General features: G+C 43.1%; 1 protein-coding gene across 1 annotated transcript; it reads left to right on the top strand.

Moving 5' to 3' along the window:
- Positions 1-76,835: 76,835 nt before the first annotated feature.
- ACER1 (alkaline ceramidase 1) lies at positions 76,836-135,256 on the top strand (the record flags this gene model as incomplete). The annotated part of the gene is made up of 6 exons (XM_082250746.1): positions 76,836-76,931; positions 105,588-105,702; positions 105,919-106,057; positions 122,665-122,802; positions 127,600-127,737; positions 135,079-135,256. The coding sequence occupies 6 exons, from the start codon at positions 76,836-76,838 to the stop codon at positions 135,254-135,256; spliced, it is 804 nt and encodes a 267-aa protein (XP_082106872.1).
- Positions 135,257-144,179: the final 8,923 nt, after the last annotated feature.

Here is a 144,179-nt window from a genome sequence, read left to right as displayed (position 1 = left end):
TCCTTCCCTGCCAGTGTCATTTTTACAATAACAGTGCATAGTTATAGCACTGATTACTGTAGTAATGTCACTGGTACCGCCAAAAGTGTCAAAAATGTCAGTCAAGGGTCCAATCTGTCCGCCGCAATGTCGCAGTCTCCCCGAAAAAAAATCGCAGATCGCCGCCATTACTAGTTAAATAAAAAAACAATAAAAATTACATAAATCTTTCCCGTAGTTCGTAAACGCAATAACTTTTGCGCAAACCAATCAAAATACACTTATTGCGATTTTCTTCACCAAAAATATTTAGCAGAAAACAAATTGGCCTAAAATGTTAAAAATTTAGATTTTTAGATACATTTTTTGGGGGGAATTTCATATAAAAAAAAATGTGAAAAATATTGTTATTTTTTCAAAATAGTCTTTTTTTGTTTATAACACAAAAAGTAAAAATCGCACAGGTGATCAAATACCACCAAAAGAAAGCTCTGTTTGTGGGAAAAAAAGGATGTAAATTTTATTTGGGTACAGCATCGCACGACTGCGCAATTGTCCATTAAATTCACACAGTGCCGAATCGCAAAATAGACCCTGGTCTTTGAGCAGCCAAATCCTCCAGGGCTTAAGTGGTTAAAAATGAATTAATTAGCGCTTTTGGTTTGTGGTGCTCAGATACAGTGTAGTTCTGCTTTAACTGCTTCCCGACCTTATACTGTATATATACCGCGGCAAGGCAGCTCTCCTGTGCAGAATCACATACCTGTATGTGAGTCTGCACTTATGAGTCTGGGGCGCATACAGGCACCGCCGGCAACCCGCTGCTGCTGTGATTAGACACAGCGGAAGCCAATCAGCAGGTCCGGTGGACTCGATGTCAGCTGGGACCTGACGAACGATTCTGAGAGAAGCAGAATGGGGGTCTGCCTTTGTAAACAAGGCAGATCCCTGTTCTGTGAGAAGGAAAGGGAGTGATCCTGTTTTTCTGCTAAGCAGAAACACGGATCTCTGCCTTCTCACAGTTCAAGCCCATCCCCCAAAGTTAGTAAGCACTCCCTAGGAACACATGTAACCCTTTGATCATCCCTGATGTTAACCGCTTCCCTGCCAGTGTCATTAGTACAGTGAGAGTGCATATTTCTAGCACTGATCACTGTATTCGTGTCACTGGTTACCCAAAAAATGTCAAAAGTGTAGCTTAGGGGTTTATTTACTAAAGCGGGAGATTGCAAAATTAGTCACACTTCTTCAGAGAAACCAATCAGCTTCTAAATTCGGGCTTGTTCAATTAAGGTTTGGCAATAAAACCTGGAAGCTGATTGGTTTCTATGCAGAAATGTGACTTATTTTGCACTCTCTAGCTTTAGTAAACAAACCCCTTAGTGTCCAATTTGTCCGCCGCAATGACGCTGTCCCACTAAAAGTCGCTGATCAACCCCATTATTCGTAAAAAAACATAAAAAATTTCATAAAAACATCCCATAGATTGTAAACGCTATAACTTTTTTACAAACCAATCAATATACGCTTATTGGGATTTTTTTTACCAAAAATATGTAGCAGAATACATATTGGCCTAAATTGATGAAGAAATTCGATTTTTTAAGTTGTTTTTTATTGGATATGTTTTATGGCAGAAAGACTTTTTTTTTTTATATATTATAGCGCAAAAAATAAAAACCATAAAGGTAATAAAATATCACCAAAAGAAAGCTGTATTTGTGGAAAAAAAAAAAAGGACATATATTTTATTTGGGTACAGTGTCACACGTTAGTGCAATTGTCAGTTAAAGTAATGCAGTGCCAAATCACAAAATAAAGGTCTGGTCATGAAGGGGGGGTAAGCCTTCCGGAGCTGAAGTGGTTAAGCTGGCCATAAATAGATAGATTTTTGTTGCTCAGCCAGCAGACTGAGGCTTGTGTGGATGAAGGAATCTGTCTTTTCCTGACAGACTCCATGGCAGCACACGTATGGGTAGGCTCCGCCTCCTCTCCTACCCTATAGGACCCCACTCCCATAAATTTTTGCTCCGAGCCAGGAGCCGTGTTCCTTTTTTGTCCTCCTCCTGCAAGAGAAGTCTTACCTTATAGGATGCGTTTTCTTACATACCTGGTGGCGTGTGGCTTTCCTGGATGATGCCTTTTTCTACCTTAGTCCAGCAATCTCAGTATTAATGGGTGGACCCAGGCAATTTGAAATGATGCCGGAAGATGCCGTAAATCCTGAATGAGAGGTGGGCTGCATCGCTTGGCCAAACGTCCTTTCTACTAGCGGGAGGCCCTTATGCCCTGATGCACACGCCAGTCTCCGGTTGAGGAGCGTTCCAGGTCCTTCTGACAGTGTCGGTGGTAATGTATTGCTTACTTTCTATGTCCTGTATCGTTTGCTTCCTGGTTAGTATGGCGGCTGGAGCGCTTCTGCGTTCCAGATCGTCGCTCTAGGCTCCTCCCCCATGCTTCCCTGATTCCCGATTGGGTGTTCAGTGTGAGGCTTGGTTTCCAAGTGGTCTGCGCATGAGAACACGCTACTTCCGGTCCTCGATGACGTGGCGGCGTCAGGGGGCGTGGCCTTACGGCTCCCGGGAAATTTAAACAGCTGATGGAGCTGTCATTCTTGGGATGTCTGTGGGCTTTTGCGGCGGCCTCCCCACGCTGTGTCTCTGCCTATGTTGGGTAAGTCCTGTACTGGGTCAGTCCTGCACGAATGGGGGAGGGAAAGGGCGGCTTTGGGAAGGTAAGATTGAGTTCTTACACCCTTCCTATTGCAGGTTATTTCGCTGTGATCTGCAATGGATGCCTCACCGCCCCCCGGTGGCCAGTCCCTGCGCAACAGGTGAGTTTTAGTTTTAAACTCCTGCTTGTCTGCCAGCTGGCTTACTGTAGCCTGAGCTTTCTTTCCTATGTTTTTCAGCCCATTTAGGTCTGACCAACGTTCTGCATCAGGATCAAAGGATAGATCACCTTCGGGCCATCACCATGCATCATCCAAATCCAGGCACCGTAGATCCAGGTCTAGGTCTAGGCGCCATGAAGATTATCCAAGCCGGTCTTCCCGCCATACTGACCGCCCCGCACGCAAATCTTGCTGGGGCTGTAGGGCTGTAGTCCCTGAAGATAGATCCTTGTGTGATGCCTGCTATTCTCGGGCGATCAAGGAAAAACAGGTCCCAGATCAACCAGTGGAAACCCTGGTCAGGCGGATCGTGCAAGAATCCCTAAGGGATTGGGATCCCAGCCGGCTGTCTGGTCATGCATCTGATACACCAGTTCCCCCTCAGAGGGAAGACTTAGAGCCAGGCACTTCCCAGCCGAGTCGCTTCTCGGAAGATTTCTCTGGAAGTGAGGATGATCTAGAGGACCAAAATACAGGCTTTGATTTTGCCATGGTTCCACCGCTAGTGAGAGCGGTAAAAGTGGCCTTAAAATGGCAAGAGCAAGCAGATTCTCCAGCAAAACAGAGGAAATATTTTAAACACCTCAAGAAACAACGGGATCATTTCCCTTTTCTCAGTGAGCTGGGGGAAATCATCACAGACGAATGGCAAGGAGTTGAAAGAAAGAATTCCTTATCGTCCAAGTTTTCCAGGTTGTATCCTTTCAAGTCCGAAAAAGTGAAGCATCTTGATTCGGCACCTACAATAGAGGCAGCCTTAATGAGGCTGGTTAAACATGTTACCCTGCCTTTGGAAGATTCCGTCTCATTTAAAGATGGTCTGGATAGACGAATTGATACAGATCTCAAAAAGATCTATCTGTCAGCTGGTATGACCTGCAAGCCAGCCCTGGCTCTAGCAGCCACATCCAAAGCTATGGAGGCTTGGGTAGATAATGTGGAGGCCACACTGCAAAGTGTCTCAGCGGAAGTAGCCAGAAATTCGGCTGTTCATGAACTAAAGTTGGCAATGGCCTTTTTGGGAGAGGCTTCCATTGAAATCATTCGCCTGGTGGCGCGGGTCATGCTCTCCTCTGTCACGGCCAAACGTGCTTTGTGGTTACGTCCCTGGCTGGCCGACCCTGCTTCCAAGCAAGCCTGGTGCAGGATTCCGTTTGAGGGTGCATCCCTTTTTGGCAATAAGCTGAACAGTGCCATTACCCGTGCCACTGGTGGTAAATCAGGTTTCCTCCCTCAAGATCGCCGTTTGCTAGACCGCAGAAGATTTCAGCACAAACAGAGTTCGGATCGATCCAGAGAAGCCCGCTCTTACAGGCCTGGGCGTGAGTTCAGGAAGAATTGGAAAAGATCTCAACCTACAGGTCAGAAGTTCAACAAGAGGACACCTTCAGGTGGTCGGGAGACCACAAAGTCCTTTTGATATCAGGCCTGCTCAGGCGTTGCGAGTAGGCGCTCGCCTACGTCAGTTTGCGCACGTTTGGGCAGCCTCGATTACAGACCAGTGGACCGTCAAGACCGTGTCTCATGGTCACGTTTGGTTTTTCGAAGAAACTCCAATTCTGCGGTTTATTCCTACGGCTCTACCTCGCGTGGAAGAAAAGAAGTCAATTCTTCTGTCATACGTAGATTCCCTGATCTCTCAAGGTGCTGTCATCCCAGTCCCGGCCGAAGAAAGGTTTCAAGGCCTTTATTCACCTCTATTCATGGTGCTAAAGAAAAGTGGCACCTGGAGGCCGGTCATAGATCTGACTCATCTAAAGTCCTTCATAAGGAAAGAGAGGTTCAGGATGGAAACACTCTTCACTATCCGCCAAGTGGTGCAACCAGAAGATTGGATGATCTCCATAGATCTAAAAGATGCCTACTTCCATGTCCCAGTGGCAGCAGAACTACAAAAATGTCTTCGCTTTGCCGTGGGTCAAGTGCATCTCCAGTTTACCTGTCTCCCTTTCGGGCTTACCACCTCACCTCGAGTCTTTTCAAAGATCTTACTGGCTATTGTAGCCCTGATCAGATCGAAAGGCGACTGTTTCACTACTTAGACGATCTGCTTCTTCTTTCTCAAGACCAAGCACAGATTCTACAACACAGGTCTCAGGTAATCTCCACCCTTCAAGAATTCGGGTGGCTCTTGAACCTGGAGAAAAGCCATCTGGATCTGACAAAATCCTTGATCTTCCTGGGGGCACTCTTCAACACCTCCAGAGGCACCATCTCTCTTCCAGTGGAGAAGATTCCGGTGATCCGCAGCAGAATACAACCGGTAATGTCAACCCCTTATCTTCGGGCCTCACAGTGTCTAAAAATAATAGGGACTATGGTCTCCACGGCCCCCATGGTCAAATGGGCACAGTGGAGGATGAGGCCCTTTCAAATCGGATTCCTCCGTCAATGGAGCTCCGGGAATCCAGACACTCCTGTGCGTATAACATCCTCCATGAGGGCGAGTCTGTTTTGGTGGCTGCAACGGGAAAACCTCCTGAATTGTCATTCGATCGTTCCCGTTCCTTGGATCGTTGTAACATCGGATGCCAGCTGGACGGGCTGGGGCGCACACTGCCTGTCAGAGGTGGCCCAGGGCAGGTGGGACTTTCCCACTCTCGGGTTGGTCTCAAATGTCCTGGAGCTTCGGGCAGCTCTTCGTGCCATCCAGGCTTTCCGTCACTTAGTGAAGGGGTCCTCGGTCCTCTTACGGCTAGACAATACGACGGCAGTCGCATATATCAAGAGACAAGGGGGCACCCGCAGTTCCTCCCTTCTGGAAGAAGTGAAACTGATCATGGCATGGGCCCAACGAAATCTTTCCAACCTGTCAGCTGCTTATCTTCCAGGAGTCCAGAACATTCAGGCAGATTTTCTGTCAAGAACCGATCTAGACAACAACGAATGGTCTCTTCATCCAGAAACCTTCAAGTGGGTCACCTCTCTGGGGATTCTTCCGGAGGTAGACCTGTTTGCCTCTCCAAACAATGCCAAACTAACGAAGTATTACTCGAGATGGCGTTATCCCCAAGCCTACGGGGTAGATGCTCTGACGGACCACTGGAATTTCCACAAAGCATATGCTTTTCCCCCGGTCCCAGTGATATTCAAATTCCTGCAGAGACTCAGGAGAGAGAGGGTAGAAGTCATAGCAATCCTTCCGTTTTGGCCAAGGAGGCCCTGGTTTCCCCTGTTGTTTCAACTAAGCTTCTGGGATCCTGTTCCCCTGCCATTCAGGCCGGACCTTCTATCTCAGGGTCCAGTGCTGCATCCCTGCCCAGCGCAGTTACATCTCATGGCATGGTCCTTGAGAGGGAAAGACTGAAAGCTCTTGGCTGTCCAAGTGCGGCAATGTCCACAATGATGAGTGCCAGGAGACCGGGCACCAACAAAGTCTACGAGAGGATCTGGTCTAAGTTTGAAGATTACATGACTAATGAGTCTGATTCCATCACTAATCCTAAAATTCATCACATTCTGGGGTTCCTCCAGACAGGCTTAGACCTATCCCTGGCTGTTGGCTCTCTCAGAGTCCAGATCTCAGCAATCTCTGCCTTCACGGGGACCACATGGGCAAAACACCCTTTGGTTCGGCAGTTTTTCAGAGGTGCGTCTAGAATGAGACCTCCCAGGAAACCCAGGTTCCCCAAATGGGACCTTCCACTAGTCCTTGAGTTCCTCTCAGCAACAGTTTTGGAACATGGAGATTAATTCTTCCTTAAGAATCTGTCTATGAAGACGGCCTTTTTGATAGCCATCACATCGGCTAAACGTGTCTCCGAAATTAGTGACTTGGGTTGTAAAGAACCATTTCTGACATATTTTCCTGATCGGGTCGTCCTGGTCCCTATGCTAGGGTCCAATCCGAAGGTAAACTCAGTTTTTCATGTCAACCAAGAAATTGTTTTACCTACATTCAAGTCTCAAGATGACCAGAGTACCCATCCGAAGTCCTACAGTCGTACTTGAAGTTCACAGCTTCTTTTCGCAAGTCAGACTATCTATTTGTTCTCTTTTATGGAAAGAACAGAGGCAAGAGGGCTTCATCCAGAACTATTTCTAGTTGGATAGTTCAGACCATCCAGTGGGCATATAGAGCCAGGGGACTGGCTCCTCCGGAAGTGGTGACGGCTCATTCCACCACAGGGATTTCTACGTCATGGGCGGCTTCCCTTCACGTTGCACATGGATGTCATTTGCAGAGCGGCCTCATGGCCCTTAATTAACACTTTCATGTCACACTATTGTGTTGAACCTGCTTCTTTATCCTCAGTTGATTTTGGTTTAAAAATATTGTCTGTTGACGGTGCAAATGAAACCTATTTCTGTTTGACCAGCAGTTGCCCACCCGGGTGTGTATGGCTAGTTATTTCCCATACGTGTGCTGCCATGGAGTCTGTCAGGAAAACTGAAAATTTATATCAATACTTACCGTAATTTTCCTTTCCTGATGGACTCCATGGCAGCAGGAGTTCCCTCCCATCTGCTGGAGTAGTCTATATATGGAACACGGCTCCTGGCTCGGAACAAAAATTTATGGGAGTGGGGTCCTATAGGGTAGGAGAGGAGGCGGAGCCTACCCATACGTGTGCTGCCATGGAGTCCATCAGGAAAGGAAAATTACGGTAAGTATTGATATAAATTTTCCGTTTTTTTTTTTCCATTCCATTTTTTCTTTCAATCCCCCCCAACAGCACATTGTATTCTGACCCAGCGCTGTCATAATACACTAATCAGTGGCTGTAGTTGCTCATTGACAAAAGTTTTCCAACTCATCTGTTGGTCAGAAGTGGATCTAACGAAGTTCCATCACTATGTAGCCATCCCTGTTTGACAGAAGTTAATCGATACATTGACTTCTGTTGAACAGGGGTGGCTACATATTGATCAAACTTTATGCGGTCCCTGCTGAACCCGGCCAAATTTCAATCCGTCTTTGGCCAGCTTAACTCATGTATGTGCTTTACATATGTACAGCTGGAGATTGCCCCTTTATTGTGCCTAACATTGTACCCTGTTATTTGTGTAATGTGACAACACAAAAAAAAAAAAAAAAATCTATTGAAAAGAAAATTTTTCAGACTTGTCATTCATTGTTCTCATGTTCAGACAAGCAATAAAATGTTCTTGTAGAGGAAATTCTTCGGACGGCTGCACTCTTATATCCACCTGTATTCATTCATGTAAAAACAAATCACAGACACAGTGTCGGATGGAAGGAACAGGTTGATGCATTTCACGCTTTCCTCAATACATATAACCCATCATTAAAATGTTCTTCTATAGGATATGAGCATACAGTGGTGATCGAAAGTTTGGGCAACCCAGGTAAAAATTTGTATTAATGTGCATAAAGAAGCCAAGGAAAAATGGAAAAATCTCCAAAAGGCATCAAATTACAGATTAGACATTCTTATAATATGTCAACAAAAGTTAGATTTTATTTCCATCATTTACATTTTCTTTTTGGTAAACTGCAATATAATAAATGTTTGCTTTTAGTTTTAATAGTGCTTTAACCACTTCAGCCCCAGAAGATTTTACCCCCTTCCTGACCAGGCCCTATTTTGCGATTCAGCACTGTGTGTTCCACAAATAGAGCTTTCTTTATTTTTTGCGCTATAAACAAAAAAAGAGCAAAATTTTGAAAAAAAAATATATATATATATTTTTCACATTCTGCTATATGACATTCCCCCCAAAAAAATGTAAAAATCTAATTTTTTTTAACATTTTAGGCCAATTTGTTTTCTGCTACATATTTTTGGTAAAAAAAATCCCAATAAACGTATTTTAATTGGTTTGAACAAAAGTTATTGTGTCTACTAACTACGGGAAAGATTTATGTCATTTTTATTGTTTTCTTTACTAGTAATGGCGGTGATCTGCGATTTTTTGCAAAACTGCGACATACAGATCGGACCCCTGACTGACATTTTTGACACTTTTGGGGGTACCAGTGATATTACTACAATAATCAGTGCAAAAATATGCACTGTTATCGTAAAATGCAATTGGCATGGAAGGGGTTAACCCTGTGGGTGATCAAGGGGTTAAATGTGAGCCTAGGGAAGTGATTCTAACTGTGGGGGGGGGCGTGGCTTCTGAGATGACCATAGAGACATGTGATCCTATATAGCAATGATCATCCCAGGGAGAAGAACGGTCAGCTGTGTTTACAACAGCTGACAGTTATTCTCTCTCAGCGGGGAATGATCGCGGGCCGCCTGACACACGCATCGGCTTCCCCGCTGATGAGCGGGGGTGGGCGCAGTACAGGTACGGCGATTTGCCTGGGAGCGGCTGCCTGCCGCAGTACATCTGCGGCAGGCGGTCGTAAACCGGTTAATGCAAGCTGCATGCTGATGGGACAATGACAATTTATTTGTATGAAAATTCTAAATTTACTGTGGTTTATTGAAGCCTAGTACACACAATGAGATTATCGGACAAATGGTCATCCATTTTTTTTGGATGCTAACCTCATATCGAAAATGAGTAGGTTACTAAAGTACCAAAATTCTCATACGACAGAATGAAAATTAGGAAGTGATGTAATGTATTTTCAGATGAAAACTGGACTGCCTAAACGAAAATCGTACGATTTGGTATTGTATGAGAAATCTTTTTGTGTTTGTCCCTTCGTAAAATTTCTGACGACAGCTGTGTACTAAGGATCAGATTATCGTACGATCGCTATGAAAGCGGTATTTTTTGTACGATATTCCGATCGTGTGTACTGGGCTTTAGCTAGCTGCAGCTATAAGTTCTCTTCTTACTGCATCCTACTCTACCAGAAAGAAAATCTCCATTATTATGTGTATGTAGACTAGATAAAAAAAAAATCCAGACATTGGCCACAACAAAACAAAACCATTAGCAAAGGCATGATGTGTTAATATGTAAATGTAAACTCCATTCAAATTTAAAAGCAACACCATTTGGCAGGAAGAGGCTCAGGCAAGACTCTCATCTGAGTTTACTGTCTCTTTCCTTATTCAGGAGGCGTACAGATGTAGGATCTCTTATCTGTAAAAGTCTAACATCCAAAAACTAAAAATTGTTGTCAAATACAGATTATTATTTTCTTTTCTTGACCATCTGCATGGCATCACACTAACCCACCACCAAGATACTGTATTAGAACTGAATATCTCTAATATTTTTAAGCAATTTCCTGTTTTATTGGGGTTTTATGGGTTAATTAAATAACCGTATAAAATAAAATGATCGTTTATTTTTCATTTTAAAATACATATATCAAGCTATGAAGCTATAAAACATTCCATGGAACTCATTGTTTATGAAGTGACAAATAATGACATGGTGAGATACATAGAATAGGCATGAAATAGTGGTACAGTAAACCCCCCTCCATTGCGGGGGTTACATTCTGGACCCAGCCGCGAAAAGTGAAAATCCGCGAAATAGAAAAACCCTATTAAAATGCATTGTAGGCATGTTTTTTTTACGGTCACTGTACGTGTAAAAGCATTTTAAGGTCTTTAAACACACTTTTAAAACAATAGAAACTCATTTAAACACACAAAAGATACTGAGAGACATAGCAAGAGCTATGGAAAACACAAAAATATTTCATTTTTAATGATTTATATAGTAAAATAACATTACAAAAAAAAACGCAATATACCGGGACCGCAAAAACTGAACCGCAATGGAGCGGGGGTTTACTGTATTTCCCATCTATTTAAAGCTTGGTTCCATCTTTATTAGATAGCAACCAATAATGGTTCCATAGTAGGTAGGGGTATCCAACATGTTTTGAGTACAAACAACATCTTCTTCAGGGATATCATAACCCCTATCTGCAACATAGAACAACCTGACTTTAAAAACAGAACAATTGAAAATTTACATCCACTTCAAATTATTTTTACAATGTATGCTGCCCTTGGCCAGAAAGCTCCCAGAGCCTCATAGAGTCACCATATTATCAGTGCACAATTCTCATTATCACAAGCTTTAAATAGCTGGGAAATACCACTATTTCGTGCTTATTCTATGTATCTCACCATGTCATTATTTGTCACTTCATATACAATGAAGGGATGATGGCAATTACACCCTCAGCAAATTGAGTTTAAATGTCTAGAACTGCATATCTCTGAATGTTTAACACCCTGCATGGACACAGCCTGTTTTTTAGGTGAACCCCCTGCATGGGTGGGATTTTGTGATGCCATGCAGATATCTAAATACATATACCAAATGAGCCATAAGTATCAAAATTTTATCAAATCAAAATAAACAATGAACTCTATTCTAGTATCTGGAACACTAAAACAATTCTATATCTAGCCCACATTCCTTGAAAGGTAAACTTTTCATTGAAGGCCAAAATCTTGAGATCCAGCGCCCGGCTTCTGTTGAACAGAAACAGTTTCCTGCTTAATCCAGCTGAATTTTGGTAAGTGTGTACTCGACCTAAGCAGTTCTTCTAATGTGGTCAGTATTATCAAGTATTATCATTATACAGGATTTATAAATAGCTCCCAACTGTCCCTGATTTTGAGGGACTGTATCTGATTTGGAACAAATGCCCTCTGTCCCTATTCCCTCATCATTTGCCCCTCATTCTGGTCTGATCTATATAGTTGTATATAAAATGCACTTTTTATCTTTTAAAAAAAGTTTTCCCAATGCCAAACCTTTCATCCGATTTCTAAATTGCTGCATTTGTAAATTTCAAGAGCCAATATAAATGAATAATAGTCTTAAAAACAGCACTCAAGTAATTTTTTAATTTTTTTAATTTCTTCTTCAACCAGGTTAAAACCGGAGGATTTTCCTGCTTAACGTCCAGACCACTTTTTTCAACTTGGCACTGCGGGACTTTAACTGACAATTGCGCGGTCATGCCTAGCTGTACCCAAACAAAATTTACGTCCTTTTTTCCCCACAAACAGAGCTTTCTTTTGGTGATATATGATGCACTTTTCATTTTTTGCAATATATATAAAAAAATAGCGAAAAATTTGCAAAAAATTGACATTTTCTACTTTGACAGTTAAAAAATATCCAATAAATTCAATTTTTGTCATATATTTAGGCCAAAATGTATTTAGCTACATGTCTTTGACCAAAAAAATTCTCAATGAGGGTATTTTTAACCACTTTAAGACCGGAAGATTTTACCCCATTCCTGACCAGGCCATATTTTGCGATTCGGCACTGCGTTAATTTAACGGACAGTTGCACGGTCGCGCGACACTGTACCCAAATTTAATTTATATCCTTTTTTCCCCCACAAATAAAACTTTCTTTTGGTGGTATTTGATCACCTGTGTGATTTTTAATTTTTGAAAAAAAGAGCGACAATTTTGAAAAAACAAAACAATATTTTTTTACATTCTGCTATATAACATTCCCCCAAAAAAATTTACAAATCAAAAATGTTTAACAATTTAGGCCAATTTGTTTTCTGCTACATATTTTTGGTAAAAAAAAATCACATTAAGCGTATTTTGATTGGTTTGCGCAAAAGTTATCGCATATACTAACTACGGGAAAGATTTGTAATTTTTATTGTTTATTTTTTTTTTTTTACTAGTAATGGCGGCAATCTGCAATATTTTTGCGGGACTGCGACAATGCGGCGGACAGATCGGACCCCTAACTGTAAAATAAATATGCACTGTTACTGTAATAATGACACTGGCAGGGAAGGGGTTAACACTGTTGGTGATCAAGGGGTTAAATGTATGCTTCATGCTTACTGACGTGTGTGGGGGGAGGGGGTTGGGTGACACAGACAGAGATCGCAGGTTCAGCTATGCTGAATCCTGTGATATGTCCCTGCCTGTCACAGAGGAGATCCGCCCGCTTTGCTTGCACAAGCGGGCGGATTTCCTCAGTCTTTCCCCGACGATCGGGGAAGAGCGACGGGGGTCATCGCATCTCCTCCCCTGGCCTGACTCGCCGCCAAGAGAGGGAGGAATCTGGCGACGTAGGTCTACGTTGCCAGACCCAGCCGAGCCGCTCTGCTGCAGTAGCAGTAACGTCACTGCTCTCCGCTCTGAGGAGACCAAGAACTGAGTAATCAGCGGTCATGTGATCACTCAGTTCCTGGTCTTACAGCCGACATGGGCAACTGCAGCATCACACGTATGCTGCAGCATGCAGGTGAGTAAGTATGTTTATTTTTTTTTTAGGTACTTCAAACTTCTCCTTTAACCACTTGCCTACCGTGCACTTTCACCCCCTTCCTCCCCAGGCCAATTTTCAGCTTTTAGCAGTCTCATACTTTGAATGACAATTGTGCAGTCATGCAACACTGTACCGAAATTACATTTTTATCTTTTTGTACATGAATAGAGCTTTCTTTTGGTGGTATTTAATCACTGCTGATTTTTTTATTTTTTACTAAAAAAAAGAAATAAGACCGAAACTTTTGAAAAAAAAAAGTTTTTCTTAGTTTCTGTCAGTAAATTATGTAAAAAGGTAATTTTTCTCCTTCACAGATGTTCCCTGATGAGGCTGCACTGATGGGCACTGATGAAGTGGCATTTATGGACACTGATGAGGCAGCACTGTTTAGATGGCACTGATGAGGAGGCACTTGATGGGCACTGATAAGCGGCACTGATGAGCACTGGTAGGTGGCACTGATAGGTGGCACTAATGGGCACTGATAGGTGGCACTAATGGGCACTGATAGGTGGCACTAATGGGTGGCACTGATGAGCAGGCACTGATGGACACTGATTGGTGCCACTGATGGGCACTAATTGGTGTCACTGATGGGCACTGCTGGGACTTTACTATAATCAGGGCACTGATGATCAGTGCCCTGATTACCTGTGCTAGTCTCCCCTGCGAGGAGATGCCACTGATCGGCTCTCCTCACCACACACTCTGTCAGTGTGAGGCAAGGAGAGCCGATAAACGGCAATTCTGCATTTACATGTGACCGGCTGTGATTGGACACAGCCAATCACATGGGTAAAGAGTCATGTCATCGGCTCTTTACCGAGATCGGGGTCGCGTCGTGTTCTAGGAACACAGCACGACCGCGATCGTCGTGCTGCTTGCCCCACAGGCATGCGAGAGCGGTTGTTCTGGGGCGCCGTCATATGACATCGTCCCAGAACGAGAGTCGCACTGCTCTGCCGTCATTTGACGGTGGGCAGGCAGGAAGAAGTTGATAAATTATTTCTCACACACAGTATAGACATACTTACATTTACACCCCAAAACACATTCTCTACTCATCCTGAGTATGGGAATACCATGCATGAGACTTTTTTACTGTCTAAATACATAGAGGGGCCAAAAATCCAATGAACACCTTCAGGCTTTTAAGGGTCATACATTTTGCACCTTTTTTCCTGACAATCACATTTCTTGAGGCTCTGAAGTGCCAGGACAGAAGAAACACCCACAAAATGACCATGTTTTGCCAAGTAGACACTCTAAAGTGTCTAAAAATCAAAAAACGTGCTGCGCCAGAAGTGCACAAAAATAATTAGTGATTACATGAATCAACAAGTGTTATCAACAAAATATGGTGTCCATCATATGTGCTCTGATGAAACATAAATGTTCATATAAAGTGCTCCAAAGTAATGATTAGTATATCCAGGTGATGACAGGACAGCCTCAATCCCTTGTGAATCAAGCAGGAACCACCAGTGTGTGAACTCCCTCCACCAGTAAGATTGGCCTCTCACCTTGATACCAGACCCAAACGGGCCAGCATGAGCATATCAGGGGATAAACAGACTATCACAGGTAACCTCTCCAGCCTTCACCTCCGGGGGTCGCCAGGACATAAAATAAAGATACAGCAAAGATCTAGTGCTCTCTGAATGTAAATAATGAGCTTTTATTGAGCATAAAGGGGTAACTCACATTTGTTGGGCACTCAGCCGTGCCTGCTATTATGGCATTCAGTGTTGGAGAGTAGCACCCGAGCGATCTCCAACACTGAATGCCATAATAGCAGGCACGGCTGAGTGCCCAACAAATGTGAGTTACCCCTTTATGCTCAATAAAAGCTCATTATTTACATTCAGAGAGCACTAGATCTTTGCTTTATCTTTATTTTTATATGATGGACACCATATTTTGTTGATAACACTTGTTGATTCATGTAATCACTAATTATTTTTGTGCACTTCTGGCGCAGCACGTTTTTTGATTTTTATGTTTTTGTTGTGAGGTGTGGACACAATTTGTGTATGCAGCCGGATTTATATATTGATTTATTCTAGCACATTTTATACACATTTGAATTTCACTTAGTCTTGCGCTGATAGTTTTTTCACTATACTCTAAAGTGTCTAACCACTTGCCGACCATATAACTTAGATTTACGGTGGCAAAGTGGCATTGCTGTTCTGGATAAATAAAAAATATATATATGATGAATAGTGAGTGCATCATTCACTAGAGGGGTCACTTAGCACCTCACCGCCCACCACGGGGTCACTCCTTGTTTTTCTGGTATAAGAAAACCGTCACCTGCTATCAACACCGAACTGTGTTCACTATATTTATATATAATATCACTGGTTATCAACACTGAACTGTATTCATCATATATATATTTTTTATTTATTCTTTTTATGGTCACAACACTTGCCTTATAGGCACTCATCACTGAATTTGGATTTTTTTAGTTTTTTTTTATATATTTCTATATATTGTTTATATATATATCTTTGATCACTGCACTTGTATACCCCAGTGTGTGATTTTATCTGGGACATTTCACTACGCACTGAGCACTTTTATTGTCAAATATTTTTTATATTATATTATGTACATTTTTATATCACCAATTCATTCATAATGTTCATTTAGATGATCCAGGTTTTACACTTTGTATATTTGATTTATATTTATTGTTCTCACTGTTTCAGATCCACTGTATTCTTTCACCTATATTTGCACTCACCACTTTATATACCCAAACAGTACATCTGCATTCCCTTCTTTAGTTTTCACCATACAGTTGGATTTTAGTGCTCTTTTTTCTATCACTTGATTTTTAGTGCATTTTACCCATATCACTGATATTGTCCACTATCATAGTCTATTCTAGGCAGCGCCATCACCCTACCTCATTTCATATTCAGTATCTTCACATTCTGCCCCCTCAGCAAGTACATAATTGCTTTCAGGGCTTACTGTTTGATGATCTGCATAGCTGCCACTGCTCAAAAGCAACCCACAAAGCTCCTCCATTCCTTCATCCTATAGCGCAGCCGGGTGCGTGATCCCAGGAGCTCGCCTCTGCTCCATGCTGCAAACAAATCAAACGGAATCAGGCCTCACTCTAATGAAGTTAAAGCATTCAGAGTATTTATTCATCAAGCAAACAGGACAAGCTGAACACACAGGAAACCTTCCTCTACAGGCCACTCTCCTAAGGCCCCTTTCACATAGGCCATCCGGTCTGGTCCACCTGTCAGTTTTTTAGGCGGACCTGATCAGACGCTCCAGTCTCCCCTATGGAGTGGCGGATGTCAGCGGTGACATGTCCGCTGACATCTGCCGCTATCCAATCCTGTCCAGAATCGGATCGGATATGATCAGATGAAAACAAACAGGCGGTCCATTTTTACCTGACTGTGTCTATGTCCACTCTGCACACAGTGATTGGAGGTGGACCTGTCATCCGCTTGTTCAGCAGAGATCAGCAGAGCAATCACCTGCTGAGCAAGTGGAGTCCCTCAGATGGAGGCACCCACATGTAGGGGCCTAATGTGTTTCACATGTAGCAAGTTTTCCAGGCCTGTGGACCCCCGACGCCATCTTCACTGCCCACCCTGGGACTTCTCACTGTTAAGCAGTTGCAGCACTCATACACTCGGACACATTTGCCTCCTGCTCTCCAATTTCTGATAGCAGAATACATTTTATAATCCATATGAAAAGTCTTTGTCACATCACAATTTTTCTTGGAACATTTTTGTTGCCACAAACATCCTTCCATGTGGGCTTCCAACTTCATCCCACTCTCCCTGCCTCCCATGGTTGCAGTGTCACACCCGGCCTGGCATTTGAATAACAGTTCCGGACACAAAAAGGGATTTTTGGACTTTTCTTTTTGCCGTTGCCAAGGGCAACTGGTCCAGTAACTAATGGCAAAATCCCAGACGAGCCCCCAAATGTAGCAAGATTTCCAGGCCTGTGGCCTGATGTGGATCTGTCATTGTTACCGGTTACCTTTCCAGCCCATGTGAGCTGCGACCCTGGGTGTGAGAACTGAGACATTGACAACTTCAGCATCTTTGTTTTGTTGTTTTATTGGATTTAAGGGGATGGACGAAGGGAATGAGTGGGATACTCCTTTAGGTTCAACTAATTACACTTGGGACTTAATCCTAGAAAAATGCCCGTTGGCGTTTCCTTGACGCCAGCCGATGCCAGCCAACGCTCCTTAACACTAAGAACACTCTGTAGCTTGATAGAAGTGCTGGATCCTCGACTATAAGTCCAGAAGACCCAAGACTGTCAATTGTAGAAATACTGACACTGCTGCACTGCAAAGTCACTGAATACCCCCCTGCTGCCTTGCACTGGCTTGAGGTAGTACACTGTAGGTTTCTGTGAAGCTGCAACTGTTAACTGACACACTCTGTCCAATTCAGTGCCCAACTGCAGGTGCCCCCTTTAACTTGAATTCTTTGGGGTTCACTGACTATGTACCCCCCTCTGTAACTTCAGGGTCCTCAACCTAGGTACCCCCTTTACAGCTAGCGGACACTGGATCCCAGAACCTCTTCCGGAGTGGTCCCCTCTGACTCTGGCAGACCCCCAGGGGCAATCCGCAGTACTCACGACCTGTGTAGGCTTTCCTGGAACTGGACCTCTCTCTCCGTAGGCTCTCTGCACACCGGATCCCCTCAGCTCAGCTCAACACTCTCTGGATCCTCAGACTACACCCCGAGACAGCCACCTCCTCAGACAGGAGGGGAGACAGCCGCACTCTCCCTCCTGGGATTCTGCTCCCGCCAAAGACACCCTGTCACGCACTTCCCCCCAAACTTATACCCATTCCCAGAATCCTTTGCAGCAAAATTTGCCTTCTGGGGTAATTACAACCTTGGATGTGTCCCCTGATTGGGCTTCCCACACTGCCCTATGAGAAGCCTCTCACAGGCGCCAGTGGGGATACTTCTCCCCTCAGCAGGCACATCTGGAAGCCCTGACACCCTACAAAATAAATCACAGCCCTGCTGTTAGGCAGACAAGGCCCACTATACATTTACCTAGCACCTACCTGTAGGGTGCTACACACAAATAAGTCCTTTAACAGCAGTAGATCAAATGATTGACTCAGGGACTGTCACACACTGATTATAGAAACAAATGACACATTTTTAGGCATTTAGTGTTTCTTAATGCCTGTAAACGTGGCTCTTTTTTAGCCTATGTGGCTGTGCACATCAGGCGATCCATTTTTCAAAAGAAATGTTTAGAGGCCAAAAAAAAAAAAAAGGCACCAAAGCTACGTTCTGAGAGGAGCTTAGCATAATTTACACATGTGCAAAATTGTCATTTAAAACCCCAAATAAATCATATTCTTAACAATAAAATGCATTCACGTTCTATGCTATACATGCATGAACAAGTATATATACTGTATGGGTATAAATGCGCATACTTAGAAGCATTTTTCCTGCCAAGTTCTGGCAGAAAAAATCCAGCATGTTTTGAGCATACATTCATATTTCTATGTGCTTGGGGCCTAAAATTCGACCTGTCCCTGCTGAACAAGCCGACTTTTGACCAGTGTATGGCCAGCACTGAGAAAGGTAGCCTTTTAGAAATCGTTCATGGCGCAACGTGTGAGGCTAGCGGTAAGGTCATCATGGTGAGCGGCGTCTTGATGCCATATATTGGAATTTGGATGTGACATGCTTTGCTTTATCTTCTGAAATGTGAGTGTTTTTTTTTACCATTTTCAATAAAAATCTTGAGCACGATCTGCACTATCAGTCTGTCTGCTTCCCACATATTATTTCGCCATTGGGAAACGGTCTGTGAGGAAAGAGGAAGACTGGAGAGGAGTTATGTTTGTACACATGTAAATAAAGTGCAGTTGGCCTCCTTTTATCAGTGGGGGTCCAACAATAAAGTGAGCAGATAAAGTGAGCAGATACCCATAAGGTGGGAAGAAACTGGAGCTTCCTTGCACTGTCCGAAGATCGACTTAATTGCAATACGATTTTAAATTTTAAATGGTGTATGGGACTCACTTTATTTATGGACTTCTTTTTTTATTTATATATATCTTTTTCTACCACTGTTGCACTTTATAATGAATATATTTAATATCACTGTGACATATAGATTCATTATGCTAACATTTATTTAATGATTTACATGATTGATTGCACATTTTTATGGTTCTTTGTAGATGTATTGAGGTTTAATCTACTCACTGATTTATCACATCTTAACAGATATACTGTATATATAGTATATATATAATTTGTATTATTATTATTATTATAATTCAGGATTTACATAGCGCCAACAGTTTGCGCAGCGCTTTACAATATAAGGGAAGACAGTACAGTTACAATACTTTTATAAGTACAGAAGGAGTTAGAGGGCCCTGCTCATTAGAGCTTACAATCTAGAAAATATACACACATATATATATCTATATAGAGTTTATAATTTATTGATTTGGGGTCTTTGCACTGATAGGGCTTCAGGGCCGGTTCACACTATAGCGAGTGCTGCGATCGCATGTAATTTCGGAGCGCACTGCTCCTTCATTACATGCGATCGGATGTGCAGTGCGAATTCAACCATACACTTTGTATGGTTGAATTCGCACTGCACCCGCACAAAAGACGCACAGGACCCTTTTTTTCCAGCCGCATCAGGATCGGATCGCACAGTGGTTCACACTTGTGCGATCCGATCCTGTGCGAACTGTCAGATCGCACTGCGATATGCGATCAAACTGGGTTTAATTTAACATTTAATTGACACCCCCTGCGTAGCCCATATGGCAATGTGAACTGCCAGATGTGCTTTTGCGATGCGGGAACAGACTGCGAATTCGCAGCCTTCCCGCATCGCACAAGTGTGAACCGGGACTTACTGTTTGTAATATTTCATTATTAATGTTAAAGCGGAATTCCAGTTGTTTTTGTGTTTATTAAAAGTCAGCAGCTACAAAAAGTGTAGCTGCTGACTTTTAATAAACAGACACTTACCTGTCCCATGGTCCAGCAATGCGGCCACTCAAACCCTCCCTTCTCTCTCTCACCTCTCCCTGACGCCAGGCATTACAAGTGTGGGCACCAGGCTGTGACAGCTTGCGCCTTCCCAGTCAGTTGCACACTGCGTATGCGAGAGTCGTGCTGTGCCTCCTTAATGGTCAGGCAATCTTCTGGGACCTGTGATGTGTCCAAGATAATTGCATGGAGGGAGGGAGAGAGGAGAACTTCCGCTTGAGTCGCCTAAGTGGCCCAAGTGGAAGTGGGAGCGGGTACCTGTCAAAACTCAGTACCTGCTCCCCCCCCCCCCCCCACCACCCCCTGAAAAAAAATGACATGCCAAATGTGGCATAGGAGGGGGGGGGGGGGAATGCTTAAAGCAGAACTTCCCCTTTTGGGTGGAGGTCCACTTAAGTATCTACTTGTTATATCCTGGTGGAGTTTCTTGCTTGTATTACATCGATGTCTGCAAATGTTCCCCCTAATGTTATTTTAAAGGGAAAGGAAAATAATGGTTTCATCTTTTTGAATTTTGCGTTTTATGTTCACATTTTAAAAAATAACTTTCTTTTTTACATATTTTCCACCTTTTTCATTTAGGTAAATATGAAAGAACCTGTTTGTAGAGAGAGAGGGGGATCCCACCATCTCATCTACCTGGAGCAAGCCATAAAAAGATTCCATTCTAGCCTGGACGGCTATTCAAGCTCGATCGGTCGTGGTGCTGTAAGGCACACATGACCCTCGCCATCTGGTAAGTGATTGAATCTTACCATTGTTACGGTGACATTATAGCTATATGGATTACCACTGAGTGGATTGAGCAATCATCACGCTGAACACTTGCACTTTTCGTTTGGAAATTGGCACTGTTTGCACAAAAGACTCACTGTATACAGCATTATATATTGGACTTTTAATCTTGGACTTTTCACATTCATAATTTTTTAATTGTTATATGGAATAAGGTTTACTATTTGCACTTATTATTATATTTGTCACTAATATCAATTTTATGAATTTTATTATATTCACTCATAATAATTTATATATTGCAACTATTTAAAGCAAGCGCTATAAGTAGTCACTTAGACTACTTATCTGCAAACATCCCTCTTATTTCTATAGCAGCTGCTACAAACATACCATTTTAAAAATTATTTTTTATTCACCATTTTTATCACTATTTATTCACATTTATAAATTAAACACGTGGCGCGGGGCATATATACCAGTATATTTCTTACAAATATGAAATACCGTATGAAATATAAAAGTGTTTGGAAACTCAATCACTAAAACCTCCTATGTGGGCTTTAACATATTAATGTAATGTTCAAAAGTAATGTTCAATATTTTTTTAATCTGCAGCTTCCATTAAAATAATAATGTCTCCCAACTGTGTTCCAGCACTGTTATCTTGTTTCTGAGAGAAATTCCATGCAGCTATCACCGGAGTGATGTCCATAGAGAGGATGTTACTACAAAGGGGCAGCAGGAAATCAGCAGCACTGAGATGCAACAAAGGATGAAAAAACATAGCAATTTTTTGAAAAACTCAATTTCATTTATTTACGGTACGTTAACACTACCCACTAAGATGTGTCTTAGCGCACGGCCAGTGTTTGCTGTTTAGCACAGGTGACAAGGGCAAGGGCTGCCTAATTTTACAATGCAAGGCATTATTTATCTTTTACTTTTTTTTATGAAAGTGGTATAAAATAATAATAAAAAAAAAAAACTTTTGAAGTACACATGTTCTTCACATTAAAATAATAAACATTAAAATTATTTCTGTGTTTTGATTTATGAAATCCTCTGTAAAAACTTAGATCAGTTGCTTATGCTTTGTAATCTCTTTTAACAATACTTGTCCACATAGAGATTCTACTGATTTTAACCTCCATTCTTACCCATCAGACCTATCACAGACATCATAGACATAGCCAGTAGCCCGTTTGAGCAGTTGATGGGAGGACTCTCTACACCAAGGATCCTCAAACTATAGCCCTTTAGTTGTTCAGGAACTACAATTCCCATCATGCCTAGTCTTGTCTGTGAATGTAAGAGTTTTCCAATGCCTCATGGGATGGGTAGTTCCGCAACAGCTGGAGGGCCGCAGTTTGAGGATCCTTGCTCTACACATTTCAAAGATCAATGGTGCACTTCATCATGAGAAACACAGGAGGTAAATATCTGTAACATAAACAATAGTTGAAAGACAACCACTGTCCCAAATGCTCCATGCATTTTAAGAGATCATATCAAAGAGCACTCTATAGACCCAAACCCTCCCCAACTAGCTGAAGAGGGTAATGGAGGTAACCATTTAACTCCACTTACCAAAGTTATGCCCAAACTTCATATAGCCTAATCCTTACACAATCTATTTTATAATATTAGGGTACCTACTCTCCCAAGATTTAATCTGTCATGGGTTGGCCAAACCCTGATGGAACCCCAAAGAGGAAGAATCTGTATATATCTAAAAATGAATCCACATTTTGGAAGGAAGTACAAAGGATCTCATAAAAATTCACTGATTTTGTCCTTCCAGAGGCCCCTTCCTTCTTTTTCTACCACATCTCGGAAATACTGGCAAAAATGTACAAGTTGCACCTATGCCACCTTCTTAATGCCGCCAAGGCTTTGCACTCTGATGAAAGGACCCTCGCGCCTCCCCCTTCCATTCCAATGGATCTCGAAAGTTGAAGAATTTAATTCAATGGAAGACATAGTCCTCTCATCTCAAAAAATACTCAGCATTTATTCCCAAACATGGTTGTTTTGGAATATGTTCATATTCTCAGATGAGGGTAAAGTCCTTTTGGAGCCCAACATGTGACTGAGCCTCTCTCTCCACCCCATGCACTCAGAGAACTTCCTATCCTCCACTATGTCTTCTCTTATCTCTATCTCTTGCCCTCTTTCACTTTACTACTCTTTCTCTACCCCATCTTGTCACTACTCCTTTATATTTCTTTTATTCCTAGTAAAGGAATTTCAATGTCCTGATTACAGTTTCTTTTTCTGCTTTTATGGATGAACATTGGTCACAGCATTACGAAATATAAATATATATGGTATATAAGTGAAAGAAACGATGTATTCACACTTGGTCCGAATTTATTGTTCGATACTACTTTTTTAATGTTACAGAAACTTAAAGTAAAACTAAACACACACTGTTTAATTTAAATTGTCTCTTCTATTTCTGTATGTGGATGACGGAACTGTAATTATTTTAATGAAAAAAACCTCATCCAAGTACCTTTTTCCTTATCAATATACAGCTGTCACATGACCCAGATCTTTCCCAGCCTGTCTGCAAGTAAATAAAAGCAAGAGGAACTTCTAGTCCCTTTCTGCTGGTCACATGTTCAAAATTAAAAAAAAACAGCAATCAAAAATTTTATAATATCAATAAACTATTTTAACTAAATTGTCATACAAATCAATATATATTTGAAATCAAATCTTTTTCATTTTTTTGGAAATAACATGGTGTGGGTGGATTTCTGCCATTTACGGGCTGTGTCTCACCCCTCTAGCCTGTTTCTTAGAATAAGAGGGAGGTGAAGCCACCATTAATCTACATGTAATATCCCACCCCCATTGTGTTTAGCTGGTTAGTGGGTATGGAGGAGGAGGGAGGGAGTGGGCTGTCATTTACCACTGTGTATATGTCCACATGTGTGACTCTATAGTCACATAGGCTGCTCAGACGTGAGGAAGGGAGGAAATGCACAGCATAGAAACTCGCTGAAAACTGAGCATGTGCAGAGTTACCACCACAACTATAAAATCCCTAGCTGAATTAGGGACATAAACAGAAGGTGGAGATAGAGAGCAGCAGAATCAACCAGGTTTTTTACAGAATACAGAACATGAATCTCATAGTGACTGAGTGAGTATGATCAGCATGTAATACACCATTTATTGATAGTTTTTTATGATGTGGATTTAGTGACACTTTAATACTGATTTTGGGAAAACATGTTTCTTGAGTATGTTCTTTGCCTTTAAAATGTATTGGATCTGCATTGTAAACAGTTTTGATTCCATATAATGGCTGTATATAGGCTGTGAACTTGTAAATAAAGAATACAGCCCCTAAAACAGTAAATTTATTTTTAATACAAATATACTAGCGCCACCTTATTTGGGCTATGTACTTGGACAATATTGGGAATTCAATTGGAGCTCCAACCAAAAGGGAAGGCTCTGCTTCTCTGCCTCCTCCCCCCCCCCCAATCTGCTGCCACATTTGGCACCTTTTGGGGGGCGGGTACCTGGTTTTAACAGGTACCCGCTTCCACTTCCAGCTAATTTTGCGCTGGCAAATTGAGCCGGAAGTTTGGCCCCCCTCCTTCCCCCACAGCCCTCTGGGACACTTCACAGGGTGCAAAGCGATTCGCGCAAGTCTTTACTGCTGGTTTCCCTTAGTCCAGATGGTGGTTCCAGAACCCGATACCTGATTGAAGAATCAGTTCAGGTGAGGACATCGCTGGATACCTGGACAGGTAAGTGCCCTAATATTAAAAGTCAGCAGCTACAGCATTTGTAGCTGCTGACTTTTCATTTTTTTGGGGGGAGCCTGAAGCTCCTCATTAAGTAGATTAGGCTGGGGTAGGTGTTATAGATAATAATTAAGTATCTATGATTGGGATGATATCAGAATGCTACATGTTATAAATTACAGATCCCCCACCTTTATGATATTACCCTGCGCCCCCAACACACGGGCCGCCACTGGTGGTAGGAGTGTCATGGTCTGGGGCTGCATGAGTGCTGCCGACACAGGGGAGCTACAGTTCATTGAGGGAACCATGAATGCCAACATGTACTGAGACATACTGAAGCAAAGCATGATCCCCTCCCTTCGGAGACTGGGCTGCAGGGCAGTATTCCAACATGATAATGACCACAAACACACCTCCAAGGTGACCACTGCCTTGCTAAAGAAGCTGAGGGTAAAGGTTATGGACTGGCGAAGCATGTCTCCAGACCTAAATCCTATTGAGCATCTGTGGGGCATCCTAAAAATGGAAGGCGGAGGACCGCAAGGTCTCTAACATCCACCAGCTCCGTGATGTCATCATGAAGGAGTGGAAGAGGACTCCAGTGGCAACCTGTGAAGTTCTGGTGAACTCTATGCCCAAGAGGGTTAACCACTTGCCGACCGCTGCAAGTACATATGCTGCGGTGGTCAGCCCGGCCAGGCAAAGTGACGTACCGGTACGTCACTAGCCTGTCACCGGCTTGTGAGCCAATAGCGGGCTCGTTCCCTAAGAAGTCCATGCGTGTGACCGGCGGACCCGATGTCCGCCGATCACTCGCGATCGTTCGCCGGGAAGGGAGAAAGGCAGGCGGCTAATGTAAACAAGCTGCCTGTCATTCTCCCCTGTGTAAAAATGGAGATCAGACGGTTCTACTATGTAGGACCGTTGATCTCTGTTTTTACACTAGTAGCCATGTCCCATCACAGTTAGAAACACGCCCTTAGGACACACTTAACCCCTCCCTCTCCAATACAGTTAACCCCTTCCCTGCCAGTGTCATTTTTACAGTAACAGTGCATATGTATAGCACTGATTACTGCAGTAATGTCACTGGTAACCCCAAAAGTGTCAAAAATGTCAGTTAAGGGTCCGATCTGTCCGCCGCAATGTCGCAGTCCCGCAAAAAAAATCGCAGATCGCCGCCATTACTCGTTAAAAAAAAAAAAACACCAAAAATGACAAAAATCTTTCCCTTTGTTAGTAAACGCGATAACTTTTGCGCAAACCAATCAAAATACGCTTTTTGCGATTTTTTTTACCAAACATATGTAGCATAAAACAAATTGGCCGAAAATGTTAAAAAATTTAGATTTTTACATTTTTTTTTGGGGGGGGGGGGGAATTTCATATAAAAAAATATGAAAAATATTGTTATTTTTGCAAAATTTACGCTCTTTTTTTGTTTATAGCGCATGATCAAAAAATCGCACAGGTGATCAAATACCACCAAAAGAAAGCTCTGTTTGTGGGAAAAAAAGGCCGTCAAATTAGTTAAGGTACGACCGCGCAATTGTCCGTTAAAGTCACTCAGTAAAAAAATCGCAAAAAAAACCCTGGTTAGGAAGGGGGTAAAATCTTCCGGGGCTTAAGTGGTTAAAGCAGTGCTGGAAAATAAGCAGTTTAGACATTAATGGCTGTGTGTTGAGTTATTTTGAGGGGACAGCAAATTTACACTGTTATACAAGCGGTACACTCACTACTTTACATTGTAGCAAAGTGTCATTTCTTCAGTGTTGTCACATGAAAAGATATAATAAAATATTTAAAAATTGTGAGGGGTGTACTAACTTTTGTGAGATACTGTATATGTTTTTGCAGAAGCAGTAAGTAGTTACCTCCATTGCCCTGTTTGGCTCACGGCAGAGACACAGTGCTTTGGTTGCCAGCCTGGGTACAATTTTGATTTTAACGTATACTGTATTGGATCTATAGAGTGCTATTCTGTGTGTCTGTTAGACTTGATACATACAATACAACTTTTGTTGCTTAATTTCCTTTAGATTTACCGTCAACTATGTAGTGGCAGGGGCTGCCTGATTGCATACAAATTAAAAGTGTTTAGGTTTGACCTCATATTATATGGTTTTGGTGAATTGTAAGGAAAAAATCTAAAGATAATTGTATAGACTGTATCCAGCTTTAGGCTCTACTTGGCTTTACGTTTGCTTTCAATATTCTTTCCAGTCAGCAGGTAGCGCTCTAGGCTTCTTTTCTATTGATGACAAATGTAGATTAAGGCTGCCAACTGTTCCAATTACTGTTTTTATGTATATATGTCACTAAGACTTTGATTTGCTCTTAGAAAATGGGAAATATATACCTAGATATATGAAAGGTGCAAATGCAGCATGAGCCACTGATCTATGGGATGTGTCCAAATGGTGAATGTGCCTTATAATTGCAGAGAAGTTTCTGACAGGACCCCAGTGGGAAATAAGCAGATTTTAAAATGGAAACAATACACCATGACATTTCTGTATTGTGACCACATTTCTATGATTAACTGAAGGAATGTGTACATTGTTTTTGCTGCTGAGATTTTAGGTGCAATTAAAATTAGGGATTTTACCACCAATCTGGGCATAATTTTACTTGACAATTTTGGGGTTTGATAAAGTAAGAATGGATGTGCAAGCATTTAGAAATTTAGTGTTCTCTTAGAAGCGGTCTGACACAACCCCTTTTGAGTCAGAGCTTAAGCTCTACAATTAGAAATGAGCATGGACTTTTGCACAGTTAGGAGCTCTGGCCCAGCAAGGGAACCTGTTGGACTGTTCGTTAAAACTGCATGTGCATTCATTTTGGACGAAATTGGGGCAACATTAAATGTTTTAGGCTATTTATTTTCCGGTGGAAATGTGTTTTATTTACAAGAATTGAGTGAAGCTGGAAAATACTGCATTATGACCACTAGATGGAGCTGATGATCAGAGTAAAAAAATATTTACCTACTTCAAGACCAGGCCTATTTCTGACACTTGTTTACAAGTTAAAATCAGTATTTTTTGCTAGAAAATTACTTAGAACCCCCAAATATTATGCATACTTTTTTTTAACAGAGACCCTAGAGAATAAAATGGCAGTCGTTGCAATATTTTATGTCACACTGTATTTGCGCAACGGGCTTTTAAACGCAATACTTTTGGAAAAAATATGTTTCAATGAATTTTAAAAAAACTAAACAGTAAAGTTAGCCCAACGTTTTAGTGTAATATGAAAGAATATATTATGCCCAGTAAATAAATACCTAACATGACATGCCCTAAAATTGCACACGCTCATGGAATGGCGACAAACTACAGTACTTAAAAAACTCCATAGGCGACGTTTAAAAACTTGTAACAGTTACCTGTTAAGAGTTACAGAGGTCGTCTTGCACTAGAATTTTTGCTCTCGCTCTACTGATCAGGACGATACCTCACATGTGTGATTTGAACACTGTTTACATTTGCAGGCGCGACTTACATGTGCGTTTTCTTTGGCACGTGATCACAGAGGGATGGGGCGCTGTAAACATTTTTTTTTTACTAATTTCATTTTTTTTGCTGTCACAAGGAATGTAAACATCCCTTGTTACATTAATAAGCAGTGACAGGTGCTCTTTATGGAGGAATCTGGGGTCTAAAAGACCCCAAGCCCTTCCTCTGCACTTAACCACTTAAGCCCCGGAAGATTTTACCCCCTTCCTGACCAGGCCCTATTTTGCGATTCGGCACTGCATGATTTTAACGGACAATTGCGCGGTCGTGCAACGCTGTAACCAAATGAAATTGACATCCTTTTTCCCCCCACAAACAGAGCTTTCTTTTAGTGGTATTTGATCACCTGTGCGATTTTTAGTTTTTTCACATTTTTCACATTTTTTTATGACATTCCAAAAAAAAAAAAATGTAAAAATCTAAATTTTTTAACATTTTAGGCCAATTTGTTTTCTGCTACATATGTTTGGTATAAAAAATCACAATAAGCGTATTTTGATTGGTTTGCGCAAAAGTTATTGCGTTTACTAAATAAGGGAAAGATTTCTGTCATTTTTGGTGGGTTTTTTTAACGAGTAATGGCGGTTTTGGGGGAACCAGTGACATTACTACAGTAATTATACATATACTATACATATGCACTGTTACTGTAAAAATGACACTGGCAGGGAAGGGGTTAACTTTATTGGTGATGCAGGGGTTAAGTGTGTCCCTAGGGGCGTGCTTCTAACTGTAAAGGGGTGTGGCTATTGATGTAACCACAGAGATATACGATCCTACATAGCCGGATCGTATGATCTCTGCAGTTACACCAGGGAGAATGACAGGCGGCTTTGTTTACATCAGCCGCCTGCCTTTCTCCCTCTCCCCTGGGAGATCGCGAGTGACCGGCGGACATCGGGTCCGCCGGTCACACACGCGGACATGTTAGGGAACATGTGATACATATGCACTGTCAGGGCCGGTTTTAGACAAAGTGTGGCCCTGGGCAAACCTAAAAGTGGGGCCCCAAATTTTTTTATATTCTACCAAAAATATAGGCGCATTTAATCAATTTAGCCAAATAAAACATACAACTACATGAAAATATGCTTTAATTAAATAACATTAAATAGAATAAATAAAATATAACAAAATCAATGCAACTATGAATTTTTCATCGAGAAAAAAATCCAGTGTAGACAAGGCTTTAAGGCCACAGGCAGCACAGCGCTGCGCAGCGCATTGTATCCGCCCGCCGGCACATAGCGCAGCGGAGGCAGCGTGACACTGACAGGGGGCGGCTGGGGGCCCTTTGGAAAATGGAGCCCGCTGCTGACAGTGACACGGGGCCAGGGCCGGACTGGGTATGAAAACCAGCCCTGGAAAAAATTACATACCAGCCCCATAGCATTGCGTCGTCATACCAGCACAACGTTGATTTCTTGTTCATAAAAGGTAAAATCATGCAGTGCATGCCCCTTTCAATGCAGACTGACCACAGCGTGCCCCCTTTCAATGCAGACTGACCACAGCGTACCCCATTTCAATGCAGAGTGACCACAGTGTGCCCCCTTTCAATGCAGAGAGACCACAGCGGGCCCCCTTTTAATGCAGAGAGACCACAGCGTGCCCCTTTTTAATGCAGACTGACCACAGCGTGCCCCCTTTTAATGCAGAAAGCCAGTGCACTTATCTGCAGCGGTTCTCCTCGAGTCCTTCCGCCTCCTCCTCGACCAATGGCATGAGTTTGCCTTTCGGCCAATCAGGGAGCGGGTCTCGGACCCGCTTCCTGATTGGCCAGGAGGAGGATCCGTGTGACAATAGCGCCCCGTGGGCCGCAGGGAGAGAGGTCAGGAGTAGAGGAAAGGAGATGAGAACAGGGGGGTCAGGAGGAGAGGAGAGAACAGAGGAGCAGAGAGGAGAACAGGGGGTCAGGAGGAGAGGAGAACAGGGGGTCAGGAGGAGAGGAGAACAGGGGGTCAGGAGGAGAGGAGAACGGAGAGGAGAGAACAGAGGAGAGGAGAACAGGGGGCCAGGAGGAGAGGAGAACAGGGGGTCAGGAGGAGAGGAGAACGGAGAGGAGAGAACAGAGGAGAGGAAAACAGGGGGTTAGGAGGAGAGGAGAGAGAACAGAGGAGAGGTGAGGTCAGACATGGGGTGGTACACCAATAAAGCACAGACCCTCCCAGTTTGACCCATAAAAGCAAAAAGGGGCTTGATAAAAAAAAGTAGTAAAAGAAATAAGTGTAAAAAAGGATAACCGCGCTATGTGAAAGAAAATGAAGCAGCAGCTTCAAGTGTGACAACACCAAACAATAAATAAAATAAACCAAGCTACGCTAAACGATATAACATTTTTTTTTCATCACATACACACGTGTGGTCATAGCACTGTTATATCGTTTAGCGCAGCTTGGTTTATTTAAAGTAAAAGAAATAAGTAGAAGGGTGGGACCTGTCTTGGGGGATCTGATTGTTCAGTAGAGAAGGAGGCTCCGTTCCTGAACTCCGTTATGTAAGCGCCTGACAGGAGAAGGGAGAGAGTGTGGTGAGGTCACAAGATGCAGGACGAAGAACCACCTCACAGGCTGAGGATATGAGATTGGTCCCGCCCCCTGCCAGCTTCCTTCCTGACCAGAGGCTGTGACCCCCCATATATACAGCTAGAGACCCCCACCCCTCCATATACAGCCAGAGACACCCCCCCATATACAGACATATCCCCCTATATACAGACAGAGACACCCCCCCCCATATACAGACATATCCCCCCATATACAGACAGAGACATCCCCCCCATATACAGACAGAGACACCCCCCTCCCATTTACAGACATATCCCCCCATATACAGACAGAGACACCCCCCCCCCATATACAGAGACACCCCCCCCATATACAGACAGAGACACCCCCCCCCCCCATATACAGACAGAGACACCCCCCTCCCATTTACAGACATATCCCCCATATACAGACAAAGCCACCCCCCATATACAAACAGAGACACCCCCATTTACAGACATATCCCCCCATATACAGACAGAGCCACCCCCATATACAGACAGAGCCACCCCCCATATACAGACATATCCCCCCATATACAGACAGAGCCACCCCCATATACAGACAGAGCCATCCCCCCCATATACAGACAGAGACACCCCCCCTCCCATTTACAGACATATCCCCCCATATACAGACAGAGCCACCCCCCCATATACAGACAGAGCCACCCCCATATACAGACAGAGCCATCCCCCCCATATACAGACAGAGACACCCCCCCTCCCATTTACAGACATATCCCCCATATACAGACAAAGCCACCCCCCATATACAAACAGAGACACCCCCATTTACAGACAGAGCCATCCCCCATATACAGACAGAGACACCCCCCCTCCCATTTACAGACATATCCCCCCATATACAGACAGAGCCACCCCCCCATATACAGACAGAGCCATCCCCCCCATATACAGACAGAGCCACCCCCCATATACAGACAGAGACACCCCCCCTCCCATTTACAGACATATCCCCCCATATACAGACAGAGCCACCCCCCCATATACAGACAGAGCCACCCCCATATACAGACAGAGCCATCCCCCCCATATACAGACAGAGCCACCCCCCCATATACAGACAGAGACACCCCCCCTCCCATTTACAGACATATCCCCCCATATACAGACAGAGCCACCCCCCCATATACAGACAGAGCCACCCCCCCATATACAGACAGAGCCACCCCCCCCATATACAGACATATCCCCCCCCCATATACAGACATATCCCCCCCCCATATACAGACATATCCCCCCATATACAGACAGAGCCACCCTTCCCCCATATACAGACAGAGACACCCCCCTATATACAGACAGAGACACCCCCCTATATACAGACAGAGACACCCCCCCCCATATACAGACATATCCCCCCATATACAGACAGAGACATCCCCCCCATATACAGACAGAGACACCCCCCTATATACAGACAGAGACACCCCCCTCCCATTTACAGACATATCCCCCCATATACAGACAGAGACACCCCCCCCATATACAGACAGAGACACCCCCCCCCCATATACAGACAGAGACACCCCCCCTCCCATTTACAGACATATCCCCCATATACAGACAAAGCCACCCCCCATATACAAACAGAGACACCCCCATTTACAGACATATCCCCCCATATACAGACAGAGCCACCCCCATATACAGACAGAGCCACCCCCCATATACAGACAGAGCCACCCCCCCTCCCATTTACAGACATATCCCCCCATATACAGACAGAGCCACCCCCCCATATACAGACAGAGACACCCCCCCTCCCATATACAGACATATCCCCCCATATACAGAGCCCCCCCCATATACAGACATATCCCCCCATATACAGACAGAGCCACCCTCCCCCCATATACAGACAGAGACATCCCCCCATATACAGACAGAGACACCCCCTCTATATACAGACAGAGACACCCCCTCTATATACAGACAGAGACATCCCCCCTATATACAGACAGAGACATCCCCCTATATACAGACAGAGACATCCCCCCCATATACAGAGACAACCCCCATATACAGACAGAGACACCCCCCTATATACAGACAGACACCCCCCCATATACAGAGACACCCCCCCATATACAGACAGAGACACCCCCCCATATACAACAGAGACACCCCCCTATATACAGACAGAGACACCCCCCATATACACAACAGAGACACCCCCCTATATACAGACAGAGACACCCCCCCCGATATACAGAGAGAGACACCCCCCCATATACAGACAGAGACACCCCCTATATACAGACAGAGACATCCCCCTATATACAGACAGAGACATCCCCCTATATACAGACAGAGACATCCCCCTATATACAGACAGACATCCCCCCATATACAGACAGAGCCACCCCCACCCCCCCCATATACAGACAGAGACACCCCCCTATATACAGACAGAGCCACCCCCCCCATATAAATACATATCCCCACCCCCCCATATACAGACAGAGACACCCCCCCTATATACAGACAGAGCCACCCCCCAATATACAGACAGAGACACCCCTTGAGACAGTCCTAATCAGAGATTCCAAACCTTTAAGCAGATAAAAGCCCAAGAACACACCTGTCTTGCAGAGCAGCTACATGGGATGTGACCACTTCCTGTGTACTTCCTGTACTTCTCTGTACGATGTGACCAAAGAGTCACATGGTCTGCTGACATCACAAAGGTCCTTCTACTGGGCAGTAACTAGCTGCTACCTCGGTCTATAAGGTAAATTGAAAAGGGGGTGGAGCCCCGCATATCGGCCCCGCCCACCCCGACATCAGTTCTCCATTTTGACAGCTCCACTCTCTTACTTTGCAGCCGCCCCAACCCTCCGCAGCTCTCCTACAGTGATCCCCTGTGATTCCTCCACTACCATGCACCGGCCCAGGATCGGGGTGGCAACAGGGCAACCCTCTGGCTCCGCTACTGCTCCATCTGAAAGCGGCCCCAGGCATCCCGATTGGCCAGTCCGGCCCTGCACGGGCCGGGGCCCCTGGACATTCGGGGCCCTGGGCAGTTGCCCAGGTTGCCCCCCCCTAACGCCGGCCCTGTGCACTGTTACTGTAAAAATGACACTGGGAGGGAAGGGGTTAATTTTTATTGGTGATCAAGGGGTTAATGTATGCCTGGTGCTTACTAACGTGTGTGGGGGAGGGGACTATGTGACACAGTGACAGATCGCAGGTTCAGCTATGCTGAACCCTGCAATCTGACCCTGCCTGTCACTTAGGAGATCCGCCGCTTGTGTTTACACAAGCAGGCGGATCTCCACACTCGATTCCCCGACGATCGGGGAAGAGTGGCGGTGATCACCGCCGCTCCTCCCCTGGCCCGACTCCCGCTGTGACTGAATACAGCGGGAGCGAGCCTCCGAGAGAGGGGAATGTCTGGCGACATAGGTCTACGTCCCCAGACGTTATCGAGCCACTTTGCCGCAGTAGCAGCTTTGTTTACATCAGCTGCCTGCCTTTCTCCCTCTCCACCGGGAGATCGCGAGTATCCGGCGGACATCGGAGCCGTCGGTCACACGCGCGGACATGTTAGGGAACGAGCGGGGGCGGGAGCGCGCCTCCGGCGGCGCGCGCGCGCCCCCTAGAGGCTCTCAGGCGAGCGACGTAGTACTACGTCACTTTGCCTGTACGGGGCTGACCGCCGCAGTAAATAGTCGTTCGGCGGTCGGCAAGTGGTTAAAAGTATTCAAAACAACAAGATCTGCGCTTTTGAATACTGTAATTTTTTTCAAATCAGCGCCATTGGCTGCTGAGTAAACTGGAAGTGACATTGTGGCACAGTCCTTAAGCTTTCAGGTTTCTACATCAGAGACCCAATCAATGCCGAATCCGGCTTTGTTTGGGATTCCAGCCAGCCGGGAGATGTGTCGGCTGGTGGCTCGGGAGAGTGGCGGAAGGCTGCTTAGCTGCATCAGTTGTTATTACTAGAAAGCCGACTGTCAGCTCTAAAAAACTGTACCGGGGTGATGCCTCTAGCTGCAGGCGTACAACCACTAGAGCAAAATGACGTACAGGTATGTGATTTTGTGGGAAGTGGTTAAAGTAGAACTCTAGGCAAAACTTTTTTTTTAATTCATTTTGAGTAGAGCAAGGGAGGGTTATAACCCCTGTCAGATTTTTTTTTCTCCATGTGTGTCCCATTGTGGAGATTTACCTTCACTTCCTGTCCCATAGCCAAACAGGAAGTGACTGGAAATCCCTGCAAATTAAGGGAATTTCATGGGAACCCCCAGCTCACCAGAACTAGTGTCCCCTTTGGTAGATTTCCCCTCTATTACCTTTCTAGGGACAACCCAAAATTTGGGATTTTTTTTTTTTACTTTCCACTATGTGATTATGTGCGTGCCGCCAGAGCCACGCTCCCGCTGTGATTAGACACAGCGGGAGCGTGGCTCTGGCGGCACGGCAGAAGGCAGACCATGGGAGGAGCCGGTTCAATCGCCGCTGGTCTCCCGCGATCTTCGGCAAAACTGACAGGAGAGCCATCTGGAATGTAAACAATGTAAGACGGCTTTCCTGTCAAAGAGGCAGGGAAAGATCGTGTGATTCAGCTAAGCTCAATCACCGATCTCTCTCTGCCTCTGTTCAATCCATCCCCCCCCACAGTTAGTAAGCACATCTAGGGAGCACATTTAACCCCTTGACCCCCCCCCCCCCCAGTATTATCCCCTTCTCTGCCAGTATCATTCATACAGTAACAGTGCATATTATTAAGCACTGATTACTGTATTAATGTCAAGGGTCCCCAAAAAGTGTCACTTAGTGTTAGATTTGTCCGCTGCAATGTCACAGTCCCGATAAAAATCACTGATCGCCGCCATTACTAGTAGAAAAAAAAAAAAAAAAACAATAAAAATGACATAAATAGTCAATAAATCGATCCCGTAGTTTGTCAACGATATAACTTTTGCACAAACCAATTATCATATGCTTTTTTGAATTTTTTTTACCAAAACTATGTAGCAGAATACAAATTGGCCTAAACTGATAAAAAACATTTTTATTGGGAATGTTTTATAGCAGAAAGTAAAAAATATTGGTGTTTTTTTCAAAATAGTTTTTTTGTTTATAGCGCAAAAACGAAAAACCGCAAAGGTGATCAAATACCACCAAAAAAAAGCTGTATTTGTGGGAAAAAAAAGGGACATCAATTTTATTTGGGTACAGCGTCGCAGGACCGTGCAATTGTCAGTTAAAGCAACGCAGTGACGAATCGCAAAAAATGGCCTGGCAATTAAGGGGGTGAAACCTTCCGGGGCTGAAGTGGTTAACCGGCAAATATCTCCCGACATTCGGCCCGTGTGTACCTGGCTTAAGTAAGAGTTTTTGATGTGGGGCCTCCCCCCCTTAAGTAAAGGAAGTGTAGAGAAAAACAAATGGTCTGGCTGAATCAGAAGTTGACACTTTCCTCTAAGCCAAGCCAGACTGTACACTGCTAAGGAAGCTTTTCCACCTTTGAAGTTTGTTCTTACAAAGAAGCTTCATTTGGGTCTAATTACCCCCAAGTGAGCGGAAGGGTAGTTGTTTCTAATTGATAAAATAAGAATATGCAGATAATATAAATGACATGGTTTTACTATGCACATTGAGTTTAATGGAAAACTATCTTAAAAGAGATATGTAGGCTGTCAATGCTGACATTTTTTAAATATTTCTTTATGGTCTAACAGCTGGTAAGAATTTTCACATGTACATATTACATAGGAACAATACTGCATGAAGTGCGCACTGATATCAGTTGACTTAAAAGCAGTATACAAAAGGAAGCCATAGCAGAGGCTGTGCAGGGAATATACCAACTATCGCAATCCTACATCCATTAACCACTTCTGGACCAGAAGGATTTTCCCCCTTAATGACCAGGCCATATTTTGCGATTCTGCTCTGCGTTATTTTAATGGACAATTGCACGGTCGTGCAACAATGTACCTACATAAAATTTATGTCCTTTTTTCCCTACAAATAGAGCTTTATTTTGGTGGTATTTGATCACCTCTGCGATTTTTATTTCTTTGCACTATAAACAAAAAAAGAGCGACAATTCTGAAAAAAAACAATATTTTTACTTTCTGCTATGTAACATTCCCAAAAAAAAAAAAAAACTAAAAATCAAAATTTTTAAAAATTTTAGGCCAATTTTGTTTTCTGCTACATAAAACATGGTAAAAAAAAAAAATCGCAATAAGCGTATTTTGATAGGTTTTTCGCAAAATTTATCGCATCTACTAACTACGGGAAAGATTTATGTCATTTTTATTTTTTATTTTTTTTACTAGTAATGGCAGCGATCTGCGATTTTTTTGCGAGACTGCGACATTGCGGCGGACAGATCGGACCCCTGACTGACATTTTTGATACTTTTGGGGGGGACCAGTGACATTACTACAGTAATCAGTGCTAAAAATATGCACTGATACTGTAATAATGACACTGGCAGGGAAGGGTTTAACAGTGTGGGAGATCAAGGGGTTAAATGTGTACCTAGGGGCGTGTTTCTAACTGTGGTGGGGCGTGGCTTGTGAAATGACCATAGAGACATGTGATCCTATATAGAAGGATCACAGGGGCTCTATGATCATTCCAGAGAGAAGAATGGTCAGCTGTGTTTAAAACAGCTGCCTGTCCTTCTCTCTCAGCGGGGAACGATCGCGGGTGTCAGGCGGTGGGCGGTCGTAAAGTGGTTAATTCATATACTGATGACTTCAAACAAGTTTGCAATAAATACCAATTTATATTCTACTTTTGGCTACTATAGCATGGCATATGGATTTCTTTTGACCAGGTGCTTTGCTTGATGTGTATCCATTTCATTGCTTAATGAGCTTTTTATTTTAACCACTATTTTAAAACCTAAAAAAGGTTTTAGCCCCCTTCATGACCAGGCCCTTTTTTGCAATATGGCACTGCGTTACTTTAACTGACAATTGCGCGGTCGTGCAATACTGTAAAATTGATGTCCTTTTTTCTGCGGTTTTTATTTTTTGTGCTATAAACAAAAAAACAAGACAATTTTGAAAAAAACAAAAAACATTTTATTTACTTTCTGCTATAAAACACACCCAATAACAAAATGTAAAAAAATCTAATTTCGTTATCAATTTAGGCCAATGTGTATTCTGCTACATATTTTTGGTAAGAAAAAAAATCCCAATAAGTGTATATTGGGTGGTTTGCGCAAAAGATATAGCATCTACAATCTATGGGATATTTTTATGGAATTTTTATTGTTTTTTTTTTTTTTTGACGGCGATCAGCGACTTTTAGCGGGACTGTGACATTGCGGTTGACAAATTGGGCACTAAGTGACACTTTTGACACTTTTTTGGCGACCAGTGACACTAATACAGTGATCAATGCTAAAAATGTGCACTGTCATTGTACTAATCACACTGGCAGGGAAGAGGATAACATCAGAGGCAATCGAAGCGTTAAATGTGACTCTAGGGGGTGCTTTCTAACTGTGTGGGGGATGTTTGCAGTGTAGGAAGATAGAGATCCGTGTTCCTGCTTAGCAGAAACACAAGAGCTCTGTCTTCTCCTGTCATAGAACGGCGATCTGCCTTGTTTACAAAGGCAGACCGCTGTTCTGTTTGTCTTGGGTTTTGTCAGGGTTTGTCTTTGATAAAGACACTTATGTCGAAACGCGTCAGTACCACGCCAGAGATTGCCTAATTTTTTGTGTCCACCTTCTGTGTATACATCTTGGATGTCTGTAAGTGCAATTCCTTTTTTGTACCAATAAATTTTAAAGCGGATTCACACTATGTTTGCTCCATTCATTCTTTCCATTCATGTCACTGAATGAATTGGAGTCTGTTTCTGCCTATATTGGTTACATGCTGGTATCAGAGTATCCAAGGTTACAAAATCAGCATGGGGACCCATTATCCAACTTGTGAGCTTGTTTGACCCATATGCTGTATGGTATTTTGGGTCCATCCCTTCTGGTGAGCGCATTATCATTCCTTGTTGGTGTCGGGATCTGATGTGCACTGTGATCATCCACATCACTTTGGAATATTATTTTCCTTCAACTTTCACATTTGGGGCTTTATATTGTGTTCACATTTTTTATTTTATTTTTATGTTTATGATATTGTCATTATATCCTATTAATTTTAGCGCTGCACTTTTTATATATTTGGGAATGATCGGCGGTTCCCGGCGGACATCGGGTCAGCTGGACCTGCTGATTGGCTCCCGCTGTGTACTATCACAGCGGGAGCGGGTCGCCAGCGTCACGTGTGCGCACCCCAGACCCGAAAGAAACAAATCACGTACAGGTACGTAATTTCGCACTGAAGGGCCGCCCTGCCTCAGTATATGTACGTGGGGCGGTCCTTAAGCAGTTAAGTAAAAAGTTGATATGCATATTCAATAGAACTGAAGGCACAAAATTAGGGACTGCACCCTACATATTTAGCATTAGTGTATGATTTGCTTGTGGATCGTGTTCTCTATATGCTCTCATGCAAGCTAGCAATGCAAGTCAATCACAGCAATTTATCTCTACTGTTGTTCATCCACCTAAATGAGTTCTATGATCACAGCATATACTTTCATGTTATATTAGCATTGTAATAACAGTACAAACAATAGTTATATTTGACAATCCAATTTAACCACTAACCCACTGGGCACTTAAACCCCCTTTCTAACCATACCAATTTTCAGCTTTTAGTGCTCTCACATTTTAAATGACAATTACTCAGTCATGCAACACTGTACCCTTATGAAATTTTTGTCCTTTTTTCACACAAACAGAGCTTTCTTTTGGTGGTATTTAATTATAATTGTGTTTTTTATTTTTTGCGCTATAAATGAAAAAAGACCCAAAATTTGGTAAAAAAAAAAAATGCATTTTTCTTCGTTTCAGCTTTAAAAGTTTGCAAATTTAGTCATTGTATTTCATAAATTTTGGCCAAAATGTATACTGCTACATATCTTTAGTAAAAATAACCAAAATAAGTATACATTTTTTGGTCTTTGTGAAGGTTACAGAGTCTACAAACTATGGTGCCAATCATTGAAAATTGATCACACCTTTGATCCATTGGGGCGTGGCCTGGAGCAGCATGGGATAGGACGTGAGTGAGAGCAGCTCCGCCGATACACACACTCCTTACCTTGTAAATCCTGCACTAGGAGATTCTTAATAGCCTCCCCGACATCCTCGCACCTGAAACCGGACTGTCTGCAGTATGTCTCCGCCGAAGAAGCAGACAGATACAGCCGCCAAACTTGAGAAATATCGCCGCACGGACAAGGATCTCCCCGCTCCAGATGGCGCTCAGGCAGGACCGGAGACGAGCGCCATGGGCGCTGAGACAGCTAAGGTGCTGGAGGCTATTTCTCAATGTCAGGCTTCACTAACTAGTAAGATCGAGGAGGTGAAAGCCGATATCTCCTTTATCAGACAGGATCTCCAGAAGGTGAGGGAGAGAGTGACCGAGGCTGAGCAGCGGATCAGTGCTGTGGAGGATTCCCTCCCACCTCTGCAAAACTCCTTAGACCGTCTCCAGCTCCAAGTTACTCAGTTAATGATTAAACAGGATGATATGGAGAACCGACTGCGAAGATGTAATATTCGGATGATCGGATTGCCTGAGGGAGCAGAGGGGGCCCATCCATCAGATTTTCTTGAGCAACTCCTGATTAACACCTATGGCCGTGCGGCTTTTTCCTCGACCTTTGCAGTGGAGAGAGCCCACCGCCTATTTGGCAGACCACCGCCGCAGGGGGCCCCCCCTCGCACTTTCATAGCCAAACTATTAAATTTTAGAGATAGGGACGCTGTGCTGCGTCTCACCAGGGAGAAGGGCAATATCCCCTTTGGGAATAGCAGGCTTGCAATTTTCCCGGATTTCTCGGCGGATGTCCAGAAAAAACGCAAAACCTTTATAGAGGCAAAACGCAGGCTCCGCATAAAGAACATTAAGTATGCCATGTTATTCCCTGCCCGCCTCCGTGTGGAGGGCGAAGACAGAGTACACTTCTTCGATGATCCGGAGGCAGTTATTTCCTGGTTGGAACATCTCGAGGCGCGGGGATAGGGCTGCCTCATGCCTCATCTCCCCTGTCGTGCTGGATCCTGGTTGGATCTTCTGAATCTCTGAGTTTCTAAACTATTGGATTGTTCTCTCCTCTCCTTGGCTGGAAGATACATTTGCTTATTTTTTTTTCTTTTTTTTTTCTCGAGACCACCCAGATTCTTATTTTTGTAGACATGATAGATAGAACCTGAGATGGTCAGGTATCACCCGGGTCCTTCGGTGGGGTGGCTGGTACCTCCCCCCCCCCCCCCCCCCATGGATGTTTCCCCTTTTTTTTTTTTTTCCTTCCTTTTTTTTTTTTTTTTTTTTTTTTTTTTTTTTGGGGTATTTCGTCCATGGAGGGGGGGGGGGGTTAAAATAAGGAAAAAAGGAGGGGAGGAGGGGAAAAAAAAGGAAAGGGAAAGGAGGGTAAAAAATGTTTTCCTTTTTTTTTTTTTTTTTGGCGGAGTCATTGAAGTCTCTCACTTTCTGTCCTAGATACATGTTCTGTTAACCAGCGAAGTTTCGCCATATGATTGCCTATGTTAGGCACATGCACCAACCATCCCTCTGCTACCGCCCTGCGGGACAGAAGGGATATCTCTCACACGTTTTTGTATTTGATCCCTTCCATTTGTTTTTTTTTTCCTGTGTGTGTGTTTTTTTTCTTTTTTCTCCTGGGTTTTTCACGGGTTGATAGGGTGGATGGAGTTTTCTTTCTTGGATCAAGAGCCCGCACTAGTTGGAGTAGGAGCGGGGCGGGGTGGGTGGTTGGGATGTCTTTATTGTCGCTATATGTTTTTTCTTTTTATGTATCAAGGAATGAGTACTGCAATATTTTTTTACTGTGTTATTTTTCCCCCTTCTTGCCGAGTGAAATTATATATTTTTTCATGTCTTTTACTGATATATATTCTGTTTTTTTCATTTTTAGTATGTATTTCCCTAGATATCAGAACCGAACGGAACCCACGGAGCTCCTGCATGATATTATGCTGATCCATCTCCATGGCGCACCTTAAACTCCTTACTTGGAATGTTCGGGGCATGAGGGACAGACTTAAGAGGTCAGCTGTTTTTGATGCCTTAAAACGCCATAGGGCAGACGTTATAGTTTTACTTGAGACCCATCTAGAAGGTACTCTTCAAAGGGCGCTGAAGCGCCCTTGGTTGGGATGGACGTTCCATTCCATGTACACTTCTCATTCCCGTGGTGTGGCAGTCTTGGTTGCCAAAGCAGTGCATTTTGAGCTCCGGGGGTCCTTAGTAGATTCGCAGGGCAGATATGTGTTTTTAGATGTACTGCTGTATGGTGAGCCTTATTTGTTATTAGCCTTTTATGTTCCTCCACCGTTTTCGGCTTCTATACTGCATGAGGGCCTGGACTTCATGGTGTTACATCCACGGATACCAGCGATCTGGTTAGGGGATTTCAACAACACCTTGAACCCCAGTTTGGATAGGTTACTTGCTCCCGGAGCCACACAGCCCCAGACATTGACAACTAGGTTTGCACGGTTGATGGAGGAATTTAATTTGCTGGACACTTGGAGGGTTTGTAACCCGTCATTAAGGGCGTACTCCTATTTTTCTGCCTCTCATAATTCTATGTCTCGTATCGACTTTATTTTTATATCCCCCTTTTTACTCCCCAGACTTTTGGATGCAGGCTTTTCAGCCCGCAGTCTTTCAGATCATTGTCTCTATTGGGTTACGCTCCGGATTCATAGTGAACGAATTCGGCCAGCCTGGCGATTAAACCCGTTTTGGCTCCCCCTCATCCCTGAGGAGATAGACTTGGCCGCTAGGTGGCAACAATTTTTTGCCGATAACGTCGGCTCGGCCTCCCCCTTGGTAGTGTGGGAGACCTTTAAGCTTCATGCTAGATCGACATTAATGACCACCATTAATTCTATTAAAGCAACTTCTGCTCAGGCGCATACCGAGGCGATTGGAACCTTGGCCTCTGCAGAAGCTGCGTATACAGCTGACCCGACACCCACTGGTGCGGATCAATTAAAATTAATGACAAGGGTAGTTGAGCAGCTGGAGTATGAAAAAGCCCGTAGGACACTTTTTTTTCAAAAACAAAAGTTGTATGAGCATGGAGAACGGGCGGGTAAACTTTTGGCCTATCTAGTACATTGCAACGATAGGCCTCCGGTAGTGATCACTCTTCATCCTCCAATGGGACCTCCTGTAACCGACCCTGGGTTAGTGGCTGACCGATTTCGGGATTTTTTCCGCGACCTTTACACTTCTACAGCCCCGGCCGATGACTCTCCGATTTCCCTGTATATGTCCCCGGATGTTCTTCCCCAATTGTCGGTCGAGCAGCTGGAGCTTCTCGAGGCCCCGCTGTCGCAGGAAGAGATTATTGAGGCTATGGCTAGAATTCCCAGGTCTAAGTCCCCGGGAACAGATGGAATGCCCATAGAATTTTATTCCACATACTCTGAGGTATTGGTGCCACACTTGTTGTCTATGTTTGAATGCGCATTTGAATCCTACACACTGCCCCCTACTATGCGGGAAGCTTTAATTGTTCTTATTCCTAAACCAGGTAAAGATCCCCATCAACCCACCTCTTATCGCCCAATTTCTTTGTTACAAGTTGACGTTAAGATTCTGGCTAAAATCCTGTCTATTCGCCTCAGTAAGGTCATTCTTTCTCTTGTTCATGCGGACCAGTCGGGTTTTATGCCAGGCAGGAACACCTCATTCAACTTGAGGCGTCTCTTTATGAATTTACAGGCTGCTCATGACAACATTGGCTCAAGAGTTGTGGTGTCCTTAGACACAGCAAGGGCATTTGACTCAGTAGAATGGGGTTTTCTCTGGAGATGCCTGGAGGGATATGGCTTTGGCCCCAATTTCATCCGGTGGGTACGGATTCTCTACCAGGCACCGGTGGCTAAAGTACTGGCTAATGGGAGGACATCGGAGGGGTTTTCTCTTACTAGGGGTACTAGGCAAGGTTGTCCCCTCTCGCCCCTTTTGTATGCGCTGGTAGCAGAGCCACTTGCGATAGCGATCCGGTCGCACTCTGATATACATGGTCTCCGGGTGGGAAGATTAGAAGAAAAAATTAGTATGTATGCAGATGATACCCTGTTGTACCTGGCTGACCCAGATTCATCTCTCTCGGTAGCCCTTTCCCTTATTAAACAGTTTGGCCGATTTTCTGGATTACAAATCAATTGGGACAAATCTCAAATTCTCCCCATAGATAATATTTCCCCCTTCCCTGTAAACCCACTTTTCCCTTTGCAGGTAGTGAATTGTATTAAATATTTAGGGATCCAGGTGACTAAATCTTCAGTGGATTATATACAGAACAACATACAACCCTTGTTTACATTGTTAAAAGCTAAGACACAGATATGGGCGCGTCTTCCGCTGGGGGTTTGCGGCCGGATTAACCTCGTAAAAATGGTGTTACTACCTAAGTTTTTGTATATTTTGTGGCATTCTCCAATTTACCTTCCCCTTAAGTTTTTTCTTCAGATAGAAGCTATACTTAAGCCCTTTATTTGGGGATCCAGTAGACATAAGTTGGCATGGCGGAAGCTTAAGAGTCCCGTTGACCTGGGTGGTATGGCTCTCCCAGATTTTAATTTATATTACCTGGCATCACAGTTATCCCACTTCTTTCATCTTCATAGTTTTGATAGGGAGAGATTCCTGGCCCTTCTAGCCCCTGCATGGGCCCATGCATTAGTTGAACCCCTATCCTTGATTCTGGTGGGCGTACGGGGGGCTGAAACCCGGGGGGATAAGACCTCTATGTTATATCAGTATAGGCGAATATGGGAGGTGGTGTCAACCAAATTGGATATACCCTCGCTACATGCATATACGCCGCTGTGGCATAATACCAGTCTCCGTGAGTGTGCCTCTATTCTGGATGCACATGTGTGGGCCCACTATGGAATTTCCTATTTGGTTGATATACTTACCAATGGTGAACTCCAATCTTTTGATGAGTTAAAAGGGCAACACGATCTCCCTAACCATATGTATTTTAGGTACCTGCAGCTTAGGCACGCTTTTGCAGTTCAATTTCCCCGTCCTATTCAAGAATTGACCGTAATCCCAGTCTTGGAGGTGGTAATGGGCTTTGAATCTAAACAACTTATTTCATATATGTATAATGCACTCCTTTTGCCAGAATCAACGGTCTTGGCGTATGCCATCAAGACTAAATGGGAGGGAGATATCGGGACGCTTGAGGATAAGGAATGGGGGGAAGCCTTAGATAACTGCAAATTGGTTTCTCCGAAACTCTCGGATCGCCTGACTCAATTATATATTCTACATAGAGCCTACCTGACACCGGCTGTGGTGGCTACCTATAGTAGCGAGGCTACTGGCCAGTGTCCCATGTGCAGGGTGGAGCGTGGCACCTTTTACCATTTGCTCTGGACATGTACCGAGGTCCAGGGCTTTTGGGAGCAGGTGGTTAGATTTCTACATGATACCATGGGGTCTCCTTTGACCCTGGTTCCGAAATTCTGTTTACTAGGAATACCCCCTGATATTAATATAGATAAATATACCACACTGTTTTTGCATGAGACACTGTTTCTCGCTAGGAAGTGTTTGGCCCGCCGCTGGATGAGAGATTCACCTCCATCTATACAGGACTGGCTCCGGGAGATCAATGTAACCTTGCCCTATAAAAAACTGATCTACTCCCATAGAGGAAGTGTATCCAAGTATAATAAGATATGGGATAGGTGGGTTCAGGCCCCAGAGACGTGCATGCCATCTGAATAAAGCCACATAAGAGATCGTTCTAATTTCAGGGAGTGGTACAGCTGTTTGTTTTCATTCTTTGTGTTTCCTCTGTTTCCTTTCCTTCCCTAGGGAGGGGACGTATTAGTAATGCATATTATTAGTAGTATGTACAAAATGACAGATATCAGTCTACTTGTATTGTGTTCCTCGGCTTCCTTTAATTGCAGTACAGGTTCCTCTATATGAACCCTTGTTTGATATATGTAAATTAGTTTGGTTTACTCATTCCTTAAAATTTCAAGATGTGTATTGTACAAAGTTGTATAGTTTTTGCTTTGATTTATTACAATAAAGAACTTGTAAAAAAAAAAAAAAAAAAAAAAAAAAAAAAAGAAAATTGATCACACCTGATGTACTGACGGCCTCAATTATTGAGACTCTAACAAGCCGGGTAACTTAGAGACATGGTGAGTTTTTCAAGTTGTAATTTTTTTCCACAATTCTTTGCAATCTGAAGATTTTATTTATTTTTTACAAAATGGTCATATTACCAAGTTATTTCTCACACACTTTATAGGCATACTTGCAACTACACCCCAAAATAAATTCTGCTATTCCTCCTGAGTATGGCGATACCACATATGTGGGACTTTTCCACAGCCTGACCACATACAGAGAGGCCCAACATCCAAGTGGCACCTCCAGGTGTTATAGGAACAAAAATTACACATATCATTTCCTGACAACCTATCACACTTTTGAAGGCCCTGGAGCACCAGGACAATGGAAATGCCCACAAAATGACCCCATTTTGGAAAGAAAACATCCCAACACATAATCTAGGAGGCATAATGAGTCTTTTGAACATGTAATTTTTTTCCACAAGTTTTTGGAAAATGTGGAAAGAAAATGAAAACGCATTTTTTTTTTTACACAAAGGTGTCCATTTATAAAATATTTCTAACACATAGCATGTACGTAGCAAAAATGACACCCCAAAATACCTTCTGCTACTCCTCCTGAGTATGGCGATACCACATGTGTGACACTTTTCCATAGCCTGACCACATACAGAGGCCCAAAATGCAGGGAGCACCGTCATGTCCTGACTTCCCATTACAATTTTGTGAGGCACTGTAGGGCACTGATAAGCACTGTAGTGGCACTGATGTGGCATGGATGTGGCACAGATGAGCACTGATGTGGCATGGATGAGCACTGATGTGGCACGGATGAGCACTGATGTGGCATGGATGTGGCACAGATGAGCACTGATGTGGCATGGATGAGCACTGATGTGGCACTGATATGGCACTGACAGGTTGTCTTTGGTGGGAGCAGAGTCCCAGGAAGGAGAGTGCGGCTGTCTCTCCTCCTTTCTGAGGAAGGTGGATGTCTCAGGGTGTCGCCTGAGTGTCCAGAGCCTGCTGAGTGAGCTGAGGGGATCCGGTGTGCCGAGAACCTGCGGAGAGAGAGGTCCAGTTCCAGGAAAGCCTACACAGGTCGTGAGTACTGAGGATTGCCCCTGGGGGTCTGCCTGAAGTTAGAGGGGACCACTCCGGAAGAGGTTCTGGGATCCAGTGCCAGCTAGATGTAAAGGGGGTACCTAGGTTGAGGACCCTGAAGCTACAGAGGGGGTACATAGTCAGTGGACCCTGAAGAGTTCAAGTAAAGGGGGCACCTGCGGTTGGGCCCTGAATGGTACAGAGTGTGTCAGTTGCAAGTACAGCTATACAAAGTTCTACTTCATACTACCTCAAGCTAGTCAAAGCGGGGGACAGTATTCAGTGACTTTTACAGCACAACAGTGTCAGGAGTTCTACAGTTCTCAGTCCTGGAACTTCTGGACTAATAGTCGAGGATTCAGCACTTCTGTGTTCTACAGGATATTCACAGCGTTAGTGAGCGTTGGCTGGCGTCGGCTGGCGTCAAGGAAGCGCCAACGGGCATTTCAGGAGTAAAGTCCCACATGTAATTAGTTCAAGCCTTAAGGAGTATCCCACTCATTCCCTTCTCCCATCCCCTTGAATCAAATAAAAACCACAAACAAAGATGCCGGAGTTGTCACAGCTCACATGGGCTGGAGAGAGAACCAGTACTAATGGCAGACCCACATCAGGCCACAGGCCTGGAAACCTTGCTACATTCACTTCAAGATCATTCAGAAACTTCAAGATCATTCAGAATAACATGAGTAGACTATAAATAATTGAAATACAGTGTGGAAATGAATATATCATTTCTTCTTATGACCAAAAATATGCTTTAACCACTTCCCGCCTGGCCATCATTGTGCTATATGTGGCTTTAAGATACTGACTGGAGTGCACAACAAAACAAACTGAACGAATCAGTTTTTTTCAGTTAAATGCTTGCTTATAGCAATGTAATTAATAAGCAAAAATAATGTGTAAAAACAAATCATGTTCACCTACCCAGAGTAGTTCAATGTTACTATGGGTAACATTATTTTGCTCTGGTCCCAGTGTGTTGAAAAAAAAAATCATTAAAAAAGAGTAACACATTTTTTTTTTTAAATTATAACTTTTTTTCGGTACTGTCACCAGTTAGTGCCTCCAATCACAGCCACACCAGTTATATGATGACGCTGTACTATACTGGTGACAATGTGTAAAAAAAATGATATCTTCACAAAACCCGCAAAGCCTCTTACGAAATACTTTGGACTGTTTTCTTTCCAAAAAGGGGTAATTTGGACGGTATTTGTACTGTCCTGGCATTTTTGTACATCAAGAAATGAGAGTGGTCGTCAGTACATCATGATTCATAAATTTTTAGACTTAATAATATACACTAATTTGGGTTATATTAAGAAATTTATCAGAATACATTTTGGGCTAAATTTATGAAGAACAATTATTTATTTACAAAATGTTATAACAGAAACAAAGAAAAATGTTTTTGTTTTTTTTGTAAAATGTTTTAGTCTTTTTTAATGTATTAAGAAAAAAATAAAAAATTCAGTGGTGATTAAATATCACCAAAAGAAAGGTCTAGTTGTGTGAACAAAATTATAAAAATGTCATATCGGTACAGCGTTGCATGACCATGCAATTATCATTCAAAGTGTGACAGCGCTGAAAGCTGAAAATTATACTGTGCTATATTGTACTGGTTAAAGCAGTGGTCCCCAACCTTTCTGGCACTGGGGACCAGCTGCATGGAAGAAAATTATGCCAAGGTGTTTTTACTTCGTGGGCAATTTGTCAGGACAATGGCTGGTGTTGGTGCTTCAATCATCATAGCGCCGTGGTTGATATGATGTCAGGATGATTGAAGCGCATTATTTCTATTATTACATTGTCACCATTAAATAGTTCACCTCACCATAATGCAGAATCAGTGGGAGCCCTGAGCGTGTCACTTGCCACCAGATGCAGCTTGTCACTTGCTACGTCGCCTGCCATCAAATGCACTTGCCACCGTTACCTGCCACCAGATGCAGCTTTTCACTTGCCACGTCACCTGCCACCAGATGCACTTGCCACCGTTACCAGCCACCAGATGCAGCTTTTCACTTGCCACATCACCTGCCACCAGATGCACTTGCCACCGTTACCAGCCACCGGATGCAGCTTTTCACTTGCCACGTCACCTGCCACCAGATGCACTTGCCACCGTTACCAGCCACCAGATGCAGATTGCCAGCTCAGTAGATTGCTTTAAAAAAAAAAAAAAAAAACTGTATTCTTTCCTAAATTTACATAATATAAATGGGTACTAACAATTATAGGTAAAGTTGATCCAGGGAAAATCCGATTGCCTCTCGGGGGATCATGAAGGATTTTTTTCCCCTGCTGTAGCAAATTGGCTCATGCTTTGCTGGGGTTTTTTGCCTTCCTCTGGATTAACTGCGGGTATAGGATTGTGCATATGGGATTGTATGATTTATTTATTTATTTTATTGTTTTTATTGATTGAACTAGATGGACTTGTGTCTTTTTTTTAACCTGACTTGTCACTATGTAACTTTGTAACTATACTGTATGTAACTTGCCACGTCACCTGCCACCAGATGCGGATTGTCACTTGCCACGTCGCCTGCCACCAGATGCGGATTGTTACTTGCTACGTCACCTGCCACCAGATGCAGGTTGTCACTTGCCACATCGCCTGCCACCAGATGCGGATTGTCACTTGCCATATGGCCTGCCACCAGATGCGGATTGTTACTTGCTACGTCACCTGCCACCAGATGCGGATTGTTACTTGCTACGTCACCTGCCACCAGATGCAGGTTGTCACTTGCCACATCGCCTGCCACCAGATGCGGATTGTCACTTGCCATGTGACCTGCCACCAGATGCGGATTGTCACTTGCCACATTGCCTGCCACCACATGCAGATTGTCACTTGCCACGTCACCTGCCACCAGATGAAGCTTGTCATCTGCCACGTCACCAGCCACCAGATGTAGATCGTCACTTGGCATGTGGCCTGCTACCAGATGCCGATCGTCACTTGCCACGTGGCCTGCCACCAGATGTGGATTTTCACTATCTTGCCCCCAGCTGAAGCTTCCCGCTGTTGCCGGCCACCACAAAATACCAGGCGCAGCTTGTCACTTTTTAAATGTAAAGGCCGTGACAGCAGAGAAAAAGGCTTCTGGCCGTCTTTCCCCAGCTTTTCAGCACATGTGCATTGGCTTGGTCCCAGAGTGAGGGCAGGCAGTGGGAGATTATATAATCTGTATATTTAGGGCGGAACTGTGGTTATGCAGGGCGGGTGGTGAGAGATGACCGCACTCACAGCTCGACTGCAGAGAGGCCGCGGCCTGGTGGTTGGGGACCCCCAAGTTTAGGCAGTATTAAACCCCAAACCAAAAATGTAATATATTGCGGCTTACCAATCATTCGATTTTACTTTTCTCCCTCTGTTTTTTAATTGTTGATCTGGCCTTTAACACACCACCTTTGTTAGGGTGCCTGCAGTCTGGATAAAAGAGCAACAACGACACCTTTGAACAGCATCATTGTAAACACCTTAGTGCTGATGCCTCCTTGCCCTTTAAGGTGTTTCTGATGTCGGAAGGCCCACCCACGAGAGGCCGCATATTTGTGTACTGTCGGCGTGAAGAGGTTTATCTGGGGGAGGCGAGTGTTAGATGCACTAGCAGATTGAGATACACTAACAAATTAAATGTCAAACCTCAACTTTTTGAATAAAAGCTGATCATTTTAAGCACCCCTGCAAGTAATGTTTTTCCACAACCCTGTAACTGTTACATCTGCAGGACAGCTTGTCCTGTTGAAAAATAACAGATTTACTGGCCTCTGCCAGCCTCTGGCTCTAATCACGTGCCTCAAAAAAAAAAAAAAAAAACCCCATTGGAATTCATGCGTCCGGCGCCCTGCATGTAGATTAGGGGGCTGGACGCATGGATGGGGGGCGGCGCCCCTGCGCCACCAATGCACCAGCGGCCACTGCTCCTTGTATTGCTTCTCCCTCTCACATTGAGTCCCCTTCTGGAGGGTCTGCAAGAGGCTAAAAACAGCTCAAATTCAGAGATTTACTCTACTTGCATTTAAAAAATTCAATTAAATTCAATGAATCATTACTGAGCTGCATTTTTGACTTTTATAAATTTCAGGTTTAACCACTTGCTGACCGCCCACCGCAGATATACTGCGGCAGGCTGGCTCGGCTGCACAAACCACCGTTCCTGTATGGCGGTTCGTGGGAGCGCTCCTGGGGGCGCGTCGCCCCCATTAGGAAGCAGGGAAGCCGATCCACGGGGCTGGCAGCCGCGATTGCCGCCGGGCACCCGTCATTGCTCCTCACTAAGAAAGAATGACAGTCTGCTGTTGTAAACACAGCAGACCGATGTTCTATCTGTAATGAACACAGAGAGCCTGTGATCCTCCTATTTAGGATCACAGGTCTCTGTGTTGATTCCACAAGTCCTTCCCCCATACAGTTAGAAAACGCCCCCTAGGCTCACACTTAACCCTTAGATCACCCCTGGGTTGACCCCTTCCCTGCCAGTGTCATTATTACATTAACAGTGCATATTTTTAGCACTGATTACTGTAGTAATGTCACTGGTCCCCCAAAAAGTGTCAAAAATGTCAGTTAGGTGTCCGATCTGTACGTTGCAATGTCGCAGTCCCGCTAAAAATTGCAGATCGCCGCCATTACTAGTAAAAAAATGTAAATAAATAAAAATGACATAAATATTTTCCCTAGTTTGTAGACTCGATAACTTTTGCGCAAACCAATCAAAATACGCTTATTGGGATTTTTTTTTTACCACAAATATGTAGCAGAATACAAATTGGCCTAAAATGATGAAAAAATTAGATTTTTACATTTTTTTGTTGGCAATGTTAAGCCTCGCACACACGCGTCGAAACACGGCAAGGAATTTTCGGCCAACGTCCGATCTGCTGATTGTCGGCTTGTTAGTATGATGCTTCCGACAACCGACTCTGACTTTTCGGCCGAAAAAAATCTGGTGTGCAGGCTATAAAATTTTTGTCCGCCGTCAAAACACGGTCGATTTTCGTGCAGTCAGTACAGATTTCGACAGGGAAAAATCTAATGAGAAAGTCTGGGCATGCTCAGTGAAGAAAAAACACAAAGAAAACAAACCAACACATGACATCACTTGTGAAGTAGAATTTTGTCGGGCGAGAAAATTTGTGTGCAGTCTAGAGCACATTCCAACCAACAAAACACCACTCTGGACAAAAGACGGACGATCGGTTGGCCGATAATCGTTGCGTGTGTACTAGGCTTTATATAGCAGAAAGTGAAAAACATTGTTTTTTTTTTTTTTCAGAATTGTCGCTCTTTTTTTTTGGTTTTATAGCGCAAAAAATAAAAATCGCACAGGTGATCAAATACCACCAAAAGAAAACTCTATTTGTAGGAAAAAAAAAACATCAATTTTATTTGGGCACAGTGTTGCACGACTACGTAATTGTCAGTTAAAGTAACGCAGTGCCGAAACAAAAACAATGGCCTGATCATTAAGGGGGGAAATCCTTCCGGTCCAGAAGTGGTTAAAGGAGATTGTACAGGGGTTGCACAATCTGAATACAATGTATGCCCATTTGTATATATATCTTGCTCCTTAAAGTCTAAGTTTAGCCTAAATCAAAAACTTAAAAATCAGCACAAGAGATATAACTTAAATTTAGTATGATGTGTCCCTTGTGCTTATTCTTCTTAGCGTAGGGGAAATTTTCATCTTTCCTGCCCCCGTACTCTTCTGGTGTGTGTGTGTGTTAATACAACAGAGGGGCTCTCAGGAGCTCTCATCAAGAAAGCTCGCCTATGCCCGCCCTTTCCGCCCCGCTGTGCCATTCATAGAAGTCATAGTACAAGAATGGCATGGGATCTCTGAAAGGAGGGGGGAGAGCTTTCAATCACCTGCTCATCCCCCATTCAGAGATCCTGTGCCGTTCATAGAAACTGTAGTATGGCTTGTATGAATAGCACAGTGGGGCGGAAAGGACGTCACTATGTACAGTGCATGGCTATAATACCAGAGGAGGCCAGTTTGGGACTGCCTTAGAGAGGAAGCTGCACTGGGGCAGTCACATAAATGGAGGAAGCCTGCTTGATCCAGGAATAAAGTAAGTATCATATCCTTATCCCTGCATCCCTGGATTAATGAGTATTTAACCCCTGCAATGCGGGGAAGAGGGGGTATAATGCAAGGACAGATTTTATCTAATTCCCAGAATCCAGCTTTAAGATTATCCTATTCATATTCCCAAGGTTTTTTTTCGGCAGGTCCAGCACCTCTGCATGTTTGTAATGGCAAGGATTGATGGGATATGCTGGAGGATTTATTGGTGCCTGCTGCTGGGGGATTTATTGTTGCTGGAAGGTGTCTATAGTTGACAGGGTTTGTTGTTGCTGGTGGGAGATCTATTGTTGCTGGGGGGTCTACTGTTGCTTGGGGGATCTACTACTATTGAGGGAGGTGTCTATAGTTGCTGGGGGAATCTACTGTTGAGGGATGAGTCTATAGTTGCTGGGGGGTCTACTGTTGAGGGAGGAGACTATTGTTGCTGGGGGGATCTACTGTTAAGGGAGGGGTCTATTGTTGCTGGCTGCTGAAGGATCTGTTGAAGTTAGCTGCTAGGAGATATATTTTTTGCTGGAGGGGGGTCTATTGTTGCTGAAGTGGATCTATTGTTTTGGTTGGGGGCATCTATTGTTGGTGGGTGATCTACTGTTGGTAGTGTGGTCTGTAATTGCTGGACGTATTTATTTTACTGCCTTTCTTGTTATAATTAACAAATTCCATACAAATTTCTTGCACCAAAATAAATGATACTTGTTTTTTTTTTTTTCTCCAAAGGGGGCGGTACTGGGAGATTGCTAGGGGGTGGTACCAAGGGATGCGCTCAAAGGTGGGTAGGGGGTGGGGACAAGGGGTGGCTCGGAAGGGGGGGGTACCTGCACCTATTTCCCGAGAAAAAAAGCCCTGCATATTCCTTATATAAAGCATATGTAAGAAACATTTAAAACAGATAAAAAAACAATATTTCTTCATTATTTATTTATAAATTCAGATGGTTAGCTGTAATTACAAAGTTGATTTTTACTTTCCAACAAAGGTAATTTTTTTGTAGCCAGATTTAAAAAAAAAACATTGTTTACTGTTTTGCTAAAAAATATTACCTCACTAGCAAAAGCTGTGTGTTATACCTGGTGAGGAAATTTTCCCAAGGTGACAGTAGTCCCTTTATGGATTTTTTGCCTGACTTTACATATAGTAAAGGATGATATAGTATATAGTATAGTGAGGATTTTTAAATCATATTTAAGGAGAGAGATTGGCCTGTACGCCGAGAAGAGTGTGGAATCCTTCCCAGGCTTCTGGATCAAAACTATGTGGGCTTGAGACATGGAGTCAGGCAGAGCTCCCAACTCCAGGCAAGAAGCGTACACCTTCAGAAGCCCGTGGGGCCAATTCAGAGATGTACATTTTATACCAGTCTCCCGGAATAGCTCAACCTCCTCAAGGGTGAAGTCAGCATCCAGGGAGACGGCGTCCTCCTCCGACAACGTGGGCAGGGACAACTCCCTGAGAGACCCCAGGCCCCTTCCGTCCCGCAGGGAGGGCTGCACTCCATACAAGTGCTTGTAGTAATTCCGAAACTCCATCAGTATCGGGGTCCGAAATGGTACCCCCCGATCAGATTTTAGGATAGGAACAATGGTTTGGAGTCTAGAATCCACCACCAGGTTAGCTAGGAGTCTCCCATTTTTGTCACCTGATTAAAATTTTTTAGCTCCGAGTGATCCCACTTCGGTTGCAGTGGCTGAGGATACATGTAAATGCAGATCTCTCCTAGCCTGGGCCAGGGAGGAGTACGCCCCAGGAGTAGGGTCCGAGGCAAATGCGGCCTCGGCCTCTGCCACACAATTCTCCAGGGTCACCCGCTCCGCAGCGCCCTCCACCCTGGCCGACTTTATGGCAGAGAGGTAGTCACCACGTATGGTGGCTTTGAAGGCATCCCAACACACTAAGGCGGGGGAAGAGAGGTAGTTGAGGTCCCAATATTGTGCAATTTTTCCCTTGACTCCCTCCACCACTTTCTGGTCCTGCAACCATCGACAGCCCAACCGCCAACTGCTCCCCCCCCCCCGTTCCCCCCCCCGGTTCCCTGACTGCAACATAAGTTCCAGCGGCGAGTGATCAGAGAGGCTCGCGGGCAGATACTTAGCAGAGACCGCATAGGGGAGGGCTGAGGAGGAGCAGAAGGTCAGGTCAATTCTAGAACCTGAGCGATGGGAAGAGGAGACATGAGAATAGAACCGAGTACGGGGGTTCTTCCACCGCCACAGCTCAGTGAGCTGTAGGGCCGAAGCCCAGGTAATCAACTCCAGGTGTCCAATTCCCCATCTATAATGTTGTCAAAGTCACCGGCCACAAAGGTCCTCGGAGAGGGAAATTCGGCTAAGCGGTCATATATATGGTATATCACAACACTGGAAAAGGGCGGGGGGACATAGACATTCACAAAAATATACATTTGCGCTTCAATTTCCAAGGCCAGAATGATGTATTGGTCCTTAGGGTCTGTTATAATCCGCTCCACCCAGCAAGGCAGAGCCCTATTAACCAGAACTAAGACCCCCCTGGCATAGGAGGAGTAGGTGGCATGGAAGGACTGGAAGGGCTAAAATGGCGTTCCCCCGTCAAATGAGTTTCTTGGAGGAAAAGGATGTGTGGTTTAGAGGACTGTAGATATTTTAACAGGAGTACACGTTTGAATTTGTTATTCAGTCCCCACACATTCTAGGAAAGCAATCTAATTTGGGGGAGAAAAAGGCTTTGTCAGGATGAGATGAGGGATCCATAAAAGTGGTGCAGACAGGATACACGGAGGAGAAAGTGAGCTTTGCAGCAAAAAAACAAAATACCTGCGCAACATTAGGGTAGGGTCAGCAGCCAAGCATCCGCATCCTCAGGGGTGTTGAAGAAACGCACCGTACTGCCACGGGTGACCAGCAGTCGACTGGGGTACAGCATGCCATATTGCGCTCCTTTTTCCCGCATCCTGCGGCGCACATCCATGAAGGACTTACATTTCTTGTGTAGGTCCACCGAGAAGTCAGCATGCAGGTGTACAGAGGTGTTCTTGAAGTGCAGCTCAGGATGTTTCTGGGCCTCGCTGAGAATCCTGTCCCTGTCCCTGTAGTTGAGAAAGCGGACTAGGAAGGGTATTGGGGGGCGCCTGGAATTCTCTTGCCGGTGGGGACCCGATGGGCCCGTTCCACCACTTAGGTGGGGGACACCTCCATCATGCCCAAGAGCTCCTTAAAGAACCGTTCAGCAAACTCCACCGGAGCATCACCCTTCGCTCTCTCCGGCAGTCCCAGTACTCTCATGTTGTTGCGCCTCATGCGATTTTTGGCATCATCAGCCTTGGCCATAAGCAGATCTACCCAGGAGGCCGGAATGCTGTGCGGTGGTGTCCTCAGTGGCAAAGATACGTTGTTCAGCCTCCGTGAGACGACCCCTGATTTTATCCAGGTCGTTGCGGATAAGATTGCATTCTTCCGCCAAAGGATCAATCCTGACCAGCAGGGATGTCTTGCTATGTTCAATGGCGTGCAGGATAACCTCAGTATCTGGGCCCACAACACAGGCCGAGGTGTCAGTAAGGAGCGCACAGAGTCTCTCAGTCAGTATGGCGTCAGGGCATGTGGCGGAGGGCGCCAAAGTCTTAGACTGAGGCTGCGGCACAATGGATTTGCGCTTGGAGGGCATGGATGTGAATCAGAGACGTACCCCTACACGAAGAAAGTTCCTTGAGGTCGAAACAGCGAGATAGGTGAAAAAGGCTCAGGATGTGGGGAGCTCCCGAAGCAGACGTCCACACCAATCTACATCCAAGCCATGCCCCTAGATGACGAATTTGTTAACAGAGACTCTCACTACATCACTCAACATCCCCTGTCATACAGTTTATTCTCTAGAGGTTATGATAGATACCCTAAGGAGACACACAGTCCAGGTTTTATGCCGCCAACCCTCAATTACCCTTCTGGAGGTCCACCTCCGGCTCCCCAACCTTCTATGGCCATTAGACACAGGAATAGCACCCTTTCCACCAATGAAATATTGGTTCTTAGTCATGGTCTTAAGTTTGCCCCAGATAAACCCTTTAATAATATTCACGTTTTTATCCATATACAGAAGTATATTCATAAGTTGAGTATTAAAAGACATTTTTTGTCCCAACCCTCTAATATCACTTTTTCCAATATTGGTGAAATCAAGGGATGTAGTACCCAAGAGGAATGCTAATAGTAAGCAATTTAAAGATGGTCTCCAATCACTTCAAGCTATATTTCAGCGATGAATAAGATCCTTTCAGATAGAGGCACTTATGTATTGTTGAATAGTAGGTTGACTTGATAAAGCGCATAGCGCGAAACATGTAGTCATGGCAACCATATAGCCTGTGTTCCACCCTGGTTCCTGGTATTTCCCCGCAAGTGGCGCCTGTCCGGCTGATGTCACCTCTACGGAACTACAGCGGAGTCCTTTCATCCTCGCGCCGGCTGGTTTCCGGTTTTGTGCACACACTGCTCAGCAGTCCTGGGAGACTGACCTCCTCGCACTCGTGTTGCTTGCTGCCAGGTGCCCTTGTCCACTCCAGCCCAGGGGGATGTAAGCATTTTATGTACTTTTTTTTCGGTTATCAATACCAATAAACTGTTAACCCTTTCTATACTGGATGTTCACCTGACTTCCTTATCCATTGCATCCCGGTGTGGTTCATGCGCTGCCTTCCTCATGTACCTTTGTTGAATAGTAATCTTACTTTTTAATACAAAAATGGGTTAACCAAGATTGTCCAATCTGGATATAGAGATGGCTTACTTACTAAAAAAGAAAGGAGCTATTAGATCCCTAATTTACCTAGAATTCCGATAATTTATAACCTGCCGAAATTACGTAAGAACCCAATTGATCCACCAGGGAGACCAATTATAAGTGGTATCAATTCTGTCACTTCCCGAGTTGGTAAATACGTAGATAATTTTTTGCAGCCTCTGGTCTCCTAAACCCCATCTTATCTTAAGGATACCACCAAGTCATTCAAACTCTTGCCACTTTCGAATGAAAAGATGGTTACATTATGGCCACGGCCGACGTTACATCTTTGTACACTATTATTTCGCATCATCATGGCTATGAGGCTGTTGACACTTACCTACAGAGAAATAATGACTTAGTCTCCCATCAAAGGAACTTTATTCTTACTCTAATCTACTCTACTCTACTCTTTGCCATATGCCACAACTATTTCTGGTTCGGGGGCTCATTCTATCTTCAGAATAGAAGCGTGGCAATTGGGGCTAAATTTGCCCCGAGTATGGCCAATTTATTTATGGCCAAGTGGGAGGAGGACGTTGTCTATGACTCCGGAAGGTCTGAATTGATCTTCTGGGGTAGGTACATAGATGACGTCCTCCTCCTATGGAATGGAGATTTGTCATCTTTAACCTCCTTCATTGAACAACTCAATAACAACTCCCTCTGAATTTTTCTTCAATTTGAGGCTAATCATACCCACCTGCACTTTTTAGATCTCAACATTGATATCAGAGATGGCTCTGTTGTTATCTCAACTTTTTTAAAGCCTACGGATTGTACCAGCTTTATAGGTCAAGGCAGCTGTTATCATCCGACCTGGCTCAAGTTAGTCCCTAAGAGTCAGTCTCTTCGTTTGAGATGAAACTGTACCTTTAGAGAGGACTTTTTGAGGCAAGCGACTGTTATGAAAAAAAGATTTCAGGATAAGGGCTATTCAGAAAGCGCTTTGGATTCAATAGTTTATGAGGTGGATCAGAAGGATAGAGGTGAGTTTTTAAGGGCAAGTGCTAAGGGAGAGGTAACATCAGACCACAACTTTTCTCCTATTAGCACTTACTCAAGCCAACATACTGCTATTAAAAAAATCATATCTATACATTGGAAGATTCTTAAAATTGATAAAATTCTGGGTCCTAATTTACCATCTAAACCTAAAGTGATCTTCAGGGGAGTGAAACCCTTGCCACTATTCGTTGCTCCTAATTTTCTGGGTGCCCGAAGGCCAAAACTTCTTATTTTTAACAAAAGAAAAGTTTTTTTCCCTGTAGGCGTTGTGGCATTTGTAAAATTAACACCATTAAAGATAAAATAATTTCCCATTTTAAATCAAAGACCAATTCTAGAGATTTTGAAATGAAATCTTTTATTACCTGCTCATCCCAGAATGTGGTGTACATGCTCGCCTGTTCTTGTGGGCTTCAGTATGTAGGGGAGACTGTGAGAGCCTTACACGTTAGGCTTGGTGAGCATGTCACTAACATCAAAAAGGGCTTTCCAAAACATAGTGTTTCCCGTCACTATGCAAAGTGTCATGACAAAGACCCTACTGGCACTTCTTTCATCTGTATTGATAAGTTCACCCCCCAATGGAGGGGTAGTCACATTAGAAGAGAAATCTCCAGACTAGAAACTCGTGGGATTTTTGATACTCAAAGTTATGCTCCCCATCGTCTCAATATAGATTGGGAAATAACTGCTATATGAACAACAGTTAGTTGCTATCTGTGCTAGATGGAACCGTTTCATTCAATCTACATAGATTTATTTATCTTTTGGGTCTTTCTCTGTTTTTTGTATTCAAAATTCCTCAGTTAATTTGTCCACCAGATGGCGATAGAGTTTACCAGCCTTTCCTTTATGTCTTGTAGTTTCAAATATTCATCTAATTTTTCATTTTTTATTCAAAATGTATTGGACTCCCAAACAGTGATGACGATCTCTGTACTCCATATATTATTGTTGGTTTAATCTTTTTATTCTTGAAATTAGATTTTTTACTGAATTTATATAGACAATTTTGTTCTTTAGATTTGTCTTTTAATATATGGTGACATGCAATCTGTTGTCTTGTGTGATCCTATTTTTTTTTTTTTTTAAGTATTGGACTCTTAAACAGTGATTTTGATTTCTGTACTCCATATATCATTGTTGGTTTAATTTTTTATTTTTGTAATTTGATCTTTTACTGAATTTATACAGACCATTTTATTGTTTTGGTTGATCTTTAATGTATGGTGACATACGATCTGTTGTCTTGTGTGATCCTATTAAATGAAGGTATCTATTTAACATTGATCGTATTAATTGCTCCTCCTTTTGATGCCTACTTTTGAGAATTTATCTGTTAGTGAAGACGGTTAGCTGCTTTCTCCACTCTATATTAAGTCATTATCCGGGATTGCCTATTGATTACTTTAAATGGAACGCATCTCCGCCTTCTTCTGCTATGTTGGAGCACATAAGAAGGGGCAACGTCATGGTTGCCAGGTGACGCTTCATGCGTCCTTGATTGCCATTTTTACTTCCTTTAACCAGTTCCTGACCGGCCGCTGCCTTTTTACTGTGGCAATGTGGCTCTGCTGCGCAAATCGACGTAGGTCTACGTTGGTTGCGAGCAGGCAGCTAGGGGACGAGCGTGCCACTCGGCAGCGGGGAAACCGATGCACAGGTCAGGCGGCTCTGATTGCCTCCTGACACCCGTGATCGTTCCCCGCTTAGAGAGAAGAACGGTCAGCTGTTTTAAACACAGCTGACCGTTCTTCTCTTTGGAATGATCACAGAGCTCCTGTGATCCTTCTATATAGGATCTAGGGCTGCCACGACGCGTCGACTACGTCGACTACGAAAAATCATCGACGTGCGTGAAAGGCGTCGACGCGTCAACACGTGACGTCACATGCATACCAAAGATACGGCCGGTTCTTTCAACTTCACTTCCGCCGCGAGTACGAGACTTCTAAAAAGACTTCCAATGCAATGCCCTCGATGCCTGTGCACAGTGTTCTCCACTGTGCACGGGCATCGAGGGCATTGCATTGGAAGTCTTTTTAGAAGTCTCGTACTCGCGGCGGAAGTTGGATTTTTCGGCAAGATGTTTCTGCAGCGCCGCTTTAAGCATTGCCGGCCGGGCCGCTGCATTGATTGGGGCTGCTGCAGGCTGATCCCTCCCACTGTCCCACACAGACAAGATGTCACGCGCCACTCCAGCAGCAGCAGGTGAGCCTGAGGGGTCTCCACTGGGAGGGGGGCTTACTAAGTGGTCTGTACTAGGTGGGAGGGCTTACTGTGGGGTCTGAACTGGGAGGGGGCTTACTGTGGGGTCTGTACTGGGAGGGGGCTTACTGAGGGGTCTGTACTGGGAGGGGGGCTTACTGAGGGGTCTGTACTGGGAGGGGGGCTTACTGAGGGGTCTGTACTGAGAGGAAGGCTTACTGAGGGGTCTGTACTGGGAGGGGGGCTTACTGAGGGGTCTGTACTGGGAGGGGGGCTTAATGAGGGGTCTGTACTGGGAGGGGGGCTTACTGTGGGGTCTGTACTGGGAGGGGCTTACTGTGGGGTCTGTACTGGGAGGGGGCTTACTGAGGGGTCTGTGCTGGAAGGGGGCTTACTGAGGGGTCTGTACTGGGAGGGGGGCTTACTGAGGGGTCTGTACTGGGAGGGGGGCTTACTGTGGGGTCTGTAATGGGAGGGGGTTTACTGAGGGGTCTGTGCTGGAAGGGGGCTTACTGAGGTGTCTGTACTGGGAGGGGGCTTACTGAGGGGTCTGTACTGAGAGGGGGGCTTACTGAGGGGTCTGTATTAATTACAGGATTAATTAGCTAATCAAAAAAACATTCAATTAAGCCAAAAAAATCAAATAAAAATAATCGTTAGATTAGTCAACTAATCGTAAAAATAATCGATAGATTAGTCGACAGACAAATTAATCGTTAGTTGCAGCCCTAATAGGATCACAGGTCTCTATGATCATTTCAGAAGCCACGGCCCCCCCACAGTTAGAATCACTCCCTTAGGCTCACATTTAATCCCCTGATCACCCACAATGTTAACCCCTTCCCTGTCAGTGTCATTATTACAGTAACAGTGCATATTTTTAGCACTGATTACTGTAGTAATATCACTGGTCCCCCCAAAAGTGTTAAAAATGTCAGTTAGGGGTCCGATCTGTCTGCCGCAATGTTGGAGTCCCACTAAAAATCGCAGATCCCTGCCATTACTAGTAAAAAAAAAAAAAGAGACAATAAAAATGACATAAATCTTTCCTGTAGTTAATAGACGCTATAACTTTTGCGCAAACCAATCAAAATACGCTTATTGCAATTTTTTTTACCAAAAATATGTAGCAGAAAACAAATTGGCCTAATATGTTAAAAAATATTTTTGATTTTTAATTTTTTTTTTTGAGAATGTTATATAGCAAAATGTGAAAAATATTGTTTTTTCAGAATTGTCTCTCTTTTTTTGTTTATAGCGCAAAAAATAAAAATCGCACAGGTGATCAAATACCACCAAGAGAAAGCTCTATTTGTGGGAAAAAAAATTAATCTTATTTAAGTACAGCGTCGCACGACCGCGCATTGTCCGTTAAAGTAATGCAGTGCCGAATCGCAAAATATGGCCTGGTCATTAAGGGGGAAAATCTTCCGGTCCAGAAGTGGTTAAGAGGTGTGCCTGCACTGTGGGAAGGCACCTCAGATGACGGCTGATTGGCCGAAACGCGTCAGTTGATCCTCCTGTAGTTCCTAGGACACGCCATTGATCAAGAACCGTGGATTTTGACTGTGCACATCAAAGTATTTACTATAAGCTGCTACAAATAAATTTCTCCTTTCCACTATATACTACACCATGAGCTGATTTATTTTTGGGTTCTTGCTGATTCTCCTGATATCATATATGAATGGATTCAATCTCCATGAGGATGTCTGATATAGGAGCCAATTAATCTAGTGTGAGGAGGACTGAGCCTGTCACGGCTGCTCGGATTTTCTGCTTTGAAGATCAGCGTGTCTGGTAAGCAGCCTGTTAGGACACACTGAGGTGCTGAGTGTTTTTCCTTGCAGCTTCTTGGTGGTGGTTTCTTTGGATACTATAATCTATCATTGATTCAACATACTACACTATGAGAATTTTCTTTGTCTATGTTTGATTCCAAATATCCTGTTCCCTTCTATCGGAGTGGACCTATTGATATCTGGAATATCCAGGAAACCGTAACATATTTGATGACATGTTCAATACTTTTTTCCATCACACTTTTTTGAATCACACTTTACGGTAGAAACTGATCAATTGCTTTATCATCTCAAGCGCCACATATGAACTTTTCTCATATTTTTTACCCATTGTCAGTTTTGGATTCTGGTGGCAGCTTCACTTGGGGTTCGTTTATTATTTTAGCGCGGATTTTTCCTATTTTATCCTTTTAACAATATCAATTTACCTGCAGTCCTTCTGGTAAGCAGACAGGATTCAAAACTATACTTTCTCTCTCTAGCACCTACCTAGGAAGGTGCTACATCGGCAATGGCATCGTCCGAATCAGTGCGACACCAACTTTGCGGCGCCGCACCAATTCCCAAAAGTAGTTTCTGTACTACTTTTGGCGATTTGGGGGGGGGGGGGGGCGATTTCCAAAGACATCTGTGACGGAACCCACACAGATGTCTGTGAAATCGCCCCCGAAATTGGACTGCAATGCTGGCTTGAAACCGTGCGAGTTCAGCTGAACTTGCACGATTTCAAAACGGCCTGTGTGAACCTGGGCTCAAACCGCCAGTTTTAGTAAATCCCTCCAAGTGTATATGGTTTTCATTCAGTTAAAGCGGAGTTACACCTGTAGCACTGCCAGATTCCACACTTACGGGTCCCCCCTGAGTTACCATTAGCAGCCTTGATATGCCCAGTCTCTCACTTTTCCTCCTCGGCTCGCTCCAATAACCAGTCCAGGGGTATGTGGTTGTTTTTGTATTTTATTATAAATTAGAGATGGGAGAAGGGAATAGTGGGATACTCCGAATTAACTATACACAATGCTTGAGAACCTCTATATTTAGGTACAGCCAGGCTATTGATTCACCCTGCCCTAAGGTGAATCTAGTTTTGAGTCTCTTTCTTAAGACGACTTGATGAACTATGTTATCTTCAGGACACTCTCCTCAGTATCCTCTCTCGACTGCCAACACCCGTCCACTGACTATCCTTCTCCTGGGGTGGCCCCCCTCAGGTCAGGCCCCTTGACACAAGCCCCTGTGTACTCACGATACTGTTTTTCTAGGGTCTTCAGTGTCTCCCCTCCAATCAGCTCGGCTGAACCGCTGGGTTCAGCTCTGTTCCTCTGGCCTTCAGGATGACCTCCTGCGACCACGGTCCACTGCTACAGAGGAGAAGGCAGCTGCCCCCTTCCCTCCGGGACTCTGCTTTCCAGCCAAAGACCCCCGCAGCCCATGTGCTCCTGGCTTTTATACAGTATCCCAGAATGCACTGAGGTGACCCGCCTCTACCAGTCACCAGGACTGTATCAAAGCCTGTGCATCCATTAGTCAGGTTTCCTCCCACTGTCCAACATGCCTCCCACTGTCCAACATGCCTCTCTAGACACAATGAATCGCATACTGAGCACAATGAGCAGACCTCACTAACAGATCCTGCACTCTGGTAAGCAAAGAGCAATATAGAATTGCCTGCAGCCCCTCTAGTAAGTAGACAGAGTCAAAAACTATACTTTCTCACTAGCACCTACCTAGGAGGGTGCTACACACCCAAAAGTGGAACTTCCGCTTTAAGTGCTCCTGGCCCCCTGATACCCTGACATGCCACATTTGGCATGTCATTTTTTTTTGGGGGGGGGGGCGGTTACCTAGTTTTGACATGTACCAGCTCCCACATACGCTCGGGCTGCCTAGGCGGCTCGAGCGGAAGTTCTCCTCTCCCCCTCCCTCACTGCAATCTTTTGGGACACATCTCAGGTCCCAGAATATTGCCCAGCCATTAGAGAAGTGAAGCGCGACTCGCGCATGCACAGTGCACACCTGGCTATGAAGCTGCAAGCTGACACAGCCAGGTGCCCACACTTGTGATGCCAGCGCCGCGGGGAGAAGAGGGAGAGAACCGAGGCCGCATTGCTGGACTGTGGGATTGGTGAGTGTGTGTTTATTAAAACTCAGCAGATACACTTTTTGTAGCTGCTGGCCTTTAATAAACACAAAACGGCTGGAACTCTGATTTAAGTGCAATCATTCTAAAATTGATTGTTAAAGCAAACACAAATTCGAAGTGCTTTTAAACAACATATGTCAAGCTGTTAAATGTACTGAGAATTTTCATACAAATGTTTGAATGAATATTTGTTGCCAGCTCTAAGCTGGCCATAGACAGATCGAAATTGGTCTGGTTCAGCAGGGACTGGCTACATTTCGATCCGTCTATGGGCAGGTTGGTTGTACTGAAGTTTATCTACCCAACTGACTTTAGTACAACTAGCTTGCTGGCTTTTTTTCACCCGATCACTGCCGACGGCTATATTGGCCAGCAGTGATCAGTGTATCCTGCTGGGGGGGAGAGGCTCCCCATGCTCCCTGCCAACAGAACACAATAGTGCTGCAGGAGGGATTCTCCTATCAACACTGACCGTGTTGATGGGGGAATTGAGCATATTTCTTTCAACCGATGGCTGAAGGAAAGAAAATTGCATACACTATGACTTGTCTTAAATATATACAGTATATATATATATATATATATATATATGTGTGTATATATGTATGTATATATATATATATATATATATATATATATATATATATACATCTATATATATATTTTAACTTATTTATAGTTATTTATTATAATATTATAATTTATGATTTTGTGTTTCAAACTTTATCATACCTGAGATGTTATAAAGAAGAACACACAGTAAAAAAAAATCATATGAAAATAGTTGGTTTGGGCTGCTCGTCCTTAAGAATTACATGCAAAATAATGGTACCGCTTTCAGCACCTAAAATCTGAAATAATCATACCGCCAGGGAGGTTAATCTAACATTTACACCCGCAGCAGATTGCATGTGATTGCTATGCAGTGCAATGCGATGCTGAGAAACGCAGTGAAACGTGTGCGTTTCCCACATCACATGAGTGTGAACTAGGGCTCATTGTGAATGGCTCTAAGATAGCCTTTGCCGATGACCACACATGATCTCCATAGGTGTCATTCTTTAGGGAGAAATTTTGCAAATCATCTATTCTCGGCAGATAGTTGTTGGCTTTGTTAAAGTAAAGATAAGACAAGATAAAGTTCCTGGCTTTGGGTTCATGCAGTCATCATATACCTTCCTAGATCATTCCCTTATTTACAGCGCTTTGTAATCTACACGCTCAGCTGTGTAAACTCTTATCACATTTTCTTTCATTAAGGAAAAAAGAAGTCTAGTATCCCAGTTTAGATCTAAGGATCACAACTACTAGTAAGTCTTAACACATAAAGCTTTGTGCAGTATTGGCATTTCTCCTTATCAGTGGGACGCAATGCCTTTTATGACAACTGCATGGTGTACACACAGCCTGTAGAACTAATACAACCAGTGTGACCTGTGACACAGACAAACTGGGAAGCATATAGGCACCAGCCCTTTATTATCTCTGTCACACCCTCTGTCATACCTCCTACACAACCTGTTCACCATGTGTCACACTACATACTTCTCCCTGTGTCTATGTATCGCACACATGATCAGTGCTCCTGCAGTGTCACATTGGGCTCCGAACTACCTTTGTCCCTCTAAGGTAAGTATCAATTTTCATGAGATTTTTTTTTTCTTCTTTCCAATAACTTTTTTCTTTTTCCAATTCATCCTGAGCTGCCATTTACCAAATTCTGCATAAAGCAATTTAAAAACACAATAGCAGTTATTGGATGACCAAAGAAGACATTGGGGATGGTTACATGACAACAGGATGCAACTGTGGATGCTACTTGAATTTTATTACATATAGTGGCAATCAATGCATTGGAAATCTCAACTGTAGAGGAAAGCCAATCAGGTGCTGGTCTAGCATTTTCCAACCCAATTTTATACATTAGCAATAAAGAGATGGAGATCACGCTCCTTTCTTCTGCTTTTCAGAAGTGATTGAATGTAGGCAATGGGCAGAACGAACCGCAAGAATATCTGACACTTTTTTTGTATATTTAGCACTTAGTCATAGGGTGCTCCTGCCAAGAAAATGTTGGCTAGAGACATAATAGGTAATATCAAGAGATTTAATCAGCTGTGTGCTAGCACAATATTTATTCCATTTTATTAGCATATGATCAGTTGGTAATGGACATTGCTGGCTGCTTGGTATACTAAGCTATACAAATGTTTTTTTGGTTTTTTTTATACACAAATGCAGTAAAAAGTTTTATGACGCACGCCATCTAGTATTTTTTTTCCTAGAACTACTTGCACAAACACCTGGATACAAAGAAAAAGAATCTGCTCTTTTTAATTTGGTATTTTAGAAGAACAACTAGGGCCCCTTTCACACTTGTGCGACTTGTCCTGCGATTTGGGACTGCATGGCAAGTCGTACTCCATGATTTCCAATGAGTACCGTTGATATCTGTACAACTTCAAGTCACAACGACTTCAAAGTAGTCGCTGCACTACTTTGGGGACGATTTTAACCACTTTACCACCGGAGGATTTTGCTGTCTTACGTCTGGGCCACTTTTTGCGATTCGGCACTGTGCGACTTTAACTGACAATTGCGCGGTCATGCAACGCCGTACCCAAACGAAATTTACGTCCTTTTTTTCCCACAAACAGAGCTTTCTTTTGGTGGTATTTGATCACCTGTGCGATTTTTACTTTTTGCGCTATAAACAAAAAAAGAGCAACAATTTTGAAAAAATAACAATATTTTTCACATTTTTTTATATGAAATTCCCCCCAAAAAATGTAAAAATCTAAATTTTTTAACATTTTAGGCCAATTTGTTTTCTGCTACATATTTTTGGAAAAAAAAATCGCAATAAGCGTATTTTGATTGGTTTGCGCAAAAGTTATTGCGTTTACTAACTAAGGGAAAGATTTCTGTTGTTTTTGGTGGTTTTTTTTTTAACGAGTAATGGCGGCGATCTGCAATTTTTTTTGCGGGACTGCGACATTGCGGCGGACAGATCGGACCCTTGACTGACATTTTTGACACTTTTGGGGTTACCAGTGACATTACTACAGTAATCAGTGCTATAAATATGCACTGTTACTGTAAAAATGACACTGGCAGGGAAGGGGTTAATTTTATTGGAGAGGGAGGGGTTAATGTATGCCTGGTGTTTACTGACATGTGTGGGGGGAGGTGACTATGTGACACAAGGACAGATCGCAGGTTCAGCTATGCTGAATCCTGCAATCTGACCCTGCCTGTCACTTAGGAGATCCGCCCGCTTTGTTTACACAAGCGGGCGGATCTTCAGACTCGATTCCCCGACGATCGGGGAAGAGCAGCGGCGATCGCCGCCGCTCCTCCCCTGGCCCGACTCCCGCTGTGACTGAATACAGCGGGAGCGAGCCTCCGGTGGCGCGCGCGCGCCACCGAGAAGGGGGAGTGTCTGGCGGCGTAGGTCTACGTCGCCAGACGATAACGAACCACTTTGCCGCAGTAGAAATCTAGTGAGCAGCGGTAAAGTGGTTAATGCGTTTTGAGGTCCTGAGACATAGGCATTGCATCAAGTCCAGTCAAAATCGCGGTAAACTCGCTGCAACAAAATGGCGGTAAAATTGCGCGACTTTTAGGTCGCGGAAGTGTGAAAGGGTACTAAATGAAATATTAAAATATCAGAAACTACCAGGTTATCATTTTGTTGACGTGATTGCATTTTTTGCTTAACTGCGTTACTGAAAATGTTCTTATTTTGGCATAGATGGTTTTTTATCTTACTTAAGAATGGTTGCTTACAAATTTTAAAGGTAGTCATATGATAGTCATATATTTGTCATATGATAGGTTTCTTTTAAAGCCAAAATATAGACTTTATTATAATTAAAGCTCACCTGTTGTGCACAGCCATTTGTGGACTGAATCAATATTTGAGTAGGCTATTCACTAAAAATAGAGATATCAATGAAGCACTTGGTGAACATCCATTTAAAAGTTTCTGGTTCCCGGTAAATTGATAGGCTGTATTTGCAACAGGAAACAGATTGGCTGTTACTCTTTGCACCAGATGGACAGGTGCACTTGTGACCAGGTCATTTTACAATGAATTGGCCTTTTCAGAATACTAAATAAAGAATTGTGTATTATCCAAAGCACTTTTTCTGACCATTACTTTTTTTTTTTATATATATATTAAAGTTGGTCATAGATGGATAGAATTTTGAAAGAAAATCATTAGGAAAAGTCTTAGGAAAATTTGTACAAAAATTCTTCAAAATATAAAAAGGTTGTTTGAAAGATTTCATTTACTTTTTTTTCTTTTTATATTTTTTAATGAATTTCAGATATTGAAATCCAAAAGAAAAATCCAATTAGAAAGAACAAAACATTTGATTTTGGAATGAATGGACTTTACTGAATGAATACCACATACACTGTAAAGCCAGGGCGGGATTAAGAGCATCATGGGCTTGGTGCTGAGGATTTTGAAGGGCCTTAAGGGCCGTGCCTTGGCATGCACCCAGAGGAGGAAGGGTGCAGCCATGCATGCCTAATTCAACATGGGATGTTGTCTCTGAAGCCCATAAACACATCCATGCATCGGCAACTGTCCCTCCTTGTCCGGCCTTCGTGCTGTGTGGGGAGGTTCTGAGGGAGCTGCCTGGGGAAGCGAGCATAGAAGCCAGACTTCTGTGTTTACAAGTGACAGAAGAGCGGTAACAGTGAATATGGCCAACCCGGGGCCTATATAAAAGGTAGGGGCCTGGAGCTGCAGCTCCAATAGCCCCTACGTTAATCTGGCCCTGTGTAAAGCCCGTACACACGATCAGATTATCGAGCAATCTGTCGTCCGTTTTTTGTGGCATGCTTGTCTGATGTGGAAAGTGAAGAGGTTATTATCATACGAATTTTCCCGTACGACAGAATTCTTCTTCAGAAGTGATGTCATGTGTTGGATTACTTTGTATGTGTTCTTTCGTCTCTGAGCATGCCTAGTCTTGCTCTTAAGATTTTTTTCCGTCGAAAATCGGACGTTGTATTACGGACGACAAAAATTATATAGCCTGCACATCAGGATTTTGTCAGCCGAAAAGTCGGAGTTGGCTGTCGAAAGCACCATACTAACAATCCGAAAATCAGCAGATCGGTCGTCGGAAGAATTTTCCCTACAGATTTTCTTATCGTGTGTACGGGCCTTAACGCTGGCCATAGACGGATTAAAGTTTGCCCGGTTCAGGAGATCCCGGCCAAATTTCCTTCCATACATGGGCATATACTGCATAAGTTGGTCCATCGATCGACTTCAGTACAACTAACCTGTCGGGTATTTTTTATATGATCTGTGCTAAAGCTTTTGGCAGTGATCATTGTATTTTGCCGATGTGCTCCCGGCCAACAGAACACACTTGCATTGCAGGAGGGATTCCTCCATCATCACTGACTGTGTTGATGGAGGAATCTAGCAATTTTCTTTCCTTTAACCCGGGTTTAAAGTAAAAGAAATTGCATAAAGTGTGGTCTGCATTAGAAATACGTTTGCTCGAGCGAGATTTTCCATCCTACTCCTTCAAACTTTCTCATAACTGTGGTCAAAAATGAATGCCAATTTGACCCACCAATGATTAGAAAAACAAACTTTCTTAAAACATTATTTTCCTAAGAATTTTCATTCTAATTTCTACCCATCTATTGCCAGCTTTACCACTTGGCGACTTCATAACTTAGTTATACGGCGGCAGAGCGGCTCTCCTGTGCTGGATCACATGCTAGGTACGTAACCCGGCACGTCCAGTTAAGGGTGCACGCGAGCGCCACCGGCTGTGCTGTGATTAGTCACAGCACAAGCCGATCAGTGGGTGCTGGCCAATGGATGTCTGCCGGCCCCCCGCTGATCAGCAAGGAGACACACAGAGCATGTACATAAGGCAGAGCTCTGTTCTGTCAGCAGGGATGTAATTGATTTTCCTTCCCTGCAATGCAGGGAATAAAATCCATCAGATCCTTAGCAAAACCAGGACACGAAAACACTGGTCAGGCAAACATTTAATGGTAATGATCGTCCTAGATGTTTAACCCATTCCCATCCATTAGTACAGTGACAGTGCATATATTTAGCACTGATCACTGTATTAGTGTCACTGGCTCCCACAAAATGTCAAAAGTGTCAGTTAATGTCAGACTGTCTGCCACAATATCACAGTCCTGCTATAAGTCGCTGAGCGTCGTCATTACTAGTATAATAAAAATAAAAAAAATTAAAATTCCACTATATACAGTATCACACACCCCTCACATTTTTGTAAATATTTGATTCTATTTTTTTACATGTGACAACACTGAAGAAATGACACTTTTCTACAATGTAAAGTAGTGAGTGTACAGCTTGTATAACAGTGTAAATTGGCTGTCCCCTTAAAGTAACCCAAGACACAGGCAATAATGTCTAAACGGCTGGCCACAAAAGTGAGTATGTCCAAATTTGGCCCAAATAGCCATTTTCCCTCCCCGCTGTCATGCGACTCGTTAGTGTTACAAGGGATTTTTTTTCCCCAAAAAATATGTAGCAGAATACATTTTGGCCTAAATTCATTAAGAAATTTTTTTTTTATTTTTTTTTTATTGGATATGTTTTATAGCAGAAAATAAAAAAAATATATATATTTTTTTAAATGAATGGTCCTTTTATTTTTTATTTTTAAAAGCGCAAAAAATAACGGTGAATAAATACCACCAAAATAAAGCTCTATTTGTGGGAAAAATAGGACATGCATTTAATTTGGGTACAGCGTTGCATGACCGCGCAATTGTCAGTTAAAGTAACGCAGTGCCGTATCGCAAAAAATGGGCAGGTCATGAAGGGGGTTAATCTTCTGAAGGTCAAGTGGTCAAGCCCCAAACATAAAGATGTTTTACCAATACCAGCAGTTTCAAAGCAACAATAAATATATTATAAGGCAATTGCCCCAATTATCAGCTCGTAAACAAAAGGTTCTTGAGCTTCATATTAGAATTCTCCAGACCTCCCAGTTTGTTGCCTGCTAACGTTTCTAAAGACTGGCATGTTTAGTAGTTGACCACAAGATTTGTGTGCCCTAGAAATAAACTTGAAATTCTGGGTGTCCAAAAGACTTTGATCCGACCGGATACACTGGGGATACCTGGGGCAGGTGTTGGAGAAGTTCGGCTTTCGGGGTGAGATTGTCCGAGCAGTTATGGCCCTGTACACAGTCCCATCTGCCCGTGTGTACACCGAGGGTCTGTTCTCTGATAGCTTTCAAATTACCAATGGCACGCGTCAGGGGTGTCCTTTATCACCCCTGATATTTGCCATGCTCATGGAACCCTTGGCTGAAAGGATGAGGTCACACCCGGGTATTAATGGAATTTGGGTGGGAGACTCCCCTCACGTGATTTCGCTGTTTGCAGACGACGTGATCTTGACTTGTACCGATCCCGAACAGTCACTTACACATGTCCAGGACGTACTCAGAGAGTTTCAATCGGTGTCCTACTATAAGGTTAATGAACAAAAATCCAATCTCTTGGGAATAGCGGTTGATCCTACTCTTAGAACCCGAATCCAGCAACTGGTCCATTATCAATGGCAATCTGACTGCTTGGACTACTTAGGTATTAAACTTACTAACTCCCCTGACACGCTATTTAAATCCAACTTTCTCCCTATAATCCAGTCCACAACGCAAGATCTTCTGAGGCTTAAGAAATTTTACCTCACCTGGTCAGGACGGAATGCAGCATTTAAGATGCTGATCCTACCGAAAATCCTTTATATTTTTCGAGCTCTCCCAATACCGGCACCTAATTTATTCTACAAATCCCTGCAGTCGGTGGTGGGTAGATTTTTGTGGTTGGATAAGCGTCCCAGAATTTCTCATGGGACTCTGACTAAACAGGTAGGGGTGGGGGGAATGGGGGTGCCTGACATGAGGGACTACCACATGGCAGCAATTCTTGCCCAATCTAAATCCTGGTTCTCCCCATCTCAGGTTCCCTTACGGCAATCCATAGAACAAGCGAGTACACCTCGTTTGACATTAGCTGACCGAGTACTAGCAAGCACACTTACAGACAAGCTACCGCTAGATGACCACCCAACAGTCAAGGCCACGCTGCAGGCCTGGAGTTATTTCTGGAAGCATGGGTCACACTCGGGAGAACTTTGCTCTCTGTCACTTCCACTGTCTGCTTTGCGAGCTTTCTCTCCTGACCTTCAGATGGCTCATTGGGGGAAGTATGGCCTGTCAAAAATCACGGACCTGTACTCTCACTCCGTTCTCACGCCATTCCCAGACATGTGCAATAAATTCCCTGACTTCAAAACGGAATACTTGACCTACATGCGTATAGTACATATTCTACGAACACTGTCCAAGACTTCCGTTTCCCTCCCTAAACATGTTTACTCCTTTTGTTTCGTTGACCCCTCAACCAAGCATGGCATTAGCATTTTTTACAATTCAATGCATGATAGATCAAACTTTGTGAAATCTTCCCACCAACTTAAATGGGAAAAAGACCTGCAAAAGTCCTTTACTGACGCTCAGTGGCAAAAGGCATTTAAATTGAATTACTCTCTGACCAGATGTTCAAACTTTAGGGAGGGGGCCTTAAAGATTCATCTGAGGTGGTACAGGACCCCGTATATCGTAGCAAAATTTCAACATTCTTGCTCCAATCTTTGTTGGAGGGGATGTGTACAAGTTGGAACACTGTTTCATATGCTGTGGTCCTGTTTATCGCTGAGGAGTTTTTGGTCTTCTGTACACAGATTAATAGCAGATGTTACAGGTATCTTTAATAAAATCAGACCAGAGCAGGCGCTTTTGGGTATTGGGTTGGACTGGTACCCACCCTTGAGCAGGGTCATTGTGCAACATATTTTATATGCAGCCAGGCTAGTCATAGCCCGCAATTGGAAGAACAATATCTCACCCTCAATGAGAGAGGTTATCCAGGTTGTAGATGAATCTCATGAATATGAAAGTATTCTTTCTTGCTCAGCTTTAACTTTTACACATTTTCAGGATAGATGGAGATTGTAGGAGGCCTACAGAGCTTCTTGAAGTCACCCTCATGATTGCCATTGTTTCTTCCTCTTTTTCTTTTATTTCATTGTCTTCTCTTTTTTCTCTGTCCTTGCATGGGAGCAGAGGTGTGGGCGTCCTTCCGTGGCTACGTATGGTCCCAGTTGGGTGCCACGTGGAGGCTGCACATGCCGTTGTTCTAATGATCTCAGAATCTTATTGAACCACAGACAGTTTATATGTATCTCCTTAAGTGACTACGGTTCAAATGTGATTGTCATTTCTCTGCCCACATGATAGAAATTGTGAATATGGATGGATCACTCCATCTTGCCTTACTTGCGAATTTGTTTACATGATTGTGGTTACAGTCTACTGTTGATGTTCTGTGCCTTGTATTTTGGAAAACCCAATAAAAACTTATTCAAAAGACTTTGATCCATCAGATGTCCTATAGAGAAGGATACAATCAAGTTTACAGAGCTATCCCTTCAGTTGCTTAGCATATCAAAATTGCTAGGAGTGCTTGGATATGTTTACTCCTATTTATTATACCCAAAGACAGTCTTCAGAAGCAGTGAAGACCAGCTTTAAATTACCCAGCCCTCTGCTGTACTCGGCAGTGTTTACATGTGATTTCCCCTCCTGTGGCACAACAACAAGCTCTAAGAATAACGGGAGAGCCAGGTTGAGTCAGGCCGGGTTCAAACTAGGTGCGGCCGCCGCTCACAGCAGAGGGTTCCGGTCAGAGGTGTAAGTAGAACCTTCAGGGCCCCAGGGCAAGAAACCACGAAGGGCCCCCTGGACCCCTGGCCGGAGCCCTTCCCTTCAAGCCTGGGGCTCTTCCCACTGATCCTGGGGCCCTTTACTCTCCTTGTGGGACCCTTTCACAAGTTCTGCAGTGGGCTCCTTTCCTGCCATCTTGGGGCCTCCCCATGGTGGTGGAATGCCAGGGCCTCATCGCGAGTGTGACCTTTGCGATCCTGGAAGTTCACCCACTGGTGTCAGTAGTTTTTGTTTTTTGGTATTTTAATTGTATTATTTTTTCTAATTTTATTTTATTTTTTTACAATGTCACTGACTATGACTCTGTCCATTCAGAAAAGGAAGGAGCTGGTAAATTACATATTTACCGACCCCTTCCTGGTTCTCTATTTTGACACATCCCCTGCAGCAGCCGGCAGGAGAGGGAAGGGAGAACAGTGGGGGGGGGGGGGGGACCAGGGAGCACAGAGCCCAGAGACAGCAGAACATAAGTGAATTGGATAGGAGGAGTGGCGGGGGCAGCATACAGAGGAACCAATCTCCTCCATTTTCCTTCTGCAGCTACCGGAGGAAAAAGGAGGACAGTGATTTTTCTACATGCTGCCCCTGCCCCCCCTCCTATCCAGGTATACATGGGAGCCACACAGGCACCCTGGAGCATGGAGCCTGGTTGCAATTGCAACCTCTGCAACCCTTGTAGTTACGCCCCTGGTTCTGGTGTGTCCCTGTTCTCCGTTTCAGGTGCGAATCAGGTCCGAATTTTGCCTGAATTCAGACCTAAAATGGACCAGAAGACGCACAGGACCTTTTTCCAGCGCAGACCAAGGTCGTCCCAGAGGTGTGAGACCGGCTCCATTGATAGCCAGTCACACTCTCCTGTCATGCAACGTGGATGCGGGGTAACCTGAATCCAATTTGCATCATTGTGAACCCAACCTTAAAGAAAAGGGGTTGGGGGATACACATTTAAGTATAAAAGTTTACCTTTACTGTTAGGTCCATGCTCCAAGGCTGTTATCCTTCTTCCTTTCCTACTTGATCCCTGATGAAGGGCAGTCAGCAATGGCAGTTCCATCCTGTCCTGACAGTTTCCTTTTAAAGGGCTGGAGATCTCATGTTCGATTACTAAATTATGTCCTAGTGCAGAGGAAACATTTAACAAGGCATTCGAACAAATAAAACAAACTATTGCTGAAGTATATTTTTAAAACATATACTATGTACAACATGTATACATTATATATATATATATATATATATATATATACATATATATATATATATATATATATATATATATATATATATATATAAAACCACAGAGGATAGCGCACACATGCAAGAGGAGTAACTTTCAAATATTACAAGGCTACTGAGACTTGATCTAAATGAGTAAATATGGGGATTTGGTCACACTATATGGCCATAATTAACTGCGTTAAAGTACAACATTATCAGTGGGTTCCACACTATCCATAAAATGAAAGCTATATATATATATATATATATATATATATATATATATTACAGTATATGTGTATAATTTTACATATACATTTAGCCTGGGTTCACACTATTGCAAACACAGACATTGCATGTGATTCGCACAGCATTGCTGTGCAGATCACGTGCAATGTCTGCACGATGCAAATTCAGCCATACATGGCTGAACTCACATTGCATTTGCACAAAAATGCTGCAGGAACCTTTTTTTTCCCACACTGGAATAAAATCGCATACGATCCAAATCCTGTCCAAATTCACAGCTCGCACTGCGAACTAATCTGGGGGTGTCATTAACTTTGTATTGACACCCGCAGCGGTTCACATAAGGCAGTGTGAAATGCCTGCGAGTCCTATGCGATGCGGGAACTGGAACTGGAATTGCGCTAGCTCAAGCATCGCAATAGTGTGAACTGGATCTTAAACGCTTTTTAAAAATGATTTGTAAAAATCTGTATTATGTTCCTATGTGCTTTTTATTGATCTTGCTTTTCCACAAGAAAAGAGGTTATCATATTTTGTTTTTTTTTCGCCTAGAATGCCTCCCAGTATATTTGCAAGACATAGCTCCGAGATTGACTGGTGTGAAGCAAACTATCTGCATTCAGAATATGTGGCAGAATACTACAATACGGTATGTCAATTGGTGTATGGAATATTGTTATGTACCTTCTCACAGTTGGGGCATACAAGTCTGAACTGAACCGCAATTAATGAAATTTCACTGTGAACTTATGAAATCTCAGGGGTGGCGAAAGGTGTACCTTACCATTTAAAATTATATGAATTAGTATACAGTAGACAAAACAAGACAGAAATGTTACTGTCAGTATTAGTCACCGCCATTATATTATAATTAATTGTCCATTATAAATAAAAAAGTATGTACCTAATACATTATCTACATGATAGTTTTCTTATGATAATAGTTTTTTTTTATTAGAATAAAGGATTCTTCCATCCACCTCGCTTATGTGGATGGAGAAATCCGTTTTTTTTTTTTCGATCAGTCTGCTGGCTGGAAAAAAAAAAAAACAGTCCATGTCCAACCAGTAACCCGCTTTTTCATTCAGACAGCTGTCACCTGCAGCTGTCAGATCACCCGAACAATGGCTGTATCTGATTGTATTCGGCAAAAGTCAGCTGAAATGTAGGCTTTGTACGACAGCTTTTAGGCTTGGTTCCCATCTATGTGGCTCTGCGAGCCATGTTTGCGTGGGCACAGCAGCTTATTCATGCAGGAAAAAGGTTCCTGCACCATTTTTAAACCGCAGCCGGAAAGAAATCGCACGGTTCTTTTTCAACATGCAATATCTCGCAACTAAAAATGCGCTGCGGTTTCAGATGCATGCCATTAAGAATAAATGTTTGCGATTTACCCATTGTCCCGCACCCACAACCACCTGCACAATTGGGAACCTAGCCTAGGCTTGACAGCCAGATAACATTCTGCATCCAACACAAATTAAGCTTTCTCTTTTTATCTCGTTTTCAAACATTTTTATTTAATCATTTTATTTAAACACATTTTAACATTCGTTTTTGTTAATTTGTTGTAGCATTGCATTAAAAATAAAAAAATAAAACGCATTAAAACGCATTAAAAAAAATAAACTTTTTTTGTAAATAACTTTCCCATGCTTTGTAGAAGAAATGTAATTTTAGATTGGATATAAACAGGACATACTGTATTACAGAATAAAATGTGCACTTCTTAACTACTATAACACACAATGTTTGAAAAGCAACTCTGGTCAAACTAGAGAATAAGCATGTTGTTTTGCTTTCTAACATCTTTAAAGTGTCACTAAACCCACATCATAAAAAACTATCAATAAATGGTGTATTACATGCTGTTCATACTCATTCAGTCACTATGAGATTTGTTTTCTGTATTCTGCAAAAAACGTGGTTGATCTTGCTGCTCCCTATCTCCCCCTTCTGTCCTAATCACCAATTTAGCTAAGGATTTTGCAGCTGTGGTGGCAACTCTGCACATGATAAGTTTTCAGTGAGTTTCTATGCTGAGCATTTCCCCCCTTTCACGTTTGAGCAGCTCATATGACTATAGAGTTATATGTGGGCATATACACAGTGGTAATAAATGCACACTTACCAACTAAACACAACAGGGTGGGATATTACATGTAGGTTAATGGAGGCTTCATCTCCCTCTTATTTTAAGACACAGGCTTGAGGGGTGTGACACAGTCTGTGATTGGCAAAAATCCACCCACACCCTGTTATTTCCACAAAATAATAAAGATTTCATTCCAAATATATATTTGTATGCCGATTTAAAGGTTTATTAATATTATTAATTTATTTTTACTCTGCATTTCAAAGGCTGTTTCTTTGTATTTTGAACAACATGTGACCAGCAGCAGAGGACTAAAAGCTCCTCCTGCTTATGTTTCCCTGCAGACAGGCTGGGAAGGAGCTGGGGCATGTGGCAGCTGTATATAAATTAGGAAAAAGGTACTTAGATTTTTTTTTCATTAAAATCAATTACAGTACCATCATCCACATTCAGAAAGGGACAATGTAAATTAAACAGTGTGTGTTTAGTATCACTTTAAGCATTTTGATTACATATACTATCGTTAAAAGAGAGCCTTATTTGTTCTGAAAAAAAAAATTCAATATGTGTACTTTTTTTATTTTTTTTCCCAAGACAATAGGCCCAAAGCTGGAATGTAAAAATTGCTCTGCTCCATAAGAGATATATAGGTGCAGGGGCTAAGTGGTTAAAGAGGTTACAATAGATAGATCTGTGCAGCTATAAAAGAGTAAATGATTAGTGCAGATACTACATATTTTTGCAGTAATCGTGTGCAGGTGCTTTAATCCTATATACATTATTTTGTCATTATTTGCCATATGCTATTGCAGCTTGGTTTAATCATTACACAGCCAGACAGAGTAGATTATCTCCTAAGTGTTTTTCGATCTCTGATTGAGGAAGATAATGTATGACAGGGTCTCATAGCACTTTTAAGACTTTTATTTATTAATATAAAAGCAAAGAAAAAAATATACTAAGGCCAAAAGCTTCACTGATCAAATATGTTTTCTTCTGAGCCCACAAAGTTGTTTTTGGTTTCCCCCTCTACAAAGCCAATGCAGTGCAACTGCAAAAGTTAGCATGGTCAGGCTTATAGAAGAAAACAATGCACACAATGCAGCAAGCTTTAATCTTTTTACTGCCAGGCATTACCTCCCGTTTTGTACCCTTTAGAAGTCTGAACCAATATTGCTATCTTTCTAATGCATAAAACAGACTGGAGAGGTTAAGATGTATCTCCCCAAACCATCTATTTTGTATAAGCGCAGGACCTATGGAATTAAAACATGGTGTGGTTGATTTTGTGGGGTTTTTTTCATGATAGTTGCCCAAATGTATATCAAAGCAATTTTTTTTTAAAAACATACATAAATTCTTTTTTAAACACACACAAAGCACATGATCTTGAAAATCCCAACGCCAGTATTCCCCCAGAGGTGCTGAGCACTTCTAGGCTCATTCAGCTGGAATGAAATAGGTCAACGTGAGTCTCGCGACACAATGGTCTCCATCATGAGTTCAAAAGCAGAGATAAGACTTTCAATAGGAGATATCACTGGTCACACCTCCAAACCTATGTCAGAAGTGTATGTGTGTTTTGGGGGGGGGGGGTGCATATCTAATAAAATTTTAAAAATTGCTGCTTATATTTTTACTCACTGTGTTCTCCAAGATTGAAGTGATCCCCTTGTATGTAATGTAAGGAAGGCTCTGTCTGTACAGTGCTGTCAGATCTCATATCAGTGGTAAACTAGATTTGAACATTGTCTGCCTAAGCAAAAGCTTTAAGAACTAGGGGCTTGAATTTTACATTGTATGTTAATGAGAGGAAATGCAGTCTGTCCCCACTTTGTCCCTCTACTTTTACTTTCAAATTGTTCTTTGTGGTTTGTGGTTTGCAAGGCCTGCTTCAAACACAAAGGGTAAGAAGAATAAAATATATTTTTAGGTATGCTGTCTAAATAGGAACACATAGCAACCATATAGTGGGGTTTTCCAAAATGTGACTGCCAAAGTGGAAATACATATAAACCACTTTGCGCGGATGGTACCCATATATGTGCCTCTCTGCGGGTGGGCCTTAATGCCAAGTGGCCACATATATGCATACCAGAATGTAAACAGAGATGTGCTGAGAGTGCGCAGCCTACGTGCTCCCGGCAACTAAGGGGAAACTCCCAATCTCTACTTTCAGATCATGTGACCACTGTGACAGCTAATCACGGCAGTCACATGATCAGAAAACAGTGTTGCCTGGTGAGCCTTTTTTAACAAAAGTTAAGAAAACAATAATAAAGTAAATACGTTTTATTATATAAGATGAAGAAAGAACATTGTACAGCCACTCCACTGTCTAAATTTTTTATTAGGAGGATTGCCTTGTTCCAACAGCTCTGAATGTATTTATGCAAGTATATATGCGAGTTATGTGTTGATAGATATAATATCCACTTCCCAACCACCCGTCTCAGATTTACTGCGGCAGGGTGGCTCTCCTGCGCAAACCGATGTAGATCTACGTCAGTCGCGTGCGGGAAGCTAGGGGGCACGCGTGTGCCGCCGACGGCGCGCTTCCGCTCCCAATTGGCAGTGGGGAAGCCGAGGCATGGGTCAGGCGGCTCCGATTGCTGCCCCACAATTGTTCCAATGCTGAGTGAGAAGGACGGTCGGCTGTTGTAAACACAGCCGCCCGTCCTTCTCCTTGGGATGATCATAGAAATCATGTGATCCTTCTATATAGGATCACATGTCTCTATGGTAATTTCACAAGCCACGCCCCCCAGAGTTAGAATCACTCCCCTAGGCTCACATTTAACCCATTGATCACCCATAGGGTTAACCCTTTCCCTGCCAGTGTCATTATTACAGTAACAGTGCATATTTTTAGCACTGATTACTGTAGTAATGTCCCTGGTACCCCCAAAAGTGTCAAAAATGTCAGCTAGGGGTCCGATCTGTCCGCCGCAATGTCGCAGTCCCGCAAAAAAAACACAGATCGCCGTCGTTACTAGTAAAAAAAAAAAGAAAAAACATTAAAAATGACATAAATCTTTCCCGTAGTTAGTAGGCGCGATAACTTTTGCCCAAACCAATCAAAATACGCTTATTGCGATTTTTTTTACCAAAAATATGTAGCAGAAAACAAATTGGCCTAAAATGTTAAAACATTTTGATTTTTAATTTTTTTTTGGGAATGTTATATAGCAGAATGTGAAAAATATTGTTTTTTTTTTTTTCAAAATTGTCGCTATTTTTTTGTTTATAGCGCAAAAAATAAAAATTGCACAGTTGATCAAATACCACCAAAAGAAAACTCTATTTGTGGGGAAAAAAAGAACATCAATTTTATTTGGGTACAGTGTCGCACGATCGCGCAATTGTCCGTTAAAATAACGCAGTGCCGAATCGCAAAATAGGGCCTGGTCATTAACGGGGCAAATCCTTCCGGTCTTAAAGTGGTTAAAATACACATGTGGCATAAGTATACTTATAGTTGTGTGGTTAGTGAAGTCATTTCTGCAGATGTAACACGATAGAAATGGAAATAATACTGCCAGTTGTATTCTTATGCTCTTCAAAGTGCAGGTAGAATCCAGAACTATCAGCAAAGATTATTATCTTTCCTTTTTAGGATCGAGCAATCAGCTTTCTTCCTTTCAAACAGCAAATTTCTACAACTGAATGATTTTGATTGACAAATGTACCCCTTTTGGTGAAATAAAGACAGATTAACTCAATGTCATAAACCTCAATTCACTGAGCTATAACGATCTTTATTTGCCACATTGGTCATCATTTTTTACCAATAAAATATAAAGATAACAATAAGACTGAAAACATTGATTGTTTTGGCAAATAAAACTTGTGTTATAGCTTAGTGAATTGAACCTTCTTCTGTCTTCTCTAAGGACAAGTGAGCTTAGTCTTTTTTGCATTTATATAGTCACCAAAATTATTTTACACATGGCATTTTCTTATATTTATTATTGGTAGCATTTATTCTTTTTTTCTTGTTCATTTGTTTTTTTTTGAGATTTAAAACATAAGACAAAGGTAGAAGTTTTAGGCATAGAGTACACATACTGTACACGTCACAATGAAATCTTAACACCACGTATTGCATTCTCTTTAACATACATTTGTAAAAAAAAAAAAAACACATAAATTGGTAATTTTAATAATCAAAAAAAGACACAACAAAAGGTTAAAAAGAGGAAACAAGGCACGTCATGTGCATAGTCTCCTATAATAAGGTGACATGTTAGACTAATATGAAATATTCTTTTAAATAATGGTAAGGTGATTAGGCTTTGTTGTTAAGGTCTAGTGTTCAATGAAAGAGTGGAAGAAGGAACAAGGGATGAAAATTTAAATATATAGACGGAATAGGAGTGGGGGAAAAAGAATAGGGTTGGAGCCCCTTGATGTTACCTTCCTTTAGTGTTGCTCGCTAAAAACATGTTAGTTTACTGGTAGAAAGGAAGGGATGAGCAGATTCAGTCCAAGATCTCCATATCTTAAAAAAAAACATTCATGTGAATTGAAAAGTATACCTGTTAGCTTCTCATTCTTTAAAAGTGTTTCAATTTTTTTGTCTCACCTATGCAAACCATGTAAATTTTTTTTAAGAATGAGCAATAGCTTAGTTGCCAAAAAATATACTGTGGGTAGTCAGTGTTGGAGATTAGTAAAGAGGAGGGTTGGAGGTAAAAAAAAGGAAATAAAAAATGCGCCATCCATGGGTCTTTGAGGATGTGGGTGTAGAATCAACTTTATAAGGGCTTAAATATTTTGGTCCCAGCTACTGGCAAGCCTCATATATGCATTTCTCCAACTACATTGCATCCTCTAAAGCAGGGGTGTCAAACTCAATTTAATCGCGGGCCGCATCAGCATTATGATTGCCCTCAAAAGGGCCGGTTGTATCTGTAAGACTAGATGTCAAAAGCACCCCCTACCCTTACATAAGACGTCAAGAGCCTCTCCACCATCAGAAGTTGAGTCCTCCACCCTCCCTTACATCACAGTGCACCTCCCTTACCTTGTGGAGCTGCTGTGAAGAAGCTGGAGGCATTGCTGGAAAGCAGAAAGTATAAGGTTTGGAGGAGGACTGCAGCTCTCCTGCAGCTACAGGAGAAAAATGGCCTGGAGGGCCGGATTCGGCCCACAGGCCTTGTGTTTAATACCTGTGCTCTAAAGCATTTACAGTATTAGATTACACATGGCGAAGATGTGCCAGCCTTGAGGGTATCATGTACCAACAAGTTAGGACTTTAAAGCCTGATTCCAAAGAAGTAATGGCAATGGTTCTAGAGGTGACTGTGGACAAAATTTAAAGTCAGTTCTCCTCAGATTTGGTAGAGCTTATATCTCTCTCCAATTTGGATATATAGGTATGAGCAGTATGGGTTTATAAATGAGTGAGGTATGAGTAGAGGATTGAAATAGGTTTAGGGGTCAGGGGAGTGTGGTAGCAAATGCATCAAAAGGGATTAGTTTAATGTCAAGCCTTTAATCTTTAGCAACTGGAACTATGTACATTGGATAAGGACAACTTTCAGTTGGCCTCACCTGGTTGCTTGTGGAAGCAGCTACACTGCTTGAACCATACTGCCACATGTATGGAAAGGGTTAAGTCTCCTTGCTCTTTCTCTAAAGCAATAGACTTGGTGATCTACATTCTCTTCAGGACACTCATCCCCTTTGCTGACACCCATCCAGTGACTCTTCTAGCTGCAAGGGTGGCCCCCTCAGGTCAGGCCCCTTGACACAGATCTGTACTCACTGTACTGCAGAATCAGATCCTTCACTGTCTCCCCCTTCCAGCCAGCTTCACAGGACCTCTGGGTTCAGTTCTTCTTTAGCTCTCTGTAGGCCCTCAGGTCGACTACCTGAGGCCATATGGCACTTTTACAGAGGAGGTGGCAGCTGCCTCCTCCTTCCGGGACTCCGCTATCCAAACGAAAGACCCACAGCACATGTGCTCCTGGCATTTATACAGTATCCCAGCATGCACCGAGACACTTTCCTCTGCCAAATCACAAGGGCTGTATCAAACACCTGTGCACTCATTTGTCAGGTTTCCTCCCACTGTCCAAAATGCCTCCCTATTGGGCCAGTGTGAAACACTCTGCAGACAGACTGAGTTGCATCTGAGCACATTGAGCAGACCTCACTAGCAGATCCTGCTCCCTGGTAGGCAGAGAATATAAATTTACCTGCAGTCCTTCTGGTAAGCAGACAGAGCTCAAAACTATACTCTCTCTTAGGAGGGTGCTACAATTATTTTAATTTTCCTGTGCTTACCACATCATTTCTTTCTCTGGTGACAGAATAATAGTTTGATATATTGAATACAGTTTGGTACTCAAGTCCACTTCACCTTTAACCGCTTGCCGACTGCCCACAGTATATTTACTGCAGCAGTCAGCCCCTCACAGGCAAAGCAACGTAGGTCTACGACGCTAGCCTGTGAGGGTCTCGGAAGCGTGCGCGCGCCGCCGGAGGCACGCTCCTGTGCGGTCACGGACCCCCCCGCACGTGTGACCGGCGGACCCGATCGTCCACCGGTCACTCGCGATCGTCTGTGGAGAGGGAGAAAGGCAAGCGGCTAATGTAAACAAGCCGCCTGTCATTCTCCCCTGTGTAGGAATAGTGATCATACGGTTCTACTATGTAGGACTGTAGGACTGTTGATCACTGTTCCTACACCTCAAGCCACAGCCAATCACAGTTAGAATCAATCACAGTTAGAATCATGCCCCACATAACCCCTCCCTCTCAAAAAAAGTTAACCCCTTCACTGCCAGTGTAATTTTACAGTAACAGTGCATATTTATAGCACTGATTACTGTAGTAATGTCACTGGTAACCCCAAAAGTGTCAAAAATGTCAGTCAAGGGTCCGATCTGTCCGCCACAATGTCGCAGTACCGCAAAAAAAATCGCAGATCGCCGCCATTACGCGTTAAAAAAAACAACAAAAATCTTTCCCTTTGTTAGTAAACGCGATAACTCGTTTTTTTACCAAACATATGTAGCATAAAACAAATTGGCCGAAAATGTTAAAAAATTTTGATTTTTACATTTTTTTGGGGGGAATTTCATATAAAAAAATTTGAAAAATATTGTTATTTTTGCAAAATTGACGCTCTTTTTTCGTTTATAGCGCATGATCAAAAAATTGCACAGGTGATCAAATACCACCAAAAGAAAGCTCTGTTTGTGGGAAAAAAGGACGTCAAATTAGTTTAGGTACAGTGTCGCACGACCGCGCAATTGTCCGTTAAAGTCACGCAGTGCCGAATCGCAAAATAGGCCCTGGTCAGGAAGGGGGTAAAATCTTCCGGGGCTTAACTAGTTAAGTGAAAATATTTATGGTTTGTTAAAAAAGTGCCGCAAGGCAGGCTTTTTTTATGACGAAAGAAACTGTTTATGTCTCTTCTGTCACAGATGCTTCTACCTGCCTGTCATCTATAAAATAGTAGAATATAGTACTGATTGAAAACCTGTTTCAATCACTTCTAACTCATTCTATTAAAGAATAAAAAATCTTCTTGTCTAGGTTTCAGTACATTTTAATATGGCTGTCACATGAAAATGATAAAATTATTTTTAGACAGTAAAGCCAGTGTGTATTTAGAGCTGTAATGTGTCAGATCTAAGAGTAACTTAGGCTCCTTTCACACGGTCCGCTGTCCGGTGCGGACCGTTCTCTGCTCAGCGGGGATCGATCCGCCAATCCCCACTGAGCAGGTGGATGACAGCTCCGTCTCCGCTCTGTGTGCAGAGAGGGAGGTGTCAGAGCCCCGCTGCTCTCTATGGGGAATTGGATGAGAGCGGACCGCCTGTCCACTCTCATCCAATCCCAGCCGATCTGATCCCCGGGACGGATGGAAAATAGGGTTTCCATCCGTCTGGATTTCAGGGACACGATCAAATGCGGATGGCAGTGGGTGTCAGCAGACATGTCTCCGCTGACATCTGCTGCCCCATAGGGATGCATGGGGATCCGATCAGATCAGCCTGAAAAACTGACAGGCGGATCTGATCGGATCGTTCGTGTGAAAGAGGCCTTAATGTGATTACAGGCCTACATGTATAGTTTTGTTTGTTAGGTTAGTATTATTCCCTGGTAGGCCTACATAATTTTGCTTGTGTGATTGGCTCACTAATTTTCCCAGAAGTCTACCTAAGATACAAGTCAGATTTCTGGCATCCCCTGCAACAAAAATGTAATATTTGGTGAGATACTTCCAATAGGAACACGTCCAAAGGGATGCAGGCCCAGCAGATTTCCTCATTAGAGCTCTGCAGCTGCCACAGCTGATAGATAATAATGAAACCACTCCCATTAGACCCACTCAGCACAGAGGCACAAACAGTGATTTCTTCAGAATAATAAAATGTAGGAATCTGCAACAAAGTTTGTTAAAGTCCTTGTAATGTACAGAGATCACCCAGAGGGGAATGTTTTTTCTCAAAAAAAGTGGAGTTACACTTTAACCAGATTGACTTCAGTACAACCAACCTGCCCATTTATGGATTGAAATTCCGCTGGTCCCTGCTGAACTGGCTGAATATTAATCCATGTATGGCTGGCTTTAGACGGCATTGTTACCTTTGAAACTGTATAATAGAGTATAAGTTCACCCAACAAATATCAATAGTAAAAAAAAAAAAGTCTATACAAGTCCTGGGGCTCTTAGTAATATTATGGGAGCCCTTATAGCACAGAATACAATAGTAAATGGGATCAGTCAAGTGTATTAAAAAGTTGCAAATTAACAATGAAATCTAGTATTCACAAACCATTTTAGATTTTTTTTCCTGTTCTTTTATGAATGTTGACTTAAGCACCACCTGCTATAATTCTGTTAATCAGGATACTGTGTAGGTTAAAGATCAAGAAAGGCCGGGTGGAAATTGTGTAAGAGCGTTGTATTGATTACATCCTCGTGACCCTGTAATGTGCATTGTACTTTGTATCTCTAACAGCAGTTCACACGCATTGAGTCAGATGACCAATAAATAAAAAAACTCATGTGATTGCTTTCCTTTGTATGTTCACCTGCAGCTGATAGAGGCAGATTTAAATTTTAATACACTTTAAAGCACTATTGAACCCCAAACCCAAAAAATTACATGTTGCAGTTTACCAATCATTAGATGTGGTGGCTGCCTTAACTTTCTTTTTTTAAGCTTTTTTTCCCTCTCCTATCACAGATGTGTGCTAGTAAACACACCTTCTGTGTTAGAATGCCCCCACTCTGGATGAAGGAGCACAGGGGGCACCTTTGAACAGCAGCATTGTCAGTCCGGGCAGAGAGGATTGTTAAATATACTAGCAAATTTGAATACATTGACAAATTGAGGCTAAACTCCAGCTCACACTTTATAATAAGGAACAACAACAGCTTTTTTTTCTTATTGGATAAATGTTTTACATAAATAGAAAAAAGGATGATCATTGTAAGCACCCGTGTCAGTGGTAAATGGTTTGTCTTATCCCTCTAACTGCTACATCTGCAGGGCAGCTTGCTCTTTTGAAAAACAACAGACTTACTGGCCAGATCATCAGGTGAAAATAAGGAAAACAGTGTCTCTCCTGCGCTCAAGTGATGTGCGGGAAGGTGAATAATCTGAATGGCCTTTTGCACACAAACTTGTGGTCTTGTTGCCCTCTCAGGTCCAAGGGTATCCAAATTAGTGATCGACCGATTATCGGCAAAGCCAATATATCGAGGGCCGATATGAACTTTCCCCAATATATCGGAATCGGCCACCAAGGTGACCGATATTGCCGATATTTCCGGAAAGTGCTTGTACCCGAGTATTGCCTGCAGCTAGAGGCATCACCCCGGTAACAGCGTCCATAGCCGACGGTCGGCTGTCTTGTGATGGCAACCAATGCGGCTGAGAAGCCGCTCGGCTGTCATTACAAGCAGTGGGAGGGGACGTCCCCCCCCTCCGCCTTCTACGGGTCGCCCGGGTCATGACACCACTTCCGGGTACTCAGTGCCAGATTAAAAAAAATGACAGCATTCAAAACAGCCAAACTTGGCGTTTCGAATGCTTTTAAGTGCAGAGGAGGGGGGTATTTCAGACCCCCAGATCCCTCCACAAGAGTACCTGTCAAGTGATAAAAAATATCGGCCAATATCGGGCGATACCGATATGCAATGGCCAAACTATCGGTCGATCACTAATCCAAATATTCTGAAAAACAACAACAAGAGAAGGGTGCACCAACCTTGTGCATTACCACTAAAAGAGTTTATTAAAATCCAAAAAGGTAGCACACAGTGTACTTTTGGCTCTGAGGAAGAGGGTCCTCCCTCGAAACACGTCAGCCAGACTATTTTGGATCCAAAACAATAAGGTGATACCACCCTTCTCCTGCGCTCAGAATCCAAGCTCCCCGACCACACTCCCCACGGGACTTACAGCTAGCGTCTTGGATGGCTAGGCAAGGCAAAAAGAAACAAACAGAGGGGGCACCGACCTAGCGCATTATCCTCAATAATAGGCTTTATTTATGCAGCATATAAAATGGCTACTCACAAACACAGGTGTAAAATGATCATAACAAACTCAGTTGCTGCAGTGTCAGGAATAGTCCATATGAAAGTCCATAATCCGATAAGATGACGGCTGACGCGTTTCGAGGCTCAGCCTCTTCCTCAGAGCCACTGTGTAATGACCTACTCATAAGTTTAAATAGTAATGCATTGCTTAAACCCCTCCCTCAGATCTCGGGAGCCCCTCCCTCTCGGGGTGTGGCAGAGGTACTACACCCCTCCCTCTTGTAGCACTGCCATTCAGCCCCCAACAGGGTTGGTTTATGAAACCCATGTAGTATGCACCACAGTTACATTATAAAAACAAAATAAAACAATTGCACATACACTTGAATGAAATTGATCTACAAAATGCAGCTGCAATGGTTAGCATCCATATGACATAGCATATAACGCACATTGTGAGTAAATAAAAGTGTGAATAAAAATGTGAATAAAAACTAGTATTAGATGTGGTTCATGTAGGTACACAAAACACTTCCACCAATATTAGAGGACTAATGATGTATTACTGGACGTATGTATACCCCACTTTTACCTTTGAGGATACTCAAAGGTAAAAGTATAGTACATTCTATATATCTATAAAAGTATAGTACATTCTATATATTTCTATATATTTTTTAGCAAAGACTCTGGAGAATAAAATGGCGGTCATTGCAATATTTTTTGGCACGCAGTATTTGCGCAGCGGTCTTTCAAGCGCAATTTTTTTGGAAAAAATACATTTCACTGAATTTAAAAAAAACTAAACAGTAAAGTTAGCCCAATATTTTTGTATATCGTGAAAGATGATGTCACGCTGAGTAAATAGATTCCTAACATGTTATGGCTTAAAATTGCACACACTCGTGGAATGGCGACAAATTATGGTGGTAAAAATAAGACCCCAAAGGATTTGTTGCCAACTATAGAGCTTGCTTGGAATAAACTAATAAAAAAACTAATGGTGGATACAAATAAAGTGCTGGGTGCTATTACATTATCCAATAATAATGAACCATACAAGGTGAATATCACAACAGTAAAATAGACGACGGATAAATAGTAAAGATATTGATGGTGAGGAAAGTGCTAAAGCTGAGTGCAAACCAATTAAATAATTATATCAAATCAATATTGAAATACATAAAATATACAATAAAATACATCAATAGGTGCCTCAAGTGCTAATGTGCAGATAAAAAAGTCCACATAAAAGTTCATAAGTGACTCAAGTGAAAACACGTTTATCTTGAGTGCCAAAAAAAGAAAAAGTGAAGGTGCTCTGTGTTGAATCCTCCAATGATCCAAATGCTGGTACTTGTGGTGTCACCGTGAGGGATAATAGGAGAATGCACTCACCAGATGTTGTGGGTCCTATATACCATACGGTATTAAGACCTATACTCGCTTTATGGCCACCTGGGCCAGAGAGGACACTGCTGGGCTTTGTAGTACTTTGGATTATGTAATAGCACCCAGGTGCATTACCTTGTGACAGTAATAGGCAGTAACAGGTGCTCTTTATGAAGGGATCGGGGGTCTAAAACACCCCAGACCCCTCCACTGCACTTCAAAGTATTCAAAACACCGAAATCCGAATTTTTGAATACTGACACTTTTTTGAAATCTGCGCCATTGGCAGCCGAGTAAACCGGAAGTGACGTTGTGACGCCGCTTCCAGGTTACATGATTGGAGACCCGCTCATATGTGCCGGCTGGTTGCTCGAGTTTCCAGGTGGGCAGACTAGGACTAGGAAACTAGGATTTCACTAAATTAAAGGTCCTGGAAATTCCTGATCTTCAACAGGGACTCTGGTGGTTGGGTTGGATTCAAGACAAGCACTGCCATTGCTTAAAGAGATTGTAAAGACAGAAGGCTTTTTTTTTTATCTTAATGCATTCTATGCATTAAGATAAAAAAACCTTCTTTGTGCAGCGACCCCCCCCCCCACCTTGAGCCGCCCCTCTAATACTTACCTGAGCTCAGCTCTATCCAGTGATGTTGTAGGAGTGTTTCAGCTGCCCTGGACTCCCCTCCTCATTGGCTGAGACAGCAGCACGGTGCGATTGACTCCCACTACTGTCAATCAAAATCTGTCAGCCAATCAGGAGAGAGAGGGGGCAGGTCAGAGTCGGGGCTCTCTGTCTGAATGGACACAGGAAGCTGTGACTCGGCTCAGGTGCCCCCATAGCAAGCTGCTTGCTGTGGGGACACTCAACAGGGGGGAGGGGCCAGGAGCACAGAAGAGGGACCTGAGAAGAGGAGGATCCGGACCACTCTGTGCAAAACCAACTGCACAGAGCAGGTAAGTATAACGTGTTTGTTATTTAACAACAATCACTTTAAGGTATGCAATGGAATGAGAATGCACCAGACAAAGGAGCAGCCTTAAAAAAGCCATATGCCAGGTGAATTGTGCGCATGCACACTGTACTACCATACATAATGCATACATTATTGCTTTTTTTGACCAAGGACTCTTTTGGTGGGGTGCTCACATCACGTTGTATTGTTCTTACATGAAAAGTGTGTGAAAAATAGCTAACATATATAATAGCTTCAAAATTAGTAGGGACACATCCTATTATATCCTAGCATGCTAGCACTTAATTGCTAAGACACTGAAGCATGTACAGCTTAGTGAATTCTATTTGTCATGGAATTAAGTACACTGTCACTGTTGTGCATATCTCTCTGCAAACCATGCATATATAGTAAATATTTTTAAATACCGATTGGGTTGTTCATCCTGCTTTGCAGGCCCATCAATGCAACAGCATATGAGCATGTACTTCAGTAAATCAGGCCCAGTACCTTTCTACATATACTGCTCACATACAATCTCTACAATCCAATCCTTATTGAACATATAGACCTGCAGAGCACTATAACATTTTAAACGCTAGATATTTTTACTAAATCATTTTTTTTTTAGTTTTACCCATTATCCTGTTTTTTTCTTGCCCTTGTGTATGTATATGTTTGTTTATTTGTTTTGTATCTTTGCAAACTTGCAATAAAAAGCCAATATATATATAAAAAAAATGCATGCATATAATTATTTATCCTGATTTACTTAAAATGTTCCCACAACTGGTTTTGCAACTTAGCTAATGATAAATCTCTCTTATCTATTTTATATATTTATATTGCTTTTCTTTTTTGAACTGTTATCTCACTTGGGCAAGGCTGTCATTCTTAAAGCGGAGTTGGAGTTCCAGCCTCTAAAAAAAAAAAAAAAATGGAAAAGTCAGCAGCTACAAATAATGTAGCTGCTGACTTTTAATATATGGACACTTACCTGTCCAGGGATCCCGCGATGTTGGCCCCCCCTAAGCTGATTTGTCCATCGGCTCAGTTGCAGGTGCCACCATTGCAACTAAGAGAAACCGGCAGAGAAACCTTCAGGCTTCACAGCTAATTTCCGATTACAAATGCGCGAGTCGCACTGCGCTTACTGAATGGCCCGTCGTCTTCTGGGACACACACAGGTCCCAGAAGGCAAAGGGAGGGGAGGAGGAGGGGTTCGATCTAGATGTGGAAATGTATTACCGTACCGTAATAAATATATCCAAAAACAAGGATGGGGGTGGGTGGGCTTTTGTTTAGGACATAGTTGTATTTTTGGCTGGAACTCTGCTTTAAGCAGGCCATGGATATTTAATTTATTTTTTTTGTTCAATCAAATTACTTGATTCCTGCTGTGCCTTTGTATTCTGATAGTGGGGAGACTTCCCCACCATCAGAATACACTGATCAGCGCTGCCAGCTATAGCATGTGAAGCTGATTAACCACTTCAATACCGGGCACTTTTCCCCCTTCTCGCCCAGGCCAATTTTCAGCTTTTAGCTCTGTTGCATTTTGAATGACAATTGCGCGGTCATGCAACACTGTACCTACACCAAATTGATGTCATTTTTTTCTCACAAATAGAGCTTTCTTTTGGTGGTATTTGATCACCGCAAGGATTTTTCTTTTTTGCTACAAAAATAAAAAAAGACTGAAAAGTTTGAACAAAAAAAAAAAAAAAGTTTTTTTGTTTATGTTATAAAATTTTGTAAATAGATATGTTTTTTCCTGCACTGATGAGCACTGATGAGGCCGCACTGACAGGCACTGATGGGGTGGCACTAATATGCAGCACTGATGGGCACTGATAGGCGGCACTGATAGGCACTGATATGTGGCACTGATAGGTAGCACTGATATGCAGCATTGGTGGGCACTGATAGGCAGCACTGATGGGCACTGATAGGTGGCACTGATGGGCACTGATAGGCGGCACTGATTGGCACTGATGGGCGCTGATAGGTGGCACAGATGGGCACTGATAGGTGGCACTGGTGGCAATAGAGGGCACTGGTGGGTGGCACTGATAGATGGCAATGATGGGCACTGGTGGGCAGCACTGATAGATGGCATGGGGTGCAGCAATGATTGGGAGGGCACCACTGGCAGGCTCCCTGAACCCTGATTGCCATCCCTGGTGGCCATGGTGTGCATCTCTGGGGTCATGGGTGGGCATTCCTGGGGTCATAGGTGGGTATCCCTGGTGGTTCTAGTGGCACCCCCAAGGGTCGGCACTGGTAATCAATGCTCTGATTACCAGCACAGACCCCCCCTGTCAGGAGAGCCGCAGATCGGCTCTCCTCTATTCGCGCCTCTCAGGCACGAACTAAGGAAAGCCAATCAATGGCTCTTCCTGTTTACTATGTGACCAGCTGTGATTGGACACAGCTGGTCACATGGTAAAGAGCCTATGTCAGTAGGCTCCTTACCGAGATCGGAGATGAGGTTTGCCAGAGTGATATGCCATCCGGTCAGGATAATGTAACCACCTTCCCGCCATCAATTGCCTATAGGGCAGGCGGGCGGGAAGTGGTTAAGTGGCAAAAATCTGACAGGTCGGTTATACAGAAGTCAATCAGTAGATTGACTTCTGTACAACCACCCTTCCCATTCATAAATCCAAATTCAGCTAGCCCCTGTTGAACTGGCCAAATTTTAATCCATGTATGGCTGGCCATAGTGTTTCAAGTGTCAGTACATATTTTAATGCTTTGGTGCAGCCTCTGTATGTACACTACATCATACAGTGCAGCAGAAGAAGTTGGTGTGTGTGTGTGTGTGTGTGTGTGTGTGTGTGTGTGTGTGTGTGTGTGTGTGTGTGTGTGTGTGTGTGTGTATATATATATATATATATATATATATATATACACACAGTGGGAAAATAAGTATTTGGTCCCCAAGCAAAACACAACTTAGTACTTGGTTGAGAAACCCTTGTTGGTAAGCACAAAGGTAAGATGTTTCTTGTAGATGGTGACAAGGTTTGGACACATCTCAGGAGGGATTTTGGTCTACTCTTCTTTACAGATCTTCCCTAAATCCTTAAAGTTTCTTGGATGTCTCTTGGCAACTTGACGTTTCAGCTCCCTCCATAAATTTTCATTTCATTTTTCGTAGGATTAAGGTCTAGAGACTGACAAGGTCACTACATGACCCTAATGTGCTTCTTCTTGAGCCACACTTCTGTTGCCTTGGTGGTATGTTTTGGGTCATTGTCATGCTGGAAGACCCATGAATTACCTATCTTCAGTGTTCTGGCTGAGGGAAGAAGATTTTCATCCAGGATTTTACAATACATGGCTCGTCCATTGGCCCCTCAATGCGGCATGTACCTTTAGCTGAGAAAAAGCCCCAAAGCATCATGTTTTCACTTCATGACTGTAGGAATGGTGTTCTTCCGGTCACAGTCAAATTAATGCCAAGGAGCTAAATTTTGGTCTAATTTGACCACAGCACTTTCTCCCAATCCTTCTCTGAATCATTTAGATGTTCATTGGCATGGTTGTACATGTGCCTTCTTGAGGAGGGGGACTCATGTTTGGAGGAAGAAAAATGCTGACTATGACAGTAAGAACACCATCCCTACAGTCAACCATGGGGGTGGAAACATTATGCTTTGGGGCTGTTTCTCTGGTAAAGGTACAGACAGACTTTACAGCATTGAGGGGCCAATAGATGGGGCGATGTATTGTAAAATCTTGGATGAGAACCTTCTTCCCTCAGCCAGAACACTGAAGATGAGCCAGGGATGGGTCTTTCAGCATGACAATGACCCAAAACATACCACCAAGACAACAAAGGAGTGGTTTAAGAAGAAGCACATTAAGGCCCTGGAGTGGCCTAGCCGGTCTCCATACCTTTCTTCTATAGAAAGTTATAGAGAGAGCTGAAACTTCAAGTTGCCAAGCTACAGCCAAGAAACCTTAAGGATTTAGAGAAGGTCTGTAAAGAAGAGTGGACCAAAATCCCTTCTGAGATGTGTGCAAACCTGGTCATGAACTACAAGAAACTCCTTCCCTCTGTGCTTGCCAACAAGGGTTCTCCACCAAGTACTGAGTCGTGTTTTGCTTGGGGATCAAATACTTATTTTACTTACTGAACTGCAACTCAATTTATAACATTTGTATCTTGTGTTTTTCCTATATTTATGGTTGTTATTCTGTAACTACCATTTAACCACTTAAGCCCCGGAAGATTTTACCCCCTTCCTGACCAGGGGGTATTTTGCGATTCGGCACTGCGTGACTTTAACGGACAATTGCGCGGTCGTGCGACGCTGTACCTAAACGAATTTGACGTCCTTTTTTTCCCACAAACAGAGCTTTCTTTTGGTGGTATTTGATCACCTGTGCGATTTTTTGATCACGCGCTATAAACAAAAAAATAGCGTCAATTTTGCAAAAATAACAATATTTTTCACATTTTTTTATATGAAATTCCCCCCCAAAAAAAAGTAAAAATCAAAATTTTTTAAAATTTTCGGCCAATTTGTTTTATGCTACATATGTTTGGTAAAAAAAATCGCAAAAAGCGTATTTTGATTGGTTTGCGCAAAAGTTATCGCGTTTACTAACAAAGGGAAAGATTTTTGTCATTTTTGTTGTTTTTTTTTTTAACGCGTAATGGCGGCGATCTGCGATTTTTTTTGCGGTACTGCGACATTGTGGCGGACAGATCGGACCCTTGACTGACATTTGTGACACTTTTGGGGTTACCAGTGACATTTCTACAGTAATCAGTGCTATACATATGCACTGTTACTGTAAAAATACACTGGTTGTGAAGGGGTTAACTTTATTTGGAAGGGAGGGGCTGTGTGTATCCCTAGGGGCGTGCTTTCTGTGATTGGCTGTGGCTTGAGCTGTAAGGACACTGATCAACGGATCTACATACTAGATCCGTTTTATCAGTGTCTTTACAGCGAGGAGAATGACAGGCAGCTTGTTTACACAAGCTGTCTGACCTTCTCCCTCTCCCCCGCCGATCGCCGAGTGACCGGCGGACATCGGGTCCACTGGTCACACGCGCGGGGGGGTCCGTGACCACGCGGGAGCGCGCCTCCGGGGGCGCGCGCTCGCTCCCTAGACCCTCACAAGCTAGTGACGTAGCCCTACGTCACTTTGCCTGTGAGGGGCTGACTGCCGACGTAGATCGGCGTTAGGCAGTCGGCAAGTGGTTAAAATACACCTATAATAAAAAAAATTATAGACCCCCTCCTTTCTTTGTAAGTGGGGAAACTAACAAAATCTGCAAGGGATCAAATAATTATTTTTCCCGCTGTATATATAGTTAATAGTCATCTACCTTTCCACCAAATTGAATTTATATCCTTACTGTGATCCTGACAATGCACATTAAAAGCCATATTACTTTCAAAATAGATTTTCCAAAAAATGACATGCAGACACAACATTGTATTGTTAATATTAATATTTATCTCTGTTTATGTCTCTATAGCATTTACTCACATTTTTATAGCACATTCTGATCATATTCCTCATATTCCTAATATTTACTTTCAATACATAACCTGGTCAGATGACGCCCTGTCCACAAACTGCAGCCACATAATTTAAACCGTAGGTTACCAACCGGTCAGTTACGTTCTACCTGTCATTCGCAGCGATGCAATGGATATTTTGTGACTCTGATTTGCTGCCAGCCCTCAGATCAGAGTGGCATTGTGAATACAGAGCCAATGGAAATCCAAGGTTCCTACTCAGCTCTTATGTGTCATATGACACAGCTAGGGGGAGAGCTGGGAGGACTTACCTAACTCTGCAGGGTGCCACTGCATTTGAGGTCTGGTGAGCGAATTTCCACAGAGGGAGGGGGAAATTTGTGCTTTGTCTCGGACCCCTACATTTATTACTGACCCCCTGTTACTTACTATTGACCTCAGAACTCCGCATTATTTACTACTGACCTCTGCACTTTGCGTTACTTACTCCTGACCTCTGTACTGTGTGTTACTTACTATTGACCCCTGAACTCTGCATTACCTACTATTGACACATAAACTCTGCCTTACTTACAACTTACCCCTGAACTCTTCAAACAGGCCTTCATTACATTTTTTTTCTCCAATTTTATTTAAGCCAGGAAAAGGCAGTTTCAAATCACTACATCAATGGTACATAGATATCGGAATATCCAGTTACATAGCATAAAACATGTCAAGCCAGTAAGTGATCACTGAAGATACATAAACTTCAAGGAATCAACAAAAACGGATAGTTCAAGCCTAGTCAAGCCAGTAAGTGATCACTGAAGATACATAAACTTCAAGGAATCGACAAAAGCGGATAGTTCAAGCCTAGATTTATCAATCACTTACAGAGCCTAAATGATCTCATAAGGTGGACCACTTAAAGAAGGATATGGGGCTGCCTATTCCATTCTTCTATTTCCTAAAGGATAGGAATTAGAGGAAAAAGATAAGACTAGAGAAGGGATGGGGAGAGGGAAAAAGGGGGGGGGGGGGGTTTGAGGATACATTACAATAAAGGTAGTTAGAAGGTAATGTCTGACGAGTAAAATTATGGTCTAAAGAGAGCTGTCCCCTCTTTAGAGAGGACAAACAGATTTTAAATATCCAGTTAAGGGGAATACAGGACTTGGCAGCATTCAAGAGGTGACGTACAATAGATTTTTTATAAATATTTGCCGGAATGACCGAAACATGCAAAAAGAAAAGGCTGGAAGAAGGCTAAAATGTATGTAGCATGTAAGGATTATGATGCCACCAAAATTTTAAAATTGGCTTCCTGACTCTTCATACAAACAGACGATTTGAGGGAGAATCTGATAATGTTTTGTTGTTGGTCTGGTGTAAAAGTGCAGTTTAATTCTGTTTCCGCTTATACAAGGTAGGTGCAGTTGTTCAGGAGGGGTGATAAGTAGACAGTAGGTTTTAGAACCTGGGATAGAATTCCTTCTTCTGGATAGCATTTCTTAAATATGGTCAAGTGACGACCAAAGCCCTGTAGGTTTGGCAGGGAGTGTAGATATTGATGCAGCTGAAGAGCTCTCCAAAAGTTTAGATGGAAAGGGCCTGAGACATCCATTAGGGATGTAATAGAAGGCCAATGATCAACTGTCAGAAAGCGGGACGCCTGATAGCGACCAGTTTGATGTGAGGCATGGAAAGTCATGTCATGAAGGCCCACATAAAATTGCAGGTTACCTAAGATTGGGAATAATGGAAAATCTTGAGAGGAATGGGAGGCATGTGTAAATAGGTGTGAGCATATACGGGTCCTTGGTTCTAGCAAGGGGTGTAATTTCAAGTCATGTGGTAGAGCTTCATAGCAGCATAGGGCACATTAATCATTAGTGGTATATCATACTCATTAATACTCATTAATGGTATATCACATTAAACTTGTTTAATTTGTGCCCAGAGCCTGGCGGAATAATGGCGGTGCCAATCAATTAGTCTACCGAAGTGGATTGCCCGGTAATATTTCAATCTGGGACTACTAGACCTCCTTACTGCTTGGGGAGCGAGATTTAATGTCAGGGGAGACAAGGACGTTAATGTTCCCAAATTAATTTGATATATAAGGAGTGCACTTGCTTAAAATAATAGGAGGGTATCACTATCGGCAGGGCTTGAAAAAGGTAAAAGTATTTTGGTAGGATGCTCATTTTAGGAAAATTGTAGCAGCCAGCCATGAGTGCAAACCTTGATGCCAGGTCTCCAACAAGGTGCAAATTTTGTTCAAGAGAGGGGGGAAATTGAGTTCCAAAGTACGGGACAAGCTGGAAGGGATATATGTGCCTAAATACTTCAGAGCCGAATCTGTCCAGCCGAACTTGAAATTCAAGCTCAAATTCTGGAGAAGAGGAGGAGCGAGCTACACTCCCATTGCTTCCAATTTACTGAAATTGTTTTCAAGTTGGATAGCAGTCCAGCAGTAACACTATCGGATTAGTCAAGGAAAAGAGCGTATCATCAGCATATGCTGAAACTTGCTGTTGTACACATCCAACAGCCAACCCCGTGATGTCTGGATTTAAACAAACTTTTCAGAGGAAAGGTTTAAGAGATAAAGCAAAGAGGAGAGGGGATAAGGGGCACCCCTGTCCTGTCCCATTAGTAATTGCGACGAAGTCAGAAAGAACTCCATTGGCCTTGACTTGAGCCAGCAGTCGGTCACACTTATTCCCCGACTCATAACACATTTTACGACAAGTCTGTAGGGCTGCTTTGGCCTTGTAATGTAGTAAGTCAGTAACTTGTCTACAGAGAGTCATAAGTTCTCGTTCAAGTGACAGGGTCAGAGCATGTTTATGTTGGGATTCAAAGGTGCGAATCTCTGTCAGGAGAGACACGAGCTTCTCCTCGCGTACCTTCTTAATCTGCGACCCATGCTTAACGAGTACTCCTCTAATAACCGTTTTGTGGGCTTCCCATAGAGTCCCAGGATCACATTTCAGATAGTCATTTGTTTTAAAATATAAGTTTAATTCTTTGCCCACCTCCTCTAGAACCTCTGGAGTCTGCAGGAGACTTTAATTCAGTTTCCAGAATCGGGTTTTGGAGGAAGGAACGTCTGAGAGTACGTATGTCAATACTATGGGGGAGTGGTCTGACCACGCAATTGTGCCGATAGAGGAGTCCCGTACAGCATGGAATTGATAGTGTGGAGCATGAAAACAGAAAATTGTTACCAATACTTACTGTAATTTTCCTTTCCTGGCCAGTCCTCACGTCAGCACATCTGGGTTTGCTCCTCCTGCGAACCCTCAGGACCAACCTTATCCTAGCTTATAAGAGAGGGCCCTCCCATTCCCTCTTGTTCTATATTTAGCGGCGACAGGCTACATAGGGAGGGTTCCAGGGTTGTGCTGACGTGAGGACTGGCCAGGAAAGGAAAATTACAGTAAGTACTGGTAACAATTTTCAGTTTTCCTGGCCAGCCCCACGTCAGCACACCTGGGATCTACCTAGCTATGTAGGGCGGGATAACGACATAAAAAAAACAGTCAGTTTTAATGCTTTATGAATAGACTTTATTTCATCTGCAAAGGTGCCATCACTACTACCATTCCAAATCTTTTTGTATTGGTTGACATCACGTCCAAGTTATAGTGTTTAGTAAAGGTCCTGCAGGAGCTCCAGCTGGCTGTCTTGCATATTTCCTCCACCGACACCTTGGCGACTGCTGCCCATGAGATCCCCACACCTCTAGTTGAGTGCCCACGTAATATTTGTGGAGGAGCTAGGCCCTGTTGCTTGTATGCCAGGTTAATTGTCCTAGTAATCCAAGTTGATCCCTACCTTTTTTACTTTCATGGTATAGCCTTCGGACTATCATTTAGGGAGGCTGCAGCCTATTCACATTTATTCCCATTTATTTATATTTATATATTAATTCATTTATATACACATTGGACCACACACTTATTCTCCCTTCCAAATAAACCATTAGCGCGGTAGTTTTACATCTTTAATTCCAAGTTGATATGAGTCTTGATGATGCTGCTTCCCCTCTTCTAGGACCTTCTGGCAGAATAAATAGGCCATCCGAGTTTCGTATTTGTTGGGTGCGTTGTAGGTACGTTGCAAATAAGCTGACCATATCCAGTGGCCTCAGGTCTAGCTCATCTGTCTGTTCTGGGGGTTGTGTGAAACTTGGTAGGATTGACTCCCAATTTAAGTGGAACTCCGAGACTACCTTGGATATTAAGGCTGGTGAGGGCCGCAGGATAACTTTGTCTGCCAGAATAATACAAAATGGTTGTCTGCAAGAAAGGCCTGCTAGTTCAGAGACCCTTCTGGCTAATGTGATACCTGTAAGGAAGGCTATCTTGATGTTAGGAACCACAAAGGGCATGTCTCGGTGGGGACCAATGGAGGTTGGAGCAGGACTTTTAGCAATATGCCCAAGTCGGGAAGAGGTTCTTCCTCGGAAGCCGTATTCTCATTGTCGCTTTGAGGAATTGTCTTATTAAGGGCTCTTCCACCCATCTGTGACCTGTGAATGCCGATAACGCAGACACTTGTACTTTGATCGTATTGTAGGCCAAGCCCACTTCTAGGGCTGTTTGCAAGAAGCCTAGAACATTCTTGATCTCTGGAGTGGACTGGGAGAAGCCCTATTCTGTAGCAAAGGTTACGAATCTCTCCCAAACTCTTGTATATGTAGAATTTGTAGATGCTTTTCTTGCCCTCAATAATGTGGTGATTACTTCCTCCGAGATTCCCTGTGACCGCAATCTGGCCAATTCAAAAGCCAAGCCACTAGTTGCAGCCTCCCTGGATTCTGATGTGTCCACTGTCCCTGTCTCAATAGGTCTTTCTTCAGGGGCAGAGCTATTGGCGGGTCTGCCGCCATTTCTAATAGCAATGGAAACCAGGGTCTTCAAGGCCAGAAGGGTAGTATGAGGATGGCATGTGTCCCCTCTTTTGCAATTTTCAATAATGTCTTCAAAATTAGTGGAAATGGAGGGAAGATGTATACTAGTGGGAACGTCCATAGAATTGAGCATGCATCTTGTGCTATCACTTTGCGGTCTTGAACCTTGTTAAAAATTTTGGCAGCTGTGCATTCTCTGATGTTGCCATTAGATCCATGGAAGGTGTCCCCCATTCGGAGAAAATTGGTTCCAGGTAGAATCTGTTGACCGCCCATTCGCTGCTGGTGGGGAAATTCCGACTCAGCTGATCTGCAAGGATGTTCTGTCTGCCTGGAATATAGGTCGCTGTCAAGGCCTCCAGACGTGTCTCGGCCCAGACAAAAATCCTGGTTATCAATTGCAGTAAAGGGAGGCTTTTGGTTCCTCTTTGTCGGGGTATATAGGAGACTGCCGTCTGATTGTCCAACCTTAGTTAAACTGGGGCTCCTTGAATCAAGTCTTCGAAGGCATGCAGGGTTTGGAAGGCTGCCTGCAACTCCAGGAGATTGGAGTGTCTTGTCTCGATTGCCTATCAGTCTGATTTACCCCTATCAGTCTGTACCTACCAATCCCAGGAGAGGCTAAACCTGGGTGGGAAGGTTCGGCAGGGGGGGATCCATTCTCACTTGTTCTTCTATGGCTTGCTTCAGGTGGCCTGGAGACCAAAAAAAGGAGAACAAGAGGGAATGGGAGGGCCCTCTCTTATAAGCTAGGATAAGGGGGGTCCTGAGGGTTCGCAGGAGGAGCAAACACAGGTGTGCTGACATTTTGCTGGCCAGGAAAGTAATCTATTGGTGTGTATACCTTATGAGGAGAGGAGTAAAACGTGTAGTCCATCTCTACCGATTGTTGTAGGCGCCAAACATCTACCAGTGGGGCCCTATGTATGGCTTGAGCTTCATTACATTTTTCATTGGGCCTTGCTTGGTTATCCTTAAAAAAGCTCCCTGCACCCTGGTGACATTTTATTTCTCTTCTGCGATGTTCAGGTAGATCTCCATCTCTCCAGGGTTGCCTAACCTTGCTATAGACTTTTTGGAAACTTTTTTCAAAGTGGATATGGGTTAGTTGAATAATGACTGGCTTGCAATAGCCTTATTTAGGCAAGCAATTCATTTCATTTCTTCAATTCTCGACTTTGAACAGATGTAGAAAAGGGAAGACTGCAGTTAAACCGGTACAACTTATGTAGGAGGATTTTTTTCATCTCTATGTATGACCTGAGGCCAGACAAATCACTGGGTACGTGTAAGGGTTTACAACCACTTTAATATTTTCATTAGAAAGTCAATATATAATAGTTATTGACTTCAGAACATAAATTAGTTGCATTAACTAGCTATTCAAAATGTTACGCAAAGTATTGTTTTTCCAAAAACATTCTGTTGCGGGAGTCAGCAAACCGTCAATTGCAATCTACTCATCAACCGTGGGCAGGTGACAAGAAGATCGCATCCCTTTCCTGCCGACCCCTGAAACTTGGACAGGAGCAAGGGTGGAATTTACTGGAACTGATCCTCAATCCTCTGGATCCTCTGGCAGCAGCTAAAAGCCTCCTTCTCCTCCTCTCTCTCTCCCACCAATATTCAGCTGCTGCCAGAGGAAAGGGAATTGTGCGACCCCCTGTATTGCTGCCGGCTTCTCCACCTCTCCTGCCAGCTGATTTTGGGAGATCATATCAGGATGGAGAGCGGGGAAGGGGCCAGTAAGTGTGTCATTTACAGGCCCCTTTCCTTCTCATAATAAATGCAGTTTGCTATGCTTTATTTATACATTTCATATTTACTGACCCCTTCCTTTTCTAAAGGAACACAGTAAATGATTGGTACTGATCACTCACTGTGTTTATTCGTAACTAAAGCATAGCAAACTGTATTTACTATGCTTCAGTTTGTGAATGAATAGACAGCTCTATACAGAGCTCTTCCTGATCATTCATTCTGTGCCGCTGAGTCTGCAGAGATAGAGATTGAGGACTGTGTCTTTAATCTCTTTTCTCTGTCTCAAAAGTTAGACATCAGAGGTCTGTTAAGATCCCTGATATTTCACTAAAGCCCTCCAACAGGGCTTATAAAAAATTGTAAAAAAAATTATAAAAGCAAAAATTGTAAAAAATAAATACAATTAAAAAAAATAAAATAAAAAACTACTGACACCTTCCACTGCCCTACTGACACCAGTCTCTGCCCTACTGACACCAACCTCTGCACTACTGACAACATCCACTGCTCTACTGACACCACCCTTGGCCCTACTGACAATGAAAACTGCTCTATTGACTGACACCATCCACTGCCCTTCTGACACCAGTCTCTGCCCTACTGACACCAACCTCTACCCTACTGACAACATCCACTGTTCTACTGACATCACCCTTGGCCCTACTGACAATGAAAACTGCTCTACTGACTGACGCCATCCACTGCCCTACTGACAACAAACTCTGACCTACTGACACGCCTACTGCTCTAATCACTGACATTGTCCACTTCTAATGTAGGCTAACTTTATATTGTTAGAGTGACATTTGTTTTAATATATTTTTCTAAATTTTCATTACTATTTAGTTACTATCAGAAGAAACTGTTGGCTCTCCATAAATTTTATCTAACAACAGTAAAACCCTTCATATACAATATTTATTCACAAAAGCACACTTTTTCCCACAGTTTAATTAGGATATTTAACTGATTAGAAAGGTTTACCTTTTTAACCACTTCCAGTGCGGGTGAATTCTGACATTTCTCTCTTGCATGATAAAACATATTTTTTTTGCTAGAAAACTACTTAGAACTCCTAAATTTTTTTTTTTTTTTTTTTAAGCAGAGGCCCTAGAGAATAAATTGGTGGGTGTTGCATATATGTAGGTCACACAGTATTTGCGTAGCGATTTTTCAAATGCAAATTTTCAGAAAACATACTCTTTAATTAAGTTTAATGCACAAAAACACAATATATTACCCAATTGTTTGGCAAAATATAAAATATGATGTTACACCACGAAAATAGATACCAAACGTATCAAATTGCGTCCATCTGCGGAGTTGCGTCAAGCTACAGTACCTAAAAATCTTGATAGGCAACTCTTTAAAAAGCCTTTACAGGTTACCACTTTAGAGTTAAGCCCCGTACACACGCAACAATTATCGGCCGACCGATCGTCCGACTTTTGTCCAGAGTGGTGTTTTGTTGGTTGGAATGTGCCTAGACTGCACACGAATTTTCTCGCCCAACAAAAATCTACTTCAGAAGTGATGTCATGTGTTGGTTTTATTTCTTTGTGTTCTTTCTTCTCTGAGCATGCCCAGACTTGCTCATCAGATTTTTCCCTGTCGAAATCTGTACTGACTGCACGAAAATCGGACGTGTTTTGACGGCCAACAAAAATTTTATAGTCTGCACACCAGATTTTTTTCGGCCAAAAAGTCAGAGTCGGTTGTCGGAAGCATCATACTAGACGAAAATCGGCAGATTGGACGTTGGCCGAAAATTCCCTGCCAATTTTCGACGCGTGTGTACGGGGCTTTACTCAGTAGGTCTGGCATTAAGTTATTTGTAGCTATACTTCACATGTATGGTGCGATTGGCGTTTACATATGTGTGCAGAACCTACACGCGTGTTCACATTTGAGCATGAGCACAGGGGAGCGAGGGCGCTAGGCTTACTTTTACTTTGTAGGGAATCACCAGCAGAAGAAAATGGTATACCGATCATTGCTGCAGCTGCAATAGTGACCCAGATATTATCCTTCCATTTAAGGGTATTTATGTATGTACGGCGGATGGGAAGTGGCTAAAACCAAATGTGTTTATTTACATTAAATATCCTAATAAATGCAATTAACTGTTCTTTCGCTGTTCTTTTTAACATTTAAATGTTTAAAATTTTGTACAAATTTCTTGCAGGTCAGTAATATTTCCTTCCTGTTGGTGGGCCCCCTTATGATGTACCTGTTACACCCATATGCCTGCAGACGGACACTGATGGTTCATGGAGTCTGGATCTTGTTCATCATAATTGGTATGAGTGTATACACGCTTGTTTATGTGTGTCTATATAGATATGCATGGAGTTTATAAAGCACATATTATTTTTTGCTCTGGTACCTTTCAACCGACCAACCAAGATTTTTATTGCTCCGACTGAGAATTTACTGCTCACTGTATGTTTTTAAACATGTTTTACCATCCTAGTAAGATAAGATGCTTTCAGTAATAACACGTTTTTCTACTTTAGGTCTCTTCTCCATATACTACCACATGACCCTTAGTTTCTTCGGCCAGTTACTCGACGAGATCTCAATTTTGTGGGTTATTTGCCTTGGCTATTCTATATGGTTTCCCAAGACTTACTTCCCCAGATTCATCACAACCAGGTAGGATTGATACGTTATTTATCCATTTATACCTTTGGTTTGTCTTTGCACAGGTAGTGTATTACAGCCTTTTTCAACCATGGGGCCCAGGCACCATGGGGGTGCCTTGGAAAAATGCCTAAAAATTGATCAAAAATTGTATACAAGCCTTCAGGTGGATCAAGCCTGCCTTTTAACCACTTTAAGACCGGAAGGATGTGCCCCCCTAATGACCAGGCCCTATTTTGCGATTTGCCGCTGCGTTACTTTAACGGACAATTACGCGGTCGTGCGAAGCTGTACCCAAACTAAATTGATGTCATTCTTCCCACAAATAGAGCTTTCTTTTGGTGGTATTTGATCACCTGTGCGATTTTTATTTTTTGCGCTATAAACAAAAAAAGAGCGTCAATTTTTTTAAAAAAAAAAACAATATTTTTCACATCCTGCTATATGACATTCTCGAAAAAAAAATTTAAAAATCGAAATTTTTTAACATTTTAGGCCAATTTGTTTTCTGCTACATATATTTGGTAAAAAAAAATCGCAATAAGCAGATTTTGATTGGTTTGCGCGTCTACTAACTATGGGAAAGATTTATGTAATTTTTTATAGTTTTTTTTTTACTAGTAATGGCGGCGATCTACGATTTTTTGTGGGACAGCGACATTGCGGCGGACAGATCAGACCCCCTAACTGACATTCTTGACACTTTTGGGGGGACCGGTGACATTACTACAGTAATCAGTGCTAAAAATATGCACTGTTACTGTACTAATGACACTGGCAGGGAAGGGGTTAACACTGTGGGTGATCAAGGGGTTAAATGTGAGCCTAGGGGAGTGATTCTAACTGGGGGGGGGGGGGGGGCTTCTGAAATGATCAGAGACCTGTGTTCCTATATAGAAGGATCACAGGGGCTCTGTGATCATTCCAGGGAGAACAGTCAGCTGTGTTTACAAAAGCCGGCCGTCCTTCTCTCTCAGCGGGGAATGATCACAGGTATCAGGTGGCAATCAGAGCCGCCTGCCCCGTGTATCGGCATCCCGCTGCCAAAAGGGCACTAGCTGCAGGCGCGCGACCCACGTAGGTCTACATCGGTTTGCACAGGAGGTCCGCACTGCCGCAGTAAATAGGCAGCGGGCAGTCGGGAAAAGGTTAAGTAAAGTCCACTCATTCCAATTCAAATATTAAAAGCTACTTTCAAACGTTATGTGAATATTCTGAAAATTTTCATAAAAAAAATTTTCGCTCAAAATTCTAGTAGTGTGTACCTAGCTTAAAGTAATTGTAAAGTATATCCTTGTACAACAACCCATTCAGTTTAAAATAGAAATGAAAGGCAAACGATTTGTGTATAGATATTAAAAAAAAATTATAAATACCTTTTTTATGTGATTAAGTGATCACATTCCCTCTGTTCTCAGCTGCATAAGAGCTGGGGGAGGGGGAGGAAGCAGTGGCTCTGCAGGAGGGCGTGTCAGGACAAGTCTGATCATTAGAGGAGAGCAGGCTGAGCTCCCAGCAAAGCTAGAGAACTGACCATGCTGTGTTTTTGTTGCTTAGTGCGGTCAGTTTTTAATAGGAAAGCAGAGGCACTGGCAGGAACACCAGGGATTTCACAGGAAGCGATACAAGAAAAACAGGATACTTTTTCATACAAGTACAGCAGGCACATGCCAGAAATATGAAATATTGGGGTAACAAACACTTTAAGCAATTTTGGCACAGGAAAGGAGCATGTACATGGAGTAAAGGATAATTTTTGGGGTTTTTTTCTGGGAATAGAGTACAGCCTGGGCCAGCCAAAGCAATGGGCTGAATATGTAAGGCCCCATTCACATATAGGTGTCTCGGATCACGGGAAGAATTGCTGCTATTCTGCCCACGATCCAGAATCATTGCAAAACGCGGGACGCCCGTACGATTCCTGTGACTTGCAATGGCACCCAAAATGTGGCACGATTTTGCCACGATTGTCGCCCGACGAATCACAGTAAAATCACGCAAACAAAATCGCCCAAAAAAAGTACAAGAACTTCTTTTAGGTGACAAGCATCCCACGATTCTGTATGCGCGATTTTACCGTGATTCGTTGGGCAACAATCGCAGCAACACCGTGCCGCTTTTGGGGTGCCATTGCAAGTCACTGGAATCACACGGGCGTCCTGCAATTTGCAATGATTTGGGATCGCAGGCAGAATCGCGGCGATTCTGCCTACGATCCTAGACGCCTATATGTGAATGAAGGCTAACAAATAATGCCCCAAAAAAAAAAATCTTGAGAGTGTTTTCTGAGTATTTATTCAGTATTCTCATTAACTTGTATTGTCAGAACAGGAGCCGCCATGAGCCCAAATAACATTGCAGCAGTCATTTTCATCAACGCAAAGTGATGCTTCTGCTCATTCATGACTGCACACTTTGACACTTACATTATCAACATTGACACAAGCATTTTTGGAGCTTTGCCAAAGCTCAACAAACACCAGAAAATAACACCTGTATATATGCCCCAAAGCCGGACATAGAGTCTATGTCATAGATGGGTCGAAATTCAGCCAATTCAACAGAAACCGTCCAAATTTAATTTCGCCTATGGGCAGGCTGGTTGTACTGAAGTCAATCCATTGATCAAGTTCAGTACAACCAACCTGTCTGGTTTTTGTCACCTGATCACTGCCAAGGCTATAGCCGGACAGCAATGATCATTGTATTCTGCCGGTGAGGAAGGCTCCTTGTGCTCCCCGCCAGCACAACACAAAAGCGATGTGAGAGGGATTCTCCCATCATCACTGACGGTGTTGATGGGAGAATCAAGCAATTTTATTTCCTTCAATCTGAAGAAAAGAAAATACATAAGATATGGCCTGCCTAAAGCAGCCCATAGATGATTTGATTTTCTTTCCTTCAATCACAGGTGGAAAGAAAGAAAAATTGCCCCATTTCACCATTAACACACTGCGACAACACTGATGGGGAGAATCCCACCCGCAGCAATATTGTGTTTTGTTGGTGGGGAGCGCAGGGAGCCTTCCCAGCAAGGAGAACACAATGATTACTGCTAGTAAATACAATTGGAGGGGCAAAGTGGGACTTTAAAGGTGCAAATGATGGAGAAAAATCTGGATTCTCATAAAAATTGCATTTTATTTGTACATAGAAGACTAGGACATAGCAGACAAAACTTTAAAATGGTAAAAAGACAAGAAAGCACTCGATTATGTCAACTCTACATGTTTCGCCATCTTCATAATAGCTTCTTCCGGAGTTTGATAGACATTTCTCGAGAGTGAACATTTCTAAATTTACAAAAGAGAGGAGATAAGAATAACAAAACAAAAAATGCAAAAAAAGGCATATAATGGACATATATCAATGGTCCTATATTGAATGCCCAGAAACAGTCTCTAACTTCAATAAATGTAACATCAACAAAAATGTACATTGAAAAGACCTGGACCTTTGTTTGCCGGGAATAGCAATGACGTGGATACAAGGACAAGGGTGGGAGGAAGGGAGGAGGCCGAGAAACCTGACCCCTTAAGGTTGACCCATAGAGGAGATGCAAGCCAAGCCAAAAATGACACAAAGTATAACTGCGGCTACAATGTGGGGAAACAATTTACATAAGTTTCATGGAAAGCATAAATGGACAAATGACTTCAGACTTTGAACTAGTAGTAAATTTACCTTTTCTTTCAAAAGACTTGAGGAAAAAATATATACTTGGAAAGGCCTTGTTGGTGATCATATAGGAATTAGCGTGGAATTCGCTACCAAATCATAGGAAGATGATCCCCTTATAAAGATAAGAGTTCTTATAAATATATACTCCATAGGTGAAAAAGCTATGGTAGCATGTGTTCAGATAAATGTATATATATAAGTACATAGTATTTACCCTGGTGGTCCGGTGTTGCAGAAAAGCCCAAGCCCAAAAACAGCACACAATTATCCTGCATAGGTTGCCAAATTCCAGAGGGCCCCCTACAGCATTCGCTCCAATAGGGAGCTACAAAAGGGAAAGGAAAAAGAAGCAAGAATTGTCCTTAAATAGTGATAGAATATAATCATGATAAGAGCTTGATATCAAGAGGAATCGCCATTACCGCATGTTGTAGCACAGGATCGTTCTGTTCCCCGGTGGTCTAGTGGCATACTGACCATTCGCGCTGGCATTTAAGCATCTCCTCCACTCGCTCGGCGTTTGACGTCACCGAGGGAGTGAGAGCGAGGCGCTCCAAACCGCCCAACCGGAACCCAGTGTTTGACGCGCGTCATCAAGACGCGACCGCGTCACATGATCGGACCGGAAACCGGAAGCGAGGAAAAACAACATCCGGTCCGGTCGCCATATTGATCGCTAACAACAGAGGAGATGTCTCCAATGTATGGGAGACACAAAAGACAAATGGAAACAAACTGATTAGAAGGAATGAACCGTCTAAGCAGTAAAAGAAGGTCCCAGTAAAAGGAGAATAGATGCAATTGTAATATGTGCCTTTGAATACTGCAATATTCCATAGACAAAAAAGTTTGACATTATGATGGATCTAATGGGGACGAATCCACATATAAATAAATCCATACACACACATAAATTGTTCTAATGGAAAGAGTATATATTAGATTAAAATGCACGTTTTTAATCCCCTAATGATGATAGTAAAATGGCTATTTTAGGGTAATCTATTTTATTGAGGGTTCAAGTTTTAAGGGCGGTCGTGGACCAAAAGGGGCGGTGTCTCTACTACCCAGGACGGAACTAGGCCTGGAGCAAAAAAAGGTAGGGCACCGCGGGTGCCCATATGGGCAACAAGTTGGGGCAGGAAAAATTATACTCAAACCTCCAAATCCTCCCCAAGGATGAAAAAAACTCACCACCCAGACCAAGCATCCCCAGTCATGTCCATTTGCCGGCAAAGGTCAGGAATATTAATTAGGAAGAATTTTGGGAAGAGATCTTCTGTTCGATTATGGCAGATGGTACACATCTAAAGAGTATAATAAAAATTCAGAGAATTATACAATCAATACACCCATGTATATTATAATACATTAAGCAAAAGTTGAATACATGACGACTAGCATATATCCAATTATTCAGCCTATACCTTAATTGGAATAAGGCTCAAAGAATTTTCAGTTCGACATTTTACTAGCCAAGGAAGGGTTTGAAACTGATGGATTCGTTTATACCAGGATATTGAGTGGCTGATAAATTGAATATCCATTTGGTTTCACGTTGCAACAAATTTTTGTCTACACTTCCTCCTCGTTCATTGAGTGGGATGTGTTCCAAAGCAATGATTACTGCTAGTGGCTATAGAAAATCTGACAGGCTGGCTGTACCTAAGTCGATCGATAGATTTGACTTGCGTACAATGAGACAGCCCATACATGGAACGAACTTTGGCCAGTCCTTGCTAAACCAGATGAATTTTGATCCATGTATGGCCAGCTTAAAGCAGGCCATATTCCTCGATTTTCTTTCCTTTAACCACAGCTGGCAGGAAAGAAAATTTCTTGAATCCCAAATTTGCACATTCAATTTTGATGGGAAAATGCCTCTTGCAGTGCTATTGTATTCTGCCGTCAGGGAGGCTCAAGGAGCCTTAGGCTCCATGTACACAGGACGTTAGAAAAAACGTGCTGTAAAGCTAGTTCTGATGCCGGGAAAAAGCAGCTGTTAAACGTGTTTTCAGTAGCTTTTTCCATTTGCGTTATTGCACGTTAGGCCACGTTGCTTTTAGCAGCGTTTTTTCTGCCTCCATTCAAAATCAATGGTTCCCTATGGGAGCCTATTGATTTGAATGGAAGTCGCACCGCAAGTCGGATCAGGATGATCCGACTTGCGGCGCGACTTGCACTGTGAGAATCTTGAGGGGGAACTTCACGCCAAAAATGGGAAAAAAACTGCGTGGGGGTCCCCCCAGGTTCCAAACTAGGCCCTTCGGGTCTGGTATGGAATTTGAGGGTAGTCCCACGCCGAAAAAATGGCGTGGGGTCCCCCCCAAAATCCCTACCAGACCCTTATCCAAGCATGCAGCCCGGTAGGGCAGGAAGGGGGAGGGGACGAGCGAGCGGCCCCACCCCCCTGGACCGTACCAGGCCACATGCCCTCAACATGGGGGGGTTGTTGGTGCTTTGGGGCAGGGGGAGCTCTGCACCCCCCACCCCAAAGCACCTTGCCCCCATGTTGATGAGGACAAGGGCCTCATCCCCACAACCCTGGCCGGTGGATGTCGTCATCCGTGACATGAGGGGGCGGGGCCTCCCGATGACATCATCGGGGGCCATGCCCACAATGGCTATATAACAAGCTGCAGAGACCAGAGACCGACATAATCACCGGAGACATCGTCGGAGGAGGACCGGAGGAAGAAGAAGAAGAGAAGAGCCGAGGGCAAAAGAGCAGAAGAGTGGACAGCAAAAGAGCAGAAGACCAGGAGAGGGAGAAGACCAGAGCAGAGAAGAACAGATGATTTTTAATAAAATTTCCAAAACGTCTCCTGTCGTTATTTACATACACTGCCTTTTACGGGGTGAATGGGTAGGGGTACAGTGTACCCCTACCCATTCACATAGGGAGGGAGTCCGGGATCTGGGGGGCCCCCTTTTAAAGGGGGCTTCCAGATTCCGATGAGCCCCCTGCCCACAGACCCCCACAACCACCAGCCAGGGTTGTGGGGATCAGAGATGTATAGTAACGAAGTAGAACTACTTAAGTACTGTACTTAAGTACCGAAATGCGGTATCTGTACTTTCCTAGAGTAGAATTTTTTTCTCCTACTTCTACTTTTACTTCACTACATTTTTTCGATGATTTCGATACTTCTACTCAAGTATTTTTTTTTTTGTGCTGCATAGTTACTCGTTACTTTTAAAAAAATTACCACTGCCAGAACAGTAGATGGCAGGTTGCATAAAGCTCAAAAAAATGTGTATAATGTCATTTGTAAATCAGCGCATACGAAAATAAATGCTGTGTATAATAAAAGCTGCTATACCAAATCTTTCCAATAAAAAGAAAATATGAAACAAACAAATAAATGGTGCTACAGCGCTTAAAGTGCATCAAGAAACTACTAACAAACACAGGTTAATCATTTGAATAAATCATTTGAAATAATAAAAACAATATGATGTTCAAACTTTTGACTTATTTCTTTAATAACTACATAACACAGTACTTGTACTTCTACTTTCAGTACTTGAGTAGAAATTTTTTTTCAAAACTACTGGTACTTTTTACTTTTAGTACTTAAGTAGCAAATTTTTTGAAAAAACTACTTGTAATACTTAAGTAAAAAAAATGTTGAATACTTTAGTACTTCTACTTAAGTAACTTTTTCTGCGAGCACTTCCACTTCTACTCAAGTAATTTTTTGATCGAGCACTTGTACTTTTACTCAAGTAGAAATTTCGAGTACTTTATACAAGTCTGGTGGGGATGAGGCCCTTGTCCTCATCAACATGGGGGCAAGGTGCTTTGGGGTGGGGGGTGCAGAGCTCCCCCTGCCCCAAAGCACCAACACCCCCCCCCATGTTGAGGGCATGTGGCCTGGTATGGTCCAGGGGGGTGGGGCCGCTCGCTCGTCCCCTTCCCCTTCCTGCCCTACCGGGCTGCATGCTCGGATAAGGGTCTGGTAGGGATTTTGGGGGGGACCCCACGCCGTTTTTTCAGCGTGGGGCTACCCTCAAATTCCATACCAGACCCGAAGGGCCTGGTTTGGAACCTGGGGGGGGACCCCCACGCAGTTTTTTTCCCGTTTTTTCAGCGTGGGGCTACCCTCAAATTCCATACCAGACCCGAAGGGCCTGGTTTGGAACCTGGTGGGGGACCCCCACACAGTTTTTTTCCCATTTTTGGCGTGGAGTTCCCCCTCAAGATTCTCACAGTGCAAGTCGCGCAGCAAGTCGGATCATCCTGATCCGACTTGCGGTGCGACTTCCATTCATATCAATAGGCTCCCATAGGGAACCATTGATTTTGAATGGAAGAAAAAAAACTTATAACGTGGCTGAACGTACGTTCATCACATTCGGTCACGTTTGGTCACGTTCGGCCGCGTTTCTGCGTTTGAAACACCTGGAAACACACGTTCGAATGCAAATAATTGCGTTCCAAAAAACGTCCCTGAACTCAACTGCCTGCAAATGACTGTAAACTACCCTGTGTTCATGGACAGATAAGATAAAATGTAGATGAGTTCAGGGGCTTCTGAAAAAAACGCCCAACTGCTCCTAAACGGCTATTTACAACGTCCCGTGTACATGGAGCCTTACCGGGCAGCAGAATACGATGACAACTGGTAGCCTCTGGCAGTAAATGCATGAAGAAAAATCCGACAGGGTGGTTGTACAATCAGCCTGCCCATACATTGATCTGGTTCTGCTGAACCAACCAAATTTCCATCCATGTATGGCTGGCTTAAGACTCAAAAGTCACCTGCTTGTAGTTATTATCTTGTAAACCATCTGAAAGCAAAACAATGGGCCTGATCTAATAAGAAAAATGTGTTGTCCTAGATTGCTATGCATGTTACACCTCAAAATTAGGCTGCTTTAGTGGCTCTGTTCCTTTAAGATATACTGTGCATATTTAAAAATCTATTTGAAAAAAAAAAATGTAAAAAAAAAAAAAAAACATGAATGGGATCAGCTCACTAAGCAAAAAAAACAGAAGCTTAGCTGTTCCCAGCTAAGCGGAATGTCAACAAACCTGCATGCTTTGTTGAGGTAGAGAAATGGGCAGTTCATATCAAAACACACTTGCTAGTAAATTACTTGTATTTACCATGTCTGTTTGTACGCTTGTATATTACAATGTATGTAGCTTGTGCACAACCATTGTAGGTGCATTGAAAATTCTGTAAACATGGGATTTACTTGTTTGATCGATGTGCCGGTGTATGTGCATAGCCTTTAGTAAATCAGGCTCACTGTCTTTCATCCCCTGAGTCTAAATAAGAGGATCATTTGTTAGAGTTCTGTAGTTGTTTACGGTCCTCTTAAAGCGGTTGTATACCGCTGGACATTTTTTTTTCTCCTGCAAGGTAAAGTCATGATATGCTAGTTTGAATCGCATACTAGCACATTATGTGAAACTTACCTTGAAACGAAGCTGTTCCAGCTCCGCAATGTCAGCACTTCAGCCGCTTCATCATCACCCGTCTTGCTTCCGGGTTCACAGGCTCTGGCTCTGTTACTGGCCGGAGCTGCGATGACGTCACTCCCGAGCATGCACGTGGTTGCCGGGACAGGGCTCGGAAGGAAAGGCCCAGGTGGCTGTTCCTTCAGAGCGCATTCGCCAGTCATGTCACTGGTTGCATGTAATGTAAATTTCTTCTAAACAGTCCACGTTTAGGAGATATTTCTCGTTCAAAAAAAAAAAAAAAATTGAAAAAAAGAGATGCTTACAATAATATCCATAGTTTTTTGTACAATACAAAAGTGTGCATGGTTACATATCCATAACAGGGTAATGACAACATGAATATGAATAAAGCAGAATGGTGCATTATCGGGGTTAATTAAGCAATAGTGGGGGAGTAGTTTAGGAGATATTTACACTACCTATATGTAGCACCCTCCTAGGTAGGTGCTAGGAAAAGCATTGTTTTTCCTCTTCCTGCTTATCAGGAGAGCCTGATCACGATTCAAACAGTCCTCGGCAACCCCGTGCTTTTTTACCTGTGAGTCACACTAGGTACCTGTAAATTTATTGGCCAAAATGTCAAGTCAGAGGTACACTAGTGGAGAGGCCTACAGGATACTGAACATGACAGATGAGAGTGATGGGGAAGTCTCACTGGCAGAATCAGGGTCAGTATACGAACCTGTAGAGGGCAGCGGCTCCCTGGCAGATAGCTTTGATGACGAAGAAGTGGTCCCTGCTAAGGTCAGGCGTACCCGACCCCGTTCTTCTGTTGCTGAGGTGCAACAACCGCAGGGTTCTTGTATGCAGCAGAGTGTCAGTACTAGTGCCGCTCAACCTTCTGGTGAACTGGCAAGCACCAGCGGCCTAGTACATCCTGGTCATAGTGAAACCAGCACTGCAGTATCACTTGGTGACGTGGCGAGGCCCATAAGTGCAGTTCAAGCTGGTGTGGTGGCTAGCACATGTAGTGTCCCGTAGCCACCAAGGATTCGAAGACAGGCCCGTAGAGCCCATAGTGTCCTCCCTGATGCACTGGCAAATCCTGATTCGCAGCCCACAGATTCTGCAGTGCCCGTACTTTCCCCACTTACTGGCCAACCCAGAATTCAGGTAGAAACAGCCAATTTTACTTCCCTTGATTTTTACGAGCTGTTTTTCATGGAAGATCTGTTCAGATCTATTGTGAACCAAAGCAATTTATATGCTGATCAATTCATCGCCGCAAACCCAAATTTGATCCTTGCCAGAGAATTTGCATGGAAACGTATCACTGTTTCCGAATTCAAAACCTTTCTGGGCCTATCCCTCAACATGGGCATTACTAAAAAGAGTGAGTTGCAGTAACATTGGTCCACTGACCCAATTTACCATATGTCTGTGTTCTCTGCTGCCATGGCCAGGACGAGATACGAGTAAATCCTGCAGTTCCTGCACTTCAGTGACAATGAAATCTGTCGTCCTTGGGGTGAACCTGCATATGACAGGCTCCACAAAATTCGGCCCCTCATAAACCACTTCAACCAGAAGTATATGCCCCAACAAGCTGCCTGCGTTGATGAGTCCCTGATTATGTTTTCTGGCCACCTGGCTTTCAAACAGTTTCTCCCCAGCAAGCGTGCCAGATATGGGGTCAAGATGTATAAGCTCTGTGACAGGGCCACAGGCTATACATGTAGTTTCTGTGTTTACGAGTGCAAAGATAGCACTGTAGAGTCCCCCAACTGCCCAGACTACAAAGGGAGCAGCGGCATGGTTGTTTGGGACTTGGTGTCACCCTTATTCGGAAAGGGGTACCATTTATACGTAGACAAGTTTTACACAAGTGTGCCACTTTTTAGTCACCTGCTTGAATTTCAAATTGGCGCATGTGGCACCGTGCGATCTAATCGTCAGGGTTCCCCCAACGGCTTGTAGATACCCGACTTAGATGGGAGGAGAGAGCCTGCTTGAGGTCTAACAGATTGTTTCCAGTGAAGTGGAGGGACACACGGAAGGTTTTTCGATCTGTCCTCCATTCACGCAGACACAGCAGTCCAAATTTTAACGGTGACTGGTGGTGTTGAGAAGCCCCTCTAGGAGGGTTGGACTTCAACGACCAGATGATGGCGCCGTACTTAATTGCCCATAAGGCCAGACGCCGGTACAAAAAAAGTGTCTGTTAATTTATTTCAATTGGCTCTGCTGAACGCTTATGTGCTATACAAAGCATCAGGACAAAGTGGATCCTTCCTAAAATTCCAGGAAGAGATCATGAGAGCTTTTCTGTATCCAGAAGGTGCTGTAGCCCAATTTCCCAATCCAGATGCAGTGAGCCGGCTGCATGAGAGGCATTTTCCGTATGTCCTCCCGAGTACCCCTACCCAAAGACACCCCCAAAGAAGATGTCGTGTCTGTAGGAAATGCAGATTTAGGCGTGACACCCGTTATTTTAGTCCCTCCTGTCCTGACCAACCTTGTCTCTGCATCAGGGAATGTGTCCATCGCTACCACACACTAGTGGAATATTAGTATAGGGTACAGGACGGCACAGTCTAGGGCACACTTATACAGGGTCTCGAAAGATGTTTGATGGCGATCACATTTTGAGAGACCCTAACCTGGAACATTTTAAAGTTACGAAAAAAAAGTTACAAAAAAGTTACAAAAAAATAAAATAAAATAAAAAGACAAAAATAGTTGTGGTTTTTTATTAGTTAATTTTCTGCTCTTACTCTGCTCTTCTACTCTTTCTACTTTTACTGTACTTTATAATATAGTGTTATACTGTAATGTTTTACTGTTACTGTTTTTCATTGTTAACCTTTTTTTACTTTTCAGATACCAACATTCTATGCTATTATAATGTAATGTTTTTTTTTTACTGTTTTATTGTTAAACCTTGTTTGCAGGTACGCCCATCAGCTGCCACACTGATTTATATATTCTGACAGCAATAGCGTTTGCTCTCAGCATATATATGGAAATCTACCATGGCAGCTCTGTAGGAGGTGATTTCATCACCGCAGTTAGAAAAAAATGCATAAATGGCTTTCATCATGTATGTCTATCATTAGAAGTGGGTGGATGTTGGGAGGTCTAATGATGGGTATACCACACATTTTCTGGCAGCGATTTCTTCATCCGCATCGATCGATGTGAATGAAGGAATCTGTTAGGTCCTCTTTTTTCGTTCAGCCCACAGGCTGCATGAAAAAGAAAAAACCTAAAATATATGCCCATCAAGCACCAGCAACGTACTGGTACGTCACTGGACTTTGAGTGGTCATACCAGGATGATGCCTGCAGATTTAGGCATCATCTTGATATTGTTTTTTACAGCCAGCGGTCGGCTTACATGTAAAAGCGATCCTAGTGTATAATTAGCCGCTAGACTGCTTTTACAAGCAGTGGGCTCTCCTGTCCCACCGGGTAACCTGAGAGTGCAGCCAGTGGTTCCATTATCTGACCATAGAGCTGATTGGAGACGAGAATGGCTCCAATCATCTCTATGGCCTAAGATACCAGAAGCTACGAGCATTTCATGACTTCGGTTTTGCCAGATATAAACAGCGCCATTGGGAAATTGGGAAAGCATCTTATCACACCAATCTTGGTGTAGTTAGATGCTTTAAGGGCAGAGGAGAGATCTAGAGTCTAATGGACCTGGCAGTATGGGTTAGTGGGAGAGAGGAAAAGTGGGGGGTTATCTTTTGCCCATAGTTGGGCTTAAAAATACATAACTAGTATCACCTAATTTTAATGCACTTAATGTATTTAATTTCTGTTTTAATTCTTTTACAAATATACAGTGTAAATAACATATCAATTGTCCAAATAATCTGCATTTTCTGTGGAGTTCACTGGTATAAGAAAGCAAAACAACTATGACAAAAAAAGTAAAAAGGGCCTTATTTAATAGATAATAAAAGCAAATCACATTTCCTTTACACACGGGTCTCACAATTGTCATAGTTCATACTTACCAGTCAGGGACGTGCGTTGAGGTCAGTGGCTGGTGAGGCACTGGCTAGTATCAGAGCCAGACACACACGGGTTACATATTCAAAGGTTACGTATTGGATTCTATGGAGATTTTTAAGTACTGAATTTTGGCGCCATTCCGCAAGTGTGCGCAATTTTAAAGCGTGACACGTTAGATATCTATTCACTCGTCATAACATCATCTTTCACATTATACAAAACAATCTGGATAACTTTAATGTTTTTTTTTTTTTTAATTCATGAAACAGTTTTTTTCCAAAAAAAAAAATGTGTTTGAAAAGTTGCTGCGCAAATACTGTGTGACATAAAAAGTTGCAAAGACCACCATTTTATTCCCTAGGGTGTCTGCTATATATATACAGTGGGTACGGAAAGTATTCAGACCCCCTTACATTTTTCACTCTTTGTTATATTGCAGCCATTTGCTAAAATCATTTAAGTTCATTCTTCTTCCTCATGAATGTACACATAGCACCCCATACTGACAGAAAAACACAGAATTGTTGACATTGTTGCAGATTTATTAAAAAAGAAAAACTGAAATATCACATGGTCCTAAGTATTCAGACCCTTTGATCAGTATTTAGTAGAAGCCCCCTTTTGATCTAATACAGCCAGGAGTCTTTTTGGGAAAGATGCAACAAGTCTTTCACACCTGGATTTGGGGATCCTCTGCCATTCCTCCTTGCAGATCCTCTCCAGTTCTGTCAGGTTGGATGGTAAACGTTGGTGGACAGCCAATTTTAGGTCTCTCCAGAGATGCTCAATTGGGTTTAAGTCAGGGCTCTGGCTGGGCCATTCAAGAACAGTCACGGTGTTGTTGTGAAGCCACTCCTTCATTATTTTAGCTGTGTGCTTAGGGTCATTGTCTTGTTGGAAGGTAAACCTTCGGCCCAGTTTGAGGTCCAGAGCACTCTGGAGAAGGTTTTTGTCCAGGATATCCCTGTACTTGGCCGCATTCATCTTTCCCTCGATTGCAACCAGTCGTCCTGTCCCTGCAGCTGAAAAACAAAAACAAAGAAAGGGCGCACCAGCCTAGCGCATTATCCTCAGCGAGTTTATTAGATAAAAGTTAAAATCAGCTACTCACAAACATTCGTGAAGTACAGACACATCAATCCCATAAAGCCGCCTCATAGCAGAGGTCCAACGTCTATACTGGAAGCAGAGGGCTGACGCGTTTCGAGGCCGTGCCTCTTCCTCAGAGCCTGAGGCTCTGAGGAAGAGGCACGGCCTCGAAACGCGTCAGCCCTCTGCTTCCAGTATAGACGTTGGACCTCTGCTATGAGGCGGCTTTATGGGATTGATGTGTCTGTACTTCACGAATGTTTGTGAGTAGCTGATTTTAACTTTTATCTAATAAACTCGCTGAGGATAATGCGCTAGGCTGGTGCGCCCTTTCTTTGTTTTTGTATTACAGTGTTTGGTCGACCGCCCTGGTCGTAAGGGGCAGCAAAGCCTAGCCATAATGGATGCCAAGTTTTAGCACGAGTTCCCGGGATTGAGGCAGCCTGAGGACCGGGTTCTGAGCGCGGGAGGAGGGTGCTGTATAGCAAATATCTTTTTTGGAGCTGAAAAACAACCCCACAGCATGATGCTGCCACCACCATGCTTCACTGTTGGGACTGTATTGGACAGGTGATGAGCAGTGCCTGGTTTTCTCCGCACATACCGCTTAGAATTAAGGCCAAAAAGTTCTATTTTGGTCTCATCAGACCAGAGAATCTTATTTCTCACCTTCTTGGAGTCCTTCAGGTGTTTTTTAGCAAACTCCATGCGGGCTTTCATGTGTCTTACACTGAGGAGAGGCTTCCGTCGGGCCACTCTGCCATAAAGCCCCAACTGGTGGAGGGCTGCAGTGATGGTTGACTTTCTACAACTTTCTCCCATCTCCTGACTGCATCTCTGGAGCTCAGCCACAGTGATCTTTGGGTTCTTCTTTACCTCTCTCACCAAGGCTCTTCTCCCCCGATAGCTCAGTTTGGCCGGACAGCCAGCTCTAGGAAGGGTTCTGGTCGTCCCAAACGTCTTCCATTTGAGGATTATGGAGGCCACTGTGCTCTTAGGAACCTTAAGTGCAGCAGAAATCTTTTTGTAACCTTGGCCAGATCTGTGCCTTGCCACAATTCTGTCTCTGAGCTCTTCAGGCAGTTCCTTTGCCCTCATGATTCTCATTTGCTCTGACATGCATTGTGATCTGGAAGGTCTTATATAGACAGGTGTGTGGCTTTCCTAATCAAGTCCAATCAGTATAATAAAACACAGCTGGACTCAAATGAAGGTGTAGAACCATCTCAAGGATGATCAGAAGAAATGGAAAGCACCTGAGTTAAATATATGAGTGTCACAGCAAAGGGTCTGAATACTTAGGACCATGTGATATTTCAGTTTTTCTTTTTTAATAAATCTGCAACAATGTCAACAATTCTGTGTTTTTCTGTCAATATGGGGAGCTGTGTGTACATTCATGAGGAAGAAGAATGAACTTAAATGATTTTAGCAAATGGCTGCAATATAACAAAGAGTGAAAAATGTAAGGGGGTCTGAATACTTTCCGTACCCACTGTATATATATATATATTTATATATATATAAGGTTTGGGGGTTCTGAGTAATTTTCTAGCAAAAAAATAATGATTATTACATGTAGGAGAGAAGTGTCAGAATTATCCTGGGTGGCAAATGGTTAATTACCATAGGTAAGTAATATACAAATAATAATGATATATTGTTTTTAAGGTGAATTACTATATTTTCAAAAACTGTATTCAAGCAGGTGGCTTAACGGACAAATTACTGAAGTTTGAAGTTATAACTTCAAACCCATAATTTCACAGTAAATAGATAAATAATACATTAATATGTTATAATAATATATTATTTTGCTTGATTAAAAAAGTACCTTTTCGGCAGCAGTAGATTCTCCCTCTTAACTGTGTGAGAAAAACATGGGATTATGGGTAAACCTTATACCCCTAAACCCATGTTTTTCTTTGTAGATAAGAGGGCTTTTAGACACATAGCCCCCTTCTATGACACTGCAGTGAGAGGAGAGCCTCCACTGCAGCATTTTTATTGGACAGCTTGGATCAATGATGTTTTACCATTGGTCCAAGGCTCCAAGCTGTTCATTGAGTTCAGTGCCTCTGACAAGAAGTCATCCTCTCAGTCTCCTGCAAACAGCGTGTGCCCGCTTGTTATTTAAACTGGTTGCACTGTATGTAGCTTCAGACAGGCTACACAAGGAGCCCGTATCTCCGGAACCATAGGTGCTAGGAGCCCCACATTTTGACCAGAGGTGGGGTAGGACTTTGGCTACCAAAGCCCCTTGAGCTTTTTGTGTGTTTTTTTATGTTCATGCTCTGCCTCACCTGCCTCCCCTGACTGCATGTCCCTGTTACCAGTACTGATACAGTTGTTTTCTTTTTTTTGCTGCAGTTTATATTTTATTAACTGAATAATATGTCTTATTATATGACAGGGGTCAGTTTGGAGTGGTCATCCTAATCATAGCAGTAGTCAGTACACTGATGTCATTTGTGAAGCCTACAATCAATGCCTATGTTTTGAACAGTATAACCTTTCACATACTGTATGTTCTGGTGAAGGAGATAAGAAGGTAAGTTGTGCACAGAGTTTATAATTATATGTTACTTATACAACAGACATTTCCTACCTCCTCATTAACCACTTAAGCCCCGGAGGATTTGGCTGCTCAAAGACCAGGGCCTATTTTGTGATTCGGCACTGCGTGACTTTAACGCACAATTGCGCAGTCGTGCGACGCTGTACCCAAAATAAATTGACGTTCTTTTTTTTCCCACAAACAGGGCTTTCTTTTGGTGGTATTTGATCCCCTGTGTGATTTCTATTTTTTGCGCTAAAAACAAAAAAAGAGCGTCAATTTTGAAAAAATAACAATATTTTTCACATTTTTTATATGAAATTCCCCCCAAAAAATGTAAAAATCTAAATTTTTTAACATTTTAGGCCAATTTGTTTTCTGCTACATATTTTTGGTAAAAAAAAATCGCAATAAGCGTATTTTGGTGCAAAAGTTATTGTGTTTACTAACTAAGGGAAAGATTTATGTCATTTTTATTGTTTTTTTTTTTAACTAGTAATGGCGGTGATCTGCGATTTTTTTTTTTTGCGGGACTGTGACATTGCGGCGGAGCCTTGACTAACATTTTTGACACTTTTAGGGGTACCAGTGACATTACTACAGTAATCAGTGCTATACATATAAAATGACACTGGCAGGGAAGGGGTTAACTTTATTAGAAATCCAGGGGCTAAGTGTGTCCCTAGGGGCGTGCTTCTAACTGTCAAGGGGTGTGGCTTTTGATGTAATCACAGAGACATATGATCCTACATAGCAGGATTGTATAGTCTCCGCAGTTACACCAGGGAGAATGACAGAATGACAGGCAGCTTTGTTTACATCAGCCGCCTGCCTTTCTTCCTCTCCAGCGGGAGATCGCGAGTGGCCGGCGGACATCGGAGCCGCCGATCACTCACGCGGGGATGGCCGTGAAGGAGCGGGGGTGGGAGAGCGCCTCCGGCGGCGCGCGCCCCCTACAGGCTCCTGGGCAAGCGGACGTAGTACTACGTTGCTTTGCCCAGGATGGACTGACTGCCGCAGTAAATGTACTTGCGGCGGTCGGCAAGCGGTTAAGGCCCTTTCACACTGAAGAGTTTGTAAAAAAAAAAAAAAAAGCGCCTAAAAAGCTCAAGAAAAATGGTTCCCTTTAAAATCATTTAATGTTTTCACACTGGGACGGTGCACTGAAAAAAATCTTGCTTGCAGCATCTATAGAGCATGTTTGAGGAGCTAAGAAAATGCACCGAAAATGCTTCTCTCCATTGAAATTAATAGGAACCACCTCAAAAATGCCCCTGCTACATTTTTGGTGCAGTTTTTGAGTCAAATGTCCTTTCAAAAACGCTCCAAAAGCGCTCCATTAACGCAAAGACGTGTTACTTGCAGTTTTGAAGTGAACCAGTGTGAAAGTGCCCTATAGATACAAATGCATGACAATGTGGATTTTTTTTCCAGGATTAAGGAAGAACTAGACTGTCCTTCAAGACATGTCAGTTATGTCCTGTTAGATGACCCTGATAACACCATTATTATAATCCAGCAGGTGTGAGAGGAATATGCCTAGAATACTTCTGATAGGCTCCTGTGAATCTAACAGAGTGAGCCTAGGCACAGCCACATGTGTGGAAGTACTCTGCTAATCAGGAATTGTATGCAAATGTAATTTTTTTACTGATTGCTGTGTCTCAACAAAGTGGACTAAACTTAAAAAGTGAAGGTGCGCTCTTTTGTTTTAGGAAATGCATTTAGAAAAAATACTTTTGCCTAAGCAGTACTCTGAAATGTACCTTTTTTCTGCAATTGCTCTTTAAAAACACCAATGTACAATATGGCATGTGTGCCTAGGCAATTCTGTGCCTAAAACCTCATAGTTGCATTTCTGTATAGTGACTGCTAGTCTCGGAAGACTTGGAGTAAGGGATTATTTCACACAGGATGTTCGTCGGACAGACTCCGTTTATCTCAGCGGGGGATCGATCCGCCAATCCCCCGCTGAGCAGGAGGAGGACAGCTGTTCTCCGCACAGTGTGCGGAGACACAGCTGTCAGAGCCCCATACATCTCTATGGGGGAATCGGATGGGAACGGACCGTCGGTCTGGACATGTCTCCGCTGACATCCGATGCCCCATAGAGATGCATCGGGGGACCGTTCAGATCCGCCAAAAAAACTGACAGGCGGATCTGAACGGTCCGCCTGTGTGAAAGGGGCCTAAAGCCCCATACACACGCTACGAATTTCCGCCGACCGGTCGTCCGTCTTTTGTCCAGAGTGGTGTCCGTTGGTTGGAATGTGCTCTAGACTGCACACTAATTTTCCCGTATGACAGAATTCTACTTCAGAAGTGATGCCATGGATTGCTTTGTATGTGTTCTTTCGTCTCTGAGCATGCCTAGTCTTGCTCATAAGATTTTTCCCCGTCGAAATCTGTACTAATGAGACGAAAAGCGGACGTGTGTTGATGGAGGACAAAAATTTTATAGCCTGCACACCAGGATTTTGTCAGCCGAAAAGTCGGAGTCGGCTGTCGAAAGCACCATACTAACAATCCGAAAATCTGCAGATCGGTTGTCAGACGAAATTTCCCTTCCAAATTTTTTATCGTGTGTTCACGATGCGGACCGTTCATTTCATCAGTTCAGACACGTTTTTTTGTCATCAGTTTTTTCAGTCAACATCAGTTTTTCATCCTTTGTCATCAGTTTTTCATCCTTTTTTCATCCTTTGTCATCAGTTTTTTATCAGTTTTTCCTCCATTGTCATCAGTTTTTTATCAGTTTTTCATCCATTGTCATCAGTTTTTTATCAGTTTTTCATCCATTGTCATCAGTTTTTTATCAGTTTTTCATCCATTGTCATCAGGTTTTCATCAGTTTTTCATCCTTTGCCATCAGTTTTTCATCCTTTTTCATCAGTTTTTCTTCCGTTGTCATCCGTTTTTCATCCGATGTCATTCGTTTTTCATCCGTTGTCATCTGTTTTTCATCCGTTGTCATCCATTTTTCATCCGTTTTCATTCTTTTTTCATTTTAAGGGATGAAAAATAGTGCTTTCATTCATTCAAAAAAAAAAAAACAGATGTTGACGGAAGTGGATGAAAATGGATGTAAATGAATGATCATCCATTTACATCCGTTTTTCCATAGGAATGCATTGATGTCTGTTTATCATCCATCAACGGATGGATGAAAAACGGACAAACGGACAGCATGTGTGAAAGGGGCCTTAGGCCTTAGGCCCCTTTCACACGGGCTTTCCGATCCGGTCCACCTGTCAGTTTTTCATGTGGACCTGATCGGATGCTCCATGCAGCCGCGTGGAGCAGCGGGTGTCAGCAGAGACATCTCCACCAATGCCGGGACAAGGCCATCCAGCGCCCAGGGCGAAGACACCAAACTGTGCCCCCCACAAGATGTAGTAGCATAATGTGTTAGCAAAAAAAAAAAGAAAATTGAGCACTAATTGGCACACTTAGGCCCTAAGCATACATTCCCTTTCCAAGCCTATTATTTTCACAAACAAAAATTCTCCCTCCTCCCATTGCACATCTCTCCCTGCTGAAATCCCCTCCCAGCAAAAAATCCCCCCCCCCCCATCCTCTCTAAACTCAAAGCCTCTCTCTTCCCAAATGTTCCCTGCTAGCACAACTATCCCTCCTCAAAAAAGCACCATTAGCACACATTCTTACCCCTCAAATTTCCCCTCCAAGCACAAATTCTCCCCTCTCCATAACCCCCTCTTAGCACAAATCTTCCCCTCCCCCATATGTCCCCTCCTAGCACAAATACCCATCAATTATCCCTACTACCACAAATCCTCTCCCCCAAATCCCCCATCTTAGCACAAATCCTCTCCCCCCATCTCCCCAGCACATATCCCCCCTCCTGGCACAAATCCTCTTCCCCCAACCCCACAGCACAAATCCCCTCCTCCTGGCACAAATCCTCCCCCCCCATCCCCCCAGCACAACCCCCCAAATCACCCTCCTAGTACCCCCTTCCCCACATTTCCCCTCCTAGAACAAATCTTACCCCTGTCAAATCCCCCCCCCCCCATCAAAATGTTCCCCCTAGCACAAATACCCCCCATCATTCCTACTGGCACAACCCCTCCCCCCAAATACCCCTTTCTAACAGCCCCAAGGCTTCCTGTTCTGGCACAAATCCCCCACCCCATCCCAATAATCTCTTCAAGGACAATCCCCAAATCCCCCCCTCCTGGCACAAATCCTCACCCCCCCCCCCCCCAGCACAAATCACCCCTCCTCCCCAATTTCCCTGCTAGAAGAAATCTTATCCTGTCACCTCTCAAATTCCCCATCCCAGCACAACCCCCCCCCCCCCCCCCTCACCATATTGATCCCACCTAGAACTAGAAGTAATCATCTTCTCCCCACCCCTCCTCCGCCATTCAGAATACATGCTGTATGCTTTTTATTTTATAAAAGGTGTTCTCTGATTGGACAAGGGTATTGTGACATCATCAGCCCATCCACTCCATGTCATCTTAATTTTCTTAACTTCTCAGATTATTAAAGTATATTAAAAAAAAAAACGTTTCCGCTATTAACAAATAGTTAACACTCGGTTCAGACTCTTCTAATGCTGCAACATCAAGGAATCCACCTTACCACACTACTCCCAAACCCAGGTAGCCATAACTAATGATAATACATTATTTGTTATTGTAGCATATGTATTGTGACAATAGAAACAAGAGGAGGAGTCTGAATTGGAGGTCTCTTTTTTCATGTAAAACCTCCTTAGCATTTAACTGGTCATATAATATTTTTTTCACTTATTATTATACACAGGTGCACTGACAAGGACATCATTAATTTGGCATTCGTGTCTTTTTGTTTGTGGCTGGTGGCCATTTCTTGCTGGCTTAGTGATCGCCTCTTCTGCAATTTTTGGAAAAGGATAAACTTCTGTTACTTGCATAGTTTCTGGTAAGAACAGCTAATTTATATGAGTTATGTAATAAATCATAGAGCAGTAGTCTCCAAACTGAGGCACGGGGGCCAGATGTGGCCCTTTGCTTGCCAGACCCTTGGGGCACTATTCCTCCCCCTGATACTATTCTGCCATCTGACACCAACAATTGAGCATTTCTCCAACTGGCATCAATAATGGGGCATAATTCCTCCCTATGATGCCAATGATGCCTCACTATTCCTCCCCCTAATACCATATATAGCGATGTTTATTCCCTGGCCACAGTCCGGTCCCCCGAAAGTCTGAGTGCCGGTTCAAACTTAGGACAATAAACTGGCCCTTTGTTTAGAAAGTTCGGAGGTCCCTGTTATAGAGAATTTTTTTTAAAAAAAGTTTGGTTGTTTTACTGGATGCTTAGAGCATGTTCAATTTGCAAAGCAAATGTTTTCTTATCTTAAAGTGGTTCTAAAGTCATAACATTAAGGTAAAAATGCCCAGTAGCGGTATTACCCCCTCACCTCCCTAAATACTTACCTGAATCTTCACTTGATCCAGCGCTGTGCCCATCTGTAGCGTCTCTCTCCTCTCTCGCTGCATTCACAACACACAGTGGCAGCAGCAGGACCCATTGGCTCCTGCTGATGTCAATAAAATCCTGTTAGCAGAGAGTGGGGGGTGGGGCTGAGCCGTGCTGTGTGTATCAATGGATGCACAAATCCTGGCTTTGGAGCGAGCCTGTATGTCTGCCCCATAGCAGAGAGTGAAAGCAGAGCACCCCAGAAGACAAATTATTTATTATTTGGAAATTCGGATGTATCCGAATTTCCGAATCACAAAAGTAATAAATTTAAACTAATCTGAAATAATGAAACTACATTTCTGACGAAATTTAGAATTAGAATAGTTTTCTAATCGAATTAGAAAAGTTTTCAAATCAAATTAAAATTTGAATTTCTGAAGAGAATAAAATAGAATAGAGCATAAAGGAATAGAACAGAAAATAATAGAATATAATAATATAGAATAGAATATAAAATAAAAGAATAAAATATAATAGAGAAAAACAAAACAGAAAACAAAAAAAAGAACAGACAAAATAGGATAGAAAATGAAGGGATAGAATAAAAAAAAGGGAATAGAATAGAATATAAAAAGACTAGAATAGAAAAAAATAGAGTAAACAGAACAAAATATAATAGAAAGTAAAAGAACAGAATAAAATAAAATAGAAAACAAAGGAATAGAATAGAATAGAAAAAATAAAAAGAATATAACCATCTTCTGAAATTGAAATTTTAAATAAAATAAATTTGAATTTGAACACAATAGAAAAGAATAGAATTGACAAAAAAGAATAGAATAGAAAACAATAGAATAGAAAAGAAAAAACAATAGAAATTAATAAAATAGTCATAATATAACCTTCTTCCAAAAATCTAATTTCGAATAGAATAGAAAAGAATGGAATAGAATTCAAAATACAATAATAGAATAAATATACCCATTTCCCAAAATTTGCACAGAATAAATTCGAATTGGATTAGAATAGAAAATAATAGATTAGAGGAGAATAGAAAATAAAAGAATAGAATAGAAAATAATAGAATAGAAAAAACTATAGATTAGAATAGAAAGAATACAGTATAACCATCTTCCGAAATTCGAATTTCAAATAGAATAAATTTGAATTCAAATAGAAAAGAATAGAAAATAAAATAATATAATAGAAAAGAAAAGAAAAGAAAAGAATAGAAAAAATAATAGAATAGAATAGAAAGAATATATCAATATAACCATTTTCCAAAATTTGAATAGAATAAATTTGAATTCATATAGAATAGAAAAGAATATAATATAATAGAAAAAATAGAATAGAAAATAAAAGAATAGAATAGAAAAAAACAATAGAATGGAATAGAAAAAATATAACCATCTTCCGAAATTCAAATTTCGAGTAGAATAAATTCAATTTTGAATGGAAATTCAAATGGAATGCAATAGAAATGCAAATTCAAATAAGCTAAACAAATTCAACGCATTTAACTAAACAAATTTATTCAAATAACGAATCAAAACAAAATAAATGTTTTCGCTCTGCGCATGTCTACAGGTAAGTATAACATGTTTGTTATTTTTGGGAGAAAACCAGCCTTTTATAACAGCTTTAATGAAAGAGTTGAAGGTAAGTGAAAATTCACCTTACAAAGAATACTAAATCATGTGCAAGGGGAAAAAACAAAACAAGATTTTTGCTTGCAAAGCAGAGCTTCACCTAATTCACTAAACTAAGTATAATTGCAATGTTCCATGCACGGATGGTTAGTGTGAGGAAGAATGACCCTGTACATTGGAGGTCAGTAAAAGGAATTATACCTTATTATGTGGGCAGTCAGTTGAAGGAAGAATGCCCCCTTATCTTGGTGTTCAGAATAATGAGGAATTCTCCTTTACGTTGGTGGTCAGTAAAAGGAAGAACGGCTCCCTTACATGTGTGTTCACTAGAAAAAAGTCTTCCTTGCGTGGGTGGTCATAATAAAAATTAATGCTCCGTTTCGTGCCCAGCCAATAGAAGGAAGAATGCCATCTTATGTGGATGGCCAGTAGGAATGCTTCTCAACATTGGTCAGTAGAAGGAAGAATATCCACTTATGTTGGTGGCTGGTTAAAGGAAGAATGCTTCCTTACACTGGTGGTCAGTAGGCAAAAGAATTCTCACCTGAGTTGGTGGTCTATAGAAGGAAGAAAGCTGGTGTGCAATCATTAGACATTGCGGGATCCCTGGGCAGGTTAGTCTCCTAATGTTAAAAGTCAGTAGCTACAGTATTAGTAGGTGGGGGGTGGGTTGGCAGAGCTCCTCTTTAACATTGAGGGAGAGAAGCTTGGTGCTAGGAGAGTATTTCCTTTGATCTGAATAATGATCCTCTCCGTGGCAAATTGTCACCTGTGTACAGTATCATTAGTGTAACCTGACTCTAACAAATGTAAACATCAACATGCGTACACTAAGGCTGCATTCACATGTCAGCTTATAATCGCGGGCAGAACCGCCGCGGTTCCGCCCGCGATTCGGAGATTTATTGCAAATCGCGGGACGCCTAGCGTTGCCCGTTGATTTGCAATAGCCCCCCAAACGCCGAGCGATGTTGCCGCGATTTACGCCCGCCGAATCGCGGCAACATCGCGCAAACAAAATCGCGGGACGCAATACGCTCCAAAAAAGTACAAGAGCTTCTTTGGAGCGTATTGCGTCCCGCGATTTTGTTTGCGCGATGTTGCCGCGATTCGGCGGGCGTAAATCGCGGCAACATCGCTCGGCGTTTGGGGGGCTATTGCAAATCAACGGGCAACGCTAGGCGTCCCGCGATTTGCAATAAATCTCCGAATCGCGGGCGGAACCGCGACGGTTCTGCCCGCGATTATAAGCTGACATGTGAATGCAGCCTAAACATACACTAACACACACAATAAACACCTACACTATAAACACACATACACTAACACGCATTTAAACAAAAACTCCACATGGCACAGAATCCATTGCCCTTCTTCACCCTGCTAATCTGCTATAGCTGGGGACTGCTGGGGACTCCAAATGACACCCAATTCATCGCCCTTCTCTACCCCGCTAATAGCTGGGGACTCCACATGGCACAGAATCCATTGCCCTTCTTCAGCCCACTAATAGCTGGGGACTGCTGGGGACTCCAAATGGCACCCAATTCATCGCCCTTCTCCACCTCGCTAATAGCTGGGGACTCCACATGGCACAGAATCCATTGCCCTTCTTCAGCCCACTAATAGCTGGGCACTGCTGGGGACTCCAAATGGCACCCAATTCATCGCCCTTCTCCACCCCGCTAATAGCTGGGGACTCCACATGGCACAGAATCCATTGCCCTTCTTTAGCCCACTAATAGCTGGGGACTGCTGGGGACTCCAAATGGCACCCAATTCATCTCCCTTCTCCACCCCGCTAATAGCTGGGGACTCCACATAGCACAGAATCCATTGCCCTTCTTCAGCCCATTAATAGCTGGGGACTGCTGGGGACTCCAAATGGCACCCAATTCATCGCCCTTCTCCACCTCGCTAATAGCTGGGGACTCCACATGGCACAGAATCCATTGCCCTTCTTCAGCCAACTAATAGCTGGGGACTGCTGGGGACTCCAAATGGCACCCAATTCATCGCCCTTCTCCACCCTGCTAATAGCTGGGGACTCCACATGGCACAGAATCCATTGCCCTTCTTCAGCCCGCTAATAGCTGGGGACTGCTGGGGACTCCAAATGCCACCCAATTCATCGCCCCCTTCTCCACCCCGCTAATAGCTGGGGAACGCTGGAGACTCCACATGTCTTCCAGGACACAGCTTGCTGAACAACCAGGCCTCGATCGTGGACACATTGTCCAAGGTAAGACTTCAACCATTCTAGTCCTTAGGAGGAGGACAAAAGAGGAACGCAGCCTCTGGCACAGAGCAAAGATTTATGGGAGTGGGGTCCTCCCATAATCCTCCCAGGGGAGGAGTGGAGGCAGGGTTAACCCATGCGTATGCTGCCATGGAGCCTGTCAGGAAAATTCCATTTAGCACTGTACACCGGGGGGCATTGGAAACATTGGAAGTGTAATGAAAGAAATGGAAGAAATGGAATGAAAAAGAAATGAAATGAAATGGAATGAAATGAAATGGAATGAAAAAAAAGAAATGGAAGAAATGGAAAGAAACTTTAAGGCCTGGTTCACAGGTTGCAGTTTGCATATTCCGGTGCATTTTGCTTTTTTCAAAACATGTTTTTGATCCATTGAAGTCTATGGAACCAAAAAAAAAAGTCCCTGGCCCTTCCCATAAAATGCACAGATGTGAACGTGACCAATATGAAACCTGTTAAATGGACTGTAGTGTGTTTATGCAAAGCTGAAAATGCACTAAAAAATGCATAGGTGTGAACCAGGCCTAAGGTCTAATTCACACCAGCCACTGTGTTACAATGCAGCAGATGGTGTGCAGTACAGTGCTGTCCAGCGGAATCGCTGCAATGCCAGAGCACTGGTCTTGGTGAATTGCGCCTTTTTCATTTTTTTTCAGAAAAGACATTTCATAAAGTTAAAGCGGAGTTCCCAAAATCGACATAGTCGATTTTGGGCCATCCGCTTGCTTCTAGGTCACCTGAAACAAAAATGGATAATTACGATTTTTTTTTTTTTTTACTTACCTTGTAATTGCAGAAAAATATACTCACCTTTCTTCCACTTCCTCCCTCGGCGGCCGCGGCCCACGCCATCACTTCCGCTTTGCAATGATTCCTGGGAGTTGAACGTCATCGCTCCCAGGAATCAATGCGCTTGCATCGGCCCCGACGTCAGTTCCGGTGCAGGCACGTCATACCTTGCTAAACAACTTCTGGGCATGCCCAGAAGCTGTGCAGGGATGACACTGCAGCCCAGGAAGTGACGGCGGGGCCGGCGCAGTGCATCGTGGGACCGAAGAGGATGGAAGAGGACGCAGAAGAGGATCGCGCTGGCTTCAGCTGCCCACACCTGAGATGGCAGCGCTGGAGAAGAAATTTTCAAAGTAAGTATTTCTTCTAAAAGGTAAGTGCGAACCGGGACAGATCAGAGGCTAGCCATTGTGGAATGTACTAGCCCTGACTGTCCCGGGGGTATTTTCATTGAAATTTTTTTTTGGTGGCCGGAACTCCGCTTTAACTGGCAGCCTAGCAGTGCGAGGTGGTGGGTTGCCATTGTTACACCACTGGCCAAATGTCTACAATCTGGGCACAGGTGCACTTTAACCACCTCCCACCCGGGCCATTGTAAATATACGGCCGGGTGGGAGTCTCGTCCTTCTGAATGGACGTTCCGGAACGTCCTTCAGAAGGAGAGAGATCGCGCCGCCGCGGGCACGCGCAGCGGCGCGATCTCGATGTGCCTGTGTCCCTCGGACACAGAGCAACATCATTCGGCAGGAGGGCCCTGTGATTGGCCCTCCTGATCACATGACGGCTGTGTCCAATCACAGCCGTCATGTAATGTAAATAGAGCCGTTGTAACGGCTTCGATCTCTTCTCCTCCTGACAGATCCTGTCAGTGAGGAGAAGAGAAGAGGATCGGTGCTGCTGCTGGGGTGATCAGTGAGTATTTCTAATTACTCACTGATCACAGGGGGGGTCTGTGCTGGTAATCAGATGATTGATTACCAGTACAGCCTTGGGGGGGGAGGGGTGCCACTAAGCCACCAGGGATGCCCAACCATGACCACCAGGGATGCCCACCATGGCCACCAGGGATGGCAAGCAGGGCTCAGAGAGCCCCCCAGTGCCCTCCCTATCAGTGTTGCCTACCAATGCCATCTATCAGTGCTGCCCACCAGTGCCGTTATTGCCATCTATCAGTGCCGCCCACCAGTGCCCATTACTGCCCACCAGTGCCGCCTATCAGTGCCCATCAGTGCCCCCCATCAGTGCCGATCAGTGCCCCCCATCAGTGCCGATCAGTGCCCCCCATCAGTGCCGATCAGTGCCGATCATTGCTGCCCAACAGTGCCACCTATCAGTGTCCATCAGTGCCCATCAGTGCCGCCAATCAGTGCCCATCAGTGCTGCCTATCAGTGCCCATCAGCGCTGCCTATCAGTGCCCACCAATGCTGCATATCAGTGCTATCTATCAGTGCCACATATCAGTGCCCATCAGTGCTGCATATCAGTGCTACCTATCAGTGCCCATCAGTGCTGCATATCAGTGCCACCCCATCAGTGCCACCCCATCAGTGCCACCCCATCAGTGTCTCCTCATCAGTGCCTGTCAGTGCGGCATCATCAGTGCTCATCAGTGCAGGAAAAAACATTTACAAAATTTTATAACCTAAACAAAAAAACTTTTTTTTTTTTTCAAACTTTTCAGGCTTTTTTTATTTGTGCACCGAAAAAGAAAAAACCTGACAGTGATCAAATACCACCAAAAGAAAGCTCTATTTGTGGGGAAAAAATGACACAAATTTGGTTTAGGTACAGTGTTGCATGACCGCGGAATTGTCATTCAAATTGCAACAGCGCTAAAAGCTGAAAATTGGTCTGGGAAGGAAGGGGGTTTAAGTGGCCAGTATTGAGGTAGTTAAGCATATTCATTCTAGGTAATGTGAAAATGTAACACTTGCAGATAATTATTATCTTTCCAAGGAAATAAACAGGTTTCCATAACAGTTACTTTAATTTTCCTTTCTCAACTTTAAATTAACCCACGTAGCACAGTGCTACAGTTAATGTGATAGTACCTAATGCCAAACTCTTTATAACATATTTATTTCATATACATATACAGTATCTGACTTCATTTACTTTTTTTTTTTCTCGCAGGCACATTTTCATTTGTCTTACTGTTGGCCACATTAATACCGTCTTTGCCTACTTCGATGCTCAGTATGAGATTCCTGAATGTACTCTGCAAGTTCAGTATTGGCCACTCAAGTCTACAAGATTTGGATTGCCCTATTTAGCCATCACTACAAAGAAAGAAGTTAAAAAGCACTGCTAGCTCATAAGATTCCATCAAATATTGCAACACTAAGCCAAAATCAGAAATCTCCTTCTGCATTTACTAGTGCAGTTGAGATGATTAATTTTATACGGGTTCAATTAGGGCTCTCATCAGACACACTCCTGTGATAAATGGAACCTCAAATCCTGATGGACATCTAATCGTGCCTTTGGTTCATTGTGTATCCTGGGACAAGAGCTATAATAGTAATAGAGGTTCTGGTTATGTTTGGCCTGGATGGGATTACCGGCTAAATCTGTGATCATCGCTACAGCACGAAATATTGAAGCCGGTGGTGATCACTGGATGCCTTTCCATGTCAACCTTGTCTGGGAGGGAAGTTACTGTTTTCTGCAATGACTGTACCTGGACATTTATGTAATGGGCAATTCTTGGTAAACACAACCATGTGTTCTGTAATGATATGTACATATTATGGTCAGCACTGTTTTATTCAACATATAATACAATTTTCTGTAGATTAGTTGCTATCAGAATATTTTTAAATATGATTTATTTTTTTTCAGTGTAGATAATACGGCAATCCATGTCGTGAATCCATGTTGTCTTCTCTCCTGCAGGTCCTAACTATTGTTTGGAATATAGATATAAGGCCCCATTCACAATGTCATACTTTTCCGTACACCCATTGAAAGGGCCGTCTTTATCTGCACAGGATGCAAAGGTGTTCCATGCATCCGCATGCATAAAGACGCATTTATGCATGGACACAGCTGCTGGTCCCAGTTTGACAGCAGTGCAAGCGTGTTTCCCCAAATACACACTGTCTTCGTTTAGGGACCCGCACCCGCATCATGGCTATTGAATTGAAACCAGTGGATATGTCCGTACAGCCACTGAGCCCCAATAGACGTGAATGGGATTGAATTACTAAAGGCAAATAGGCTGTTTACTTTGCAAGGGAATTCCCCCTTAGCTTAGTCAATATGGTGAAAATTCACCTTGCAAAGCATATCCAAATACTTGCAAGAAAAAAAAAAACTGTACTTTTGCTTGCACGTGATTGGACAATGCAAGCTAGCAGAGCTTAACCTCATTCACTAAAACCGGCCATAGATGGTTCAAATCTGCTGATCTGGTCGAGATTCAAACCATGTATCACATACCTGGAGGTGAGCCTGATATGGTGAGGAAGGCCTCTCTTACGCCTTTGACTCTGGGCCCCTGGTAGTGTAGACAGGAGGCGCCAGAGTGTAGAGTAGTACGAGTGCCTGACGGTTGCTGGAAGCAGGCAGGTGTCCACAGGCAGGATTCGCCAGGTAAATCCGGCAAGCAGGTAGATGTGCAGGGAGCAGGTACTGGAGACAGTAGTCCGGATAGCACGGTAAGCTGGCTGGACCCTCACAGACAGGGTAGACAGATTCGGGGAAGGCAGGAACATAGTAAGACAAGCTGTAGCCGATCGGTAGTGCAGAAGCCAGTAGGAGCAGACAGGAGCGGAGGTCAAAGGACTAGCCGGGGTCAGTGCAGGCGGAGAGCAAAGGATGGTCAGGACAAGCTGGGTCTGGAACTTGGAAGCAGGATACAGTTTTGCAGGTTCGCCAAGGCTGAAGACAAAGCAGCACTGGAGCTGAGCAAGAGCTGGGTTTAAATAGCCCGTTTGGCACCGGTATCTGTCACATTCTTGCGAACGTGAGTGCGCGACGGTATGTGTGACCGCGTGTGTTTGCGCATGCGCACGCGCATTCACCATAGCCAAGTCCCTGGATTTTTACTAGGAGCACAGCTTTGCCTGTGTGCAGCAAACCTTTTCTTACACCATGAATGGGCAGGCTGAATGCACCCAAGTTGATTAATTGATCAACTTGTGCACAACCAGCCTGCCAGGTTTTACGTGTGATTATCGCCTGTGGCTGGTATAGCCGCTAGCAATAATCACTGTGTTCTCCCAGTGGAGACAGCTCTTTCCAGCAACCAAAGAAATTTGCTTCGTCTATGGACGGCCTAAGCAAAGTAAAAATTCCCTTGCAAATTAAACATCATCTTTGCCTTTAGTAAATCAATCCCAGTTTTTTTTTCTCTTTAACCTTTAACACATAGGAATTACACAGGTTTTTGGCAAATTAAATGAAAGTGAGCCCTCGTTCACCTTGGAGCGATTTGCCATGCGATTTGACTGGTCAAATAGTAGTGCAATTTCAAAGTAGCATCAGTGTGAACCAGTGCCAAGGCATGGAGTGAATCTAATTACTACTTTCATTAACATTCATATTATTTGATATGTATTCAGTTTTAACAAGATGCGATGACAACATCTTTTTGTAGGTTCCCAGGTGAAATGATTATTAGGTTTCATTAGAAAAAAACATATTTATTGGCGTATAGCACGCACCGGCGTATAACACGCGCCTCAAATTTAGGAGGGAAATTTTAGGAAAAAAGCTTAAAAATGAAATAAACAGCATTGAACTCAGAACTTTTTTTTTTTTTAATCAAATGCAGTCTTACCAGTGCCCGTGAATGCAGCCTCATCAGCGCAGTGTCCCCCAATGCAGCCTCGCCAGCGCAGTTTCCCCCATCGCAGCCTCGCCAGCGCAGTGTCCCCAATGCAGCCCTGCCAGTGCAGTGTCCCCCAATGCAGGCTCACCAGAGCAGTGTCCCCCAATGCAACCTCGCCAGCGCAGTGTCTCCCAATGCAGCCTCGCCAGCGCAGTGTCCCCCAATGCAGCCTTACCAGCGCAGTGTCCCCCAATGCAACCTCGCCAGCGCAGTGTCCCCCATCGCAGCCTCGCCAGCGCAGTGTCCCCTAATGCAACCTCGCCAGCGCAGTGTCCCCCAATGCAGCCGCACCAGTGCAGTGTCCCCCAATGCAGGCTCACCAGCGCAGTGTCCCCCAATGCAACCTCGCCAGCGCAGTGTCCATCAATGCAGGGCAAAGCAACAGCAGCCTCGCCAGCGCCATTGCAGAGAGCAGTGATATACTGGTATTTTAAAAAGAAAAAGGCCGCGCTGAGAGGCAGAGGGGGGCGGGCCGGACCGAGGAGAAGCGAGCGGCTGCTGTCATCAGAAGTCCCGGCGCCTATGATAGACGTCACACGTCCCGCATCCCGGCATTGGACCACTGTGCTGTCTATCAAAGGAGGCGGGACTTCCTATGACAGCAACCGCTCGTCCTTCCTTCTACTCGGCCCGGCCCACCCCCCTCCTCTGCCTCTCAGCGCTGCCTGGACTGTTTTTTTTTTTACTATATCAGCGTATAACACGCACTGGTGTTTTGCCCTCCATTTTTAGGAGGAAAAAGTGCTTTTTATACGCCGATAAATACGGTAATTATGCGTATGTTTTATTTAAGCTTTTAAATTCTTGCATAACTTTCAGTAGGTATTTACCAAATATTTTGTAAGCTTTTGCAGAGCTTTACCAAAAGTGTGTTGAATGCCTGCTAACTGTCTACTGAAGTTGAATAACTGAAAAGGTTTGCTTGATAAACTAGCAGACAGCTTCTCCCATTAGGAACCGTCCTCAACATTCCTGGGGGTGGAGATAAATGGTGTTTACTAGTTCAAAAAAGCTGTCCGGTGCGTTTTTAATGTTTTGTAAACACTTACTGAACCAAATGCCCTTTAGACTAGTGTTTATAAGGCCTCTTGCACACTGCAGCTTAAAAAAGCTCAGTACAGCTTTTTTTTTTTCTGAGCTAAAATACAGCCCATTAATTGTAATGTGCCTATGCACACAGGTACATAGATGAGCGCCGTGTATTCTTCAGTAAGAAGAAAATAGAAAAATCTGCATTTTCGGACAGTAATTTACACCTAATGCGCGCAATTGCGCACAAATGAACACACGCGAACACACATGAACATGCTGTTCATCTGAAAAATGCTAATTTGCATATTTGACAAAAACGCGAGAATACATTTGCGTAAAAAGACGCGAATTTGCGCAAACGCATATGCGCAAAAATGCGCGCATTTCAATAAGACAAATTTACGACTGAAAAAGGAGATGTTTATACAGGAGTATCGTGTGTAAGAGGCCTAAATGTGTAAAAGAGATCTTGCAATTGCCCTAAAGCCTGAAAAATGTGACCTGTCGTTAGTTCTCTAGGACTGGAGTACTAATTAAAATGCTTTTGTGTTGATACATCTCCTGTCGATCACAGAAGTGCAGTTCGTTCTGCACTCCAGTGACCTGTTTTCAGCCAGAGGAAAGAATAGACAGGAATGGGGGTGAGATCAATGAATGAACAGGCCACCATCCCAATTGACATAGAAAAGAGGAAGAAAATGGGTGCCCCCTAGTGGGACTTTAGCAGCCTAGCAGATTAGTTAATAGTAAGAAATATAACCAAAATTACAAAATTATGTCTAAAAGTGTATATCTATATTTTTATTTGAAATACCAATGTTAAAAACACACGCAATCAGCTGATGTTTGGGGGGTTAGAACAAAACACGCAATGGGAAAATGTGCACATACAGCATAGGAACACAAGGACTGTTACTAGAACAAAAACTGTTGTTAATGAGCAGCCCTAGAGAGAACACCCCACGCGTTTCAGAAATCCCTTTCTTTCCTCAGGGGTGTGAATTAAGCTAGGGTGCAGCATTTCTGAAATGAAGCAAACAAGAATTTACAAGGAGCTGTACAAGAGGCCTTCCTCCGCACGTCAGGCTAACCAACCAGGTACGTGACATCCTGCCTCTGGTCTTGTTAAAGAGAAGGAGGGTAGGGCGCATAAAGCAGGGGACTTTATAGAGGGGTGCTAATGTATGACAGATAGGCTCAAGGAGATAAGTATAAAAAAATATCAAAAGGTTTTTATTAGAGACAAAAATTAAGACATAAAATGTATACTGTATTTACAGGATACAAAACCAATACAAACATATTGATTTTAAAAACAATTGCAGTTGTAAACCATGTTCTAATATATTGAATGCAGATAGAAATGTCAGATCCTACACAAGGGTTAATAGAGACCACTATATACCCTTTACCATCCAGAAGTGGGTTGCCCACAAATTATTGACTTAACATGTTTCACGGCAGTAGCCGCTTCTTCAGGGGTATTTGCTGGGTTCTATACAAAACTCAATTAAGAACACTAGAATAGAGAAGAACAAATATGTAATCATATATATAAACAATAAGTCTACAAAATATGAGTAAGACAGTGTTCATATATTTCAGAGGTTGATATGCATATAACACTATTAATCATATGTATCAATTGCCTCTGGTCTTGTTGGAATTCAGTGGACTGACCAGCTGTCCTTCCCCTGTCCTCATTTACTTGCAAGGACTTTAATATCACTGTCTTTGTTGGCTAAGCATACGGATGGACATCGCTACTGGGTTTTTATCTATCTGGCTGATGTAATTCAGGTTTTCATGTATTGCCATGTAAGTGTTTCTCTGCATTTGAATTATAACCAAAAGATATGGGTTAATAATAATTATTTGTGTATGTATATACATAAATTCTTGTTTGCTTCATTTCAGAAATGCTGCACTATAGCTTAATTTACTCCCCTGAGGAAAGAGAGAATTTCTGAAATGCGTCAGATGTTCTCTCTAGGGCTGCTCACTAACAACAGCTTTCGTTCTATTAACAGTCCTTGTATTCCTATGCTGTATGTGCACATTTGCCCATTGCGTGTTTTGTTCTAACCCCCCAAACATCAGTTGATTGCGTGTGTTTTTAACATTGTTATTTCAAATAAAAATATGTATTTATACTTTTATACATAATTTCGTGATTTTGGCTATATTTCTCAATACTACTTAATATGCTAGGCCGCTAAAGTCCCACTAGGGGGCATCAATTTTCCTGCTCCTTTCTCAGCCTCAGGAAAGATCCCGACCATATGGTCGGGATCCACCTAGATGACTGGACCGGCATCTGGCTCAGCCTCTCAGCGATCCGCTAGGAGCCTGAACCAGCCTCTCAGCAGATTGCAGTGATGTTCAGACAGGCTCCGGTCCAGGCATCTGGGTGGATCCCCAACCATATGGTCGGAATCTTCCCCAGTGAGCACTGGAGGGGCAGAGCAGAGAGGTGGTGACTAACAGTCACCGCCTCTCTGCAGCCAGAAGAAAGAGAGGTGAGCGATTAGCAGTGTTTGATCGCTCTGTTCTTGGTCTTAGAGAGCCTGAACCAGCCTCTCAGGGGATTGCTGAGAGGTTGAGCCAGGTGCCGTTCCAGGCATCATGGTGGATCCCGACCATATGGTTGGAATCTTCCCCAGTAAGCACTGGAGGGGCAGAACAGAGAGCCGGTGACTGACAGTCACCAGCTCTCTGGAGCCTGAAAACTGAGAGGTAAGTGATCAGCAGTGTTTGATCGCTCTGTTCTTGGTCTTAGTGTCGGTAGGGGACAAATACAGCATCAGATCAATCCTGCAGCCACCTATGTAAGTATAATTGTTTGGGTTTTTTTTAAATCCCAAACTTCCCTTTTAAATAGAACCCTAACATTAAATGGCTATAAATTGCATCACTTACTAAACTCAGATACCTTTTTTTGACACTTTTATCCTGTGGCCATGTATTTTAGCCCATGTATCTCCACACCTTATTGGGCAGTGGAAAGTTTAAGCATGTGACAAAGTTGTGAGCCTGAGTCTTGTATGAAAGAATACATCCCCGGCATCCCTTTAGATGAGCATGCTCTTCCCTGCTGGTCACTGGATGGTGCAGACTTAAGCTGTGTCATATGCTGATCAGCTGCTTGATTACACTCAATGGCCAACAAGGAGGAACATGCACATTTAAAGGGATGCTGGGATAGTGCTCTTTCATATAACACTCAGGCTCAAAGCAGAACACAACTTTCTCCCAGGTGAAAACTGGAGCATGCACAGGGAGAGCGACAAATGTAAAAGTTGGAGGATCTGCTGGAATAGCCTAGGGAAAGGAAGTAGAGGGAAATAACAGGAATAACCAGTTATTTGCCATCTAGGAATGTAATTAAAGAAATGTTAAACACATTATGCACTACCAGGCTGTCACACTGATAGTCCAATCTCATGATGCACTAAAAGGAGCACATTGAAGGGGAATCAAAAGCCCAGACGTTAATAGAGTTAGATTTTTCATCTGATCCTGCTACAAAGTGCTACATTGGAGAGATGTGCAGCAGAGCGCTGTAAACTGTGCAGCAGAGCACTGTAAACTGTGCAGCAGAGTGCTGTAAACTGTGCAGCAGAGCGCTGTAAACACAATGCTTCCGTAGTCTGTTTATAGAGAAAAAAGCGTTATATCATATGAAATTTCATGGCACTTCCTGTCAGTCTGAAGGCAAAAGCAGATCTGATGCAGCTCTGTCCTGATTCCACCTGCAGCAACTGTCACTGAATCTCAGGATCTCATAAAATATAAAGTACTGTACCTTAAAGTTTTTGTAAACCTCAGTCATGAAATCTAAACAAAGCAAATATATCTGTAGTGTTTACTTGTCTCTCTCCAAACCTCTAAGTGTCGATTCTCTCTGGTGCTTCCTTCCTCTGTCATCAGTATGAGTCACTTCTGAGAAGTTTTCTCAATACATGAAATACATTTATGACGGGGAAGGGAGCTCAGCACACAGCTCATCCTTCCTTTGTTCCTGTGCAGTGTGTGGAGGGGGGTGTGTCCCTTTCCTCCAATAAGCTCTCACACACTGTAACTGTAGCTCTCCATTCCCTCCTATTTGCTCCTCACAGATGGAGAATAATTTTTTATCACAATTCTGCACTTTTGAATGAATTTAAAGAATAGATGGCTACAGATAAACAAGTAAAGCCTATGTAGGAGGCTATTCACTTCACTGAGTATATGAGAGGGTTTACAACCACTTTAAGGGCAAATTCAGGAATGGACAGCTGCCGAAGTGCTTTACCTTTCTGGCAGCTGTCTGTTCCCGACTGTAGTAGGGGGGAATGTGGTGAGCAATTCAGGGCATCACACACAGTTCCCTTTTTTAGAGTAAACTGTATTTGCAGTGTCCAAAAGTATGCTTTATGCATGTTGCCGTACAGCAGTGTGGTGCATGGCACTGCTGTACAGTGCCATATGATTCTGTACAGTGCACTGCAATAAAATGCAGGATATCTGCATTTTAGCGCAGCTTTGTTCTGCATTGCAGTGTGAATGGGAGAAACAAAAAACAATTGTCTTGCAGTGACAGAGTTTAAGTAGTGAGATTTGGGCTAATCTCCAGCAGGTCACCAGAAGAAGCATAACAACACCCCCCACCACAGTACAGAAACTGGGAGTAAGTATATTTTTTAACTTTTTTTCTTAGTTTTCTTTTTTAATTTTCTTTTTTTAACCCGGTTATACACTGTCATTCTGAATGACACCCCAATGCACTACTGTGCACACATCTTTTTTTTTTTTTTGGTGCATTAGACAACCCACTTAAATGAATGGCCTGCCTTGACCCAACGCAATGCGCATTACCTCAATGCACTTCAACAAACAACTCAATTTGCACTTTCTTAGGGAAATATTCCACAGATATTTGGTTGGTTCATATAATTAACAATACCCCAGTTTATGTTTCAATTGTCAGACTTTGTGTATACTAGTGTATCTACAGTATATTGTCCTGTATATCCAATGTCATTTTTAAGCCAATCCTTTGATTATGTTAATTGTATAAAATGGTGTCTTGTAATGTGTTAAAATTCAAAATGTTTTCAAAGAAATGTAATTTTTTTCAGAAGACTGTAAGTCAATCCCAAATAAATAAACACCAGATTTTTTAACTAATGAGAGGTTTGGGGTTAATAAAAAAACAAACGTACATACTCACCTCCATGCTGCATCAGACCCGGTTCACATACAGGCGACCCGACTTGCCGGGGCACAGCGTGCACCGCGACCTCGGAGAGACCTGCACGGACTTCATATCATTGAAGTCAATGCAGGTCGCTCCGGGTTGCCCCAAAGAAGCTCAGGACCCTTTTTC

The sequence above is a fragment of the Pelophylax lessonae genome, assembly GCF_965119305.1.
Source record: "Pelophylax lessonae genome assembly, chromosome: 1".
NCBI lineage: Eukaryota > Metazoa > Chordata > Amphibia > Anura > Ranidae > Pelophylax > Pelophylax lessonae.
This window is presented reverse-complemented; position numbering and strand designations above follow the sequence as displayed.